The sequence below is a fragment of the Taudactylus pleione genome, unplaced genomic scaffold, assembly GCF_031769625.1.
Source record: "Taudactylus pleione unplaced genomic scaffold, aTauple2 ptg000367l, whole genome shotgun sequence".
Classification (NCBI taxonomy): Eukaryota; Metazoa; Chordata; class Amphibia; order Anura; family Myobatrachidae; genus Taudactylus; species Taudactylus pleione.
Genome location: NW_028284768.1, coordinates 3156951 through 3301129, shown reverse-complemented (window position 1 = coordinate 3301129; position 144179 = coordinate 3156951).

Genomic DNA, 144179 nt, shown 5'->3' with positions numbered 1-144179 from the left:
CAAGCAGTACTATACCACATAATAATACAAACAGTACTATACCACATAATAATACAAGCAGTACTATACCACATAATAATACAAGCAGTACTATACCACATAATAATACAAGCAGTACTATACCACATAATAAGACAAGCAGTACTATACCACATAATAAGACAAGCAGTACTATTCCACATAATAAGACAAGCAGTACTATACCACATAATAAGACAAGCAGTACTATACCACATAATAATACAAGCAGTACTATACCACATAATAATACAAGCAGTACTATACCACATAATAAGACAAGCAGTACTATACCACATAATAAGACAAGCAGTACTATACCACATAATAAGACAAGCAGTACTATTCCACATAATAAGACAAGCAGTACTATACCACATAATAAGACAAGCAGTACTATGGGCCTGATTCAGACCCACTCGCGAGCGGCTGTCCGCTCGCAAGTGGGTCGATGTTATGGACTGAGCATGCGCACGACGGAGGGAGCTCCGTCGTGCGCATGTGCCAGACGCGACGAGCGAAGGAAAGTCCTTCGCTCGTTGTGTCCGATCAAAGGGGGCGTGCTGTCAATGTTGATTGACAGCACGCCCCCTTTGGTAGGCGTTCCGGGGGCGTGCCTCCCTGACGGGGGCGTTCCCACGGGAACGCCTCCCGTCAAAAGCAGGCCCACTGACATCACTAGTGATGTCAGTGGGAGTGATTTTGGCTCTGATAGAGCCAAAATCACTCCGGAGCTTGCGGTTGAAAACCTCAACCGCAGGCTCCGGCTCGCAATTTCGATGGTCGCGATGGTCGCGACCATCGCGGCCATCAAACTGCACGCTCGTATAGGCTGTGGGTGGTGACCCACAGCTATACGAGCATCCAGGAGGACGCTCCATTTTCATGGAGCCCGGCCCTCATTCAGAGCGTGCGCTCTGCTCAGAGCGTACGGCTCTGAATGAGGGCCAATATCACATAATAAGACAAGCAGTACTATACCACATAATAATACAAGCAGTACTATACCACATAATAAGACAAGCAGTACTATACCACATAATAAGACAAGCAGTACTATTCCACATAATAAGACAAGCAGTACTATACCACATAATAAGACAAGCAGCAATTTACACTACTATTACATTTAAAAAAAAATAAAAAAATAGAGAAACTGCGGGACTCCAACATTCAGCACCAACTCTTTGGAACTGGAATTCCCCAACTTGAACACCTGAGGTCCCTCAGCTGTTGTAGAACTACAGATTCCAGCATGCCCTGCCACAGTTTTGCTATTTGGCCAAAACTGTTGCAAAGCATGCTGGGATTTGTAGTTCAACAACAGCTCGAGGGAGAATTAAACTGCAAATGACTCAATCAAGGATGCACTCATAATGACCACATTTACAATGTCGACAGTTATGGTGTCAATATTGTTGAAATGTTGACCTTTAAACATGTCGATATCTGTGTGCTGTTGACATAGTCACAATGTCGACATGTGAAATTTTGACATTCTGCAGGGACCAGAGAGTTAGGGTTAGGTTGCGGCAGCGAAGGGTTAGGCTACAGGAGAGAAGGGGTAAGCTGGGTACACACTGCGCCAACGGATCCGCCGACACAGCGGCTGATCAGGTAAGCTATACAGACTTACTGATCGGCCACTCGATGTGAGATCCCTGACATCACAGCTGGGCAGGCATTTGAATTTGCCTGCCCAGTTGAGCTGTCAGCCAGTTGGCTGACCACCCGTACACACAGCCAGATGCGCCGATATATCTGCAGATATATCGGCCATCTGCTGTGCTGCAGAGCAGACGCGATATATGTCTGTGAACGACGTCATTCACCAAAATATTGCGGGTACACACCCGCCAATGGGCTCGCGATATAGCAGTCGTTCGATTGAATGGTCGATATATCGCCCAGTGTATACCCAGCTTTAGGCACTAGGGGTAGGATTAGGGTTAGACATTAAGGAGAGGGTTACGCTGTGGGAGGGGAGGGTTAGGCTGCGGGAGGGGAGGTTAGTGTTAGTCACTAGGGGGAGCATTAGTGTTAGGCTATGGGAGAGAAGGGTTGGGCACTAGGGGTAGGATTAGGGTTAGACATTAGGAAGAGGGTTACACTGTGGGAGGTTAGAGTTAGGCTGCGGGAGGGGAGGTTAGTGTTAGTCACTAGGGGGAGGGTTAGGGTTAAGCTATGGGTGAGGAGGGTTAGGCACTACGGGTATGGTTAGGCACTGGGGGAAGGTTAGGCTGTTCCAGGGAGGAGGGTTAGGGTTAGTCACCAGAGGGAGGGTTAGGGTTAGGCTACGGCAGAGGAGGGTTAGGCACTAGGGGTAGAGTTAGCGTTAGGCACTAAGGGTAGAGTTAGGATTAGGCACTAGGGGTAGAGTTAGGGTTAGGCACTAGGGGTAGAGTTAGAGTTAGGTATTAGGGGGAGAGTTAGGCTATAAGAGGGGAGGGTAAAGCACTAGAAGGAAGATTAGGGCTAGGCTACAGGAGGGGAGGCTAGTGTTAGGCACTAGGTGGAGGGTTAGGTCTTTGGGTTAGTAATACTCACCACTAGAAGATCCGGAAGTAATCAGTGCACCACCGCCAGACCCATAAAACACCTCTGTAGCTCTCCAAGTACCAGCATGCGGGGAGACTTGCTGGGACCTGCAGTTCTACTGTAAAGACAATGTTGATACTTCTCTTTTTTACACCACACATACACTATCAACCCGCCACCCACCGCCCAGGGGTGGCAGGGATAGCCCTGGGCTATCAGCCTAGGCCAGGGGTGCCCTGGAGAGGGGGACCCCTTTATTGAGGCGGTCCCAAACTCTCCCCAGGGATCCCTGGCCTGGGCTGACTAGCGGTCAAGGCTGATGCTGCGGTTGGGAGGCCCAGTGAAAGGGCTCCCCTGGCTGTGGCATCAGCCCCCCACTAGAAAGGGTCCAGTGCTGGTTCTGGGAATTACAGGGGGACCCTATGCACTTATTTCCCATGTAATTCCAGAACCAGGACTGGTTCCTAGAGCCCAGTGCTGGTTGTACTAAGTACAGTGGAACCCTACACATTTTTTTCCATGTACTTAGACAACCAGGACTGGCTGTGAAAAGTCCCGGCTGGTTCTGTTTTAGTGGGGGACCCCACGCCATTTTTTGTCAAAAAATTAACCCTAAAAATATAACAAAATAAACAAGCAGTCTGCACATATTTGACTGAGATGTGCAGGCTGCTTGTTCGGGAGAGAAATTCGTCCGGTGAAATCGGGACTTCAAAACGGACAGGATCGACTAAATACACCATCAATCAAAATGATCCTGTCAAAACCAGGAGCTTGGTAAATTCACGATTTTTTAAGTGAAAAAAATGTCCGTTTTTGCTCGATCCTATCCGAGTTGAAAAACGAGACAAATCGGGACCAAATCGAATCTTAGTAAATTTACCCCTAGGAGTAGTTAATACAAACACAGGTTTGTTGTTTCACTTGAGTGCACACTTACCTTTACTAAAGTAAATTTTATGCATATGTTACTGGTATATATTTATCTTGCATGTATTTAACTATAATAATTTGTCAGTTACCGGTACCATAGCATTCAGCAAAGTGTAAACAATTATAGGAGTGAATGGGTTCTGTGTAAGAAAGAGTGGGGAAGGTATGGTGGGCAAAGTTTTAGAGAGCAGAAGTAATCTAGGATCAGAAGGAAAGTACCCCCAAGTTTGGAAAGAAATAGTTAATGCACTTACAGAGTACAAGGGGTACAGTGTTTAGTAGGCAGGGGTAGTTTATAACCGAGGGTATAAAAGGTAGGTTTTGGTGGGGCACATTCAGATGCATGGATCAAAGGGAAATTGAGTTAGAGGGAATAACAAATCGCAATAATTATTCTGAGGGTAGGGCATGTTGGTATTCTGGACTATTGACATTAGTTGCCATGGGCAATGTCTAATGATTGTAATCATATTGGTATATCTGTAACCTGATCCAAGTTTGGAATCCTTCACAGGCCAGGAATTCCTGCTAAATACATTATTATTACTGTTTGTCTGATTTCTACAATCTATGGTCAAGGAGGTATCTAATTGGGGTTACCTCAAGCCTACCCTTGGTGAATTTTCCAAGGAACATGAAATGACTTGGGTAGAGGCACTGAAAGCCAACGAGAAGACCAAGGAATCAGCCGAGATCCTCGTTCTCTCTTAGTAACACCGCCGCCATAGTCAGCTATAGTGGTGAAGCGGGATGGCAACCTATGAAATTATGAAAATTTGAGCTTTCATTGCATATGATTTAGCACATAATCCTATGTGAGGATGGTACTGTACTTATGTACTAAGCCGATGCCACTGGAGGATGCTGCTGCTCTATGGGTCGAGCATGTGTAGTCTTCTTAAATTTCCAGAGGTTTTTTTGTTATGTTTTTAGATCTTGCCCATGTGTATCAGGTTCGCTCACTAACCATTACGTTTTGCATCAGTGCTATACTGATACAATATAGGAGGGAAATTGCAGCGCTAACACCTGCATCGCTGCAATAACCAGATGTCTATTAGCATAGAGATACAGTAAAGGACACGTTTATATATTACCCCCACTGTGTGGTAGGTAATAATTTATAATGTAGGTGCCGATTCTGAGTCACACAGAAGCTGGGTGTGGTTCATTAGATCAACAGTAAAAAAAAATAGACAAAGTCTAGATAGACACCAAATGGTAGAAAGTCATTAGGTCAACAGGAACAAAAGGTTGACAGGAACAAAAGGTCAACATAGATGTAGTTCGACAGGTAGAATAAGTCAACAGGGTCAAAAGGCTGACATTGTAATGGTCAACACGTGTTTTTTTATAACCCTAATCTTCACCCTAGCACTAACCCTTCCTTTGGTGCCTTACCCTAACCCTCTCTTCTAGTGCCTAACCTTAACTGTCCCTCCTAGTGTCTAAAACTAACCATCTGGTAAGTGCCTAACCATCCCTCCTAGTGCCTAATCCTAACCTTCCCTCCTATTGTCTAACCCTATCCGTCCCTCCTAGTGCCTAACCCTAACCGTCCCTTCTAGTGCCTAACCATACCCGTCCCTTCTAGTGCCTAACCATAACCGTCCCTTCTAGTGCCTAACTCTATCCCTCACTCCTAGTGCCTAACCATAACCATCCCTCCTAGTGCCTAACCCTAACCATCCCTCCTAGTGCCTAATCCTAACCGTCCCTCCTAGTGCCTAACTCTGACCCTCACTCCTAGCGCCTAATCCTAACACTCCCTACTAGTGCCTAACCTTAACCTTCCCTCCTAGTACCTAACCCTAACTGACCCTCCTAGTGCCTAACACTAACCATCTGGTAAGTGACATACCTAACCCTCCCTCCTAGTGCCTAACCCTAACCGTCCCTCCTAGTGCCTAACCATCTGGTAAATGCCTAACCCTCTGTCCTAGTGCCTAACCCTCCTTCTTTGTGCCTAGCCCTAACCATCTGGTAAGTGCCTAACCATCCCTCCTAGTGCCTAGCCCTAACCATCTGGTAAGTGCCAAACCCTAACCATCCTTCCTAGTGCCTAACCCTAAATGTAAAAATCAGAACCAAAAAAAATGTGTCAACCTTTTCACCCTGTCAAACTTCTGTACCTGTCGACCTACATCCATGTTGACCTTTTGTGTGTCAACATTTTGTACCTGTCAACCTTTTGGTCCTCTCGACCTATTGGCTGTTGATCATCTGGTGTTGACCTATTGCTCGTTGACCTTTTTATATGCACTGGCACCAGTCCCATACTAGGTGCAAGAGATCCATCAGGAACAGACTTCCCTTCCCAGTACGCATGACTCAGAATCGCACTGACCTTTTGCTACACTCCCATGACACTCCCATAGGTCAGGGCGGTTCGCATTGTTACCGCCCAGTTCCCGCACTGAAACGCCCTATTTCATGAAAACACAGATCCATCCAAGTTCCATCCCACTCAGGACAGAACGGAGCTACTGTATGCAAAAATATGTAAATTGGCATCTGCACATGCACTGTATGTAAAAACTCGCGGTTTGTACCTGTGAACAGAGGGCCTGATTCAGACCCGCTCGCAAGCACTATGCGCTCGCCAGCGGGTCGATGGCCGGGCAGTGCACACGTGTATGGCGTGCGCACCGCGCGTGCGCTAGCCCCGGAGCGAGCGAGAAATCACTTGCTCCGGCGCTCGCGTCCAAAATGGGCGGCTGTCGATGTTGATCGACAGCTCGCCCCATTTGGTAGGTGGGTCGGGGGGGTGGCTGGCCAAATGGAGGTGTTCCCGAAAGAACGCCTGCCATTTGGGGGCGAGTGATGTCAGTGGTGAGCTTCCGGCTCTATTAGAGCCGAAAGCTCACTGGGGCTTGCGGGAACGAGACCCTACCACAAGGGTCTCATCACAAGACCGATGGTCGCGATGGTCGCGACAATCACCTGGCCGCTCGCAAAAGCTGTGGGTGGTCACCCACAGCTATGCGAGCAGCCCGGAGGCCGGTTTTAAAAAAACATGCGGCCTCCCTGATTCAGAGCGAGCGCTCGCTTTTTGCGAGCGGCTCTGAATCAGGACCAGAGACCAGACTCAGAATCAGCCCAATCGTGTTGAAGTTTGTTCTTTATTTGTACAAAGACCTATTTCTTACTGCATGGAGCACAGGTCAACAAATGGTAACAGGATTTTGGAATTATGTTTTCCCATGACAAATCATAATTCCATAAATTGTCGCTCAATGGTATATTTTTCTTGATTATTGAGTTACAATATTATAATGATATCTTTCACATAACGGGATTTTTCTGAAATGTTTATGTTTCAGTAAGGGTCTAATTTAATGTTAAACCTTCTCCGATATGTGCCGCTGTACGGTTGGATTTGTGGATTTTCTGTAATGCTGCGATTTTCTCTGGGGATTGAGAGAAGAGGCACACAGAATGGAATCTAATTCTTCTTGGATTTAAACTGTAGCTTAATCAAGAAATATTCTTTTCTCGCACATCTCGGTCGAAGTAAGAAAATCAATATCCCCCTATTTTTCTCCAGAGATGTTCTTGAGATGAATAATGTTACTTACAACATATGTGTTTAAACTAGAGATGTTAGCTGGCCCTTGTGTTTTGGTTTTGGTTCTAAGTTATCATCGTGTTTTGGTTTTGCTAAAACCACCCTCACGTGTTTTGGTTTTGGGTTAGTATTTTTATTTTAAATTATAAAAACAGCTAAAATCTTGTAATTTGGGCCTGTTTTTATTCTATTGTATTATTAAGCTCAATAGCATTGATTTCCTATCATTTCCAGTCAATTTTGACTACCTCACAGCTCACCATATTGTTTTCATCCATATTGGCCAAAGGCTTGCTGGCTAAACTAAAGTAGTGGCACAAACAGTTTAAAGGAAAATAGCATATCTACAGTATGAAACAATACCACACAGCAGTGGCAGACAGGATGGCAGTTTAATAAACTATACTACCCCATAGAAAGAATGTTTTCATTAACCAAGAACTAGATCAGAGGCCCAAGGGCAGTACAGGGAAATAGAGGTGGAGTATGTAGTAGAAGGCAGGAAAAGCATTGGTTGATTGATTGATTGATTGATTGATTGATTAATTCATTAAGAAAATGTAATTTGAGATATAGCCTTGCAAGAACTGTTTTCTGCAAGTAAGAAGAGGTCATACAAGAATGCAATGTTGTTGTTAATATAGCAAAGGATGCCTGACGAGGGTTGCAAGAGAAGCTGGCTATACTAACTTCCCCCTCCCTCCTTCCTAATTGGGTAACAACCCCTGTAGTACATTTAATAGGTGCATCAGAGAGTCTGAAGGGAACTAGCTCAGAGTACTGAGGGCAGTACAAGGAAATGGAATTGGAGTATTTAGTAAAAGGGCGGTAAAAAAGAATGACCGATTAATTGAAAAAATAAAAATAAAGACATGGCCTTGTATATTCTCGTTCATATTGCTAAATTATACTATATATGCTCCATACAGTAATTATGTTAGTTTATTTTATATTTTGTAAGGCACCACATTATTTCTGGTTAATAAAAATGTTTTGCAAATGAGTTATGTGTTAGAGCAATAACCAATGAAAACGTTTGTCTATGCTAAAAAGAGTGTCACCAATTCCACCAAAAAATACAGCCCATAATAAAAAGAACAGCGATCCATGGTGGAATTGTCCTTGGGCCCTCCCATCCAACCTTAAGTTGTATATTAAAAGAACATGCACAGTTTTGCAAACCAAGCAGTTCAGCAACAGGGACTGCCACTTTTGTAGTTGTAGTGCTTGGTTTGTTTGGACCACTACAGAACAAGCTACCAATGGGCTTAAGGTGGCTAACAGCGTTGTTAATTATCTCTACACTGGGATGATGTCATTATAACCCTCATTCTCACCCTCATCGGTGTTAACATCATCATCACATGTATATTAGCTCACCCCCACTGGAATCCGCCATTACAGAAGTATCTGCACTTTGTTGCATTTGGTAGCAATGGTCTTCATCATAGAATTTGCAGTTCATTTTTATGCATATGAGTTTTTCCACATTTTGAGATATTAGCCTCCTACACTTATTGCTCACAAGGTTACTGGCTGTGCTAAACATTCTTTCTGAATACACACTGGAGGGTGGGTAGCTTAAGTACAGCAAAACTAGTTAATACAATGGGGTCCAAATTGCCTTTTTTTCCTTCCAGTAATCAAAAACACTGTGGGCCTGATTCAGCTGCGAATATATTCTAATCAATGCACACACACGGTAACCGCAGCATAAGATGCAGACGCCCAGCACTGCACACTTCCGCCCACTTCCCTTTACGCAAAGCCTGAGTAGACTGCAAGACAGCGAACACATTGGTAACATCGAGAACCATAAGAAATATACGCACATAAGAGGTTGACCTGATCTCATGCAGGATTTTGGCCACTTCCTGCGTGCATCGAGTCGTCTGGCTGTGTATGCAGCTGCATTGCCTTAATTATGCATGCCCCTATAACGGCCTCCCAACGCACAGGCATGCCTGCGTTTGCCCGACCACCCCTTGTCACCACCCTCAAACGGCTCTTGTCAATCAATATCGGAAGGGTTTGCATACACACTGCGTGTAGCCTGCGTACTCTTACCCGCTCGCACTGGCTAGTTCGCGCACACACAGTGCGATACATACGTATGCACAGTGTGAAAACATCGGCTGGGTGCATGCAAATTCTCATCTGCATTTCTTGTTGAATCAGCCCCTGTGTGACATGTTTATTTGTCATTAAAATAATCCTCCATCATCCTCTTGATACTTATGCTGCCCATCCACTAGGCGATTAAACCTAGCGATTGAGCGATGATGACCGTCAATCGCTTGGTAATCACCCACAAATCAGGCAGTTTAATGTCAAAATCTACCAGGAATGTGCGTGCCTGCTGGTCGTTTTTGCCCTCTGTCATTGCCCATACATGATGGTCAACCTGACGATCACGTCAGGTTCAGCATGTATGGGGATGATGGATGTGCCTACAACTGAACGACTGAACGTTCAGCATAGGCACATCACAGACATAGAAATGACAGCACGATTACAATGTTGTAATCGTGCTGTCGTTTCTATGTCGTGTAGTGGATGGGAAGCATTAGTGTATCAGATTGAATCACAATAGAGGTGTCAATAATTGTGGCCAATTTCTTTAAACCTGACCAAATGACAAAATGGTGTTTCACTTTGGTATGCTGAGTTGACTGATCATCCACACCCTCAGAGGGTCTCTTGGAAAATTTCAGTCTTCTCCTGGCAGCAGCATTTGCAGGAGAAACTGAAGCAGGAGACATCATTGTCTCATGTGCCATTTGAGCTGACAACTTGCTGGCAAGGAGCTCACTTCACTAGTTACTACTTCAAATGGTTTCAGTACTTGCATAAAACTGAAGTATTCTCCAGTGTACTGTACTAAGGTACATTCCACCTCCTCTCCCTAAGTCATGGCTTGGTGTGCATGTTTGGATGCCTGTTGCTGTTTCGCCATTCGTTGAAGCATATAAATGGTGGAATTCCACCTGGTCACTAACTCTTGCTTCAGAAGGTGGCATGGCAAATTAAACTGTTATTGCACCACTGCAATCTTCTACATGTGGTTGCTGAAAATGTCCACTAATTTTTATGGCCACAGACAGCATCATCTGTGCTCACCTTTCATTTAAAAAGAAAAAATGGAACCACCAAGTTTATTGTGTGGGTAAAACGTGGGATGTGTTCTAATTCACCCAATTGTAGTGGTCTAGCCATGTTACATGCTTTATCAGAAATTACAAATCCTGAGGGGAGTCCTAGCAGGGTAAGCCATTTTGCTATGACATCTCTGAGCTTTTCTAACAGGTTGACACCAGTATGCCTCTTAGTGAAGCCGGTGATACAGAGAGTAGCCTGCCTGGGAATGAGCTGGTATTGTGTGTTAGATGCTGCTGCTGATGGTAATACAGCCACCCAGTGAGCTTTCACAGTCATATAATGTTTCATTTGACCAGTAATGCTTGTCCGCATATCTGTGGTTAAGTGGATAGTGGATACAATGGCACTTTCTAGGCCAAGAGCTAGTTTTCTTTTAATGTCCCGGTACAGGCAGAGAATTGCTGTTCTTGTAAAATGGAATCCAGATGAATTTGGTAGTGGGGACACAGTACTTCAATTAACTGATGGTGGATATTGGATGCAAATCTATAACCCTCATGGCTTCAGTGGTCTGTTGTGCAACTGGATGGTAGCTTTCATATTTGCTTCCTCTTGCAAAGGTTTGTTTCACAGTCAATTGTTGTTTGAAACTAGCCTTCTTGGTTCCCTTCGGGGATGAAGATTCACACCTGGCAGCAGCAGCCCTAGCACGCAAGGATTCTTCTGGGGAATCCTGGATAGGGGAGGAGCCAGTTAGCCTTGGCAAATTGGATACAGGAGGACTACCTCTGATCTTTAATGAGGAGATTTATGATGAAGGTGGTGGCGGTGGAGATTGCATGAGCTGGGATCTAGCTGAGAGCTAGGAGCTAGCTGATGCTGGACTGCTTGTTATTATTTTACCAGATTGTTGAACTTTTTCCAAAAACTTTGCATGAACTCGCTGCAAATGACATAACAGGAAAGAGGGTCCTAGATGGTATACGTCCGTACCCCTACTTACTTTGGTCTGACACAAACAATATCCTCATCATCAATATTTTCATTAGCATGCGATACACAAATATCTCCCTCACTCTGTTGCACTTCCACAGTAGCATTCTCAATTTCTATGTCACCATCTTTACTTGTGCTGCTCATTCCCACATTTGCAGAGGATGCAGAAATGGTGGAAGGAGTACAGTGTCAGAAATGTCAAACTCACACACACAGTAGCACTCGTGGGCACACTTAGCGCCTAATTCAGGAAGGATCTCAGTAGCAAAGACGCATGCAATCAGTCGATTAATTTGCATTGCGCATGCGTATGCATCGCAGTACGTGTGTGCGAACTAGCAATTGCAATGGGAAATGCATTTGCGGAGGCTACGCAGCCCCTGAGCACATTGATTGACAGGAAGTGCCATTTGTGGGTGGTGATGGGGTGCAATGCCATTGCAGGGGTGTGCATAAATTATCCAATGCAATAGCATACACAGCATGAGGTCTCATAGTGTGTGCTGAAGTTATCAGTTCCTGAGTGAGGTCTGACCTGCCTTAACTGTGCGTAAGGGTCCGATGTTACTTGATGTTACTGATTATTTCACTATGTTTCCCAAGTATACAGATGTGTGTATGGGGAAGTGGATGTCTTTATGGTAAGCTGTGATCGCAATGCGATTGTAAACATTTGCATTTCACCGCTAATATTATCAACTGCGGTGCGTGCGTTCTAGCAGGATAGCAATCCTTGCTGAATCAGGCCCTTAGACTTTCCATAGGGATTTGTGAAGTTTTGGGCCTGATTCAGGTTGGATCACATGGTTGAGTTTGCACGCACCCGTTAGCTGTGAAAATATGCTAATGAATGCAATCGCAGGGCAACTGCAGCACTATACCAAGATGCCCATCACTGTATAAAGCCGCCCACTTCTCACAACCTGCAAAGCTTCCTGTCTCCATGTAGTGCTCTGGCTGTGTATGCCGTCACTGGGCCTTAAATACGCACGCCCCTGTAATGGCATTTAAACACACAGACATGTCTGCATTTCTCTGACCACCCCGTCCCCACCCTCAAATGGTCACTTCCTGTCAATCACTGTGTGAGGACACTGCGTGCTCACTGCAATCGCTTCCCGATCACAGCGGCCGGTTCGCGCACGCGCACTGCGTCTTATACACATGCGCAGTATGCAAACATCGGCTGCCTGCATGTGAACACAGCCTTGCGATCCAACCTGAATCAAGTCCTTTGTGAACACAGTTTGTTCTTTAGCCTTAGTTTTGTTTTGGTGAATTGATTTGCCTATTTTAAAGGTGACAAAAGGTGACACATGTAAACTTAGAGTGAGAAGGTGTCGCATGATTCAGAGGTTGCCTGACTATGTTTGGCCCTGGCTTTCGCAATAGGCATTCTAGTGTAAGAAACATCAGTAGCAGGACCACCACTCACAAAATAAGGCCATGGCCTGAGCCTTTACTTGCCACTGCGTGTGGAATGTTGGAAATTGTACATTTTTCAGTAGTATTTTTCCCTTTGTTATTATTAATTGATTTTTTTTAACATTGTGAAATATCGTTTAGCTTTCAACTGCCCTGTCTTAAATTCAGTAGATATACTATCATGGCTGCTTGCAGCAGCACTAGTACTAGGTTGCTGCTTTTGCTCTTCTATCGACTAATCCATATGGACTCACAGCGCTCCTAATGACATTATATATTTTAGCATTTTAGTTTTATAATTTAAATATTTGATAACAGTGTCTGAACACACAATACAGTACCTCACAGCACCCCTAGTAATGTTGGTACCCTACTGACATTATAATGTTTAGCAAACAAGTTTTATGTTATTAAAACATTTTAGCAGTGCCTGAAGGCCCCGAACATGCAACTAACTGCCTCACAGCATCCCTAGTATAAGTTGGATGATAGCCGAATAATGACGTTATATTTTTTAACAGACAAGTTTTAGATTAAAAATATTTTAACAGTGCTCCCTGAACAGTGCTCCCTGATGGACCCTACGGTGCGAACCTAGTGTACTATGGCCGATATATAGATGACCTATTTATTATTTGGGAAGGGGATGCACAGAAAGCACTTGAGTTTGTTTCTTTTTTGAATAATAATCAGTTTAAGCTAAAGTTTTTACATTGTTTTGATTACAGTTTGGTGATTTCTTTGGGATTTGAAGTTCTCCATGGAGAGTTCTGTCATTGTGATTTATAATTACAGGGAAAAAGTTGATACAAACAATTTTTTGCATTTTTCCAGTAGTCATTACAGTCCCAGGGTCATCCATGTACCATACACTCAGTTTAGCAGACTCAGAAGAAATTGTTCCACGGTGGAAACATACAAAATACAGGCGGAAAGAATGTTTAAAGATTTTTTGTCAAGAGGGTACCCTGCCCCTTTACTTAAGAAAAGTTATGAGAAAGTTCTAAAATTACTGTAGATATATCTAGCCTTTTGGAATACAAAAAGAAGCCCTTGGAACAGGCAGCTAAAGAATGGTAAGAGAGGAAACAAGATGTGTTTTGTATCAAAATTCAACAATCAATCAGGAGAGCTAAAAAAAAAAGGTATTATGCAACAATTTTGCCATAATCCAACAAGACACTGTCCTCCAAGAAGTCCTAGACCCAAAACTTAGGGTGGTAGAAGCCTGAAACGTATGATAGCACCCAGCATGTTAAAAAGAGAAAAGATGAAATTACACAGAACGGTTGGTTCAATGAATCTATCAGAATTGCTTCAGATGTGGTGGAAGTAGATGCATCACTTGTGGTTTTATTGCAAACCGATACATGGAAATAACTTTGACAGTTTTTTGGAAAAAATATGCTATTAATGCATTCATTAACTGTGATACTAACTACTGTGTATACGTATTGCAGTGCCCTTGTGGCCTGCAATACGTGGGAAAGACCATCCGTCCCCTCAAGAATAGATTCAGAGAACATCGATTTAATATTCTGAAGGGGATTCAACAACATAGTGTACCGCGACACTTTGCCAAAATGCATGATTACAACCCAATTGGATTGACATAAGTTGGAGTGCAACATGTGAAGTCTACGTCAAGAACTTCTGTGTTCTAAGGAAGTACTGTGGATGTTTAAATTGAGCACCGAGGTTCCACAGGGGCTTAATGAAAACATAGATTTTAAATCTTTTTCCTGATATGTTCAAGACCCATATAATTCTGATGTATCTAAGAGCCTTATATTTCTGTGTTTTTCTGACATACTTTTTTGGGGTAAATAAAAATAAAAAAAGCTCCTTTAAATTGAATGACACACTGTGTTTGGGTGAATATAAATAAAAATAAATAAGTTTATTGAGATCTATAACATATATATAATATATATATATATATATATATATATATATATATATGGAGAGTGTACCACCAACCCATAAACACTCTTAATTTGAGCCACATTATATACTGTATAATTTGTATTTTGATTGACTTTTATAGGTATTATTAAGCATGGAATTTATTGGCTGATGTACAGTATTTTAGATCAAAAGTAAACATTTAAGCAAGGATGGTAGAGGGGTATAGAGATGGTCTGTGATATGGAAGGTTGTAGATTCTAATCCCATGAAAGACTGCTGTTAATTTAAGAGTCTTTTCTATATGGAATCATGGTATATACAATGTATAGGGAATTTTTGGTTTATGTACTGATAGATTAAAAGCAAGTATTCAGACCAATATAGTGTAGAGAGATGGAATATGGTAAGGAAGGTCATAGGTCCTTCTCTTGTGAGAGATGGTTGGGAACGGTGTAATAATATAAGAATTTTCTTATTATGAATTTATATGTAATTATTATTGAATTTTGTTTTTATTTTTATTTTATATTATTGTTAAATTATTTTTTATGGTGTAATAATATAAGACATTTTAATTATGAATTTGTATGTTAATTATTATTGAATTTTGTTTTTATTTTATATTATTGTTATATTATGTTATTTTATAAAGATAACACTGGAGGCTTTTCTAATATATCTATACATATTGAAATATATACTGATCAATGCAATTTGTGTGAAAATAAAAGGGTTAAATGCGAGGAAAATAAATCCATATGAAAGTGATTACTCCTATTGATGGTGTGAGACATGATGAACCAATGGATGCGCAGTTAAATTGAGCAATATGGGTACATATAGGGCCTGATTCAGACCCACTCGCAAGCACTATGTGCTCGCAAGCGGGTCAATGGTGGGGTATTGCGCACACACAGTGTGCGCAATGTGCGTGCGCAAGCCCCGGAGTGAGAGAGAAATTCTCTCCCTCCGGGGCTCGCTACAAACGGCGCGGCTGTCGATGTTGATCAACAGCTCGCCCCGTTTTGCAGGCGGGGTGAGGGGGTGGCTGGACAAACATCAGTAGTAGGGAAATTGATGGAAACACTCTTAAAATAAAGAGTCGTAGATTATCCCAAATCCAACAATTTGCAGGATCCCAAACAGCATGGATTTACTGGGGGGAGATCATGTCAAACAAATCTTATTGACTTTTTTGACTGGGTGACTAAGGAAATAGATAAAGGGGGGGGGCATAGATATAGCTTATCTAGACTTTAGTAAGGCTTTTGACACTGTTCCACATTGCAGACTGTTAAATAAACTGGAAAGCATGGGATTAGATACAAAGATAGTTGAATGGATAAGATCATGGCTGCAGGATAGGAAACAGAGAGTTGTAGTAAACGGAGTGCAGTCTCAAGAGGGAAATGTTACCAGTGGAGCACCTCAGGGATCTGTACTTGGACCAGTGCTTTTTAATATCTTTATTTGTGACATTGCAAATGGTATTGAAGGGAAACTATGTCCTTTTGCAGATGACACAAAGGTATGCAACAGGGTAGACATACCAGGAAGGTAAAACAAATGATTGATGATCTAGGTAGACTAGAGGAATGGACAAGAACGTGGCAACTACAGTTTAATGCCAAAAAATGCAAAATCATGCACTTGGGTCTCAAAAATCCAAAGGCTAAATATAGTATTAATGGCACTATACTGGAAACTACTGAAGAGGAAAGAGATCTAGGAGTCACTATTTCAGGTGACTTAAAGGCAAGCAAACATTGTAACACAGCAATGAGGAAGGCAAGTCAGATACTTGGTTGCATAGGGAGAGGAATCAGTAGCAGAAAGAAAGAAGTGATAATACCACTGTATAAGTCATTGGTACGTCCTCATCTCGAATACTGTGTTCAATTCTGGAGGCCATATCTCCAGAAGGATATTATTACATTAGAGACTGTACAAAGAAGGGCAACTAAAATGGTGCAAGGTCTACACCACAAAACGTACCAGGATAGACTAAAAGATCTTAATATGTATAGTTTGGAGCAGAGAAGGGAAAAGGGGGGCATGATAGAAACATTCACATATATAAAGGGTTTTAACAAGGTAAAGGAAGGAGACATTCTTCAAAGAAAGAGAAGTATTAGAACAAGAGGACATGTTGTAAAACTGGAGGGTGGTAGGTTCAGGGGAAATTCGAGGAAAAATTACTTCACAGAAAGGGTAGTGGACAAGTGGAATATCCTCCCATCAGAGGTGGTAGAGGCTAAGACAATAGAGCAATTTAAACACACATGGGATAGACATAAGGATATCCTTCAGAAGAAGTCAGGATCAATAAGGATTGAGGTAACAATATGTTTAAAAATGGGGCAGACTAGATGGGCCAAATGGTTCTTATCTGCCGTCAAATTCTATGTTTCTATGTAAACAGAGGCGTTCCTGAAGGAACACCTGCCATTTGTGGGCGGCTCTACTGACAGCACTAGTGATGTCAGTAGTGAGCTTCCGGCTCTATTAGAGCCGGAAGCTCACTGGGGCTTGCGGCAGACGAGACCCTACCACAAAGGTTTCGTCACAAGCCCAATGGTCGCGAGGGTCGGGACTATCACGACCATCACCTGGCCGCTCGCTAAAGCTGTGGGTGGGCACCCACAACTTAGCGAGCAGCCAGGAGGCCGGGTTATTTAAAACAAAGCGTCCGCCCTGATTCAGAGCGAGCGCTCGCATTTTGCAAGCGGCTCTGAATCAGGTCCATAGTCAAGGAGGACCAGACTGAAATTACTCTTTGAAAAAGCTCCCAGAAAGCGCAGCAAAACCAGTTAGAGACATCCTGTTTTTTCCTTTACAAGTGTGGATTTATTGCTTGGTGCCCGCAGTGGATGACAGCTTGCCTGGAGACTTCACTTTTGCTGACCGCTAGCCACAGAGGTGTGCCCCTACACAGATGCTGCAAGGTGACACTAGGAATAGCAGCTCTATGTACGGGGCATATTTCATCCACCGGACTGGTGACAAGTAAACACGGTTATACATGCAAGCTGCTCATTGTCTGGGGATGTGGTATAACAAACTGTGAGTACACAGCTAAACTGCACAGCGTTTTATGCACCTGTGCTAATGATATTACACAGGTTTAAGGCACTAAGGTGAATTTAGCCCAGGAGATCCTGTTAACCAGGCCAGCAAGAACAGGACTTAGGAAATTTGCTCCTTTAAAAACAAACTTGTTGTTTACAGATCTACTTGGATACAATATTGATTACACCCAAAAGAAGAAAAAATCTGCTGTGGTGAGCTTTCACACTAATAGCAATTGAAGGGGACCAAATTAAAGACCCCTGGAGTATAAACATAAGAGATGTTATATTTTCTTTTTGTCTTACTGGTTTATTTATGACAATTTATTGTGATGTTTTTATAGGAAAATACACTAATATAATAGCTACAGGTTGCAACCTTTTTACTGTTTTATTGTGCAATAAATACATTTTATATAAGTATTCCAGAGTATTTGAGTGTTTAATTCACATGCCTGATCTCCTTAATAAGTAGCGCAAAAACTAATATATATTTAGTGCTCCCTGAACACACAACAAACTCCCTCACAGCGCCCCTAGCATAAATCGGGTGGCACCCTAATAATAATGTTATATTTTTTAACATACAAGTTTTATATTGCTAAAAAACTGTAACAGTGCCTGAACAAACAACAAACTGCCTCACAGTGCCCTAGTATAAGCCGGCTGGCACCCTAGTAGCAATGGTCATGTTATAATAGGGTTTTGTTATAATAGGGTTTTTTTTTAGTTTTATAAAAATGTGCCCCATTAGGCTATATAGTAACACAGTGCTACAGTCCACTCCTATGGCATTTTTTGTGCCTCACAGTGCTATAGCAGCACACAGTACCTCTACAATGCCCTTTAAATGGCTGACAGTGGAGACCATTCAGAACAAACTTACATCAAGCGGCACTGCCCGCACGCCAAACCACCTGCCCGCAGCCCGCAAGTAGTGACGTCATTATCATCGGCCAGCCAGGCCAGTCACGCTGGAGAATAACGCTGAAAAATCACGTGAAGAACACCTTCGCTGGGACCCAGCAAACGGGACTGAGTTGCTACCTTCACTCGAAAGATTGAGGTAGGGAAAGATAGTATCTGGTGACCAAAGGTGTTTTATTCATATACATCAGATTTGAACACAAGGTCTCCACCAATTCATCTCAAAAAAGATATAAACCATTACAGTATCAATTTTTGTCTTTTCTTTACTCTACTCTCTTCTGTTCTATTTTTATTTCCTCAATTTATTTAAATAATTTTAATTTCTTTTCTTTTTCTTTTTCTTTATATTTATTTTTATTTTTTATTTTAATTTCAATTTCATTTAATATTTGATGTGATTTTTCATTGATTTCTGTTTTTTATTTTTATTTTATTTCATTATTTATCAGCAATTACAAATATACATCTGCAGGGTTGGGGATTACCAGTAGTATCAAATAGTTTTGCCATTGATGGATGTTCACCAATGGGGAACATTGGCAGCGGAGGTCCAATGGCGGCCATGGTCTGAGTATACACACCCATTGCCTGTGCATGCACAATTGGGGATCATCAATAGTTCATCAATCTTGGGAAATCCCTAAATGGATTAAAACCTTTGACCATCAATGGTCAACCTATCAATGGCCATTCCTAGGTCAGGGCCGCTGAAAGATACGATAGGCCTCAATGTAGGGGACGAGATTTTTCTCTGCATGGGCTCTATTTATTAACATTATTTTTACTAAAATAAAGTGAAAAAGGGTGTTTTCACACCCTTTTCACATTATTTTAGTTTCACCTGTAGTTATTACAGGGCAATTGGAGTAGAATTAGTAAAATTCTACTCCAACCCCTAGTATCACTTATTTTTAGTAAAGCAGATCGCATTTCCCATAATTGTAATGGGAAATGTGATCCGACCAGAGTTACTAAAAATAAATTGTAAAAAAATACCGGGGGAAGCCCTGTGATAATAATGCCACCTGGAGGTGGCGTTATCCAGGGTCTCCCCCGGTTACCGGGCTCCCACTCTGCTCTAACTGGGAGAGCAGAGGCGGGAGCCGGTACCAGTAATCAGCTATGTGGTCTAAACAGACCGCAAGCTGATTGCTGTAAAAAAAAGAAAAAAAAATTGAACATTTTTTTTTTACTTACCTGAATCCAGGGACCGGTGATCGGGCCTCCGGTGATGGCTCCTCTCCGGTCAGCTGGTCTCCCATAGTGCACTGCGGCCCGGTCATCAGGTGATCGGGTCCCAGTGCAGTATGGGAGATCACCTGATCGGGAAGCCCGGAGAAGATCACTGGAGGCCAGGAGGATGCAGGTAAGTGTAATGAAGGGAGGGGGGGTCGCGGGGGTCCGCAACCGTGAGGGGAGGGGCTTAGCATCGGTGGGGGGTAGCAGCGACGGTGGCTCGGCGCATGCGCGGGCTCTAAGTCGCTGTATTTTTTCAGAAAATACCGCGACTACAGTGCGGATGGGATCCGCATGGACAGAGCTTTATCGTAAGCTTTGTCCCTGCAAGGGATTTATAGTAAATCCCTGTGATATTGCCTGAATTCGCAATGCGAATTCACTCAGTAATATCACACTACAATCCGCATTCAATATGCAGATTGTAGTAAATAGAGCCCGCATGAGTGATGCGCCTAGAGGGGGTGTGGTCACGCAATTTTGGCGCCCCTGAATGTGGTATACGATATGTGAACAGTTACCCAAAAATTACAACCCACTTAAATTTGGCTGCAATCCCTTGATTTGTTAAAATTGTAAACTATGATAAATTGTGTATTTATCATAATCAAAACATTTGAAATGACATGGTTCAATTTAGTTGTACTTAATTTCACTTTAGTGTTTTACGGTTTTCAATCTGCAGTTTCCTCTCAATGTTCTGTAAATGTAACTGATATTGGGTGTCAAGTTATATTAAATGACCACTTATAACATCAGTCCTACATTGTAGATCAAACAATATTATTTTATTTTTAAACTGGCTCTAGTACCACATACTATATATATGCTTCAACAAACCATACCTCCATAATCCTCGCAACTGTGCAATGATTTACTGTGAGACCCGACAGATACGCTGACAGGGAAACCTGCGGGAAGAACACAGCGTTGTACTAAATTCATCTGTTGAATAACATCTTTTAACTCTGACCCATGGAAGAGAAAGCACCACTGCTTTGTTAGAGAGAGATAAAGATAAACCATTTGTCTCATCGTTTTCAATGTCATTAAGCTTCTAATGGCAAATTCAATAGTGACCTATTTTGTGAAGGCAATCTGTTCAACCTAATAGAGACACATTGAACAAGCACTGTAAATCATACAAAGCCAACTTTCACTTGCAGAGTTGGTGCCCATTAATACATGAAATGTTTTTTTGTGGGCTCGTAACTATAGATATATATCGCGGCTGGAGCTCAATAAAGCATGCCCATTGATTCTTTAACAGTCTTAAATAGGTAAAATAATGCAAGTAGTACAAAGCAAATTGATTTACACTTCAAAACCGTAACCATAGTATTGACGTTCATAGAAGAATGTCCAGCGTAGGACAATAGAAGCAGCAATATTTTCTTTGTCTATTGTAAGCAGCAGTGTCCCTTGTGAAGACAGGACAGGTCAAGACTTCAGCTCATCACGTAACTTTTTAACGTTACATAATGGTAATGCCAATTGTTAACTTTCTGCCTTCCCCATGGAGTACTGCCAAACTGCATCTCCCATGAAGCTCTGCCAGAAGACTTGCTACCACCCGCAGTGTCTGCAGATGTCTAGCCTTGTGTTTGCCTCTTACAGAAAGGTAGCTCTGTTGTCCAACCAGCTGGTAGGTGGGGATCATTTGCGAGCAAGGTTTCTCTAGGCACCCTAGGCAAAACTACATAATCCCCCCAATATCCTCCGCCCAGCCCCTCTAACACACACTTGACTTTTTAAAATATTGTTGGATTTATATTTAGATAAATTAGCAACATAAATTATAACAATAATAATTTAACCGTGTTGTGCTTATTTATATATTAAAATGTGAAAGATTATGAGATAGCCCTATTCATCATCACTTAATTTCTACAAAAGTAGGTGAGCTTGACTGCGGGATCATTTGCCATCTTCAGATGGCGTACCTCCCGCTCGCTACGAGCAACCCGCTCCTTCCCTATGGGAAGGAGGTCCAGGCTGCGAAGAGGGATCCTTTTGGATCCCTACGCACCTGTCCAGCTCCTTCCGCCAGACGTCATGGCTCTTGTGTGCATTGATTTTCGGATTTAGTTGGCTTCATGCCTGAGCAATGATAAATTGCTCCGGTGCTCGTGGAGAGATGGAATGTTAATAATCGGGGTCCGTTCAGTACCCGATAATAAACTTAATGAGTAGACCCCAGTGCATCATAAAAGAAACTACACAGCTGAGCAATAAAAACGGTCAAAACACAACCACAAAAACGGATATACTGTACTATACTGTAGTTAACTAATTTGCCAATCAAGAAAATCCAGTAGGCAAGCTGACAACCATGGCCTGTATCTGCAAGCACTCAATAAGTCAGTGACCACACTACTAAAAAAACCCTTTAATTACATTTGTTCTTGTTTGGTTTTGTGCTAAATAACTGACAAATGACCTGCCCCATTAACAAAGATTTAAGGGGCACACTGGGGACGGACAGTCACTCATGCAGTTCCCAGCTCTGTGACTGTCTCGAAAGTAGAGATGGCCATCGTTCATCGATTATTCATAATCATTAATGGTTTATGGCCAATGTTGAATGCTTTTACCAGCAATGGGGAGAACCAGATGGTTTCCCTCCATCAATGGTAAAGCGTAACCAAATGTTTTTTGTCTTTTTTTTTGCAAGGTGTTGGGACACAGAGCATAACTCCACCCTCGACAGCCCATGAAACCCCACACCCTGGTTGTTATTGGCCAACGAGCCAGTCAGTTAAAGACCAGGGATGACCATCGGTTGGTAAAGCCATCTATGGTCATCCACTGCATAGTTGGTCATCATCGATGGCCACTTGCTAAATCACCAATGATGGTAACTATCGATGGTAAGACCACCGATGACCATCCTTACTCCAAAGGAAGGTGGGCACATCACATGCACCACACAGCGTGACTGCCAGAGCCAGCTTGGACAGATGAGTCACTGGTTCCAGCAGAGACACCAATGAGCCACGGTGTAGGGTCAGATAGACTGTTGGGAGAGGGACACATAGCGAAGGCAGCAGCTTATAAGAGCCGCGGCCATCGCTGATGACACTATAGAAGAGGGATGTTTAAAAGACATCCTTAATTTATTAACTTTGACTCAGCAGTGGCGCCCTTCAGGTGCCAGCGCCCTAGGCAGATGCCTAGTGGTAGTGCTGGCCCTGTTTGTGAGGCGCATATTTACAGTAGATGTGCGCCGACACGTGTTTTGGTTTCAGATTTGGATCCGGATTCATCTTTGTGTTTTGGTTTTGTAAAAGCACCCTCACGTGTTTTGATTTTGGATCTGCATTTTTTTTTAAATAAATAAAAAAAACAGCTAAAACAACATAATTTTTACCTGTTAGCGTGCAATCCAAAACCTGAGTTTGGTTTGTAAATTCGAATTCTGAACCGCGGGAAGATCCAAACCGGTACTCAGTTTGACTTTTGTACACCAAAGTAATTCCAAACTCAGACTCGGTTTGGCTCTGAACCCCTTAATTCTGTTGTTGTTAGTTCTCTGCGAACCGGACCTGCACATTTCTAATTTACAGGTGTGCTCTGATAAGTGTAATAATAGGTTAGCAAAACAGGCAATTTCAACCAGTAATAAAGCCTGTACCTAAGTCCTCTCACTATCACGATTCATTTGCCTAAAGTGTATTTATAATAGCGATGGGCACCGACCCCAATGTTTTGGTTTTGTATCTGTATCTCCACGTGTTTTGGATCTGGATTTGGTTTTGCCAAAACTGCCCCTTGCGTGTTTTGGTTTTGGATCTGGATTTTTTTTTCAAAAATTTATAAAAACTGCTAAAATCACATAATTGGGTTTTTTATTTGTTCCTACAGTATTATTAACCTCAATAACATTAATTTCCACTCGTTTCCAGTCAATTTTGACCACCTCACAGCTCACAATATTGTTTTCATCTGATTTAGGCCCAAAATTTGTACCAAGCTAGCTGGCTGACTAAGCTAAGTGGCAGCAGTGGGCGGCACAAAAATGTGGCAGTTCAACTTCCAACATGGCACATAAGGAAACATTTGTTTTCATTAATCAAGAGTCTTGAGGGAGTTGGAGTATGTATGTAGTTGAAGGCAGGGACAGGAAGGGTTGATTGGTAGTAAATTACATTTAATTTTTCAATTCCAAAGCAAATTTATGAGGGAGGAGGGGAGAGCAAAGGTGAACAATATGTACCATGTTTTGCCCACAAAATCAACTTGGTGGTTCAGAATATTTTCTTAAACTTAAAGGGGCATGCTGTCTGTGGCCATAAACAGTTCTGGACATTTTTGGTATTAAGCAACCGCATGTCAAAGGTTTCAGCAGCAGTGGCAGTTCAACTTCCAACATGGCACATCAGGAAACAAATGTTTTTATTATTCAAGAGGCCGGAGGGAGTTGGAGTATATATGTAGTTGAAGGCAGGGAAATGAATATTTGATTAGTTGTAAATTTAATTACATTTTTTGATTCCAAAGCAAATATATGAGGAAGAAGGGAAGGGGAGGAAGGGAGGCATTTACAAAAAATATTTAAATCATTCACATCAGTCCTTGCCCCAGAAGAATCCTTGAGCGCTATGCCTGCTGCTGCTGTGAGTGGATTTTCATCCCAGAAGGGGACCAGGAAGACTACTAGTAGTACAGTACTTTAAAACAATTGACTGTTAAACAATCCTTTGCAAGGGGAAGCAAGTATCACAGCAGCCACCCAGTTGCATAGCAGATCACTGACACCATAACATCTATGCTGGTATTATATGTGAGTCCAATATCTGCCAATAATGCAGTGGGTTTTAGACAGTTAATTGAGGTCCTGTGTCCCTGATACCAAATCCCATCAAGACTCCACTTCACTAGAAAAGCAATTCCCAACCTGTACATTAAAAAAACGTAATTAGTGGCCTCCAAAATTACGTTGTACCCACTGTCCACTTAACCACAGATATGTGGAAAAGCTGAACAGAGCAAAGGCAACATTTAAGATATAAGGTTTAAGTCATACGTTGTGTCCTTCTTTCCAATGGCCACAGATCTGAAGAGATACAAAGAGCTGTTGATAAGAAAATTTTCAGCTCAAGTGGCACGTGATGCATCGATGGCTTCTCCTTCAGTTTCTCCAGCAAGTGCATCTGCCAAGAAAAAAACTAAACTTTCCCAAAAGACCCACTGGTGATGCAGATTAGTCAACACAAAACACAAAAACATTTTGGATGGATGCACTGCAGATGACGTAACAGGGAGGAGATTCCTAGATGGTTACAGTTCCTACAGTTTTTTGTCTTATGCCCAGGCATGACAATGGGCTTTTCTTTATCATGAGCAAAATCTGTTTCTTCCACTGGAGCCTGAATTACACAAAGAACATCCTCATCAACAACATCCTTATTAGTGTCAGCTACACAAATATTGTGTTCATCCTGGTTCACTTCCACAGAAGCATCCTCAATTTCTATGTCAGCATATTCACTTGTGCTTACATCATCATAAGAGGCAGAACCACCAGTCATAAAAAAGGCCAAGTCCTTAGCAATTCCTTGCCACTTCAAGTGACATATTGCCAATTTTATGTCTTTCTGCAGCTAACTTTTCCTTTGATGTTTTTTTCTTTACCGCTGTAAAAGATTGGTTCTTGATTTTAGATGTCCTGACTTAAGCTGGGTACACACCTATACAATCATCGGGCCATTCATCCAATATCTAGAGAACAGCCATTGGATTGTATAGGTGTGTACGCTATGCTGTCCCGATGCAGGAGCGTTAGCCGATAAATGGCTTTTAACACTCCTGCAACGGTGGGGATCGGGAGGTCGCATCTTATGTTTAATATTTATCAGGTCGACCTCCCAATCCCATAGAAGCTATGTCTGCACAGTGTGTAAAAGGCTGACAGGGGGTCACACCGGGGACAGACTGCATGGCTGATTGGGACAGTTTTATCCGATCAGCCTGCAATCGTAAATGTGTGTACCCAGCATAAAGCCCTGTATGCCCTTGGGCATCGGCTTTAGTAGATGATGTAGATGGACTGGTATCGTCATGACTGGTGGCACTGGCAGCAGCTCCAGCACTAGTATGTGGGTCCTGCTCTCCTCTCAACTGATCGCTCTCCATATCAACAAACATGAATGAAGTGGGGTACAGCATACACATCAATTTGTACCAATTTTAAATATTACACTGTGGTATCAATGACCTACAGTGTCACAAGATTTTTTATGAATAAGACAAGAATAACACACTGCGCTGCCACTTAGTGTCACAAGATTACTTATGAATAAGAATAACACACTGCGATACAACTTAGTGTCAAAAGATTTTTTATGAATAAGAAAAGAATAACATACTGCGATACCACTTACAGTGTCGCAAGATTATTTATGAATAAGAAAAGAATCACACACTGCAATACCACTTACAATGTCACAAGATGTTTTATGAATAAGAAATGAATAACACACTGATCTGCCACTTACAGTGATGTCATTATGTTTTATATATAATACACGTTATTTAGCACTTTGTTGTGGTCTTGTAGTCGGCGTGTAGACTAATAATTTATTCACGATTGAGGAAAGAAGTGAAAAGTTAAATATTAGACTGCGCTACCACTTACAGTGTCACAAGAATATTTATGAGTAAAACACCGCGCTACCACTTACAGTGTCACAATATTTTTCATAAATAAGAATAGCACACTGTGCTACAACTTATAGTATCACAATACGTGGACAATAAACTGCGGTCGGGCCGGCAGTGTCACCAAACAATAATAGCGCAGCTAAGTTGCTATCACACACACAAAAGAAAAAGCACTTTTATTTTTTTTTACACTGGGGAAGAGAACCCCTAATTGATCGAGCACCCCCCCCCCCCGGACAACACACTGCAGATCTCGCCTGATGGACAGGACAACAACACAGCAGCAGCCACAGTTGATTGACAGAACAAGTGATACAGCAGCTGCCCTAAGAGCTGTACGTCTGCACAGCATTATGTCACTCTACACCAAAGGTTTCCAAACTCCGCCATTACATTCCAGGTTTTAAAGATATCCATGCTTGAGCACAGATGCTTAAATTAAATTGACCGAGGTACTAATTAAGGATAGGTCAGACCTCCCCCTGACAATGGGTCCTAGTGCCCAGCATATATGGTAGAGAAAGGAGGCAGTGCCAGAGCAATGCTCTCTAACAGGACAGACATTCTTGCTGATCAGGACTGCATTGTCCCAACTGAGCCTGCAACAGGGCCGCCCCCTTGGAACCATGTCTACAAAACATACTATACTTGTGCATGTGTGCTCTGGAGAGGGATTTGTCCTCCTGAACAGGTGGCCTTGGCCCTCGGACAAGTACCAACCCACTCCCTCTCAGTGCCTCTGGCCAGGAGTTGAGAGGTGTGTTCCATTCACTACTGCTCTGCATGTTGTACAAACCTGGTGCCCTTGTGTGAGTAGCATTAGGAACAAGACAGGCAGGGGCGGATTGGCCGTTACTTTTAGCGGGAAGATTCCCGGTGGGCCGATTGCATTGTGGGGCCGGTTGTCAAATATGGCCACCGCCCCCTTAGCGCATCACCAGTGCAGTTTTTTTTGCATGATAGACAACATCAAGCAGAGCATCCTGCCGAGAAGTGAGTCCTCCAACTAATGTACCCACCCAGTGGAACTGCAGCTTCGCAATGCCACACACACCAGTGATGAGTCAGAGCGGGTCCATGATGTCCGGCAGCAGAGCCGGATTAAGGAGGGAGGGGCACGGGAGGCTTCCCAGCTGGAGCTGCTCTGACTCAGCTCTGACTGCTCCCTTCCCCCCATGACAGGCTTGGCCTCCCTGTGCCTGCGCTGCTGCATTAATCAGGCATGTTGCTGGGTCACATGATCCCGGCCCTCATGCCTGATTAATGCAGCACGTGACCTGGTCCATAAAGTTATTTTCTTTTTTTTTTCCTACTCTGCACGCGTGACGTCAGCGCTGAGCGCGATTAAGAAGAGAGGCTGTCAGTGAGGAGCCTTCAACCACCATTAGGAGGAAAAGAAGATTCAGGTAAGTGAGGAAAACACACAGGGAGGGAAGGGCTGGAGATACAAAGATGTGAGCTGACACTATAGACTAGAGACACACAGAGGGGGAGGGCTGACACTATAGACTAGAGACACACAGAGGGGGAGGGCTGACACTATAGACTAGAGACACACAGAAGGGGAGGGCTGACACTATTATAGACTAGAGACATACAGAGGGGGAGGGCTGACACTATAGACTAGAGACACACAGAGGGAGAGGGCTGACACTATAGAGACACACAGAGGGGGAGGGCTGACCCTATAGAGACACACAGAGGGGGAGGGCAGACACTATAGCCTAGAGACACACAGAGGGGGTGGGCTGACACAATAGACTAGAGACACACAGAGGGAGAGGGCTGACACTATTATAGACTAGAGACACACAGAGGGGGAGGGCTGACACTATAGAGACCAACAGAGGGGGAGGGCTGACACTATAGAGACCAACAGAGGGGGAGGGCTGACACTATAGACTAGAGACACACAGAGGGGGAGGGCTGACACTATTATAGACTAGAGACACACAGAGGGGGAGGGCTGACACTATTATAGACTAGAGACACACAGAAGGGGAGGTCTGACACTATTATAGACTAGAGACACACAGAGGGGGAGAGCTGACACTTTAGAGACACACAGAGGGGGAGGGCTGACACTATAGAGACCAACAGAGAGGGAGGGCTGACACTATAGACTAGAGACACACAGAGGGAGAGGGCTGACACTATAGACTAGAGACACACAGAGGGGGAGAGCTGACACTTTAGAGACACACAGAGGGGGAGGGCTGACACTATAGAGACCAACAGAGGGGGAGGGCTGACACTATAGATTAGAGACACACAGAGGGGGAGGGCTGACACTATAGAGACACAGAGGGAGAGGGCTGACACTATAGAGACACACAGAGGGGGAGAGCTGACACTATAGAGACACACAGAGGGGGAGGGCTGACACTAAAGAGACACACAGAGGGGGAGGGCTGACACTATAGAGACACACGGAGAGGGCTGACACTATAGACTAGAGACACACAGAGGGAGAGGGCTGACACTATAGACTAGAGACACACAGAGAGGGAGGGCTGACACTATAGAGACACACGGAGAGGGCTGACACTATAGACTAGAGACACACAGAGAGAGAGGGCTGACACTATAGACTAGAGACACACAGAGGGAGAGGGCTGACACTATAGACTAGAGACACACAGAGGGGGTGGGCTGACTATAGACTAGAGACACACAGAGGGAGAGGGCTGACACTATAGAGACACACAGAGGGGGAGAGCTGACACTATAGAGACACACAGAGGGGGAGGGCTGACACTATAGAGACACACAGAGGGAGAGGGCTGACACTATAGAGACACACAGAGGGAGAGGGCTGACACTATAGAGACACACAGAGGGGGACAGCTGACACTATAGAGACACACAGAGGGGGAGGGCTAACACTATAGAGACACACAGAGGGGGAGGGCTAACACTATAGAGACACACAGAGGGGGAGAGCTGACACTATGGAGATGCACAGTGGCGCTGAGGCTTCTGGAGAGACAAGGGGGGGCTCTGGGGCTGTGGAGAGACACAGGAGGGAGTGGAGTTGAGCTGATGCTGCTGAAAAGACACAGGGGAAACTGAGATTATGGAATATGTGACAGGATGAGACACGGTGGCAAGAGGGAAGTGACTGGAGATTTTCCATAACTTTCACAATTAGCAGGAAACGACTGGAGCACAAAATCTTTCTTAGGACACGAATTCTCCAAAAAAAAAAATATATATATATATATATATATAAAACCTGATGACAATGTGGCAGGGAAGATCAGATTCTTCATAGGTTCCCCATTGCAAAGCAGCCACCATATAGGTAAGAAAAGACTCAGGATTTCTGTTGCCGGCCCTGCTGCTGTTCGGGGACGTTTCTGTTCGTCTCCAACCTCCACCCCCAGCAGCTGTTGCTGTGCTGCTGTTGCTGGCAGCGGAGGCTGCAAACGTGCAGAATTGGTCCCCGCAGTGCCTGAGAGGAGGTTCCGGAGTCAATGCAGTGAAAAGAAACATTAATTCAAAATAACAATTTAATACTAAGGTAGCAAAGATGTTGTAAAAACAAACAAAACCGTAATAGCCAAAAAATAAACCTCTTGTCTTTTTTAACATTTGTAAATAATAGCAATTACGTTCTAATAGGCAACTTAATTAGATCTTGGAGCTAAAGACGTCTCTGTGGCTCCTACAAATGTAGTGTGTGTCGATAGAAAAGCATGGCGGTGGGGGAGTTGGGAGGCCCCCCACTCACGTGCTGCTCTGCTTAGTTGAACAAGCGGTGAGCAGATGCCGTGCGCATGCGGTGTCTATTCACTGGGTAGAGGGGGACTGGGAGCATGCCCAGCAGCTCCCAGAGCGATGGGCATGCCCCCAGCATGATGAAAATAGGAGGAGTGTCTTGTGGGTATGGCATTTCACACTAGGCCATGCCCCTTGTAGCAAGCTCAAACCCACTTTTGGAGGCGCGCCTGTCCCAGTCGCAACTGCTAATAAATATACATGGGGCCATTTTCAGAGATTTTTCCAGGGCCACTTTCAATTCCCAATCCGCCCCTGAAGACAGGGAGTGGTCCGGGGTGTTGAAAGTGCAACTAACACCTTCATGATGCATAGCAACGCCTCTTTCTTGGGGATGTTGCAGAGTTGAATGCAAAAAGTCCATAGAGGCGTATATTTGGCTATTGCAATAAACATCAGGAGCTCTTCCCCTCCTCCCTGGGTGCCCCAGCTGAGATGTCTCCAGACAGAAATTACCACATCTCTGTGTCTCAGTCCGCCACTTTTTCTCTGACAGGGCAAATCACACAGAGCTGTATCACTCCACCCCTCTCTTCACTAACAGATCACAAATATAGCACTGTATCTCTCCATTTACTGTGCAGATTATGGTTGGACATTCCCAATATGAGGGCTCACAGTTGGAACTGGATTGTCCCAATCTGCCAGCAGGTTGCTGGTATGACACATGCACCTTCTATTAGTGAACGCAGCAGTTATAGGGGGAGATGTATCATCGGCGAAACTGCGGTAAAACCCCTGAAAACGCAGTTCCCGTATGTATTAAGCATCAGAATGCGCTGTTGCCATTACCCAACAGAAGCCTAAGGGCTTATTAGCGCGACGCTCGGGGCTGGGAGGGATCCGAACGGATCCCTCCCATGAGCCCCCACGGCCCGCAGCATTTTGCGCATGTGCAGAAGGACTTCTGGGTGTTAGGCCCGGAAGTCCCTCTGCCCGGCAGCATCGCAAAGGGCAGCTCTCATCGAGAGAGCTGTTCTTTGCGATATTCTTGGTACATACCGCAGTAATTAACTGAGGCATGTACGCGAAGTCGGGGGGGATGTACCGCATCGGCGATGTCACCGATGATACATCTCCCCCATAGTGTGATTGGTGTTGACTAGAGCAGAATAAGGGGCAGTCTAGCATTGACGTCCCTTGACACATGACCACGCCCCTTCCATGACTCAGACACCTCACCTCCGTGGTACAGTCACAGCCGCTTTCCCAAACTTTTCACTTAAAATGTAAAAATTTGCAAGATAGGCTCTAGCACAAAACATTAAGCTTTTTTTTTTTTTTTTGCTGTTGCAAATGTAAGGTTTGAGAACACAAATACATTATTTTAGAATTAAGATTAGAATGTACAGTAAATATTGGGAAACATTGAAAAGTCTGCAAGGTCACAATCGAAGAGAGCTCAAAATACACTATTGTTCACCGGGTTCCCACAGACCCCCGGAAGAGTAAGCCTCCCCCCATATCACGGCACTTTTAATGAGTGGGACATGGTGGTGTGATGATGATGATTCTTGGAGAACCACCTCAACTTGGCCACACCTACTCTTCAAGGGGCAGCGATTCTCTACGTTATGCCATAAGAAAAAAGCCTAATGATGAGCAGCAACTGGTCCCGTGACCCACAATAAACAGTTGCAACTTCTGCTGGGAGTTTTGTTGGAGGGGACAATTTTAAAATTGGCAAGTATGGATAAAAGCTAATCTGCTGTGATTCAGTTCAAAAGTTGCATGCATGGCTACAATTGCCAGCTACAGTATACTGACTGTCACATGTGTATCTTAGTTCATACAGAATTCTGGTCACCTGAAATGAATAGTCACCTGAGATTAATAGTCATTCCAAATACACAGCGCTAGTTATCAGTTAGGTACAGGAAGGTTGGGGAAAACACTGTACTCAGAATCTCAGCATGAAACATTTGTAAGAAATAAAAAGTATTTCATGCACCAGGCTCATATGTAGTGTATTAAGGGCCTATAGCATCAGCACTAAATGGCCCGTTAACCATGCGGAAACGCTAGTTTCCACATATTTTAGTTACCGGGCCATTCCTTTTCGGACCCCTGATATTCTGCAAACTCCGAAAACTGAAAGTTTTCGGAGTTTGCTTCCGAGAACAAGCGACATCTTCAGACAGCGCGTGCTCTCAGGTCCCCGCTTCTTCCTATGGGAAGGAGTTCCGGGGATGCAAAGAGGGATCCGAGCGGATCCCTCTGCTGCTTCCTCATTAGCTCCCCAGCGGCTGTGTGCACGTGTGACCGGAGGTCACGCATGCATAGCCGGGACAACGGGGAGGAGGTAAGTAACGCAGCTACTTCTGTAGCTGCACTACTAACCGCGGGGACAGCTGCTTTTCAGAGCAGCTGTCCCAGCACTGGAGCAATGATGAGTTGCCCCGATGCAAAATTCCCCCGCAAACTATCCCTCGCAGCGAGCGTGCCATTCGGCCTCCGATGATGAATAGGCTCCTGAGTCTGCTCTGTAAGTATAGGACTGCCTGATCTAGAGGAAGAGATGATATTAATTGTATTCTTTATTATTGCAGGGTCATTGGGTGCATCCTGTACAGAACCCATTTTAGCTGCAATTTAACAATCCAGGGTTTAGCTTTTCACTACTTGATACTGATCTCTGCACAGCTTATACTTGTCTACATTTGAAAATTATTTCAGGAAGATTATAGTCGTTGGTAGTATGCACCACAGAGGGGGTGTGCCATGCTCTGCCCAAAGGGCATGTCTAGCTTCACCCATGGGCGTATTTATTGCTACGTAGGGGTGGGGCGCTAGCAATAACGGGTGATCAGGTTTGAATACTGCGGAATGCAGGTCCTGGGGGTTAGTCAGTGCTCTCCGGTTGCTGTGTGTAGGCTGGTGTCTCACTGCTGTTGCAGCGACGCAGGATTTATCATATATCACTTAACAGTCCCCTCTCCTAATAATATCACATATAGTGTGCTGAGAGCTGTGTTATTACCCCTCATGTATCACTATAATTAGAGATGTGCACTGACCCCCGTGTTTTGGTTTTGGATCTGGATCTCCCCTGGTTTTGGATCTGGAATGGTTTTGCCAAAACCTCACCTCCGTGTTTTGTTTTTCGGTTTTGGATCTGGATTTTTTCTTAAAAAAACATAAAAACTGCTAGAATCACATAAAATGGGCCTCACAGCTCACTATATTGTTTTCATCCAGTTTACGCCCAAAATTTGCACCAAGCTAGCTGGCTGACTAAGCTAAGCGGCAGCAGTGAGCGGCACAAACACGTGGCAGTTCAACTTCAAACATGGCACATCAGGAAACACTTTTATTATTCAAGAGAGGCCAAAGGGAGTTGGAGTATATATATAGTTGAAGGCAGGGTAGGGACAGGGAGGGTTGATTGGTAGTAAATTTAATTTCAGTTTTTGATTCCGAAGAAAATTTATGAGGCAGAAGGGGAGGGGAGGAGGCATTTACAAAAAAAAATGTGATACATTCACATCAGTCCTTGCCATAGAAGAATCCTTGAGCATGGCTGCTGCTGCTGGGAGTTGATTTTCTCATCCCAGAAGGGGACCAGGAAGACTTCTAGTAGTGCTTTCCACATGAAAAAGCATTTCCCAAACTGTACAGGGACAAACACATAGTTAGTTAGTGGTCCTGGAGAGCTACCAACAGTGCATGTTTTCCAGGTCTCCTCACAGAATCACAAGTATAATATTTAAGTCCATCTGTGGATCTTTCTAAATGTGTTGGTGAGTAATGAATACACCTGTGCACCAACTAGGTCGTCTGGAAAACGTGAGCTCTCAAGGACCAAGGTTGGCTACCCCTGATTTAAGACCTTACATTGTCTTTCTTGAGAATCCTGCACCTATCTGCATCTAGGAGTGGATTTTCATCCCAGAAGGGGACCAGGAAGAGTGCTTCCCAAAAACAAATAAACAATTTACTTAAATAATCCTTTGCAAACCTTTTGTAAAGGAATTTCCAAACCTGTACAGGGACATTAAAAAAGAGTTAGTTAGTGGCCTTCAAACTGCCATTGTTCCCACTGTCCACTTAACCATATCAGATATGTGAACAAGCAGACCAGAGCATTAAATGCAACATTTCAGATTTAAGGTTTAACTCTTACGTTGTGTCTTTCTTTGGAATTATTGAGCACCATGCCTGCTTGCTGGGAGTGGATTTTCATCCCTGAAGGGATGAAGACATTGTTTTTTCTTCCCAACGGACACAGATGTGAAGAGAAAGAGATACATGTAAATAAGTACTGGCAGGAAAAAGAGGCAATTTGAGGGTAATTTTAGTTTTACTAAAGTTTCTAAAAATGAAAAGTGTTCATGTTGCCCACAGCAACCAATCAGATCCTGTCTATCATTTTCTAGAATGCAATAGAGAAATGAATGATAACTACAATCTGATTGGTTGCTAGGGGCAACATGAACACTTTTCATATTTAGAAACTTTAGTAAATAAATAATATACCCCTTGGAGGCCCTTACACTAAAAACTGCCTTTGCTTTATTTGAGCTGTCCACCTTCCAGTGTGTACTCAGAAAGAGTTTTCAGCACAGCCGGGAACCTTGTCAGTGATCGGCTTGAGACTACATCCTGAAAATGTGGAAAAGTTGATGACCACTAAAATGAAATACAAATTCTACGAGAAAGACCTTTACTGTCAATTACGTGCAAAAATTACAGAGGCACCTGTAATGGTGGATTCCAGTGGGGACAAATTAATATTGTGTGAAGAAGATGATGTATACATCACCCCAGATTATACCATCACCCAAGCCTATATCGTCATCTCATCCTGTGTTGTGAATAAAATAAATTACAGCTGTGCTCCCTGTTAGATTGGGGATTAATTGTCCACTTTAGTGGATGTGAACTCCATTTTAGTCCATATCATCACCCTACACACCTACACATCTTCTGACCTGGGGAACAGGAGAAGCAGCTGCACTCTGGAATACGGATGCATGGAGTTGCTCCTCTGACTCACTGAAAGTCAGGTAGAGGGGCCATGGGTAGGGAGTAGGGACACTATAATCAGAGAACACAATTTTAGCTGCTTTATTCCATATTTTAAACCATATCCTCTATTTTCACCTTTGAAAATGTTTATGCAACTCTCAGCAGAATCTAATGCGCACACACACACAGACACACAGAAAAAAAACTCATTGATTGATTGATTTAATTTTGGGGGGCACTTAGGAGAGCACCCAAACGAGGCAGCAGCCTCTTGATAAATGACACAGGCAGCACAGCACCCCTGCGCACCTATGCTGATGACAGGTGTGGCTAACACGCACACAAAAAAATTGTTTCTTTTTTGGGGGGCAGCAGCCCCTTGACAGACAGTAGCACAGCACCCCTGCACACCAACACCGATGACAGGTGTGGCTAACACGCACAGAAAAAAATTGTTTATTTTTTTATTTGAACACTGGGGGTGAACCCCTGAAAGAGGCAGCAGCCCCTTGACAGACAGTAGCATAGCATCCTTGTGCACCTACGCTGATGACAAGTGTGGCTAAGATGCACACATACAAAAAAGTTTATTTTTTTATTTGAACACTGGGGTGAACTCCTGAAAGAGGCAGCAGCCCCTTGACAGACAGTAGCACAGCTCCCCTGCATACCTACGTTGATAACAAGTGTGGCTACCATGCATACAGAAAAAAATACTTTTTTTCACACTGGGGGTGGGTGAAGAGCACAGCTGAAGGACAGAGCACCCCCTGGACAACATAGCAAAACAGCCAGCCCCTATGGACTACAGCCAGCCATCCAGCCCCTATGGACAGGGCAACAGCCAGCCCCTATGGACAGGACAACAGCCAGCCAGCTCCTATGGACAGGACAACAGCCAGCCCCTCTATAGGCATTGTTTTTTCTTCCCAACGTACACAGATCTGAAGAGATGTAAATAACTACTGACAGGAAGAAGAGGCAATTTGGAGGCCCTTACACAAAACTGCCTTTGCTTTATTTGAGCTGTCCACCTTCCAGTGTGTACTCAGAAAGAGTTTTCAGCACAGCTGGGAACCTTGTCAGTGATCGGCTTGAGACTACTTCCTCAAAATGTGGAAAAGTTGATGACCACTAAAATGAAATACAAATTCTACGAGAAAGACCTTTACTGTCAATTCCGTCCAAAAATTACAGAGGCACCTGTAATGGTGGATTCCAGCGGGGACAAATTAATATTGTTTGAAGAGGATGATGTATACATCACACCAGATTATACCATCACCCAAGCCTATATCGTCATTCCATCCTGTGTTGTGTATAAATTACAGCTGCCCTCCCTGTTAGATTGGGGATTCATTGTCCACTTTAGTGGATGTGAGCTCCATTTTAGTCCATATCATCACCACACCCCCTACACAGGAGGAGCAGCTGCACTCTGGAATACGGTTGCATGGAGTTGCCCCTCTGCCTCATTGAAATTCAGGTAGAGGGTCCATGGGTAGGGACTGGGAGTAGGGACACTATAATAAGAGAACACAGTTTTAGCTGCTTTATTCCATTTTGTCAACCATATCCTCTAATTTCACCTTTGAAAATGTTTATGCAAATCTCAGCAGAGATGTTTGTGATGCCATGGCTAACGTGCACACACAGAAAAAAAAACACATTGATTGATTGGATTCATTTTTTTTGGCACTTGGGATGGAGATCATCCGAGCAAGGCAGCAGCTTATTGATAAATGACACAGGCAGCACCCCTGCACAGCTACGTTGCTGCTAATAAGTGTGGCTAACGTGCACACACACACAAAAAAAACCACATTGATTGATTGGATTAATTCTTTTTGGGAACTTGGGAGGGAGAACATCCGAACAAGGCAGCAGCCTCTTGATAAATGAGACAGGCAGCACTTTCTCCCGGCTGTGCTGAAAACTCTTTCTGAGTACACACTGGAAGGTGGGCAACTCAAGTAAAGCAAAGGCAGTTTTGTGTAAGGGCCTCCAAATTGCCTCTTTTTCCTGTCAGTAGTTATTTACATCTCTTCAGATCTGTGTACGTTGGGAAGAAAAAACAATGCCTTCATCCCTTCTGGGATGAAAATCCACTCCCAGCAGCAGGCATGACGCTCAAGAATTCCCAAGAAAGACACAACGTAAAACTTAAACCTTAACTCTTAAATTATGCATTTGCTGCTCTGGTTCGCTTATCCACAATATCTGCTCCAGTTAAGTGGACAGTGGGTACTGAAGGCCGCTAACTAACTATGTTTTTTTAAATGTTCCTGTACAGGTTGGGAAATGCTTTTTCGAAAGGTTTGCAAAGAATTATTTAACGGTCAATTATTTTTGAAAATCCACTCCTAGCCACAGAAGCAGGCGCAGGATTCTCAAGAAAGACACAACATAAGGCCTTTAGGAGTAAATTTAATTTACTGAAGTGAGAGTTTTTAGAAGTGAGTTTTAGAAGTATGTTGCTTGCCCATAGCAAATAATCAGATTATAACTATTATCTTCTAGAAAGTGCTAGGTAAGTGATGTTAAGTAGAATTTGATTGTTTGCTATGGGCAACATCACTTCTAAAATGCACTTGTAAAAACTATCACTTTAGTAAATTAAATTTACCCCTTAATATCTTTGTGCTAGTTAAGTGGCAGTTTGGAGGTCACTATCTAACTATGTTTTTTTTTAATGTCCCTGTACAGATTGGGAAATGCTTTTTCATGTGGAAAGCACTACTAGAAGTCTTCCTGGTCCCCTTCTGGAATGAGAAAATCCACTCCCAACAGCAGCAGGCATGGTGCTCAAGGATTCTTCTGGGGCAACGACTGATGCGAATGAGTAAAATATTTTTTTTTGTAAATCCCTTCTCCCTCATAAATTTACTTCAGAATAAAAAAAATTAATTAAATTTACTACCAAACCCTTCCTGTCCCTGCCTTCGACTACATACATACTCCAACTCCCTCAGGCATCTCTTGAATAATAAAAACATTTGTTTTCTGATATGCCATGTTGGAAGTTGAACTGCCATGTGTTTGTGCCACCCACTGCTGCCGCTTAGCTTAGTCAGCCGGCTAGCTTGGTGCAAATTTTGGGCCTAAACTGGATGAAAACAATATTGTGAGCTGTGAGGTAGTCAAAATTGACTGGAAACGAGTGGAAATAAATGTTATTGAGGTTAATAATACTACAGGAACAAAAACAGGCCCATTTTATGTGATTTTAGCTGTTTTTATGATTTTTTAAAGAAAAAATCCAGTTCCAGAACCAAAAACAAAAAACAAAACACGGAGCTGAGGTTTTGGCAAAACCAATCCAAATCCAAAACTAGGGGAGATCCATATCCAAAACCAAAACACGGGAGTCGGTGCACATCTCTAATTACTATTAGTGTGTACTGGTAGTTGATGATTAGTACTGCCTCCCTCAACTATAACACTCCGGCCAGTGTGCAGTCTCCTCAGTGTGTCACTTACCAGTTTCTCCTGAGTCATGCTGGTGCTGTAAAGAGGAGCCACCAGAGAGGAAAGGGAAGGGCACTGTGGCCATACAATCTGCGCTGCCACTGCATGGCACTGCCGACCACCTACCAATGTCTCCGGTCCTCATTTGTGTTCACACATACTGCTGCACTAGTATCTCATATATGGTTGCATACAGCCCACCTATGGTGACACTGACTGCGGCTCTATGCAATACAGCAGTGTCTGTGACATCATCCTCATTTGTCCTCCTCTTTCAAATGGGTAGTCCTCTCGGGTGATGCCTGTCACTGGCATCGAATTCTGGGGAAGACACTGAAACTGAGTTTGGGCTAGACGATCACCACTACCAACAATACCGCTGTGGCCGGCCAAGGCCCCACTCCCTTCACAACCGGAGTCTGGATTTTCGACTGATCAGTGGGGAAACTGCGGGATTCAATTTACTTTCCAGGGTAGCAGGAGCTCTCTCCTTAAAGTGGTAGGCTCCCGCGGAATGTGGGAGGGTAGGCAAGTGTGGCACAGTCCCCATAGCAGTCTATGTGGATAGTGTAAATAAACATGCAATATTAGAGAGACCAAGGGGCATATTTAACGCAATCCGCTTTTGTAATGCGGATGTGATATAATTGAATGCCTATATTTGTAAAGTGAAAATGTAAATTTTCACTCGAGTTTAGAAATAATCTCTTGCTGGGTGATGAGCTCCAATAACAGTGATAGGCCGGCACATGTGTCAGCGGGGCCCGAGAGAGAAAAAGGGACCCAGAGGATCCCTCTCCAAAAAAATCCCTGTTACAGTAGCTCACAGGAAACTATAGGCTAAAGCCATCTTCAGATGCTTAATATTGCAGAGCTTTTTAAATCCGACTGCATACCAGCTCCCATAGAAACCTATGGAGGCTGCTTTGCTTTCGGACATTGAGGGACTGCGGCAGATATGGGGAAAATGGTTGTTTCAGGGGATATTCTATATATATTGTTAAATTAATATACTGTTAGGATCTGCGGTTAAGCAGATAATTTTTTGCTACTGAGACACTGCATTTCATTCCTGTCTGTCTGTGTGCTGATCTCATGTGTTCAGTAATTGCGCTCTGTCTCTGTACTATATCAGCTGCACACTAATTGATTTTCTTGTCTGTGTGAACAGGCCAGGTGCTGGAGTCTGTAACTAGGGTGGCTTACAGGGCGTTGCCAGATTGGGCCCTGTATCTGTAAAATTGCAGCCAGTCCTTCACTCCATGCCGGTGTTAGAGTTTCTCATACTTCCGGTTGTTCCAGTCTCCTGATTCCAGTCGAGTTCCTGAGCTAGTTTACTGTGTTTCTCTTCTGCCGTTTATACCATCCAGGCGGTACACCCTGCATTCCACCTGCTCGTGTTGCTAGTGTCATCTTGGCAGCACGGTGTGCTTCTACCTCCTGAAGCACCAGTCCAGCCCAGCTGCTTGTGTCAACACTGTGACATCGACCACTATCCAGCGTTCCCAGTGTGCAAGCCAGCGCAATCTCGCCAGTGTCATCCCGGCGGCATTGGTAGCAACTTAGCATCCCCAGTGCGCAAACCAGCGCACCATCACCAGTGTCATTCTTGTGGCACTGGTAGCTACTCAGGGTCCACTGTGCGCAAACCAGTTCACCGTCGCCAGTGTCATCCCGGCGGCACAGGCAGCTACTCAGCGTCCTCTGTGCGCAAACCAGCGCACCCTCGCCAGTGTCATCCCGGCGGCACTGGTAGCTACTCAGCATCCTCTATCCGCAAACCAGCGCACCGTCGCCAGTGTCATCCCGGTGGCACTGGTAGCTACTCAGCGTCCTCTGTGCCCAAACCAGCGCACCGCTGCCAGTGTCATCCCGGCGGCAATGGTAGCTACTCAGCATCCTCTGTGCGCAAACCAGCAAACCATTGCCAGTGTCATTCTGTCGACACTGGTAGCAACTTAGCATCTTCACTGCGCATACCAGCGCACTACCGCCAGTGTCCACTCGGCAACATTGGAAGCAGCGCTACGTCTTTAAGCAACCACCATCTAAGACTCATCAGCCCAAAGGCTGCATCCAACCCTGGGGCCCCAGGTCACAACTTGCTAAGGCAAATCAGCCCTCAAGGCTGCTTCACCAGCCAAAAGGCTGCATCTTGCTCCAGGCTCTCAGGCCACTATCAGCCCTTGAGCCTGCTTCAACAGCCCAAAAGCAGTTCCTCACCTTTAGCCTCTAGGCTATAAGTATTCCATGCCAATCAGCCCTTAAGGCTGTCCTCAAATTAGGTCAAATCAAAACAGACCCTCTGACCATAACATATACTCCCAAAGGAGAAATCTGTGATTTCTATATGGTAGAAATCTTATGGTAGGGGTTTGGGTCCTGTGTGTTAGTGTCCATAGGAGGTGTGGTAGGTTATGGTAGGGTATAGGAATACTATAGTACCAAATAATAATAATTCTATAAGATTCTGAGTTATCCTTAAGTGGATCCATTTTTCTAATGTATCATAAAGTGGAAATTTAAAAGTGTAAAATAGTTTTTTATAATGATATATAATTACTTAAACTAGAGATGTGCGGTTCAGTTCTCCAGCAAAGCCCAATCCTCAAGAATTTTGTGAATCCAGACAGATCCAAGTCACGGTTCTGATCCCCTGCGGGAATCCAGACAGATTTGAGCCATAGTTCTGATCTTTTAAATCCGAATTTCAGGTTTTGGATTGCAAAAATTACATTATTTTAGCTGTTTTTGAAAACTATTTTTCTATTTAAAAAAAAAAACCACGAAATTAATCCGGAAGATGATTCCAGATCCAAAACCAAAACCAAAACACAGGGGTTATCGCACATCTCTAACTTAAGCATAGCATCATCATCAAGATTCTTTTGCAAGGCGGGAGAAATCATGCAGCACACATATTTATATATATGCCATATTTCCTATGATATAAAGCATAATATACCAGAGCCCCTTATATTGAAAATAAACTTTACAAGCATATAACGGCCATTTTCATAAAATGAAAAAAACAAAGCACATTACAGTTATTAAAATATCAGTAGAACATCTGTATAAGATTATAGAGGCATGAACATTGCATAACACTGACCCTGGCCTTTGATCACCCGCCAATAACATCTTGCACAATTCATCCTTCTGAAATTTCCATTGACCAAACTCCCAGAGAACGTTTTCTTCACAGTTACTTGTAGCCGGTGTAAAAAAAAATTTAATGAATGTTCCATGTTCCGAAAGCCCCTACTGAAACACATACACTTGTCTTCTACAGAAATGGGTAGATAGCTTCCTTCTATATAAAACATAGTTATAGCATATGGTTAGATAACAAAACAATGCGGTATTATTGATTTGTTTGTGTTTGTTTGCTTTAGGCAAGCTGTTAGCAGTTATTGGGTATTTCACATTCTTTGTCTCCAAAATGCTTACACTATTGTAATAGCCATATGCAGCTCTCTATGATGAGAAAAAAATCATTACCATTATAGTTGTCATTTTGTGTATAAGCAAACGCAGCCGAACTTTGTTTATTTCACAGTTTAGTTTACATGTAGTTTATTATGGAGCATTTCCTATTATAGAATGTTGGTGTCATTGTCATTATCACTCTTTACTGGTTGTTGCAATTGTGGTCACCAACAGAAGGTGACAATTGATATCAAATTTTCACGTCCAAGATTGTGTAAGGGGCAATTGGATTAAAGGGATTTTCTCAAATTGGTTCACTAATAGGTTATAATGGGTTGGATGCCTTTCTTCTAATAAAAAGTTTTGCTAGTGGTAATAAAAAAAATATTACAATTGTGGTGAATAATGAAAGGTGTTAATCCAACAATGCATTTATGGGGCCTGGAACTATACCCTTCCTCTTGCAAGTTTTAAAGGCATCCTGTACTGTTTTGCTATATTATGGCCATGCCCAATTTAACAGCACTCCACCATGCAAAGTATATATGGATGGGGCCTGGAATTTACAAAGTGGCCATACCACCTTCCTATGGGTACCCAACATTTCTAATGGCGGCCCTGAGTACATCCCAAATATATTATGGAAAGTACAGTATAATCCCGAAATCACTGACTGACCTTCAGTCCTTTTAATTTGCTCCCTTTATGAGTTCAATATAGATCTGTACAGATAACTAGCTCTTACATTTAGCTCTTGTATTTTTAATATAATTAATGAATTACACTTATTCAGCATTTTAATTATGTGTGGTACTATAGTTGTGTTTAGTAGTATAAGTTGTGTTTTAAAATACGTTCCAAAATGTGCACATGATTAACTAACGCTCTACCTGTGTAGTATACACCAGAGCCATAACTAAACATTTTGGTACCCTGTGCCAGAGAGAGCATTGGCGCCCCCCTCCCCCATTTTTTAAACAGAGACATAAGATAGTGCACCTGAAAAAGGGCCAAGGAAGAGATATGGGAGGCCAGGAGATGCTTGGGATAAAAGAAGAGGAATCTACAAGTGAGAATGATAATAAACAGGAAAATTACAGGGCCAAACAGCACCCCCTGCCCTGCGGTGCCCTGTGCCATGGCACTGGTTGCACTACCCTAGTTACAGCCCTGGTATACACACAGCACACCACGTTCCCACTTGCCAAGGCTCTGGAGCTATCCATATTTATTTACTAGAGGATGGCAGTTTTGTGAATTAATCTATTGTTTTTTCACACTTCACTTGCTCAAATATTGGGCGTATGGAACTATGGGTAGCTGCCAAGTCACGCGCATCACAGTCGCATTTCCACTTGTGACTGAGGGGGAATTACTGGGTGGTAATGGGGCATTCGCACGTAGGGTAAGTTTAGTGATGGTGTGTCAAGGGTATGTCAACATCTGATGAATCTGATGGATCTCTCGCACCAAAGATAGGATTGGCGCAATTGCGTACTGATAATGATGGCAGCTATGAAACCACGCATACGGATAGGGGCGGCGCAGTGGCATAGATACGATCAGCTCAGCATACGGCCATTCACTTATATGCACATGGGTGCAAATACGGTCGATTTAACATCGACAAAATATTGCTTTAAAAAATGTTTCAGAAGACTCTTCAATTCATGTTATTCTGTGCATCAACTGACTCAATTAAACAATTACTCTTGCTGATACTGGAAACATTTCACTCGCTTCAACCTAGAACATAGCGCAAGATGCCAAATGACCCTTTTTAGATTTACATTTTTGTTTTCTCTTTGTTTTTTTTTTAATTCTCAGTATTATGGCTAATAGTATTTTTTTGCTCTAGGTCTATTAGATCTCACTTGCCACAAACGTATATATTTTTAAATTCGATTTCTTACAGATAGATTTTTTAATACTTTCATTCTAAACTAAATGGTTTTGCTTTTTTTTTTTTTTTTGTTAATGGATACCACATGATTTAAATCAAAACCACCAAATATCTTTTTCTGTCTAGAGAACACATCTCCTATGTTGGAGTGTGTTGTGTTATGTCTGTATAATATGCACCATAATATTTTCATTTAGACATATCAAATGAATGGTGTATGATTCCAGAGCTTACGCAAATCACAAATTATCTTCTGTGTCCAAGAAGGATTTTTTGAATTCCAAAAATAATAACTCGAGGTTGGTTTGAGGGAGAAAAAAATATAAATATGAATGCACGAGGGTGTAATTTCATAGCCTTGAGCCAAACCTGCGGTAAATCACCCCACCTACACTGCGGGTTGAGTTGAAATAGAACACGAGACATTCATGGAGAAATCTGTAACAAGTATGCACTCTAAAAACTAATAGAAAGACACAGTCATATTTTATTTGGTGAACGTTTTTGATTGCTAGCCTCACGAGTATAAAAATTGAGAGCAACCTATTTAAATGCGTTTTGCTATATACAGAGGTACCATTAAAGTTAAGCATTATGCTATTTTTGTGTGAGTCATACACAAGGATTAATAATATTTCATTAAAAATCTTGTTTATGTTAACTATTTTGTGTGGGTTTCACAGGCAATACCTTTTTGTATTTCTGATTATACAGTATTTAAAAGTCCTCAGGTTTTGATGATACATATGAGAACACATTTTGCAAATTTTCAAAAACTCCTAAAGCTAGGTACAGTGCACACTATAAGATTATATGTCCAATCTGGTTGGTTGGAATGAAAATCTGGAAATGTATGGGAGCAAATGACAATCGACTACTTGTTCCCAAACACTGGAAAACAGACAAAATGGTCGTTTAGACAGATTGGGTAAATCCGTTTGATTTGACCAATTTGTCCGAATGACTGTTTTTGTCTGTTGGCTGGAGCTCATTTTCTGCAACGCTATCTTGACCACCCATCTTATTGTTATTTAAATGACTAAAAGCTGTGACCTTGTACTGCCAATCAGGTCTCATTCTGGTAGGATTATGTTGGATAAGGGTTTTTAAGGGTCATTCTGTATGTCTAGTTGGAAGCCATTCCCATAACTGACACAGTACTGGGCCTACTTCAACGACTTCCCTAGCTCCCTACCTCAAGGACAGGACAACTCGCCACACTTGAAAGAGGAAGTGCACCACAATCACCTCTTACGCTATCTGCGGCCACTGAAGAGCTGGACCTCCTTTTCAAGAAAAGTGAATTTAGATCAAGACATAACTAAACAAAATTACATAATGGATATCTGAGCAATAAAAAATTGTAAACACAATCAAGACCAAGGAGAAGATAAATAGGGTTGGCGGGTGCAGACTGCAAAGAGAAAGAGACCCCATCTACCAATATAAATTAACAGTAACCCAACCCCCAAGTATCTGACAGGCTACTTCACTACAAAACCATCAAATCAAAACATATACTCCATCAAATACTATAGTTCAGCTTCAAATATTGGTGCGTATGTGACTTTGAGCTTATACAGCCATCCATATCTAACTTAATGAGTTTCTAAGCCACCCCTTTTGCCTGACACTTATTCCACACCCAAAAATATACCAACCAAATTAATCTATAAATAAAATAGTTCACAGTTCACATTAATACAAGTTTTTATTTCACCTTTAAGATTGTGCCCTAGGTTATAGTTTCATGAAAACAATACTTGGGGTAGATTTCAGAGTTGCAAAACTGTACAGGTGTATCAGAACACCTCAGTTAAAACTCATTTAAATGGAAAATGTGTGATAACAATCACTTTTATTATTGAGTTGCTAGGATGCACAGTGTTGCCCGGGTTGAAGCACATCCATGGCATGTGAAAATGTGCTTGGAGGAAATTAGTAACTGTCAGTGCAGGTGCAGTGTGACAGTTGATCCTCCTACTCACTTCTCTTCCGATGGAGCTCTGCCTGCCCCCCACTGGTACATATCAGCCTGTGCCTTGGGATCAGTGCAGTTTTAGATACTGGAAGACATACTGAGTGAACTTGCTTAAACTAATATTTCAAATCAGAGACTCCAAGGCCTACTTGGTGGGCACCATGTTGACCTCCATGGCCCTGACAAACTTCAAACATAGGCACAGAAACAGACAAATCTCAGGTGCACAACTCAAAATTACTGATAATATATAAATGCAATAAAATTTTGCAATCAATAGAGGTTTTTAGCATAATCATTGCCAAGATTATGGGCCTACCCACCATATCCAGGTAACCTCTTTATGGTAGGTCCCTAGCATACTAGGGTTCAAATCCAGAGTGCAGGCCCCCTAAATCAGCACAGCCTAGCCACCCCAGGGCATTGCAATAGTGAGAAACGTGAAGTATATAAAAGTAAGAGCAGCTATGGCTGCATAGAAAGGTGAGAATACAAATATAATGAAACAAACAAAGTATTAAAATTGTGCAGCAAAGAAAGAATGTGTTATGATGATACGATGCCCTGGAGCAGACCAAAAGCAATCCAGGGGACCCACGCCCCAAAAATCAACCCAAAATTGCACTACAGTATACAAACTTGTAGGACTTAACTAAAAGTGTGCCTATTAATAGTGTGCATATACTATACCAGACTCCATGCTTTTAAACCAATAAAAGAGGGGTGCTAATCCAGACTGAATATGTCTCCTTTCCCTCAGGTGTGCAATAAAGCACATTAAATGGAGTATGTAGGAAAGATTCCTGGACTGCACACCCTGAATATATATAATGGGAGGTGCTACCTGATGAGACTAATTGTAGGCACAGAAACAGACAAATCTCAGGTGCACAACTCCAAATTACTAATAATATATAAATGCAATAACATTTTGCAATCAATAGAGGTTTTTAGCATAATCATGGCCAAGGTTAAAACTTCAAACATAGCCAAAAACCTTTTCCTGGTCAAACTACACCACATGTCAAATATGGTGGAGCTACGTACAAAACTCTGGGCGTGCATAAAGGACAGACAGACACACTTTCTTGCTTATTATATAGATAACTGAGGATCAAGATGAACTATATGCTTCAAAAAAGTCTGCTACCCCTGTAAGTGCTGGAATGGGTATGTAATGCCGGCTGTCGGGATGCCTCCTGTCAGAATACCGACAGCGGCATCTCTATGGTTGGTATCTGGACAGGGGACAGGTAAGTATACTTACTAGAGATGAGCTGTTCGCATTCTGTGGAATCCGAACTGCTCCGAACATAGGGGATCCGAGTCCACCCGAACCCTGTTCGGGTGTTCCCCGCCTGACTCGGATCCCCGTTCGGAGCCGAACGGCGGCCGGCTGATATTGGATTCTCGCTAGAGAATCCAACATCAGGGCTCCTCTAGTGTAGGGCAGAACGCTGTGATAGCGGTCTGCCCTACACAGAACAAACAAACAGCCGCCAGCGGCAGCTGTGTGTTTGTTACAGCAGCCAATGAGAGTCACACAGACTCTCATTGGCTGCTGCACGGAGGGAGCCGGCTGGAGTTCACTCAGGAGCTCCGTCTTCCGGCTCCCTCCTCGTCGCGTGGCAGCAGAGCGGACGGCGGCTGGAGCGGGGATACAGGTAAGCTTCTTTTTTTTTATGTGTGTATGGAGGCCTGCTAATGGAGGGGCCTGCTAATGGGGGGCCTACTACTGGGGGGGCTTACTACTGGAGGCCTGCTTATGGGGGGCATACTACTGGGGGGGCATACTACTGGGGGTGCCTGCTACTGGGGGGCATACTACTGGGGGCCTGCTTATGGGGGCATACTACTGGGGGGGCATACTACTGGGGGCCTGCTAATGGGGGCATACTACTGGGGGGCATTCTACTGGGGACCTGCTTATGGGGGCATACTACTGGGGGGACATACTACTGGGGGCCTGCTAATGGGCATACTACTGGGGGCCTGCTTATGGGGGGCATAATACTGGGGGGGCCTGCTAACGGGGGGCATACTACTGGGGGCCTGCTTATGGGGGCATACTACTGGGGGGGCCTGCTAATGGGGGGCATACCACTGGGGGGGCCTGCTAATGGGGGGCATAGTACTGGGGGGCATACTACTACTGGGAGCACTGCATAGGGGGCCCTACTACTAAGGGGACTGCATAGGGGACACCACTGCTGGGGGCATTGTGTAAAGGACACCACTGCTGGGGGCATTGTGTAAAGGACACCACTGCTGGGGGCATTGTGTAAGGGACACCACTGCTGGGGGCATTGTGTAAGAGACACTATTGCTGTGGGCATTGTATAAGTGGCACTACTACTGTGGGCATTGTATAAGGGTCATTACTACTGTGGGCTTTGTGTATAAGGGTCACTACTGTGGGCTTTGTGTAAAAGGGTCACTACTGTGGGCATTATGTAAAAGGGGCACTACTGTGGGCATTGTGTAAAAGGGGCACTACTGTGGGCATTGTGTAAAAGGGGCACTACTGTATGTCGTAACATAAATAAGAGACACTACTTTATGGTGTAATGTGAATCAGGGGCACTATATGCGGTGTAATGTGAATAAGATTGTGCACTGTGACTCCTTGGACCGTAGCCCACTTTGTAAACAAGTACTGTGATTCTGCTGGCCGTACCCCACTGGGTGGGTGCACTACTTTTCATTTCTGCCACTGCTGTGTGGCAATGTGTCATAGATGTGCTTTATACTGTGGTGTCTGTATCGTTGTGCCGCTGCTTTGTCGCTTAGTAACCAGTCAGCTCACTGCAACCTTTTGCCAATAATGTTGAAAACAATATTATAAGCTGTGAGGTGTTCTAAATTGACTGGAAATTAATGTTATTGAGGTTAATAATACGCTAGGAAGAAAAAAAAGAGAAATTTATGTGATTGTAGCTTTTTTTGTCAATTTTTGTAAAAAAATCCAAATCCAAATCCAGTCACCAGAGTTTGGCAAATCCAAATCCAAAGCCGGACGACGAATTAGAACCAAATCCAAATCCGGCAAAAAAGGTCCGGCGCACATCCCTAATACTTACCCTCCCCTTTCCCCCTCTAACCCTCCCTTCTTGTAACCTAACCCTCCCTCAGCGTTCCGGCGTCAGGATTAAGATAGGCGTCGGTAGTTTGACGCCTATCTTAAATCACTTGTGGGATTCCCCTTTCGGTATTGACACTGGCGGCATCTCGGCTGCCAGTCTCATAACTACAGTACATCCCATAAGTTCTAAATACATCTAATTATATTACAAACCCAGACACCGGTGCAGTTTTTATAGTGTATTCCAAATGTTGCATGGTTCATGAATGATGCCATTCACCTGGACCCATGAAAATAGATGGAGATTTTAAGCTGTGGGGGGTATAACCACACTAAACTTTATTTTTCTGCTACACGCATGAAAATTTATTTTTTTTCCTTGCACATGAATAACGCCTATGATTAGAATCCTGAAAATGAAAGGCTAATATTGGAAGTGGAATTTTTCCAAAGTGCTTACTTTGAAAATATACTGAATATACTCAGAATGAGTCAGCTCCCCAAAAATAACATTCCTGCTTAATGCTTGCACAGGGCCCCAGAAAAAACATTCTTCCTATTCAGACTTACAGTAAGCATCCAGAATGGCCCAGTATGTAACGTGATGTTTGGTGCTGTGTGGTATTTGTAGAGGGTAAACAAACCTGGCGTGCAGACAGCAGCGGTTGTAAGCCCTCTGATCAACGGTAACGTTGCCTATAAGAAGGATTTGAGGAAAAGTGCATGTGATAGGTATTTTTACTGTGAGAGTTTTAAGCAAATAATGTAATTTACAGTAGAGGAATAAAGCAGAAGTGGAAACCAAAAAAATTAAAAAGAATTGCATTGGATTCTTCAGCAAAGAATGGTGAATGATAAGTGAGTCGTCCAAATTATATACTAGCACCCATGATTACTCATATTGTTTTATCAAGAGGCAATTAAATAAGTCATCCCTGAAAAGAGAAAACAAATATAATATATACTGTATATATATATATATATAATTTTATATATACATATGCTCGATAGGTGAACTCATCAGCTCTTTTGACCTCCAATATCATCTCTATGCGGATGATACTCAGATCTACCTTTCCTTCCCTGACCTCTCCCCCTCACTCATATCTCCAACTGTCTCTCTGCTATCTCTTCCTGGATGTCCCAGCGCTTTCTTAAACTTAACATGTCTTAGACTGGGCTGATCATCTTCCCACTCTCCCATATAACCTCACTTCCCCTAATTGCATTATCAATTGATGGAATAACTATCTCCTCTAGCCCCAAAGTGCCCTCAAACCACACATTCAGCACCAATCACAGTCCTGCCGATTCCATCTCAAAAATATTTCCAGGATCAGACCCTTTCTCAACCTGGATGCTACTAAAACCCTCATCCACTCACTGGTCATCTCCCGATTTTGACTACTGTAACTTCCTCATATCTGGCCTCCTTGACTCCCACATCTTTCCACCAGGGGACGTGCAGTCAAGGTAGACAGAGCCTCCCCTATCATATTCCCTCCCCTATTATACTAGCTGTCATGCTCCAGAGTTTTGATATAAAATGATTAGAATAATACAAAGAAGATATTTATAACTAATAAACATCTTCTTTGTTTATTGTAATAATTTTTTTGTTAAAACTGGCCAAATCTACAAAGCTCCCTAGAATTGAAGGCAGAGATAAGAGGTGAGGCAAAAAGAGCTCAGCCTTACCTCTCAGACACTACTTGCAGGGCTGGGGGCATGGCCACACCACGGCCAGTAGTACTGCACAGAAAGAGAGCCAAAAGAGGCATGCCTCACTGTGGGAGGGGTGCCTTGAGCACTGATAGATACCTTGGATGTGTCATGTGACCAGGAAGTACACTACTCAGAGACCCACCGGAGCTCAGTCAGCATCAGCAGCAGAGGGAGGAAAAGAAGAGACACAGTGATGCAAGTAGGAGAATCAATAGACACTGAAGCTTAGTGTAGTGAGGGGAGAGTTAGAGGGAGTAGGGGTGATACAGGCTCCCAGCACTTAGACCCACCTCCATGTGTGCCTCCCAAGCCATTGACCTCCCCGAACATCACTGCTCTCCACTCCAATCTGTCCTCAATGCTGTTGCTCAGCTCATCTTCTTCTCCAAACGTTCTACATCTGCCTTCCCTCTCCTGCAATCCCTATACTGGCTCCCCTTCTCCTTCAGAACCCAATTCAAGTTTCATACACTCTCAATCTTCTCCCATTTACATCTCTGACCTCATCTCCCTTCATACTCCTACCCACCCACTTTGCACAACAAATGCATGCCGCCTCTCCTGCCAACTGATTACTTCCTCCCACTCACGCATCCAAGATTTTGCCAGTGCTGCTCCCTACCTTTGGAATGCTCTCCCTCTCCCTATCACACTCTCCACCTCTCTACATATCTTCCAACGGGCACTCAAGACCCACTACTTCATCAAAGCCTTCCAGCTCTCTTCCTAACCCGCTGCTACATGCTTCTTCCTCAGCTGTTTGTCTGCCCCTCCCCTTTAGAATGTAAGCACTTACGAGCAGGGCCCTCTACTCTCATCTGCTTCTTCTTACTAATACTTTCATCTACTCCTTACTCCCTACAAGGGCACCTAACACTTGGTTGCTTACAGCCAACTGCTTATTTTGCATTTTATAATCGCTTTATTTTAATGCTACTCTCCCCCTCTTGCTTTTTCACATTTTACTGTGTTCCAACATACTTGTTGGTTCTTTCCCAGATACTAGCCCCCTTGTTATTTGAGCTGTAGACCAGTAGGGGCAAGGCTTAACAACCAAAGCTAACAGAGGCGACCTTCACAAGCTACTGTTTACTGTTTCTCATGCTTACATCCATCAGAGACCCCCTTCCCCACTCAGCAATAAGTTTCCATACAGTGTGTTGGAAGGCGTCAGGAGTCTTGGTGATATGCCGGGCTAACTATTGCAGACCTGCCCTTCAAGCCGCACGGCTTTCATTTACTTTGATACTAGACATTTGCTATGCTGTCCAGACCAACCATTATAGCCACTTCTAGTCTGTGTAGCAGGTCATCAGAGGAGAGTTTTCTGCACGGATTGCTAAATCCATCACAACCTGAGTCTGGTAGGAATCTTGTCATATGAATTTCATTCCATTTTTCTGTATAGGTGCCCCCACAAGTTAGTTGACATGGGGCATCCAAAAACCTTAATCCACACTTGCACACCTAATTCAGTGTCTTTTTATCTAGTCGACAAAGTTCACCAAGAATAATATTGCAGGCCTGCGCAAATTGTGCCTAGTTTTAGACTACAGCACAAAAGACAAGACAACTCATTTTTCTATTCTTAATGGGAGCTAAAAAACAAAGAGGGTGTATGAAATTAATTTCAGTTGGAAAGATAACTGAGAACTGTATAAGCCCGAACGCTGATAAATGGCTGGGTTTATATTCCTGTGTTGCACATGACAGTTTGGAAGTCGGTAAGGATTAACCATTTGGTTGGCTGTTGGGTAGTCTGTGGTATTGCAAGGATGAATGTAGAATTAAGATGATAGTAGGATGATAAAGTATAACCTGCAAGAAATGTAAAAAAAAAAAGATTCAACCACCAGGTAGCACACTGGGAGCATCCACAGAAGTGCAACACTCTCCACGTCTTCAAAATCATTGACATTTCATGGCATAACATTTAGCTCTGTTTTTATACTAGGTGGAACAAGCAGGTGCTCTGCTCTGTCTACTCCCCATTCAGGATGTAACACCTTGATCTGCCCAAGTCTGACCTACTCATCCTAACATAAGTAAATAAAAAGTGTTTTCTCTTATAATACATTCCAATATGCTACCAAAAGAAATACTGTACAGAGCCCTGGAAAATCAGACAAAATTAACTATGAAGTCAGTAACACATATTCTGTCACTTAAACGTTAGCGGTAAATGTAATATTCATTCAGTAGCGTGTGCTGGTTCCCAGTATTTTCCAGTGTCATTAGATGAAATCTTCATTGCATCTCTGTCACCCAATTCCCCCTTATACACCACCTATCTCTATCATGTCGTGGTGATGCTCCGTGTGCTGCTCCTGTGATGCACTACTAGATCATTAGTCACGCAGCAGGGGGCCTGTGATGATCCACTCAATGTATAGTGCAGCGTAAAATGTTGACATTTTTTTAATAAATGTAGTAATGATAAATAATAGTCATGAAACAGCAGGAAATGGATAAACAGTGGTCTGAATATACAATATGCAATCTAGGACAGAGTTTCATTGGGTAATAGTGCCAGAAACCTGGCTACAGCTACCTTCTCAATGGCAAATCTAAGTTCTATCCAGGTGACCCATTTAGGACATTTCCTATATGAAAAACAGAAGCTTATGGATTTTAATAAAACCTCTTGTACAACATTGACAACTTGAAAATCTTTGATGTCCTGACATGTGAAAGAAATACGACCGTAACTAAGCGTTGGCAGTGCATACAAATAGCTCACTTCATCAATAACTACCAACTCCAATATATACGTCTGGCACAATTTGGAATTATCGAGGCTAATAGCAAATATCAGAAACCTTGCCTACCTACAGTAAGACGCATGATCCACTCAATGTATAGTGCAGCGTACCAGCATGATTCAAAATGTGAGTTGCCAATTGGAAACTATTTACTAAAGTGCAGGTTTTTAGAAGTGGAAATCTTGCCCATAGCAAACAATCAGATTCTACTTAACATTCATCTAGTACATTTAGAAGATAATAGCTAGAATGTGATTGCTTGCTATTAGAGATGAGCGGTTCGGATTCTGTGGAATCCGAACTGCTCCAAACATAGGGAATCCGAGTCCACCCGAACCCTGTTCGGGCGTTCCCAGCCTGACTCGGATTCGGCGGCCTCCTGATATCGGATTCTCGCGATTCTCGTGAGATAATCCGACATCAGGGCTCCTCTAGTGTAGGGCAGACCGCTGTGATAGCAGTCTGCCCTACACAGACACAAACACACAGCTGCCAGCGGCAGCTGTGTGTTTGTAATAGCAGCCAATGAGAGTCAGGCAGACTCTCATTGGCTGCTGCACGGAGGGAGCCGGTTGGAGTTCACTCATGAGCTCCGTCTTCCGGCTCCCTCCACGGGTAATACAGCAGCAGAGCGGGACGGACGGTGGCAGGAGCAGGGATTCAGGTTTTTTTTTTATGTGTGTGTTTATGTGTGTGTGTTTTTAAGGGGGCGCTACTGGGGGGCATGCTAATGGGGGCACTGCTACTGGGGGGCATACTACTGGGGACATGCTAATGGGGGCACTGCTACTGGGTGGCATACTATTGGGGGCATACTACTGGGGGCATGCTAATAGGGGGCATACTAATGGGGGCACTGCTACTGGGGGGCATGCTACAGGGGGCACTGCATAGGGGGCCCTATTACTAAGGGGACTGCATAGGGGGCACCACTACTGGGAGCATTGTGTAAGGGACACCACTGCTGGGGACATTGTGTAAGGGACACTATTGCTGTGGGCATTGTATAAGTGGCACTACTACTGTGGGCATTGTATAAGGGTCATTACTACTGTGGGCTTTGTATATAAGGGTCACTACTGTGGGCATTGTGTAAAAGGGGCACTACTGTGTGTCATAAATAAGAGACACTACTTTATGGTGTAATGTGAATCAGGGACACTATGTGCTGTGCAATGTGAATAAGATTGTGCACTGTGACTCCTTGGGCCGTAGCCCACTGTGTATACAAGTACTGTGATTCTGCTGGCCGTACCCCACTGGGTGGGTGCACTACTTTTCATTTCTGCAACTGCTGTGTGGCAATGTGTCATAGATGTGCTTTATACTGTGGTGTCTGTGCCGCTGCTCTGACGCTTGGTAACCAGTCAGCTCACTCCAACCTTTGGCCAATAATGGTGAAAACTATAATTTAAACTGTGGGGTGGTCTAAATTGACTGTAAATGACTGGAAATTTAGGTTATTGAGGTTAATGATACTCTAGGAAGAAAAAAAAGCCCAATTTATGTGACTTTAGCTTGTTTTTGTTAATTTTTGTGAAAAAATCCACATCCAAAGACAGTCACCGCAGCTTGGCAAATCCAAAGCCGGGCGACGAATTAAAACCAAATCCAAATCTGGCAAAAATGGTCCCGCGCACATCCCTAGTTGCTATGGGCACCATCTCCACTTCTAAAAACCTGCATTTTAGTAAATATGCCCCTATGACGTGATCTGGAATAACACACAACTCAGTTTCCCGGAAATACACACATTATTAGAATCTTTCGGAAGAACATTAATTTCAAATGCTAAGCTAGTAAGGGACTCTGCATAGGACTGCATAAAATTCAATCGATTGTTATTGTTCTTAATGCAGCACAAAGTATTTCAGGATACAGGTTTGATGATTAGTTTTACTGTAATCAAACGCATGTGCGAATAGTATATTTATGCATACCTCCCAACTGTCCCGCATTCAGCCGGACAGTCCAGTTTTTCTGGGACTGTCCCGCTGTCCCACCCGCAGGCCGCAGTGTCCCACCGTGGGGGGGAAGTTGGGGAGAGCACATACCGCTGCTCTGCATTGCAGAGCAGCAGGTGTGCAGAAGGTGATCAGATGCCGTGCGCATGCGCACAGCATCTGTTCACGTGTGTAGGGAGAGCCTGGGGTCTACCCAGCAGCTCGGAGAGTGCTGGGCACTCCCCTATAATGACACAAGCGGGAGTTTCCGCAAGGCTCCGCCCTGCTTCCAGGAAGCCACGCCCTTCTAGCAAAGCCCAATCACCTTTTTGGATGTGCGATTTGTCCCTCTTCGAGGAGTAGAAAAGGTGGGAGGTATGTTTATGCACATATGCTGAGTCACAGGCCTCTCATAATGCATCCAGTTGTGCAGCAGCAGTGTAGCGCCAGATACATCAGATACAGTTGCAGCCAACTAGGTCAAAATCAAAAGAGCAGTTTTTTAGGATTTGTTTGGATAGCAAAACATGCATTCTCTATTCAATTGTATAACCATCTATAATACAGCATGTACAGCACAATCTTCTTTCTTGTGTACAAATGATAGTAGTAAAAATTAATTCTATAATGTGGCTACAAAATCTATATAATAGAGGCAAGATCAATGAAGAAAGCATCTATCAGCTTCAGAGACAGCTCTGGCAATCACCGTCAACATGCATTTGCACCAGCCCATAGACACCAGCAATGAATACTACTCTGCATAGCTCTGCCACAGTTTGCAATTATGCAAAGACACCCTTACTATACTAGGTCCCTATCCCATTGTACCTCTCAAAGCCTAAGGAGGTGCAAGCACCAAAATCTGCATATGGACGTAGGCATTCGCTTTTTGGTGTGGCCAATCACAGTGCAAATTTGCATATTTTACTTAATGCAAATGGTAATACGCCTAACTCCGCATATGCACTATAATGTAAATATAGGAATAATGGAGATAAGCCGTAAGACACAGATTAAGCGTTAAGTACTTCTTTAAAACAAGAAATGCCACCTGAAGACTACATCTAACCACATGGATGTCAGCGCGTTTCACTACACTGAATGCAGAATGACTTATATTCAGGATGCAGTCAATATCCCGACAGCGGGGATTCCAGCGCTCATCTGGCAGAATCCCGGCGCCGACATCCCGACCGCAGGATTCCCGAAGGTAACTAGTGGGGTTAAGGGGAGGGTTGGCGTTAGGGTTAGGAGTTAGAGTTAGGCACTATGGGGAGGGTTATGGTTAGGCACTAAGAGGCAAGAGTTAGGTTTAGGGTGCGGGGAGGGGTGGTTAGGTTAAGGCACTAGGGTGGAGGTTAGGGTCAGGCACTGGAGAGGGTTATGGGTAGGGAGGTGGGGAGGGTTAGAATACTGACCGACAGGTGTCGTTATCCTAACCCTGTCAAAATGCCGGCATTGAGATTCTGACCACCGGGATCTTGAGTGCCAACGTTTTAGAGATCACAGGGACAACTGCTTTTCAGGGCCGCTTGTCCCCGCGCTGGAGCAATACTAAATTGCTCCAACAGTTAATTATCCAGCTCCGCAGATTGTGGCGAGTTGGATGAATGTGCCCTTTAGGCAGATTTTCCTCTTTTGTTTTTTTGGTTTATTAGCACATCACATCACAGTGCTAACTGATAAACCTGCTATGTCACTCAACAAGTAAAACAATAGGGACCTAACCAGGAGCCTTGTTGTTTGTGTTTCATACTTTTCTTGACACCTTGCCTTCACTGTTCTCCTGCTGTAGCCTGGAAATCACCATCCTGCAAAATTACTTTGAATTCAATATTGTAAACTGTTCCCTGCGCCCACTGTCCCTTAGGTGGTCTACACAGACGACTTCTCAGACCAAACATTATTGTTTCATTTAATTGCACATGATGTTAATGAGCAGAAAGTATAAAGATGAATATTTCTTGTTTATTTGTAGTCTAGGAGTATATTTATTAAGACCATAGAAAGCCTTGTTCTGCTGTACACCAACAACACAATATTCTAGTGACCTACTTGGAAATAGATCTTATACTTCAGGTGCTTGTTAAACAAGGACGTTGTAACTAACCCAACTACGGGCCAAACCCTCTACTCATTTGTAGTGTTTACATATACTTGGAAGTCTACAAGTTCCCTGTGTGAAGTTTGATCATGCCTCGGGACAAGCACCACTTACTGTGTGCAAATATACTTTGATTAAGAGTGAACAAATTGTTACTTGGAATAGATTATGTTTGATATTCTTAATTTTCAGTGCCCAAAAGGACACTGTCAAGTAAATAGAGTATAGATTCCACTTATAGTTAAACAAAGGACAATGTTATCTATTTTGTGCATACAAAGAATTCCCACAAATTTTATATAAGTAATGTGATTTTTGTTGGCATAAATAACATTACATGGTGGAGGAACAGTTATTATTTTTTGTGTCCCTCTATTGTTTCACAATAGACTTTATTTTACCTTTTACAGTAAAATGTATTATAGTAATATTCATTATAGGAGTTATCTGTATTTTCACAAATGACCAGATGTTATTTTTGGTTCGTGTTATATGTACAATGATCACACTGTGTAGGATCATCCTGATGACATTGTCACAATGTTGACATATTCATGATGTCGGCATTGGCTGTCGACATCCATCATGTCAACAACATATGTTATGTCGACATAGTTAGAATGTGGACATATTGGGTTCTATGGGCCTGATTCAGAGACGCTCGTAAGCGGCCGCTCGTTCGTTCCGAGCGATGTTTGCACAACTGCGCATGCGTACAGATCGTAATACGCATGTGCAAACCAGTCAGTGCGGCCGAAAATCGTTTGTTCGCTACATAGCGAATGCCTGCTATTTTGAGTGACATGAGGAGGCGTATGTGGGTGGTAACAGGGGAAGGTGCTTGAAAACGGGGAGTGGAGATCCGAACGCAGGCGTGCTTAAAGGTCAAAACGGGCGTTTTATGGGTGTGCATAATTAATACAGCAGTGTCATTGACCACGTCACTGGGTTATTTTATAGTCAGAACTGCTCGCAAGATTGTGGTAGGAAAAACCAACCACAAGAATAGCAAGCAGTTCATACGCTGGTCGATGTACTCGATTAATCTAATAAATAGCGGACATGACGTAGGATGCGAGCGGCCAGGGGGCGTAGTTTTAAAAAAAACGACCGCAAGTTTTGTTCGCTCGTTCAGACCTAGAGGCGTGAACAGACTGCAAAGAGCGAACAGTTCATTTGAATAGCCACCCCTTTTTTCTGAACGAGCGAGCGCAAATAGCGTCCGGCTCTGAATCAGGCCCTATGTACTAAGCAGTGATAAGAGACAGAGTGAAAAGTGATAAGGTGCCAGCCAATTAGCTCCTAACTGCCATCTCAAAGGCTGTGTTTGAAAATCGACAGTTGGGAGTTGATTGGCTAGTACCTTATCACAGCATTGGCGGAACTAGAGAGTGGTGAGCCCAGGTGCAAGAATATGCTTTGGGCCCCCCCCCCCACCCATTCCTGACACCCCAACATTTTTTCACCACCCCTCAACCCTCCCCAGTAATTAAATACAGTGTCTGTCTTGTTTTCTCACCACCCCTCACTGCCCCCCCAGTCAGTAAATTCAGTCTGTCCAGCCCGAGTGTGTCAGCCTCGTTCTCCCCCCAAGCCTCAGCGTGTCAGCCTCATACTCCCTCCATCCCCAGCATGTCTCTGCCTCGTTCTTCCCACCAGCGTGTGTCCCAACCGCAGCGTGTCACCCTCTTTCCCCCCCAGCCCCAGTGTATGTCCGCCTCTTTCCCCCCCAGCGTGTGTGTCAGCCTCTTTCCCCCCAGCCCCAGTGTGTGTCAGCCTCTTTCCCCCCCAGCCCCAGCATGTGTCAGCCTCTTTCCCCCCCCCAGCGTGTGTGTCAGCCTCTTTCCCCCCCAGCGTGTGTGTCAGCCTCTTTCCCCCTCAGCCCCAGCATGTCTCAGCCTCTTACCCCCCCAGCCTGAGTGTGTGTCAGGCTTTCCGCCCCCAGCCCCAGCGTGTGTCAGCCTTTCCCCCCAGCATGTGTGTCAGCCTCTTTCCCCCCTAGCCCTAGCGTGTATCAGCCTCTTTCCCCCCAGCATGTCAGCATCTTTCCACCAGCCCCAGCATGTGTCTCAGCCTCTTTTACCCCCAGCATGTGTCTCAGCGTCTTTCCTCCCCAGCCCCAGCATGCATCTCAGACTTTTTCCCCCCCAGCCCGAGTGTGTGTGTCAGCCTTCCCCCCCCAGCCTCAGTGTGTGTGTCAGCCTCTTTCACCCCCAGCCTCAGTGTGTGTGTCAGCCTCTTTCCCCCCCAGTGTGTGTGTCAGCCTCTTTTCCACCCAGCCCCAGCATGTGTCAGCCTCTTTCCCCCCCAGCGTGTGTGTCAGCCTCTTTGCCCCCCAGCCCCAGCATGTCTCAGCTTCTTACCCCCCCAGGCCGAGTGTGTGTCAGCCTTTCTGCCCCCAGCCCCAGTGTGTGTCAGCCTCTTTCCCCCCAGCGTGTGTGTCTGCCTCTTTCCCCCCTAGCCCCAGCGTGTATCAGCCTCTTTCCCCCCAGCGTGTCAGCATCTTTCCCCCTGCCCCAGCATGTGTCTCAGCCTCTTACCCCCCTAGGCCGAGTGTGTGTCAGCCTTTCTGCCCCCAGCCCCAGCGTGTCTCAGCCTCTTTCCCCCCAGCATGTGTGTCAGCCTCTTTCCCCCCTAGCCCCAGCGTGTATCAGCCTCTTTCCCCCCAGCGTGTCAGCATGTTTCCACCAGCCCCAGCATGTGTATCAGCCTCTTTTACCCCCAGCCCCAGCATGTCTCAGCCTTTCCCCCCCCATCCCGAGTGTGTGTGTCAGCCTTCCCCCCGCAGCCTCAGTGTGTGTCAGCCTCTTTCCCCCTCAGCGTGTGTGTCAGCCTCTTTTCCACCCAGCCCCAGCATGTCTCAGCCATTACCCCCCCAGGCCGAGTGTGTGTCAGCCTTTCCGCCCCCAGCCCCTGCGTGTGTCAGCCTCTTTCCCCCCAGCATGTGTGTCAGCCTCTTTCCCCTCTAGCCCCAGCGTGTATCAGCCTCTTTCCCCCCAGCATGTCAGCATCTTTCCCCCAGCCCCAGCATGTTTCTCAGCATCTTTTACCCCCAGCCCCAGCATGTGTCTCAGCCTCTTTCCTCCCCAGCCCCAGCATGTGTCTCAGCCTTTTTCCTCCCCCAGCCCAAGTGTGTGTGTCAGCCTTCCCCCCAGCCTCAGTGTGTGTGTCATCCTCTTTCCCCCCTGCCTCAGTGTGTGTGTCAGCCTCTTTCCCCCCAGCGTGTGTGTCAGCCTCTTTTCCATCCAGCCCCAGCATGTGTCAGCCACTTTCCCCCCCTGCGTGTGTGGTGTGTGTCAGCCTCTTTCCCCCCAGCCCCAGCATGTCTCAGCCTCTTACCCCCCCAGGCCGAGTGTGTATCAGCCTTTCCGCCCCCAGCCCCAGCGTGTGTCAGCCTCTTTCCCCCCAGCATGTGTGTCAGCCTCTTTCCCCCCTAGCCCCAGCGTGTATCAGCCTCTTTCCCCCAGCGGGTCAGCATCTTTCCCCCAGCCCCAGCATGTGTCTCAGCCTCTTTTACCCCCAGCCCCAGCATGTGTCTCAGCCTCTTACCCCCCCAGGCCGAGTGTGTGTCAGCCTTTCTTCCCCCAGCCCCAGCGTGTGTCAGCCTCTTTCCCCCCAGTGTGTGTGTCAGCCTCTTTCCCCCCTAGCCCCAGCGTGTATCAGCCTCTTTCCCCCTAGCGTGTCAGCATCTTTCCCCCTGCCCCAGCATGTTTCTCAGCCTCTTACCCCCCCAGGCCGAGTGTGTGTCAGCCTTTCTGCCCCCAGCCCCAGCGTGTGTCAGCCTCTTTCCCCCCAGCGTGTGTGTCAGCCTCTTTCCCCCCTAGCCCCAGTGTGTATCAGCCTTTTTCCCCCCAGCGTGTCAGCATCTTTCCCCCAACCCCAGCATGTGTCTCAGCCTCTTTTACCCCCAGCCCCAGCATGTGTCTCAGCCTCTTTCCTCCCCAGCCCCAGCATGTGTCTCAGCCTTTTTCCCCCCCCAGCCCGAGTGTGTGTGTCAGCCTCTTCCCCCCCAGCCTCAGTGTGTGTGTCATCCTCTTTCCCCCCAGCCTCAGTGTGTGTGTCAGTCTCTTTCCCCCCAGCCCCAGCATGTCTCAGCCTCTTTCTCCCCCAGCCCCAGCATGTGTCTCAGCCTTTCCCCCCCCAGCCCCAGTGTGTGTCAGCCTCTTCCCCCCCAGCCCCAGCATGTTTCTCAACCTCTTTCCCCCTCCCCCCCTCCATACCACTGCCACTTACCTTATTTCTTCCTCTTCTGCTCATCTCAATCTGCGGCTCCCCTCGATCTTCTTACTCCAGCAGCCCGGCCCCTTGTTATGACATGGCGCACGTGACGTCATGACGTCATCCTAATCCTAACCCTAACAGTAACTGTATCGCTAACCCTACGACAACCCTAAGCCTCCTTGTCGACATTTTGCAGGTATCAACATGATGTTGACCTGCTGTTAACTTTGTGAATGTGGACATGTTAACATAGTTACTACATACCATTATTTTCTAGAAGACTCACTGAAGCAAGGCACACAGTATAACCCAGTGAGCCTCCAGGGCGGAGTGTAATATTGTAAATTTATGCTGTTTGTACAGTGATTTTGCTCTTCAAATTATTGGGTGTAATACCCAGAGATTTTGAAGGGCTTATATATATGTACGTGAACAAAGCGCAACAACAGTACAAACAGTACAATTTATTATTTTGATGTCACAGCTCTATTCCTGCATGGACTGGAGCCACAGGGCTTATATATATGCATGTGAACAAAGCGCACCAAACAGTAGAATTATTTAATTAATTTTTTGGGATGTGCAGCTCTATTCCTGAGTGGACTGGAGCAACAGGACATGCCTTATTTATGCATATGAAGAAAGTTCACCAAATAGTACAAACAATACAATTATTTCATGTTGTTATTATTTTTTTATGTTGCAGACGCAGCTCTATTCAAACAGCATGGAGGGGAGTCACAGGACTTATATATACATGTGAATGTCTTACTGATGGATACAGCACAGCCAATACAGCAGAGTACAGCACAGCATACAGCAGAGTACAGCACAGCATACAGCAGCGTGCACCCTCTATACACATCTGACTAAGCAGCACAGCCACTTGACTTGTGAGTCTGGACAAACACTATAAAGCAGAGTACAGCACAGCATACAGCAGCATGCACCCCCTATATTCTTTGACTAAGCAGCATAGCCACTTGTGAGTCTGGACACAGCCTATACAGCAGAGTACAGCACAGCGTAAAGCAGTGTGCACCCCATATACACAGTCATTGACTAAGCAGCATAGTTACTTGTGAGTCTGGATACAGCCTATACAGCAGAGTACACCACAGCATAGGGCAGCTTGCACCCCTTATACACATTGACTAAGAAGCACAGCCACTTGATTTGTGAGTCTGGACACTGCCTATACAGCAGAGTACAGTACAGCATACAGTAGCTTGCACCCCCTATATACATTGACTAAGCAGCACAGCCACTTGTGAGTCTGGACATAGCACAGCCTATACAGCAGAGTTAAGCACAGAATAGAGCAGCTTACCTGACAAGGAACTGGCGCCAAGTCCCATCCATGGCGCCTTACATAGCATCCAAAACCCATTAGAATCCGATGCCACTCGGATGACGCTTTGCCTCGAAGTGGAAGTCAGGCAGGAAGACCCGAGCCACCGCTCGGATTGACTCAGATTCCCGATGTTCAGATGGGTTTGGATTCCAAGGAGTATGAGCCGCTCATCATATATATATATATATATATATATATATATTATAAGTGTATTAGTTGATGAGCGACTGACGTATATTAGTGCAACAATTAGTAAAGTGTGCAATTCAACCAACAAAACATGATACACAAAGTATATATGTATGAAAGAAATATCACAATTTAATAATAAAATATACACATAAAATAGGCATATATAGAGATACTGCTTAAATGAGCACAAAGTGTACTGATATAATAACGTGTCCACAGTGTGCAAAAAGTGCTTATAAATAATCAAAAAATACGAGTCAATATAAAAAGCGAGTAGAATAGATATATTTGAATATTTAAAACATTTTAAACCAGTATCACAGAGGAATTAATAGAGTAAAAACAATTGTAAAAAAACCAAGTTAAAAAGTTCCAGACTTGCTTCTTAAAAAAGGAAGTTTAGAGTAAAAGTGCAAAGCTTATCTGTAAGGGTTCATATCAGGCAATGGTGGCTTAACCCAACGCGTTTCATCCACTTGTGGACTTCATCAAGGGGTACTAGTGAACAGGGTTTGCCACTTTTTATACCCTTTGAGACAGGATTCTAATTGTCTCATTAAGGCCAGCTTTTTACATCACTTCCGGTTGGTTACTTCCGGAAATGCGCTCTTAGCATGAAATGATTAAAACATATTTGAAACCACATGGATATATCGTGAATCAACCTTGGTGGACTGTCCATAAGTCTAATATATGTTCCTGTATATTGTTAGGTGACCCAAGGCCCCCGATCGTGCAAAGAATTCTGCCAGTCTCCGTTCCTACTTCCGCCCAGTTGCTGATGTCACATCCTTTCTACCATTCAATAAGTATGTCTTCATTCGTGATGTAGCGTCCGCCATTTTGTAGGAGTCTATACGCGGCTGTAGTCTTAGTTCAGTTCGGCTCATCTCGACAGGCACTCTAGGCTATCTCCAGCTCCCATCCTCTTCCGGCCGCAACACCAGATCTGTTCCCCGCCTGGCACTATGATTGGCGCTCGCAGGTCTCCTTCCTGTTGTTCATATTATGGTTGTCATAGTAACCGGGACGCCATCTTCCCGTAAACAGCTGATGATTCAAAAGGATAACAGATTAATAAATCTATTCATAGATAAGAGATATGCAGAGGGAGCGGGCCCTGGCTAATAGCACTAATCAAGAACATACTGAAGTGTAATTGGATTCTGTATATTATTGTAATAAAGGATAATATGAGAAATGAAAATAACAACATTTATATTTTGGAGCATCATGATTTTGTTAAAAAATATAGAAATATATTCATATAGTTGGTAATAATTGTCCAAGGACCAGGATAAAAGACTTTTTCTTATGTGGAATAGATAAAATGAAAAAATAAATAAAATAGAGTCAACAGGCACTCCATGTGGTTTCAAATATGTTTTAATCGTTTCATGCTAAGAGCGCATTTCCGGAAGTAACCGACCGGAAGTGATGTAAAAAGCTGGCCTTAATGAGACAATTAGAATCCTGTCTCAAAGGGTATAAAAAGTGGCAAACCCTGTTCACTAGCACCCCTTGATGAAGTCCACAAGTGGATGAAACGCGTTGGGTTAAGCCACCATTGCCTGAAATGAACCCTTACAGATAAGCTTTGCACTTTTACTCTAAACTTCCTTTTTTAAGAAGCAAGTCTGGAACTTTTTAACTTGTTTTTTTACAATTGTTTTTACTCTATTAATTCCTCTGTGATACTGTTTTAAAATGTTTTAAATATTCAAATATATCTATTCTACTCGCTTTTTATATTAACTGGTATTTTTAGACTATTTATAAGCACTTTTTGCACACTGTGGACACATTATTATATCAGTACACTTTGTGCTCATTTAAGCAGTATCTCTATATATGTCTATTTTATGTGTATATTTTATTATTAAACTGTGATATTTCTTTCATACATATATACTATGTGTATCATGTTTTGTTGGTTGAATTGCACACTTTACTAATTGTTGCACTAATATACGTCAGTCGCTCATCACCTAATACACTTATAATATTTCACTCGTAAGGGCTACCCCACAAGTCCTTTTACATTGGTCCTAGCTGACACCCTATTATACTAAGGGAGTACGTATATATTTATTATTATATTTTTTACACTCTTTATCCTCTGTACCAATTCCAAGTTGGCGCCGACACTTCTTTTGTGTGCTAATATATATATATATATATATATATATACACACACACATATATATATATATATATATATATATATAAAAGTGGATGTCGAGTTTCACTTGTCACCTGCAGTTTTGGTATACACAGGGCTATGACATAATGACCTGGGCCAAAATGTATGTTTTATAAGATAAGTTTTAGTTTAAAGTCCCTTTTTGAGTGCCTTCCTTCCTAAATACTATATATATATATATATATATACAGTCAGGTGCATAAATATTGGGACATTGACAACATTTTCATATTTTGGCCTCTATTCACCACCCCAATGGCTTTGAAATGAAACAAACAAGATGTGCTTTAACTGCAGACTTTCAGATTTCATTTGAAGGTAATTACATCCAAATCAGGTGAACGGTGTAAGAATTACAATGGTTTTTATATGTGCCTCACACTTTTTAAGGGGCCAAAAGTAATGGGACAAACTAAACAATCCTAAATCTAACTTTCACTTTTTAATACTTTGTTGCAAATCCTTTGCAGGCAATTACAGCCTGAAGTCTGGAACGCATAGACATCACCAGACACTGGGTTTCATCCCTGGTGATGCTCTGCCAGACCTCTACTGCAAATGTCTTCAGTTCCTGCTTGTTCTTGGGGCATTTTCCCTTCAGTTTTGTCTTTATCAAGTGAAATGCATGCTCAATCGGATTCAGGTCAGGGGATTGACTTGGCCATTGCATAACATTCCACATTTTAGCCTTAAAAAACTCTTTGGTTGCTTTTACAGTATGCTTTGGGTCATTGTCCATCTGCACTGTAAAGCGCCGTCCAATGAGTTCTGAAGCATTTAACTGAATATGAGCATATAATATTGCCCAAAACACTTCAGAATTCATTCTGCTGCTTTTGTCAGCAGTCACATCATTAATAAATACAAGGGAACCAGTTCCATTGGCAACCACTGATGAGGTGGTAAGTTTTGTATCATGAGCAGTTCCTTTCCTTTCCTTCTCCATACTCTTCTCTTCCCATCACTCTGGTACAAGTTGATCTTTGTCTCATCTGTCCATAGGATGTTGTTCCAAAACTGTAATGGCTTTTTTAGATGTTGTTTGGCAAACTCTAATCTGGTCTTCCTGTTTTTGAGGCTCACCAATGGTTTACATCTTGTGGTGAACCCTCTATATTCACTCTTGTGAAGTCTTCTCTTGATTGTTGACTTTGACACATATACACCTACCTCTTGGAGAGTGTTCTTGATTTGGCCAACTGTTATGAAGGGGTTTTTCTTCACCAGGGAAATAAGTCTTCTGTCATCCACCACAGTTATTTTCCGTGGTCTTGCGGGTCTTTTGGTGTTGCTGAGCTCTCCGGTGCGTTCTTTCTTTTTAAGAATGTTCCAAACAGTTGATTTGGCCACACCTAATGTTTTTGCTATCTCTCTGATGGGTTTGTTTTGATTTTTCAGCCTATTGATGGCTTGCTTCACTGATAGTGACAGCTCTTTGGATCTCATATTGAGAGTCGACAGCAACTGATTCCAAATGCAAATGTCACACCTAGAATCAACTGTAGACCTTTTACCTGCTTAATTGATAATGAAATAACGAGGGAATAGCCCACACCTTTCCATGAAACAGCTTTTGAGTTGATAGTCCCATTACTTTAGGCCACTTAAAAGTGGGAGACACATATAGAAACCGTTGTAATTCCTACACCGTTCACCTGATTTGGATGTAATTACCCTCAAATGAAATCTGAAAGTCTGCAGTTAAAGCACATTTTGTTTGTTTCATTTCAAAGCCATTGTGGTGGTGAATAGAGGCCAAAATATGAAAATTCTGTCAATGTCCCAATATTTATGCACCTGACTGTATGTATATATATATATAGTATTTTTGAAGGAAGGCACTCAAAAAGGGACTTTAAACTAAAACTTATCTTATAAAACATACATTTTGGCCCAGGTCATTACGTCATAGCCCTGTGTATACCAAAACTGCAGGTGACAAGTGAAACTCGACATCCACTTTTTGGGAGGGTAAAAAAATAAATAAACAAAACTAACCTTCCTCACCAGTCCGGGTGACCGATGGATGAAAGAGGTGGGGGGGTGGACTTTAAGTTCCTCTATCTCACCCACTATATTAGATACAAAAATGGGGAAACCCTTGTGTCAAACTTTGTGCCCCATAAGATTTTTATGCCTGTATATCAGTATGATTACCAGGGGCGCCAACGGGGGGGAGGAGCGGGCACTGATTAACTGGGTTTGGTGGAGGGGCCCAGCGACAGTCGCAGTGACCCCTAAGCAGCAGCAAGTTCAGGGGCGGGGGAAGGGGCAGCAACGGCCAGCATCCCAGAAATGGGTGTCATGTTGGCCATGTTTTCTGGGTGTGCTGAGGTCAGTGTCTGCGTCTTAGATGCAGCTTCACTGGCCCCGGATGTGTGAATTTCATGGCCATCCCGAGTAACCTAAGGGTTGCTGAGATGGCCGATGTTCACGCAAGTGATCCTATGGCTACAGTAGTGGATCACCGAAGCCGGCAGAAGGCATCTATTTACACCAGATTATTACATATATTATTGCGCAGCTGCTGCCAGAGCCGGATTTAGACCTCATGGGGCCCTAAGCAAGATATCAGTTTGGGGCCCCACTCCCTTAACTGCATGAAATGTTACACACAATGCTCCCATAGCCGCATACACACACACACACTACCCCCATAGCCATATACACACACTGCCCCATAGCAGCACACACTTCTCTCATAGCCGCACACATACACACTGCCCTCATAGCTATATACACACACTGCCCCATAGCAGCATACACTTCCCTCATAGCCGCACGCATACACACTGCCCCCATAGCCATATACACACACTGCCCCCATAGCCATATACACACACAGCCCCCATAGCCATATACACACACACACACTTCCCCCATAGCCGCATACACACACACACACACACTGCCCCCATAGCCTTATACACACACTGCCCCCATAGCCATATACACACACAGCCCCCATAGCCACACACACACACAATGCCCCCATAGCCGTACACACACACACACACACACTTCCCTCATAGCCGCATACACACACACACTGCCCCCATAGCTGCACAGACACGGCCACCATAGCCTTATACACACACGGCCCCCATAGCAGCACACACACACACTGCCCCCATAGCCATATACACACACACTGCCCCCATAGCCATATACACACACTGCCCCAAAGCTGCACACAAATACTTCCCCACAGCCACACACTGCCCTCATACAATAGCTGCACACACACACTGCCTTACTGACACAGACGCCCCTTACTGACAGATACCACTTTGACACATCTATTACTGACACTAATACACCTTACTAACACAAAAACTTACTGACACACACTTACTGACACAGACACCACTTACTAACAGACACACTTACCTACACAGACTCCTCTTACTGACACAAACACACTTACTAACAGATACCGCTTGCTGACAGACACACTTACCTACACAGACACCTCTTACTGATACAGACACCCCTTATTGACATGGACATCACTTCCTGACAGATACCTCTTACTGACACACACACTTATTGACACAGATACCACATACTGAAACCCTTACTGACACATTATTATATATACTTACTGGCACCCCTTACTGACACAGATAAAACATACTGACACACACAACTTACACAGATACCACTTACTGACACACATACTTATTCATTTATTATGCATTCACACAGTACAAGAAAACACACAACCATAGTCCTACCTATGGCAGGGTTGTTTCTAGGGCTGTGGACTCCCAGTGCAAAAAGTCAAAATGCCCCCCACCCCCACAAATATAAGGGGAGTGGTATCATGGATAGTAGACTCCTTTCATTGAAAGGGGTGTGTGGGCCTCAAATGAAAAGACTTCTTTATGAATAAATTACCATCAGCCCCCCACACTGCTCCAACAGGGAATATAACGCTGCTCCCACAGGGAATATAACGCTGCTCCCACAGGGAATATAACGCTGCTCCCACAGAGAATATAACGCAGCTCCCACAGGGAATATAACACTGCTCCCACAGGGAATATAACACTGCTCCCACAGGGAATATAACACTGCTCCCACAGAGAATATAACACTGCTTCCACAGGGAATTTCACACTGCTTCCACAGGGAATATCACACTGCTCCCACAGGGAATAAAACACTGCTCCCACAGGGAATATAACACTGCTCCCCTAACTACAGCTACCCTCCTCTCCAAGGCAGTGACAGGCAGCCTGACAGGTGGGTTAACTGTGCTCACCTTGATTCCAGAAGAATGTGAACATCCTAGGAGGAGCTGGCACAGCAAGTGTGGTTAAAGCACAAGCAGCAGGCGGGCGGTTGTGCGGCGGCTGCGTGACGTCATCACACCACTTAATGGGTGGGTCAGCCCTGACTATTGGTTTCGCAATGACAAGCGGGCGGCTGATCGGGCCGCTTGTCATTGTGCAGAGGTGATATGCAGCGGGCCAGGCAGTTTTGCTGTTCCTGCAGGAAAGTTCCAGAATGGTTACCCGAGTAGGAGTAGGACTCCCTTCCCCTTCAATGCACTGCAGAGTAGTGCAGAAACTGTGGAGCGCTGGGCTGGTCCACGTGATGTCATGACGTCACACGGTGCGCGCTGTGCTCCTCTTGGAAGATTTTACAGTCGCACACAGCAACAGCCATGTCATCTAGTTTTGTGGGGCCTGCCACGGGCCCCTTGGGACCCGCCGGGCCCTAGGCGGCCGCTTATGTAGCCTTGTGGCAAATCCGCCCCTGGCTGCTGCGCACAATGATATAGCCGCTGTGTAATAGCGTATATATCTCTGAATCTGGCCTTCAGTACACAAACAATCACATTTTCCACAGATGTGGGAGGATCTAAAGCCCATATCTCCTCCATCTTGTGTCAAATAAAAAAATCGTGGGAAATTTGAAATAAATACATTTTCATTTCAAGTTAAACCTACAGTACACCTAGGGGTAAATTTACTAAAGTGACAGTTTTTAGAAGTGGAGATATTGCCCATACAGTAGCAACCAATCAGATTCTACATAACATTTAAAAAGCACCTTCTAGAAGATAATAGCTAGAATCTGATTGGTTGCTAAACCTCTCACTTTAGTAAATTTACCCCATAGAATCTTACTTTTTACTATTTTGGAAAGATGGATACTGGCGAAACAAGAGGACGAAAAAAAAAAACACGTTTGCAGTTACAGTAGTGTCTTGAAATTTAATTAAAAATCTATTAATTGGCCATTTGGGTTAAATATTATTTGATGTTAGAATAAATATAAAGAGTAATGGCATTTCTGAAAATACAAAGTCTTCTGAAAAACAATTTATAAAAAAATTCTGTGGGTACCGCATAATAAGATCAGTGATATTGATATTGGAATATGACGAGCGCAAATGTAAAAATATGACCTCAGTACAAGGGTGAGAAAACCCTCAACAACAAAAAGGTTAAAGTATAGTTTACTTTAAGTGTTGGCGGTATTTCTAAATCTACGGTCTTCTCTTATCCCATTATACTGTAATTCCCATTTGCACTTTGTAAATGATTAATGGGCAGCCCTCCATAGAGAAGTATAATTTTATACACTCATCCAAGTTGCTTTATTTTATTTTGATAGGCAAAACAACTGTAGCGTGCAGCCACCATTGGGTATGGTGGACTTCCTGGGGCATGGGGTTCCTGGGGCATGGGGTTCGTGCGGCATGGGGTTCCTGGGCCCTGAGGCTACAAGTACAGGATGTTGGTAAAGGCTGTGCACAAAGTGGGGAACTTGCCTCTAAATGAGCTTTTTTAACCCCTACATCTCATTAACGCTGTGATGTACTAAAGGAAAAATGCGGTAAAAACCCCATTTTCGGGGTTATTACTGCATTTCCGTATGTACTAAGCCCCGGCTGCCCTTTTATCGGTGTAGAGGGTAATGCCAGAAAAACCTGACATTACCCTATAGAAGCCTATGGGCTTCTTACCACATCCCTCACCCGCTGCTTCACTGCCGGCCCTGTGTCCTGATCACCGGACCGTGCTCCTCCTGGTCCTCTGCCTCCTCCTCCTCCTCCTAATCTTCTTCCGGATGCAGGGAGAAGGAGGTGCCTGGGACTTCCTGCACAAGTCACCAGCAGGAAGTTCCCGGGCCTCGGAGGGGGCAGGGTTCCATGGAGACCCCCTCATCCGGCGTCGGCTGCTTCGCAAAGGGCAGCTCTTATTTCAAGAGCTGTCCTTTGCGATACTAATCGCATATGTTAGTACATATGCGATTAGTAAGGTTGCGGTGACTGGCGGTTTGTACACCGCAACCTTAGTACATCCCACCCTAAATCATATAATTCCGCAACACAAAGTTTCACTCTACATGTTGGTCCAAATCTGCAATCATCAGTCCACGCCTCCCAACTTTTCAAGTTGGATAACAGGAACAAATGTGTGCCCAAGAAGGAGGCGGGGTCATGCGTCACAGGGGAGTGGTCACACATCACAGTAGCATTACCAGCGATTCTGAAACACTGGACGGCATTCATCACTTTCTCTTCCCCTAACATCACATTTTGAATTTGAACGATGGCAGATGCATATACTATTGGAAATATGTATGTACAAGCTGATCTTGTGGCAGAGTTTCTGTACACACCAGCGGATTACCTGAGACAACAAACAGCCCAGTAATTTAACCAGTGGAGTGGTTTTATTGATGGAAAAAAGGGTACAGCCATACTCACTGTTATACACCCTGATTTATGGAGCGGAGCAGGGTATCATACAGCTCACCAGCCAGTAAGTGTATGTGGATACCAGGTAACATGGCAGGAATGCTTGAATAGTGGTTGTGTTAGCAATATATGACAGGACTCACTGTAGCTACATTGAAGACTTGCATGTCCCACTGTGGTACACTAGCACAGTGACAAGATGGCGCCGTACATACGCAGTAGTAGCTTTGGCAGCCATCTTGGTACAGGGAATGAAGCCTCGATATGGAGCAATATGGATTGTACGCAGTGGTGCTCTCCATCTTCAACATATACCACCCAGGCCTCCTGCACTCAGGAGATGGGGCCTAGCCTTCTTTTATATAGAAATAAACATGTGACATCACAAAGATCATAGGAGTTTGCCCTTCTGCACTTTTGTACATGAGCCATTTTGCTCTTCCTCTGAGCACAAAGTTTCTGTTTCAGTTGTGCCTATTTACTGAATTCAGATCACTCTTTCTGGCTGTTTTTAGTTTGATAGTTAAGAACACAGATCTCACCCTGAGGCTGAAAGCTAATCTCTCAGCTCATTACATCGGAAAGATTGCAAAAAGTCAGCAGAGCCAGAATTTTACACACCTCAGGCTTTATTCTGTAAACAGGACTTAGCTCTGTGACAATGTGTTCAAATTATTCCGGTTAACTGTGGATGGTAAATTAGATGTTGGACATTAAAGTTATTTTCTGAATGAAATTCAACAAAATAATAATGTATTGCATTATATCTCTATGTTCTCTACAATATATTCCACTTTACTTTAAATAAATGCCAATGTTAGCCTGAGTTTTAAGATGGCTTTATAAAGAATGAGCACAGTAATGAAATGAAATATGCATCCATTTGTTCTGTATATAAAAAATGGTCCTAGCAACATATGAAGTGCATATTGCACACATCATTTTAGAAGTATTTAGTCATTTTGCTAAGTTATTACCATAGTTACAGGACAAATACACATAAATAATAGTTTCATCTGTGAAAACATTGATTCATTTACTATCATTTTACAATCCAGCACCCTGACCACTAACATTTTTTCTATGAATGCCAATAATATACTGTAAGCTTAACTGTGCCTGAAGACCAGCAGTTTTCCAAGCAAAGTGACAAAAATAACTTTTAGAGGATGATGATGTCCAGAATCCCTAAATGCAAACAAAATATGCTCTTTCCTATTAAACCTATAACTTAGTAATTACAATGTATCTGTCTCACAACAATGCAAATAGACCCCTGATTGGCAATATCATACATGGGGGTCTATGTACTAAGCAGTGATAAGTGACAGAGTAAAAAATGATGTCAGTGATAAGGTGCCAGCCAATCAGCTCCCAACTGTCATCTCACAGGCTGTGTTTGAAAAATGACAGTTGGGAGCTGATTGGCTGGCACTTATCACAGACTTATTACTTTTCACTCTGTCACTTATCACTGCTTAGTACATAGACCCCTTATTCTCTTGGAATTATGGTATTAAGATGTACTAAATAAAAAATATATATTTGAATATTGGACCGCACTGGGCCTTATTTTGTTTTTAGTGTCAATAAACACCAACACAATTTGCTCACTGCAGGCAGCACTTACACTAAGGCTGGTAGAGGCAGCACACGTCGTCCTTGCCTTCGGCCCTCACAACTACTGCTTACGTTAGTTGGAGATTCGGGATGGCCTTTATCTCCACCTGGGTCTTCCTCATGTCAATGGGCAAAACTTTGTGGGGGTATCAATGGGGTACCGCAAACACTGGATGAGATGCCACCCAATCAACTGCCTAGGATTGCCTAATAGTAGCACTAGCCCTAACTGCAGGCAGTCATACAGTATATGCCATATATATATGTATAACGGCAAGTTGTATCTTGTACGTCCCTTCCCTTATTGCATGCAGAGCAACATTTATTAAAGCTGTGTGAATGAATAATTACGCACGTGACAGCTCTACCGATAAGAGCTGTCTCTCATAATGAGAGGACATCCAGGATTATTGATTCTTACAAAAACAAGCCCATAAGCTTCTATAGGCAGCGCAATCTATAGATGGCATTGCCCATCAGGCACAGTCGTAGAAAGTTTTGCTCTCTGGTGATTGATACATATGGAGATTGCGGCAAACCTCCAAAAAGGGCAGTTTTCAGAGGTTTGAACGCATTCTTCAATAGTACATCCTGCCCCAAGTCTTTCCTACATATCAAGTCACTGATTTGAATCAAGAAATGCACACGTTGCGCAAAATGGGTTTTTATCTTTCCTTTATCTCTGTTACCCACTTATATATAACACATAAAAAAATAGCTAAAATGTAACATAGTTGGCTGATTCCATGTTTGGTTATTTCCAGCTCTTAAGCTGGGTACACACTGAGTGAAGTGTACCCGAAGGGCTGACATATTGGCTCCTGGGTACGCAGTAGAACGAGTTAATGAACGACGGAACAATACCTCGTTCTGTCCTTCATTACATGCAATGGGGCCACTTGCGATATCGTCCGGTTGCACGTGCAGCACGGCCGATGGGACGATGTCGCAAGCGTCTGCAGGAGCACACATATTGGCCTTAGGAACTGAGCAATGCATCCGATATGTTGTTCCGATTTGACTGGAAATGACATTTCATTCCGACATCGCTCAAGTGTGTACCCGGCTGAAGTTCTAGTCAGTAAGTATAGTATAGCACAAGAACTGGGAAGGAATTTTCCAGTGCCAAGAACACAGGGTTTGACATCTCCAAAGAAACTCATGGTGTCCACTGACCATGATTACTATGAGCAGGGGCTGGCTGGCAACTTTTAGCCTGGGGGGCAAATGCATGCATGTGGCCCTGGCAGAGGAGTAGTGTGTAGCCAGGGTGCCCAGAGCACGTGCGTGCTACGGCGCCCCCCGGAGGGGGGGGCGCCGTAGCACGCACGTGCTCCGGGCACCCTGGCTACACACTACTCCTCTGCCAGGGCCACATGCATGCATTTGCCCCCCAGGCTAAAAGTTGCTCAAGTGTTCCAGGGAGGAGGTGGGTCCATATGGAATTAATGTAAAGTAAAAATAAAGATTAGGGGCAGCCCCCTGTAGTGGTGCCCATATGCAGTACCTCCTGTGCCCCAGGAGAGGACCCCCTTATGCAGCCCTCCAGTAATACCCCCAGTAGTGATCCTCCTATGCAGTGACCCTTATACAGTGCCCCCAGTAGTGGACCCCCTGTGCAGTGCCCCTTGGGCCCCCAGTAGCAAGCCCGTTATATAGTGCCCCCAGTAGTGGTCCCCCCTGTGCAGTGCCCCCAGTAGTAAGCCCCTTATATAGTGCCCCCAATAGTGGTACCACCTATGCAGTGCCCCCAGTAGTAGTCTCCCCCTTGTAGTGCCCCCAGTAGTAGTCCCGCCCCTTGTTGTGCCCCCAGTAGGTAGCCCCCCCTTGTAGTGCCCCCCCATAGTAATCCCCCTTGTAGTTCCCCCAGTAGTAGCCCCCCCTTGTTGTGGGAATCAATCGGGAAGCTGACTGCCTATATACCGGCAGCCGGCTTCCCGACTGTCTTATCCCGGCAAGGGTGAAATGCTGGGTGTCTAGATGTAGACGCCCGCATTTCCCCGACGCCGGGGGACCGGCGCCCGGCATCACGATCGTAGTGATGCCGGGCGCCGCAAGCGGACAGCCACGGGGGGGAGGGTTAGGTTTATGGCTCCCGGGTGGGACTTAGGGTTAGGCACCCCCCCGGGAGGGTTAGGGTTAGGCTAGGGGGAGGGAGGGTTAGGGTTAGGCACCCCCCGGGTGACTTAGGTTTAGGTAGTGGGGAAGGGGGTGGTCAGGGTTAGGCACTTAGAGGGGGGATTAGGGTTAGGCACTTGGGGGGGAAGTTAGAGTTAGGCACCCCTAAGGAGGGTTAGGGTTAGGGGGGTTAGGTTAGGTTAGTGGATACTCACCTATACACGATCGGGATTTCCAGCGCTGTTGGGCTTCCACTGCATCGCACTCTGCTCCTGTCGGGCTGCCGCTGACGGGAATCGAAGCGGCCGGCGGTATTTCATACCCATTCCCTTCTTGTGCCCCCAGTAGTGTTCCCCCTTGTAATGCCCCCAGTAGTGCTCCCCCTTGTAGTGCCCCCAGTAGTGCTCTCCCCCTTGTAGTGCCCCCAGTAGTAGTCCCGCCGCTTGTAGTGCCCCCAGTAGTAGCCCCCTCTTGTAGTGCCCCCCGTAGTGATCCCCCTTGTAGTTCCCCCAGTAGTAGCCCCCTCTTGCTGTGCCCCCAGTAGTGCTCTCCCCCTCTCCCCCTTGTAGTGCCTCCAGTAGTAGTCCCCCTCTTGTAGTGCCCCCAGTAGTAGTCCACCTTGTAGTGCCCAGTAGTGGTCTCCCCCTTGTAGTGCCCCCAGTAGTGCCCTCCCCTTTTAGTGCTCCCAGTAGTGGTCTCCCACTTTTAGTGCCCTCAGTAGTGCTCTCCCCCTTGTATTGCCACACGTAATAAAAAAACAAAAAAACACTTACATGAATACCCACTCCCGCCGCCGCCATCGTCGCCTCCTCCGTTCGTCCTTCCGGGCCGGGCCGCTCTGCATTATGGGAGAGACATCATAACGTCATGACATCTCTCCCATTACCCACTGCAGGAGCCGGAACATGGAGCGGCTCCTGCAGTGAGCACAGCAGCAGTCAGTGAGAGTCTGACAGACTCTCATTGGCTGCCACTCAAAACAAACACACAGCTGCCAGCGATGGTGGCTGTGTGTTAGTCACTGTGTATCGCTGACAAACTCCATCCGGTCAGCGATACACGCGCGGTGCAGTCTGTGTCAAAGACACACAGACTGCCCACGGCCAGCGGCAGGCATGGTGCTGCGGCATGGGGGGCACATGGCACCCTGCCCCCCGGCCCAGCCTGTCACTATGAGCCATAAATGAGACTAAACCAAGGTGAAAAATATGAAAAGTGCATCATAGAAAAAAGATGACACCAAAGATGTATCTGAATTAAAGTATAGAAGAAGACTCGTTATCTTCCAGCTCAGAAGTGTGGCAAAAAAGTCCTTACACGGGGCTGCCAGGAACACCCCTAAAGAGGTACCTTCTTCAACCCTTTTTAACACCTCTCTACAAACCATTGGTAACTAGTTATCTACTACTTGCTTTTGAGAGTAAGACACTCTCTCCAGCTAACCTTTCCTATTTGCAATTTTTTGACAGCTTGCTATGAACTTTGATGGGACTATGTATGGCCAGCAGCGCCAGCTAGCATCTGTCAGAATGTGCAGATGACCAGTACAGCTCAGCTGGTGAAATGTACACATTGTGAGGATTTCGATATTAGGATTAATTATGGGCGGGTCGGTTAGGGATAGGTTGTGGGTGGAGGTTAGGGTTAAGATGTGGGGGTAGAGTAGGAATAGGCAGTAGAGAGAAGATTAGGGATTATGGAGAAATACTCTACTGAATGCGGGAGGCTCAGTCAACATCAACATCATGACCAAGTTGACATGATGAATGTCATAATTATGACTGTCGTCTGTTGGTATATCACACCCAACCCAATCTCATCCCCAACCCCACCTCAATATATATGAAGATTCTAGATAAATTAGGCCACACCACGGCAACGCACATTTTGGATAACACAAAGCTTCTGGTGCATAAAATTGGGGCTGTTGCCAATTATGAGCATGGTGTTTACATTGCATGGCTTATTTTTCCCCAATATTACATATTAATTATTTAAAATTAGCATCTATTTACAAGATAGGTATGCGCTAAAAAATTCAGTTAGATTTCAGCAAGACAGATTTTTTTTAATACAAGAATTAAGAATTTGAAGCCTACTTGCAAATTAAATAAAATCCCAGCTCTTTGACCTTTTCTTCTCTGGATTTTAGCTCCAAAATATTAAAGCACAAATGAGTCATGAGGGAATTGAGTAGAGCATTTAGTCACAGCATAAAGAGAATTGGTTTCATAAAGAGTAATTAATTTATACAGCACAGACTGTACTGTACAGTAGTTATCCCTGTGAAAGCTTAGAGGCCCTGCTGTTCAGCGACGTTACAAGCAAATAAAGAGCCCGTCTTTATTTATTCAACAATGAAAATGTTGGTATTAGGAAGCTTAGAGCACGATTAATAAGTGAAATAAAATTAAAAATAAATACTTTGAAAATGCTAATAGTATTCTATCAAATTAAGCAAGTGGATAAATAAATTCCATTTGTGTAATTTGTTTGTTCATTAGAAGTCGACTTTCCAAACGACATCTGGACAGCTATTTTGTACATACAGTACATTGAAAGTAACTTGTTTTTAGGATAATTTCAATGTTAAGTCATTCAGACATGTTGAAGTTTTAAAAGAGCAAAACGTTGTTTATCCAGGATAGATCTGTTAAGAATATGATAAGAATTATTGTGTATTTATGGCACCAGATAATTCCTCATTACTACAAAGTTGGGAGAAGAGGATGTCTTACAATGATTGCATAGGACAGAAAAAGAAGGACATACTGGAAGCATAAAGTATAAGACCACCTAAAGCTGGAGCATAAATACAACAAAGTGCATAAAACGTCATAACATGAGCAGGTGCAGGGCCTAGGGGGCGGCACCGTCACTGCCCCATGGCACCTGTATTTGGCGTGCAGGGTGTCTAGAACCTTAAAAGCTGCTACTTGGAGCATCCTTTAGACACTTTTGGCACCCAATTTCCCCCCCAGTCCTGGTAGCAAACCGCCCATAGGATCCTTAGAATGCTCCAGGTGCTCAGCCTGCCCCTAGTCCCGAAAGACAAACTACCTACAGTATCCCAAAGATGCTCCAAGAACTCAGCTTCTTCCACTGGTGCTGGTGGCCCCCAGACCACTGTTGTGACATCATGATGTCACACATTCAGAGGCCAGCACAGTACACCCTACTGACCAGCTACTGTCCTGAATACGGGACATACAAATCATGCAGGAGGTAAAGGACGACTGTATCGGTGAACAATATGGGGGACAGGCAAGATTTACGAAAGGAAGAAGATCCCTGTTCATGAGAGATTACAATCTAATGAAGAGGCGGTGACCTAGAGTGTGAATGTGTGTAAAATAACATACACACATGGGGTATCTCTAAATTTATGTCTATTAGAGATGGTGAGAATGGGCAAGTTATTCGCAGTCATTCCCACCATTGAAGTCTATAGAGAAACGTTTATTGGCTGAGAGAGCCGGAAACTCAGCAGACCGCCCATAGATTTCTATGGAAAAAAACGCAGCTGAAGCTTTATTTGTGTAGTACTGTATTTATAGTACAGTACTAAGGGCCTGATTCAGCAAGGAACGCAAAGGAGAGAACGCACACACTCGGCCGATGTTTTGGCACTGCGCATGTATATGCATCGCACTGCATGTGCGCAAACTAGCCAGTGCGATCGGGTTATGGAACGCAGACTACACACAGTGTGTACGCAGATCCTTCCGATATTGATTGACAGAAAGTGCCATTTGTGGTTGGTGACGGGGGGTGGTCAGGCGAACGCAGGCATTATAGGGGTGTGCATAATCAAGGCAGTGCGGTGGCATACGCAGCCATACCGTAAGCTGTACACAGAAAGCGCCTAAAATCCTGCGGCAGGTCAGGTCAACCAGTATTGTGCGTATGGGTCCGATGGTTCTCGATGTTACCGATGTTTACACTATCTTGTGTACTGATCAGGCTGTGAGTAAAGGGAGATGGGCAGATTAATATGGGGCTGGGCATCTGCATCTTGTGCTGTAGTCTCTGTGCGTATGCATTGATTAGCATATTCTCGCAGGGGACGGGTGCATGTGTCTGCTAGCATGCGTTCCTCTCTGAATCAGGCCCTATGTCCATTGGGCTCTGACTTTTTTTTCTTTTACAAAGAAAAATGGTAGTTGCTCAGATCAGCTTAATTGCATAACACAGGTGCTTGTAAAGGGCGGGGTTTACTCTGAACACAGAAAAAAAGAAGAGAGATTTGCCCTCCAGCACACTGCAGCAAAAACAATACTTAAATCCTACATAATAATAGAGATTTAGAGGTATTGGTTACACATATTTGCAAATATATGAATAAGCGCCAGGCCAATCGTCAAGACTTAAGGGGCTCACGTCCGAGAAGCAAGGCACCTCTATACTGGACACCAGTATAGAGGAGCCTTGACGATTGGCCTGGCGCTTATTCATATATTTGCAAATATGTGTAACCAATACCTCTAAATCTCTATTATTATGTAGGATTTAAGTATTGTTTTTGCTGCAGTGTGCTGGAGGGCAAATCTCTCTTTTTTTCTGTGTTCAGAGTAAACCCCGCCCTTTACAAGCACCTGTGTTATGCAATTAAGCTGATCTGAGCAACTACCATTCTTCTTTGTAAATTTGGAGAGGCATGAAGGCAGTCAGCATTAGGAGGAGGTGCTGATGCTTATAGTGCCATGTGGAGGTTTTTTGGGGTACCTCCAAGGTAAGTTAGCTCTCAGCTTACATATGTACTGGTATCATGCAGTACATCAATTGTAATTATATGACCCAGAGTGGGTGCTACCATTATGTAGCAATAATTATTTTGGGGTGAGCGTTTGGGAGTGGGGCCCCCGGGGGGGTTCTGACTGGGCCTTTCTCATGGCATCACCACTTAATTCACATAGAATACTTTTATCACTTCTTTATTTGTTTGTACATTATATATGTCATTTTAATTCTTTATCATTTCATTAACACTTATTGATTTATCTTTACACATCTTTTCTACATACTTCACTATCACCTTTTTCCCTTTTTCGTGTGATGCCCTGGGGATGGCCCTTGGTTGGAATTTTTTTGGGGTGCCTTGCTTCTCGGACGTGAGCCCCTTAATATTAGGGACGCCAGTATAGAGGAGCCTTGACGATTGTCCTGGCGCTTATTCATATATTTGCAAATATGTGTAACCAATACCTCTAAATCTCTATTATTATGTAGGATTTAAGTATTGTTTTTGCTGCAGTGTGCTGGAGGGCAAATCTCTCTTTTTTTCTGTGTTCAGAGTAAACCCCGCCCTTTACAAGCACCTGTGTTATGCAATTAAGCTGATCTGAGCATCTACCATTTTTCTTTGTAAATTTGGAGAGGTATGAAGGCAGTCAGCATTAGGAGGAGGTGCTGATGCTTATAGTGCCATGTGGAGGTTTTTGGGGGTACCTCCAAGGTAAGTTAACTCTCAGCTTACATATGTACTGTTATCATGCAGTACATCAATTGTAATTATATGACCCAGAGTGGGTGCTACCATTATGTAGCAATAATTATTTTGGGGTGAGCGTTTGGGAGTGGGGCCCCCGGGGGGGTTCTGACTGGGCCTTTCTCATGGCATCACCACTTAATTCACATAGAATACTTTTATCACTTCTTTATCTGTTTGTACATTATATATGTCATTTTAATTCTTTATCATTTCATTAGCACTTATTGATTTATCTTTACACATCTTTTCTACATACTTCACTATCACCTTTTTCCCTTTTTCGTGTGATGCCCTGGGGATGGCCCTTGGTTGGAATTTTTTTGGGGTGCCTTGCTTCTCGGACGTGAGCCCCTTAATATTAGGGACGCCAGTATAGAGGAGCCTTGACGATTGGCCTGGCGCTTATTCATATATTTGCAAATATGTGTAACCAATACCTCTAACTCTCTATTATTATGTAGGATTTAAGTATTGTTTTTGCTGCAGTGTGCTGGAGGGCAAATCTCTCTTTTTTTCTGTGTTCAGAGTAAACCCCGCCCTTTACAAGCACCTGTGTTATGCAGTTATGCTGATCTGAGCAACTACCATTTTTCTTTGTAAATTTGGAGAGGCATGAAGGCAGTCAGCATTAGGAGGAGGTGCTGATGCTTATAGTGCCATGTGGAGGTTTTTTGGGGTACCTCCAAGGCAAGTTAGCTCTCAGTTTACATATGTACTGTTATCATGCAGTACATCAATTGTAATTATATGACCCAGAGTGGGTGCTACCATTATGTAGCAATAATTATTTTGGGGTGAGCGTTTGGGAGTGGGGCCCCCGGGGGGGTTCTGACTGGGCCTTTCTCATGGCATCACCACTTAATTCACATAGAATACTTTTATCACTTCTTTATTTGTTTGTACATTATATATGTCATTTTAATTCTTTATCATTTCATTAACACTTATTGATTTATCTTTACACATCTTTTCTACATACTTCACTATCACCTTTTTCCCTTTTTCGTGTGATGCCCTGGGGATGGCCCTTGGTTGGAATTTTTTTGGGGTGCCTTGCTTCTCGGACGTGAGCCCCTTAATATTAGGGACGCCAGTATAGAGGAGCCTTGACGATTGGCCTGGCGCTTATTCATATATTTGCAAATATGTGTAACCAATACCTCTAAATCTCTATTATTATGTAGGATTTAAGTATTGTTTTTGCTGCAGTGTGCTGGAGGGCAAATCTCTCTTTTTTTCTGTGTTCAGAGTAAACCCCGCCCTTTACAAGCACCTGTGTTATGCAATTAAGCTGATCTGAGCATCTACCATTTTTCTTTGTAAATTTGGAGAGGTATGAAGGCAGTCAGCATTAGGAGGAGGTGCTGATGCTTATAGTGCCATGTGGAGGTTTTTGGGGGTACCTCCAAGGTAAGTTAGCTCTCAGCTTACATATGTACTGTTATCATGCAGTACATCAATTGTAATTATATGACCCAGAGTGGGTGCTACCATTATGTAGCAATAATTATTTTGGGGTGAGCGTTTGGGAGTGGGGCCGCCGGGGGGGTTCTGACTGGGCCTTTCTCATGGCATCACCACTTAATTCACATAGAATACTTTTATCACTTCTTTATCTGTTTGTACATTATATATGTCATTTTAATTCTTTATCATTTCATTAACACTTATTGATTTATCTTTACACATCTTTTCTACATACTTCACTATCACCTTTTTCCCTTTTTCGTGTGATGCCCTGGGGATGGCCCTTGGTTGGAATTTTTTTGGGGTGCCTTGCTTCTCGGACATGAGCCCCTTAATATTAGGGACGCCAGTATAGAGGAGCCTTGACGATTGGCCTGGCGCTTATTCATATATTTGCAAATATGTGTAACCAATACCTCTAAATCTCTATTATTATGTAGGATTTAAGTATTGTTTTTGCTGCAGTGTGCTGGAGGGCAAATCTCTCTTTTTTTCTGTGTTCAGAGTAAACCCCGTCCTTTACAAGCACCTGTGTTATGCAATTAAGCTGATCTGAGCAACTACCATTCTTCTTTGTAAATTTGGAGAGGCATGAAGGCAGTCAGCATTAGGAGGAGGTGCTGATGCTTATAGTGCCATGTGGAGGTTTTTTGGGGTACCTCCAAGGTAAGTTAGCTCTCAGCTTACATATGTACTGTTATCATGCAGTACATCAATTGTAATTATATGACCCAGAGTGGGTGCTACCATTATGTAGCAATAATTATTTTGGGGTGAGCGTTTGGGAGTGGGGCCCCCGGGGGGGTTCTGACTGGGCCTTTCTCATGGCATCACCACTTAATTCACATAGAATACTTTTATCACTTCTTTATTTGTTTGTACATTATATATGTCATTTTAATTCTTTATCATTTCATTAACACTTATTGATTTATCTTTACACATCTTTTCTACATACTTCACTATCACCTTTTTCCCTTTTTCGTGTGATGCCCTGGGGATGGCCCTTGGTTGGAATTTTTTTGGGGTGCCTTGCTTCTCGGACATGAGCCCCTTAATATTAGGGACGCCAGTATAGAGGAGCCTTGATGATTGGCCTGGCGCTTATTCATATATTTGCAAATATGTGTAACCAATACCTCTAAATCTCTATTATTATGTAGGATTTAAGTATTGTTTTTGCTGCAGTGTGCTGGAGGGCAAATCTCTCTTGTTTTCTGTGTTCAGAGTAAACCCCGCCCTTTACAAGCACCTGTGTTATGCAATTAAGCTGATCTGAGCAACTACCATTTTTCTTTGTAAATTTGGAGAGGCATGAAGGGAGTGAGCATTAGGAGGAGGTGCTGATGCTTATAGTGCCATGTGGAGGTTTTTTGGGGTACCTCCAAGGTAATTTAGCTCTCAGCTTACATATGTACTGTTATCATGCAGTACATCAATTGCAATTATATGACCCAGAGTGGGTGCTACCATTATGTAGCAATAATTATTTTGGGGTGAGTGTTTGGGAGTGGGGCCCCCGGGGGGGTTCTGACTGGGCCTTTCTCATGGCATCACCACTTAATTCACATAGAATACTTTTATCACTTCTTTATTTGTTTGTACATTATATATGTCATTTTAATTCTTTATCATTTCATTAACACTTATTGATTTATCTTTACACATCTTTTCTACATACTTCACTATCACCTTTTTCCCTTTTTCGTGTGATGCCCTGGGGATGACCCTTGGTTGCAATTTATTTTTTTTGGGGTGCCTTGCTTCTCGGACGTGAGCCCCTTAATATTAGGGACGCCAGTATAGAGGAGCCTTGACGATTGGCCTGGCGCTTATTCATATATTTGCAAATATGTGTAACCAGTACCTCTAAATCTCTATTATTTTGTAGGATTTAAGTATTGTTTTTGCTGCTGTGTGCTGGAGGGCAAATCTCTCTTTTTTTCTGTTTTTTTTTCTTTTCCAGGACACATGGACGTTCTACATGGACTGAAGAGGAACTAAACCAAGGGGTTGTTGAGTATGATTTAGACCTGGGATACTACTTGAAGAAGAGGACCGACTGGCGCTATAGAATAAAGTTAAGTACTATTTTTATTGTGTGTGTGAGTATGTAAAAAAATATTACATCACTTGGTGTGTATTGTCTTTATTTTAATATTTCTTTTACAGGAGGACTACAGGTACCAACTGGCCCTTAATGCCTGGGCTTGCTGGCACATGTGGTTCTTCAAGTGCCAGCAAGTGGGGCAGGCTTGCTGGGACCTTTAGTCCCTCTGAAAAGGACAATATTATTTCTATTTTTTACACAATCAACTCCGCACTCACCGCCCAGGGGTGCGGAGGATAGCTCCGGGCTATTTGCCTGGGGTCTGCTCAGGGGGAACCCATTTATCCCCAGACTGGGCTGACTAGTGTGGTTTATGAATGCTTTGGCAGGGGGATCCCGTCAAGTGTGTCCCCCTGCTGTGGCATTACATCCCCGCTAATTCGAGCCCAGTGCTGGTTGTGGATAATATGGGGGTCCCCTACTCATTTTGTCCCCATATTTCCACAACCAGGGCTGGCTCACAGAGCCTGGTGCTAGTTGATGAAAATACAGGGGGACTCCTATTCCTGTTCCCCTCTGTACTTTCATAACCAGGACTGGCATATTCGCACCGTGGGCCTGATTCAGACCCGGTCGCTCTGAATCAGGGCCGGGTTGTTTTTTTGTAGAACGGCCTCCTGGCCGCTCGCATAGCTGTGGGTGACCACCCACAGCTACAGCGAGCGGCCATGATGATGACCATCGCGACTATCGGGCTTGCGACAAGACCCTTGTGGTAGGTTCTCGTGGCCGCAAGCCCCAGAGATTTCGGCTCTAACAGAGCCGGAATCTCTTCACTGACATCATTTGTGATGTCAGTGGGGCCGGCCCCAAATGGTAGGCATTCCCCTGCCCGCCCACCAAAGGGGGCGAGCTGTCACTCAACAGCGACAGCACGCCCCCTTTGGTGCGAGACCCGGAGCGACGGAGTGCCCGTCGCTATCCGGGTCTCGTGCATGTGCACGACGGAGCCGGCTCCGTCGTGCACATGCGCTCTGTGCCACCATCGGCCCGATTGTAAGCGCACAGCGCTTGCGACCGGGTCTGAATCAGGCCCCCTGTAATGAAACTTGCTTTACAATTTGCGAGTTTACACAGCAATGATAGCATAAAACTCAAATGAACTCACATTTCAGAAAAACTTGCACCTTCCAACCACGCAGCCTATTACATACTGTGAGTTTGGGTACAAACTTGCATCATGCTTGCAGCGAGACGATGGAAGTCCATACTCACATAAAAACTTGGAACCTATTACTTATACCCCTAAACTAGTGAACAAACTGTGTTTTACAAACTTCACAGATCCCCAAGGAGAGTCTAAGGGTGTCCACGAGTGCTATGCATAAGTCTGACATTTTCTACACTGTAACCCTAGAGAAGCCTCCTTTCAACACTCTCTGTAAATGTGAGGATGAGTAGTAGTAAAAGTAATGATGATGACCTAGAAATTGAGGCTGCTATTGTAGCAGGGCAACAGGATGAGGATGTGCATCTGACACTAATGAGGATATTGATGATGAATGTGTTGGACAAGAAGAAGTTGATAACATTCAGAAGGAGGATGTTGTTTGTGTCAAAGTAAGTCATTCACCGGTGGCAGCAGTTCTTGGCAGTGTTAAGAAGAAGAACATTTTCATGTCTGGGCATTAGAACAAAAAAGTCACTTCTTTTCCCAAATCCTTAAAACATTTGTCAAGCCATCTATACATTTGTGAGGCCAAAGTAAGTAGGAGGTGGGGACATTAACCATCTAGGCACCACTTCCCTGTTACTTCATTTGCAGCGAGTACATGCAAATTATTTAACAAAATCTGAAAAATACTGTAAAATAATAACAAGCAGTCCAGCATCAGCTACCAGCAGCATGGATGGTCCCACCAAAGTCCGCTCCTGTAATGTTTGACTAGGTGTTTAATGGGCTCACTCCTCTGTGTCCTAATTAGGGTATAGTTAGCAGCACACAGACTTTACCAATAGATGGTCAGGGTAGCTGATGTGAAAATCTTTTGGCATCCAGCAGGTGCAGATATAATGCTGGAGCGCGATCAGTAAGGTGTCATCCAATGCTGCAGTTGTAGTCACAGGGAGAAGATGTTCAACAAAAAGTTCACCAAATTCCAGGAGTCCGGACAAGGGGCAGGAAAGGTCTCAACGCGTTTTGCTGAGCAATGGACGCTGAGCTTCCTCAGGAGAATTAGGACACAGAGGAGTGACTCCTTTAAACACCTATTCAAACATTTCAGGAGCGGGCTTTGATGGGGCTATATTGTTTGTATTCTGCATTATATATCGCACTTCATGTCAGTGTTATCGATATCTAATTTAAACCTCTATGCGATCCTGCCTATACCTTCTAAATCCTGCCTATACCTTCTAGAATTGTCGCAATTTAATGTAATGAGTCGTACAGTAAATAAATGCCTTCAGACTTTGAATGTGGTTCCAAAGCACAAAAAGTTATTATTCAACATAAAAAAAGATGGTTACACGCAAATAAATCATACAGACCCAATGTACAGTTGTTATATACGCACGCGCTCTGGGCCCAGATACCGGCATCAGCATTAGAAACCTCCGTCAACAGCACAGCAAGATGACTCAAGACTGGGGTCAGAGAACGCACTTATATACTCTTTCAGGGATTGGCAATACAATAGGCAAGTTTGGCATGATTCCATTGGTTCTTCTTAAAGGTGTTTCTGTTACAGGATCGTTTACTGGACAATTTCAAATGGACACAAACAGCCTCCAACTGCCCTTTGTGTCCTTCTTCCCGCTGCATGCAAATCTAAGCTGCTAACATTACAGAGTACATTTTAATGTTTTAACTGTCTATAGTCCATAATTTGTAGACGTCTGTTCCGATCTTCTCACCATTGATACCGGAAATCTGTGGAGACACAGTGGATCAGTACAACACCAGACACGGTCTGCTTACCATGTACTAAACCTTAGATATCAAATAACCTTTATTACACAACATTAATACTCACTGAATAAACCTTGAATATTATGCTTTAATACTAGGGAACCTCTCATGTAAGTGTGCAGTGTGTAGGTATTGGGGAATTGGGAAGAGACGCTAGTTAGCGTTGTGCGACTATGTGTTTTGTGGAGTACATTATGGAGTGTGTCTTGCAGGGATAATTAGTTTATATGTTTTAGCGACTGTCTGTATTTAAGTGGTGAGGACTTTTAACTTCTTTCTATAGCGTGGGAATCGCACGACGCTAAATAATAGCATCGCCGTATGTACTCATAGTGGCGAGTTTCACTATAATGGCGCTGGGCAGCCAGACGCAAAATAGTGTCTCATTGCCATTTGCAAAATGGCGTTGCGCAGATCTAATTTTAAACCGATCCTGTCTCAGCCAATTATCCGGCTTCAACAGTCCACCCTTTGATAGCAAACGACATGCTATCATACTCTGATTTAAAAATAAATTTCAGGCTTACATTATGACATATTATTTAAAGTCATATTATGGGATGGCACAAGGTGGTTCTTAATTCATCAATAATGAGTCTCTAGGAGGGGATATAAAACTGCCCTTATATGCACACTGCGGATCTTGGGAGATCATGGGAAAGATGTGGGGATGCACCAATCCTATAAAGGAAGTCTTGAGGGGGAATAGGGACTTACATTATTTAAGTTGTTTCAAAATAACAATTTAATAATACATTGTATGCATGTCTAAATATAATACATTATAGGATGGTATTTCCTAGTTCAGGGTTGTAATGCAGTTCTACATTTACCTCAGTATTCATATTGTCACTACTGACCACCATCATAATTTTGTTCTTCCGGTTTACCTTATCTTTACATTTTCCACACTTCAACACAGTAGTAACACACCTGACACATATGCCAATTACTATGATGACAACCAGTATGAGGATCAGGAGTTTACCTATGCTTGCAATTATTTCCTGGACCCATTCTCCTAGACTTGAGATCCATTTCCCTGGGTTCAACCATGAAACCCATTCCTCTACTTTCTCCTCTACTTCAGCCACTGAAGCATTATGGTTCTTTCGAAATTCCCACTTTAGCTGCAGAATTTCATCCATCTTCCGGTTTATCACCTCCTTGGGGTCGCTGGTATCATTTGTGACATAAGTGCAACACTTTACTCCAAATTGAGTGGCCAAAGTTACGCAATACCCTCCAGTGACAACTGTTAAATAATTTAACACTAGTCTGTGTTGCACCAATTCTTTTTTGTACGCTTGCAACTCCTTACCTGTATACCTGAATGTGTCATCATACATCTCGGTGATATTATCTATTAATTTAGCAAGATCTTGGATATATCTAAAATGTAGTGTACCCTGAGTGATCCTGGTGGGATCCAGTGCTACTAAAACTTGAAAGCCAGTTGTCTCACTAATTAACTGTGTGGCTTTATGCACATCACCAGGTATCATATTTCTTTTGCCTCTGTGTTCATACTATGTGTGAAGATATGGTGATGGTGTGTTTTTATGAATACCAAGCATTTCATCATGTGTGAGGGTCATAACCTCTGGGACTACTCTTCCCACATGACACAAAACTTCATAACTCGGAGAGAGCCACTTATACGCTTTCCTTTCACATATAAAATATACATCATCGGGGAGAACATAAGGAATAGTATGCATCATTATCGTCACACACATTTCCCTAGCAAGTGATCCTACTTCAGAGTCTCCCATTTGACACATACAAGTTTCCGGTTGTAATATCTTGGCACAATATCCATCTGGTACCCTAACAATCATTTCTTTGGTGGAACTTAGTGTATATTTATACTGGAAGTGTCTTCCACCTGACCTAATTTTGCGCAACAGTTCATAATTCATAGGCTCACAGTCAGCTCTTTGTAAGAAGGTCATCATCTGATTATTCCCAGTCACCTCTCAACTTCCTGGATTATTGGAGTTGGTGATGTTTAAACATAAAAGTGTTTTATCTGCTTGGTACTGGTGGAGCTTAAAATGGGGTGGTTTGGTATTAAAAAAATTTCCATCTAGTGCATGCCCTCTTTGTGATTCTATAATTTCAGAGACATTTAATGGGAATGGCACTAATCCTACATTATGCTGTCCTTGGGGCACATGAGAACACACCCAACAGTCAGTTTGGTTCAAAATTTTGCCCACCATGGTGTGATATTCCTCTAAAGGATACCCACCCCAATACTGATTATACTTGGGTTGACACCATTGGATGCATCTCTGATCAATTACGGACCCACAGAACTCACACTTACAATAATCCTCAGACGATAGACCTTCACACTGTCCCCGAGTATCCAAAATAGCAGATCTCTTAACAATTACAGTACTAAGATTGGTCAAACACTCCCCTGATTGGCATAGCACTCCTCCTTTTGACTCTACTCCATCAATTCTGCCATCAGCTCCCATCTCCTCTATCGGTCCCCCGTCACAGAAACCAGATATCCCCGAACAAATCAGGATGATGGAAACTCTGGAAGAGAATATGAAAATGAACACAGCAGACCAGTCCCTTGCCGCAGCAAGGACCTGTAAATTTCTTTAGCTCAGATATCTCACTGCAACCTTTTAACCCTCCCGGAACAATCTCGCAATCAACAGGTCCACATTATCAGCCTCGTCTCCGTCTTGTTTCTCTACCAGTTGGTTGACCTTCTTGCAGTGAGTGGAATGGACCCAGGTATCTTTCTCGGCCATCTTCAAAGATGTGGTACTCATCAGCAACACCTGATACGGACCCTCCCAACGATCAGTCAAACAACCTGAACGCAAGAAATTTCTGATCATAACATATTCTCCAGGTTCAACATCATGACAATTTGTTTCAGGCATATCATGGGACAACAATTTCAGTTTCTGCTGTTGCTGTTTTAACAGTTTACTCATTGTTATAAGATACCTTACAGTTACCTCATTGTTACGTTTCAAATCTTCCTGTGGACTTATAATCAAATGAAGTTGTCTACCAAACAGTATTTCAAAGAGGGACAGATTTAGAGGGAGGTCTAGGAGTAGTCCTTATGCCATGTAGGACCAACAGTAGTGCTTCTGGCCATCCTAGTCCAGTCTCTGCCATGATTTTACTTAGTTTGTTTTTAATAGTTCCGTTAATCCTCTCCACCTTGGCACTGGCTTGCGGTCGGTAGGGGGTATGAAGTCGACTATTAATACCCATCAGCTTACACATATTTTGGAAAACATCACCTGTGAAATGAGTACCCCTATCACTCTCGATAATTTTAGGGATACCGTATCTGCACACAAACTCCTGAACAATTTTCTTGGCAGTGAATGCAGCAGTATTAATGGCAGCTGGGTATGCCTCAACCCAATTGGAAAACACATCTGTGTACACTAATACATACTTGAGATTTCTGCAGGGTGGTAATTGGATGAAATGAATTTGTATTACCTGGAAAGGTCCGTCAGTCGGAGGAATGTGGGATGGTTCAGTAGGGATCGTTTTCCCAATGTTTTTCCTCAAGCAGGTCAGACAGGACATTGCTCTCTTTTCCGCTTGAGAAGAAAAACCCAGTGCACACCAGTATGCTCTCACCAATTTACACATACCTTGCTTTCCCAGATGAGTCAGACCGTGCGCTGCTTCAGCCAGGCTTGGGTAATATGCCTTGGGAGCTACTGGCTTACCTTGTCCATCTCTCCAGAGTCCAGAGGACTCTTGCCCACATCCCTTGGACCACCAAACTGACTTTTCCTGGGTAGAACACAAATTTTGCATCTCAATTAATTTCAGCATATCAATTGTTTGGAAAGTCATGATTTGTTCAGTTGGTACATTCATTTTTAAGAAATATAATAAATTGTCCAATGCGCTGTTATTTGAAGCAGCCAGTAGGGGTTGTCAGCCCCAACAAAATATAGAATATATACAAAAGTGTATACCGGCGCTGAATTAAGTTGCTGTATATAATTAAAACACAGATATGTGTGCAATTTGTATCATCATATTACTGTTGAACATAAAATAAAAATAACATAGCATATATAAAATCCCTATATTTTAGGAGCATAAAATCCAATGTCTAATGAAATCGCTATTGGGGGACTGTTTAATCCAATTGGTATGACACTGGTGTTAGGACTAATTGATATTCCATATACAGGGTCCAGCAAATATTTACCAAGTGGGTTGTCCTGATTGCTCAGTCCAGATAGTATCTCCTGTGTCCAAATCCTGTTGGTATAAGCACAGAGTGTAGACTGGATAGGACCCACTTGTAGCTGCTTCCCTTCGGTGATAATAGCCGCTGTCCCAATATTCATGTGTCAAAGTGTCCAAGATGGTATAATAGCGTTGTCCCCAAAACGATGAGTGATTAATTTTTAACCCTGCTGCCCATTTTGCAGCTTCGTCTGCCCTGTTGTTGCCCAGTGACACTGGATCATCTTCACATGTATGGGCTTTACACTTAATTACTGCCACTGCCTTTGGCAATTGGATTGCTGTTAATAGTCCTTTTATGTGTTTGGAGTGTGCAATTGGTGTGCCTGCTGCTGTCATAAATATTCTCAGATGCCATAAGGCACCAAAATCGTGTACTACCCCGAAGGCGTACCTCAAATCAGTGTAGATATTAGCAGATTTACCTTTCGCTAATTCACACGCTCTCTTTAGTGCCACCAGTTCCGCCACTTGGGCCGAGTGTGGTGGTCCTAAAGGTTCGGCTTCTATGATGTCTTCGTCATTTACAACAGCATAACCTGTACATAACTCTCCAGTGTCAGTCTGTCTATGACAACACCCATCCGTGTAAAATGTCACATCTACATTTTCTAAAGGTGTATCCCGTATGTCAGGTCTTGCAGTAAAGGTCTGATTCAGATATTCCATACAATCATGTGCATCAATATACATGCAGAACTCACCTGTTGCCAGCAGCTCACCTCTCTCCAGCCTTGTGCATCATGTTGCACATATGGTAAATACGTAGCTGGGTTCTGCACCTTTTGATGGTGATGTTTGCAGGTGGTATTAAGGCTAGTTCCCATTTTGTGAACCTAGCTAAGGAGACATGTCTGGTTTGGGCAGAGTTTAGCAAAGCAGATACAGCATGGGGAGTATAGACAATCATATCATGGCCTAGTACCACATCCTCACTCTTACTGACCAATAGAGCAGTTGCTGCTACACTTCTTAAACACATTGGGAGTGATCTTGCCACAGTGTCCAATTGTGCACTGTAGTATGCTATGGGCCTACTTGCACCACCATGTTTTTGTGTGAGGACACCTGCTGCACACCCATCAGCTTCCGTACAATACAAATCAAAAGGTTTTTCATAATCAGGTATTCCCAATGCAGGTGCTTTTGTCAGACTATCCTTAAGATTAAGGAAAGCCTGCTCTGATTCCTCTGTGTGTATGACATGATCAGGCTTTGAGGAAGAGACTAAGGGCCTGATTCAGAGCTGGACGCTCTGACAAGAGCGCTTGCTCTGAATCAGGGCCCTCCTACCTAAAATTGGAGTGGCCTCCTGGCTGCTCGAATAGCTGTGGGTGACCACCCACAGCTCATGCGAGCGGCCAAAAAGATGGTTGCGATGGTCAAGACCATCGCGACCATCGGGCTTGCGACGAGACCCTGCGGTAGGGTCTCGCTGCCGCAAGCCCAGGAGTGCTTTTGGCTCTATCAGATCTGCAGTATCCACACATTCCCAAGAAGGTACGAATTTGCTGTTGGTTCTGTGTCATGTTCTGTATGGCCTGGATTCTGTCATTTGTGAGATGTCGTAACCCCTGAGTTAGGCAGTGTCCCAAATATGTAACCCTGGACTGGCATGGCTGTAGTTTGTCCTTAGCAACCTTGTGTCCTGTTTGCGAGAGATGAAGCAACAAAAGTTTAGTATCATTTAAACATGACATAAATGAATCAGAACATAAATCGTCCACATATTGTATTAGAACAGATCCATTGGCAGGTTGAAAAGATTGTAAACAGTAGTGTAAGGCCTGGGAAATTATACTGAAACCCTGGGGCAATTGTGTCCATGTGTATTTTACACCCCTGTATGTAAAGGCGAATAGGTACTGACAGTCAGGATGAAGAGGCACTGAGAAGAAAGCAGAACAGAGGTCAATGACAGTGAAATGGGTTGCATTTGGCGGGATCTGCATAAGAATGACAGCTGGATTTGGCACAACGGGAAATTGGCTCTCTACCACCTTATTAACCCCTCTAAGGTCTTGTACCAGCCTATAACCCCTCCCACCGCTCTTCTTTACAGGAAAGATGGGACTGTTGGCTACACTAGCTGTACGAACTAGAATTCCCTGCTGTAACAGTCGCTCAATTATGGGATAAACCCCTAATTCTACCTCCTGTTTTAATGGGTACTGGAGAATTTTTGGAGCTTGCCTACCGCTTTTAAAATTTACCATTATGGGACTTACGTTTGCCATTAATCCAGTGTCCTGTCCATCCTTCGTCCAAAGTGAATCTGGAATTTGGGATAACATTAGATCTACCTGGGATGGATTTTCATTTTAACCGGTAGAGTGATACATTATCCTTTGGGCAGTGTCCAATATATCCCTCACCTCATGCGCAACTCTCTCTGGGATATCTAAAAATACACCATCAGGGGTACAATATATGACACATCCCATCTTACATAACAAATCCCTTCCCAGTAGGTTAGTAGGAGCCGCTGCTGCCAGGAGGAAAGAATGCCTGGTATGCAATAGTGACCTCTGTGGATTTTGTTAAAGGATAATGTTGCACTTTACCCGTTACACCCATTGCTGGTACTGTCTCGTTGGTTACCTGTAAATTAACGGGAGATTTTATCACTGACCTGGTCGCCCCTGTGTCTACAAGAAAAGGATATTTAGTACCAGCTACATCAACCATCATTACCAGTTCTTCCCTAGTACTTCCTGTTAACCTGACTATCTGTAGACTACAGGTATGACCTGACCCCTAGCGCTGACTCCCACTCTCCAATACAGCATTTACGGCCACAATTGGAGCTGGTGACTGTTGTGGGTTTCCTGTACTCTGTGTATATCCCGTATGGGGATATACAGGTATTCCCTGGTTAGGGGGTCCTACCCTCTTCACCTTACAGTTCCTACTTATATGTCCCAGTTGGTTGCAATTAAAGCACTTTCGTGAGTGGGGTGGATGAAAGGATTGTTGTGTGGGTTGAGCGGGAGAGAAAGGTGGTGGGTATGGGTAAGGATATTGAGGGAGATATGGTATTTGTGGATAGTATGGGTGTTGTGGTTGTGTGTGATAAGTGTGGTAGGGCTGTGTTTGCGGTGATGCAGGATTGGCGAGGACGTGTAGCTGTGCAGGTGCAGGTGTATCTGCTGGCTGTGATGTTACTGTCATTCCTTCTAGAGCTTGAATACTAACAGCCATTAGTTTCTCGCTCTGGGTCTCTCTCTTTTTAGAGATGTTCTTATCATGTTCAATAGCGGATTCTATGAGGGTGTCTACAGTGACTCCCCTCCCGCCAGGCTGTGAGGTCTGAACTCGGGTCTTTTGGTTCTCTTATAGACCATCCATAATACAGTGACGATCATTCCCCTGTGATGAGAGCTATCTTTAATATCTTTTAACCCAGTGTACTGGGTGATAGCCTGCAGAGCTCGGTTACAATAATCTTCTGCAGTTTCACTCTCTTTTTGTTTTATGGTGAAAATTTTGCTCCAGTTAACTACTACTGGAAAATATACACCCAACTGAGTTATAATGCGGGAAATGTTGCCTTGATTAACTTCGTCTGTTAAGGGAACATCTCCATCCAATACACAATCCATGATAAAATTTGTCACGTCGGTATTGCGTGGAAGACAAGCCCTTAACACCACTCGCCAATCTTTATTGGTTGGATTGTGAGAACTACCCAAATTTTTCAAAAATCTTTGACATTTGGCTAATTCCTTTTTAGGATCGGGTAAATCATTCATTATGGAATTTAGCTCTGCTCTTGTCCAAGGACAATGCATTGCTACTTCCCTTGTGGGTACTACACTGTTCGCATCTGCATTCCCATTCCCATTCAGAACAGTTATTGTCCGGATGGGATGCAAACCGGCCACACTCCTACTTTTGACCTTGTTACCTGGCTGGGGGTTTAGCCTATTACTGCTACGTATAGGGTTAAAAACTTCCTCTACGGGTGCAGTGGATGTTAACACTTCCTGTACTATCACTGATGAAGATGGCGGCACCACTTGTGCTTGTCGTGGTGGAGCATCTAACATGTGTACAGCATGGCAAATGGCAGACATAATAATAGGCTCATCATCCGCATCATAAACATTTTCCTTATGATTACTTAAGAGAGGGTACAAATTACTTGTTACATTTTTATGGGTTTTTTCAACAACTGTACCTGTACCCCCATCCGCATAGGGCCGCGGTGGTGCGGGTGAACCACTGGCAATACCTTCCACAACACTACCTTGCTGCACATGCGTGCTATCTTGCGGCGCACACACTCCGCAGTTAGCGCTGTGGGTGTACTTTCCAGTAACGTGCTCGCAACACTAGTTTGCGTCGCTTGCACACTTTTAAGCAACACATCCCCTTCATGCTGCCATAATTTTAAACACTCGTTATATTTTACCTTTTTCACTCGAGAACGCCCCATACTGATGTTATCTCGGACATTGTTCAATACATCCTTATCAATGCTACCAATTCTGGGAAACGGTCTAACACTCTTCATCGTCATCTTAAACCATACATCACAGTACCTAATTGCATAAGCACCATACTTAGTATGCATAATACGGCATGCTGACCCAAGCGGCGCTTCCAACAGCAGCACATCATTGTCTAACATCTCTACTATTTGCGTGGCTCCCATCAGGGGCGCCGAGAGGGGGGGGAGCGGGTACAGTTTACCCGGGCCCAGGCCAGGGCCGAAACTAGGATATCTGTCACCCGGTGCAAGGCAGCAATTTTGCGCCCCCTCCCTTCCTGTACCTGGAGTTTGTCCTTGCTCCTCAATAAAGCAGTGCACTACTCAGACGTCCCTGGTATAGTGACTTACATTATTCCACACACCATAATGCCCATTACACATTATGTCACACACTGTAATGCCTATTACCAAAGTGCCACTTACATATTTGGCCGACACCATTTTATACCCCACAGTAATGCTTCTAATTACTTTAAAATTACCTGCTCGTTGCCAGGGTGTTTTATGCTCGTTGCCAGGGTGTTTTATGCTCGTTGCCAGGGGTTACATGCTCGTAGCCATGGGGTTTCATGCTCGTTGCTATGGGGTTTCATGCTCGTTGCCAGGGGTTACATGCTCGTTGCCAGGGGGTTTCATGCTTGTTGTCAGGGGATTTATGCTTGTTACCAGGGGTTACATGCTCGTTGCCAGGGGTTTCATGCTCATTGCAATGGGGTTTATGCTCGTTGCCATGGGGTTTATGCTCGTTGCCAGGGGGTTTCATACTTGTTGTAAGGGGATTTATGCTTGTTACCAGCGGTTCCATGCTCGTTGCCAGGGGTTTCATGCTCGTTGCCAGGAGTTACATGCTCGTTGCCATGGAGTTTATACCCGTTGCCATGGGATTTATGCTTGTTGCCAGGGGGTTTCATGCTTGTTGTCAGGAGGTGTCATGCTTGTTACCAGGTGTTCCATGCTCGTTGCCAGGGGTTTCATGCTCGTTGCCATGGGGGTTTATGCTCGTTTCCAGGGGGGCTTGAAGGGAGAAGATGCAGCTCTCAGCATCCTCTCCCTGCAGCGCCAGCGTTCCTGGCACTTCCGGGAACGCTGTGTGCATTGCGCTCTGCTAACAGACACTAGAGGTCCAGTAGGACCTCTAGCATCTGTCTCTTCCTTGGCGGCGGCCATTTTTGGATGGACGTTTTCAGCAGAGTCCATGCAGATGGCTAGTCTGCATGGAATCTGCTGAAAACGGCCATCCAAAAATGGCCACCGCCAAGGAGGAGACAGACACTAGAGGTCCAGTAAAGACCTCTAGCATTTGTCTCCTCTTTGGCGGCGGCCATTTTCGGATTGGAGAGTCAGATATTTCACCCCCCGCAATACCCACCCGGTGCACGTGCACCTCTAGCCCCCCCCTAGTTGCGGCCCTGCCCAGGCTTCCAGAGGGGCCCGACGTGGGCCCAGGTCTGGCGCCGCCCCCCCTTACTTCCTCCCTCCCTCCCTCTGCAGCAGCCCAGCACACAGCGTGTGCTGGGCTGCAGCGGGAGATTGCTTGCGGCTGCTAAGTAGCAGCCACAGCAATCTCCTATGCCTGAATGGGGGAGCGATCACACTGATCGCGCCCCCCACTGGCTTTGCGCCGGGCTGAGGGGCTCACACCGCGGCGCTGCAAAACACTTTTATTTTTCAAGGGGGCGTGGCCACGCCTTCTGAAATTAGGCCACGCCCCCTCTTTACCAGGGCCCCGCGTGGCTCTCTACGCCCCTGGCTCCCATCCTGGGAAAACCCCTACGTTTTTCAATAAAGATTTAAACCGGTGAAAGACACTCAAGACACTTTCACTTACCTGTGGACGTCTTGGAAACAGGGCGTATCCACAAACCCTATGGAAGATTATCTAGATGCCTCCACGCACCTATGGAAGAAGCTACTTCCACACAGAATCCCTTTTTGACTAAACTTCAACTGCTAGGGGGTAATACTTACCCTTTGTTTTCCAGTTGATTTCGTCCACCCTCTCTTCAGTTCACAATCACAGTTTAGCCAAAACTATGTGGTTCAATTACAGTGCTCAAATAAGCCTAACTGATTACTGAATACTATAATCACACTGAGAGCCGAACCCTAACAAAAATAACAACCTATACACCTGCTATGTGTATAGTAAACGGTAAGCTACTACCGAGTTACTAGGCCGCTTCCTATGCCTAGCACTTAAGCAGGGCTGGATTAAGGGGGGGGGGGCGACAGGGGCGGTCGTCCCTGGGCCCCCACACACGGAGGGGCCCCCACTAGCAACGGTGTGCTGTCTGCGCCCGCCGCTAGTGTCCCCCCCGCTAGTGTAGTGTAGACCGCGCAGTGAGCACGGCCACACTACACAGTGGCGGCAGCTGCCGGCGGCAGCTGTGTGTATGTTACAACAGCTGATGAGAGTCACACAGACTCTCAATGGCTGCTTCGTCAGCTGAAGGAGCTGGCTGGAGCTCACTCATGAGCTCCGCCTTCCGGCTCACCCCTGCAGCTGGTGATGATGGGAGAGACGTCATGACACTGATGTTTCTCCCATCTGTGCAACAGAAGAGCTGGGGCTCACGTCAGGAGTGGGGATTCAGGTAAGTTTTTTTTTGTGTGTGTGTGCGTGTGCGTGTGGGGCAGCACTGTCACTGCATAGGGGGGAGCGCTACAGGCGTCCCTGTATAGGGAGGCCACTTCATGAGGGCACTGTATAGGGGGGGTGCTACTAGGGGCAATGCATAGGGGGGGCTACTACTGGGGGCACTGTATACCGAGGGACTACTACTGGGGGCAGAGCATGGCAGACTACTAGTGGGGGCACAGTATAGGGGGGGACTACTACTGGGGCAGAGCATGGGGGGACTACTACTGGGGGCACTGTATAGGGGGGCCTACTACCGGGGGCAGAGCATGGGGGGACTACTCCTGGGGGCAATGCTTTCGGGGGAATACTACTGGGGGCACTATATAAAGGACACTGCATAGGGGAGATTACTACTAGGGGCACTGAAAAGGGGTGGACTACTACTGGGTGCAATGCATAGGGGGGAACTACTAAGGGCAATGCATAGGGGGAACTACTACTGAGGGCAATGCATAGGGGGGATAACTACTGTGGGCATTATATAAGGCGCACTGCATAGGGAATGCCAATACTGGGGGTACTGCATAAGGGGCACTACTACAGGGGGCACTGCATAGGGAGGACTACTACAGGGGGCACTGCATAGGGAGGACTACTGAAGGGGGCACTGCATAAGGAGCACTGCATAGGGGGAACCATTACTGGGGACATTGCATAAGGGGCACTTCTACAGTGGGCATTGCAATAGGGGCATTAAGGTGAATAGAAAGAAAAAAAATCCTATGGTGACAAGAACCGGTGGTATATAGGGGCCCCCACAAGTTTGTTGCCCAGGGGCCCCCACAGACCTTAATCCGACCCTGCACTTAAGGGTCCTATGATACCCTTAACATTTTAGGAACCATGTAAACCTCAACAGCTTTGTTTAAACACGTGGCAGCACGACCGGAAGTACGTATACGCTATTGTGCGACTAGTCGCATACACAATAATGCGACTACTACACAACACGTATTATGACTTTTACGCTATAGTGCGACTGGTCGCATACACAATAATGTGACTTCCCCTTTTTAACACACAAAACAAAACAAAAACAAAACTATCGATGAAGGAAAACAAACTTTTTCCTCCCTCGTCCCCGGATTCTCAATCAGCGCTCAATCAGCGCTCCTAAAGTCACAATAACAGGTAGCGCACTCTCAGCAACAACAGTGGTAACAGATTTCGAAGGCACAATGCGTTCTCCTGTTAGGTGCCTCCACCCTTTTGCTGAGAGATCGCTACCGAGTGTTACCGAGTGACCGGTGGCATGATTAACACTGCGAGCCCCCTACTATCGATACCTAATTTAAACCTCTATGCAATACTGCATATACCTTCTAGAATTGTCACAATTTAGCGGAATTAGTCGCACAGTAAATAAATGCCTTTGAATGTGGTTCCAAAGCACAAAAAGTTATTATTCAACATAAACACAGATGGTTACACGCTGTGATCTAAAGACAATTAGCGCAAATAATCATACAGACCCAAGGTACAGTTGTTATATACGCACGCGCTCTGGGCCCAGATAAAGGAATCAGCATTAGAAACCTCCTTCAACAGCACAGCAAGATGATTCAAGACTGGGGTCAGAAAACGCACTTATATACTCTTTCAGGGATTGGCAATACAATAGGCAAGTTTGGCATGATTCCATTGGTTCTTCTTAAAGGTGTTTCTGTTACAGGATCGTTTATTGGACAATTTCAAATGGACACTAACAGCCTCCAACCTTGTGTCCTTTTTCTCGCTGCATGCAAATCTAATCTGCTAACATTACAGAGTACATTTTAATGTTTTAACTCTCTATAGTCCATAGTTTGCAGACTCTATTCCGATCTTCTCACCGATGATACCGGAAATCTGTGGAGACACAGTGGATCAGTACAACACCAGACACGGTCTGCTTATCATGTACTAAACCTTACATATCAAATAACCTTTATTACACAATATTAATAATCACTGAATAAACCTTGAATATTACGCTTTAATACTAGGGAACCTTTCATGTAAGTGTGCAGTGTGTAAGTATTGGGAAATTGGGAAAAGATGCTAGTTAGCGTTGTGCGACTATGTGTTTTGTGGAGTACATTATGGAGTGTGTCTTGCAGGTATAATTAGTTTATATGTTTTAGTGACTGTCTGTATTTAAGTGGTGAGGACTTTTAACTTCTTTGTATTGCGTGGGAATCGCACGACGCTAAATAATAGCATCGCCGTATGTACTTATAGTGGCGAGTTTCACTAAAATGGCGCTGGGTGGCCAGTCGCAAAATGACGTCTCATTGCCATTTGCAAAATGGCGTCGCCCAGATCTAATTTTAAACCGATCCTGTCTCAGCCAATTATCCGGCTTCGACAGTGTGTTTATTATGAACTAACTGTACATGAGTCACTCTGCATTAGACATGAAGATTTGGGCTAATTGAATAAATTATCTTGATCATTTTTACAAAACCATCCATCATTTTAATTTTATTTTATTTTATCTAGCGCTGGTTTTTCATGTTTTATATTTATTCTGACTATTGTTGGGATTGACACTCCATCTTGTGACAGCGCGTTAGAACATATACTTTATCATGGATGGTCCCAGCACATGTAATCTCCACCGCCAATACCTCCAACATCAACCTGCTCATTATTGATTGGAGGTAGTCCTAAAGGGTAACTGACTTCTCCCCTATTCAGGGTTCCCGAGAAGTACCATTGCACTCTTGCACGCTAGGGCTGCTGCTGCTGGGGGTGAATCTTCATCACAGGAGGGGACCAAGAACACTAGTAGTTTAAAACAATAATTAATTGTGAAACAATCATTTGTAAGAGTAACCAATTATGACAGCCACCATCCTGATGCACAGCGGATCACTGAAGCCATGACGGCTATGTTAGATCTGCTTCCAATTTTTATCTTACAATGTCATCCATCACCAGCTTCTCATCCAGGCGTATAGGCCAAGTTTCTTGCAGCTTCTCCACAGATACAGAGTAGTATCAACAAATCATTTAATCATACTCGTAATAATGATTGACTATGACTAGGCTGTTACTCTGCTTTTAATCTCTTGTATTGTCCCGAGGTCTGTGATTTGCTGTTTCGATTTAGTTACCACTTTACAAAACTCATTGGGATTTTGGAAGCTTGTTTTTTTAATAGTGTTTTCCATGTCTCTGATTTGTTTTTGGTTTTATAAATTTATATTAGTACTGTAATCAATCAATCAATGCATCATCTGGCTTCCACTAAATACGCTACCTCCATTTACCTGTGCTGGCCTTGGGCCTCTGATCTCTTTCTTGATTAATAAAAACATTCTGTAGCATCATATAGTTTATATTAAACTGCCATTCTGTCTTCCACTGCAGTGCCACTCTGTCTTCTAGTTGTGCTGTATTCTTTTATGTGCTTGTGCCGCTGCTCTGTTGATTACTTTAGCCAGCCAGGTTGCTGCAGACTTTTGTCAATATGGGTGAATACAATATTGTGAGCTATGAGGTGGTCAAAATTGACTAGAAATGAATGTTATTGATGTTAATAAAACTTTATGATCAAAAACAGTTCCAAATGACATGCTATTTAGCTGTTTTTATAAATATTAAAGAAATCCAAAACCAAAACACTTGAGGGTAGTTTTGCTAAAATCAAAAAACAGGGGTCTACGCACATCTCTAATATTAATAATGTATACAATGGATTGTAATGGGTATCCTGTGTAGTATATATGTCTTTTAATGAGGAATTACAGTACTGTGACTGAAATGCATTTATATTTTAGAAAACAATGTTCCTAGTAAAAATGAACAGGTGGTCCTTAAAAAAAACCTCTTACAAATTATTTTTAATAAAGATGTGCGGTTCGGAATCCAAAGTGCTCGAAAACACAGGGGATCCAAGTCCAATCAAGCCGGTGTTCCCGCCTGATTCAGATCCAACTTCGAGGCCAAACGCCATCCTCCGGACATCGGATTCTCGCAAGAGTTGGTTTGTATATAAGGCGCTGCAACCAGGACTCTGTGCAACACTTGCAAGCTGCGCATTGCTCTGCTCATTAAAGTGGCTGTATCCAGACTCACAAGTGGCTGTACTGGTAAAGTGACTGTGTATAGGGGGCACACTGCACGCTGATGTACAGTATGCTGCGCTATACTCTGCTGATTAAAGTCCAGACTCACAAGTGGCTGTACTGGTAAAGTGACTGTGTATAGGGGGCACACTGCACGCTGATGTACTGTATGCTGCGCTATACTCTGCTGATTAAAGTCCAGACTCACAAGTGGCTGTGTGTACAAGGCATGCTGATGTATGCTGCACTGTACTCATGCCCGTCTGCTCCAGTGTAAAAAAAAGGCAAAATAATAGTTTTAAAAAAGTAAACAAAACCTAGTTTCTTTTGGAGCTGTACCCCACTGTGTATACAAGCACTGTGACTCATTGGTCCATAGTCCACTGTGTATACAATTACTATGACTCTGTTGGCCGTACCCCACTGTGTATACAAGCACTGTGATTCTTGGTGCCATATCCCACTGTATATGCAAGCACCCAGGGGCACCGAGAGGGGCGGACCTGGTACAAATTACCCGGGCCTGGGCAGGGGTCTGGGTCCCCACTCCCCCTCCCTCTTAAGTCACAGCAGCCCAGCACGCTGCTGTGTGCTGGGCTGCACTGGGAGACTGCTCGTGGCTGCTAAAGCAGCAGCCGGAGCAGTCTCCTATGCCTATGGGGGTAGCGATCATGTTGATAGCGCCCCCATTGGCTGTGCACCGGGCAGAGTGCACAGTCCCCCGTCCCCAGTGCGCAGTGGGTTTTTTTCCATTTTTTTTCTAAGGGGTGTGACCACGCCTCCCGTGATTAGGCCACACCCCCTGTCACCTGGGCCCGGCGCGGCTCTCATCGGCCATGGGTAGCCCACGTGTATACAAGCACTGTGACTCCTTGGACCTTAGCCCTCTGTGTATACAAGCACTGTGACTCCTTGGGCTGTACCCCACTGTGTATACAAGCACTGTGACTCCTTGGGCCGCAGCCCACTGTGTTAACAAGTATTGTGACTCTGATGGACGTACAACACTGTGTTTACAAGCACTGTGACTCCTTGGGCCGAAGCCCACTGTGTGTGCAAGTACTGTGACTCTTTTGGCCATACCCCACTTCCAAGGACAATTCTGTCTTGCACTACCTTTTAATTTCTGCCACTGCTGTGTGGCAATGTTTCATAGATGTGCTTTATACTGCGGTGTCTGTGCCGCTGCTCTGTCGCTTAGTAACCAGCCACCTCAGAGCAACCTTTGGCCAATAATAGTGAAAACAATATTGTGAGCTGTGAGGTGGTCTAAATTGACTGTAAATAACTGTAAATTAATGTTATTGAGGTTAATAATACTCTAGGGACAAAAAATTTTAGCTTTTTTTTGTAAATTTTTGTAAAAAATCCAAATCCAAAACCAGTTACAGTGCTTTGGCAAATACAAATACAAAGCTGGACAACGAATCAGAGCAAATACAAATCCAGCCAAAATAGTCCGGCGCACATCTCTAATTTTTAAGATGGTAATTTTCAGGGACAATTTGGACTACTGTAGGTGACATTAAAAAGATTTATTTAAAAAAAATTATTCTAAAGCTGCCTTACCACCTGAAGCTCATTAGCTCCCTCCCCTAGCAGATAATTGGGGACTCGGTTTGCAACAAGCTACATGAATCCCTGCGTGGAAAAATTTCAGTTTTGCTACATTTGGGGAGGCTGGTACACGATAGTTCCACTATGACAATTAAATAGATGAGTTAATTTTTAATTTGGGATGGGGATGAAGTCACTGCATGTAAACTTGTGTCTTTAGAATAATGAATATTGGCCCTGATTCAGAGCCGGACGCTCTGACCAGAGCGCTCGCTCTGAATCAGGGCCCTCCTCCATTAAAATGGAGCGTCCTCCTGGACGCTCGTATAGCTGTGGGTCACCACCCACAGCATATACGAGCGTGCAAAAGATGGTCGCGATGGTCTTGACCATCGCGACCATCGGACTTGCGAGGGAAACCCTGCGGTCGGGTTTCCCAGCCGCAAGCCCAGGAGTGATTTTGGCTATATCAGAGCCAAAATCACTCCCACTGACATCACTAGTGATGTCAGTGGGGCTGGCTTCAGACGGTAGGCGTTCCCATGGGAACGCCTCCGTCTGGCAGGCACACCCCCGGCACGCCCACCAAAGGGGGTGTGCTGTCAATCAACATCGACAGCACGCCCCCTTTGGTGCGAGACCCCGAGCGATGGAAAGCGCGTCTCTCACCGGGTCTCGCGCATGCGCAGTGGGGAACATCAACTCACTTGCGAGCGTACTGCCGCTCGCGAGTGGGTCTGAATGACCCCCATAATCTTATAGATGCACAGGTTTACCCTTCCTACCTGGATTCATTGGGAAGACAATGTTATTCCCAAAGCACAGTTACTGTATATTCAAATGTTCAAATAGAATTCTTCCAAGTGGGTGAGTAAAAACTAGAGATGTGCGGTTTGGTTATCCTGAAAGATGAACACATCTGAATTTATGGGTTCCAAGTCCAATCGAGTCCCAGCTCAGATCACTTTTGGGTACCGAATAAAATCAAGTCCCAGTCTGAGGCTGCTGTGAGTTCAGAACTCTTGGATTTGGATTGTATGTAAACATGGCAAAACATCCAAATTACATGATTTTAGCTGTTTTTATCAATTTTAAAGAAATCGAAAACCAAATCCGAACTAAAGCACTTGGGGGTTAGTTTCCCAAAACCAAAACATTTGGCTTTGTCATAACTAAAACCAAAACACAGGGGTTCCCGCACATCTCTAGTAAATAAAGGACGCTTCACAAGATGTATATGTTTAAGGCAATATTTACGTAGAACATAAAATAATTTTTATAGAAAGTATATGAAGAATGTTACAAAAATCTAAAAGAAATGAATAAACAACTTGACTCATTCAATTGGAAAGATTACATTTGACTATAATCTTTTGTTTTCACATTTAGCATTGATTTCTTGGATATGACCTTGTTGAAGGAACTAGTTCTTCAACGTCCATTTACTGCTAGAAAGAAGACTCAATGATTTTCTTCATTATTAAAGTTCACATCACAAAGCATGGCAAAACAATCTCTCTAAGGGACAACTGATGAATTGAAATAGAAATTACTCTTCTCAATAAGTTTATAAGACTAAAAACAAGGTTATAATTGAGGTTTTTAGATATTGTGAAATTCCTTTGATGTAGCTTTTGCATAAAAATGTTATATCTGTTCATATGTGATCAAACAAATATTGGAACGAGAAATTATCCCTTGTTCAAACTATATATATAAGGATCATTTTTCTCTCAGACCAATGATTATTTTGTAGAAAGTTGTCAAATAACAATCCAAATCAGTATCAGATATCAGGTAGAAGAGCATAAGCAAAGCAGGTTTCTCGCATGTACCAGGGGGATCGGTATAAAATATCGCCAGACCTATGTCCGGCGGTTCAAATCCCGATGCCGGAAGACCGGGAGCCCTTAACCTAACCCACCCCTCCTGCGGCTGTCCGAGCCCGCCTCCCGGCTTACCTTCATTCGGTATGCCGGGTGTCGGGCTCCCAGCGTAGGTATAATGACAGGCGTTGAGATTTTGACGTCTGTCATTAGTCCCCTGCCTGAATTTGACAGTCGGGAAGCCAGCGGTCAGCATGTCGACCGTCGGCTTCCTGACTGCATCCCGTATCAGGTTAGGTAATATTACCAGCCATGAATGGCTAGACTACCCACAGCCTGCAGCTGCAGGGGATTGTCTGTGGTGAGAAAGTGTGTGGAGAAGGTACAGGTATGTCCAAAACAGTAGTCTGAACAAACAGCCACTACTGTGGCTCAACCAGTATCACACAGGCTCACAGTGCACAAGGTCCTGGCTTCAAATCCAAATCAAATTTGGCTTCCTGCCTTATATACCTACAACCTGTGGATAGGAAGTGGCAGGGAGCTTGGACAGCTCAGAAGGTAGAAGCATGTCTAATAGGCAGTGACCGATTTTACCTAGGGGCTGCAGGATTGCAACCCCCCCAAGTAAAATCTGCCACCTCATTGAGCTAGTTGCAGTCCATGGCTGTACTGGCTGCACTGTGACTGGCAGCGGCTTCCCATTGGAAGAGCTTCCTGCCAGTCACACACAACACAGGCATTCGCAGTGGGAGGTGTTTTTTCCACCTGAGATTGCCAGCCCGGGTTGCGATTAGCAGAGAGCATGGGAAGCCACTCTCTGCATCCAGGGCAGCCCTACTCGGCTTCTCGGGCTGCAGCCGATACAGTCCCTGGTGCCTCCCAGATCCATTGCACACGCGGTGAAACCCAGCCATCTTATTTCTTTTCTATTACCGGCTACCTCTTCTGTTGCCTCCTACCAGCTCTGTTACCGCCTGCAACCTGCCTCGATTGTTGCCACCCACTCAGTCAGTACTCAGAACTCCCAGTACCTGCAGAATTGTTTCACTGCCATGAATCCCAAGTCACAGTGAGGCTCAGGATCACATAAGACTGAGACTGCAGATTAGCTTGCTGTCACTCTACTTTCGACATGTGAAACTGAGACCTCAGATTGGCTTGCTGTTGATGTACCTGTGTGTGTATACAAGGTAAGCCAAAAGAGAGTGAGCTGTGGCTGAGCTCTGATGGGCAGTGATGGCATATAAGGCTGGGCATAAGGGAGCTCTGGCATATAACAGGGTAGGTCAGCTACTAATGGCATAATAACAACAAGTACCTAGGCTGCTTTATAAGGGGGCATGAGTGGGATCTAAAATATGTAGGTTGCATGGGGTGGCTCTGTCTGACATATATAGGTGCATGATGGGGTCTTGTATATGAGGGGTTTACGGGCCTGATTCACTACCAATCGCAACTACGATTGCAATAGCGATTATGCACACAGTTCAACTGCAATAGTATGCTAATCCATTGTGATCACTGCCATCGCAGCACTACATAAGGACGCCCACTTTACCTTACACACATCCGGAATGTTTAGCAAGACTGTAAAACATACTTACCTACCCTCCCGATTTGGTCGGGAGCCTCCCGAAAATCGGGTGCCGCTCCCGATCTCCCGGGAAGGCAGGCAAGTCTCCCGGCTGCCGCCGACCCCTTCTGGCCCACCCCAATTGTTTGAAAAACCCCCGTCAGCGAAGGGGGGCGGTGACGGGATTTGCTTCATTTTGGCACCGCCCCCTGCATCGCACTGCCTGTAATATCGGCAGTGTGTAGCGGGGCGGGGCTGAAATGATGCGCTCACGTGGCTCCGCCCCCGCTCCGCCCACAAAACGTGTCATCTGGCCGCCCCCGCCCCCGTATGCTGGCCACGCTCCCCCAGTAATGCCGATCTGGCTGCTCCCTCCCGGAAGGGGCAGCCAGATAGTCGGCAAGTATGAGTTCATTTAATTCCACCTTTTTCTCTGCAATGTTCTATTTCTGTAGGCAGAAACTAATTGCATTGAACATATTAGATTAATTGTAATTCCATAAATGTATGGACCGAGTTAACACTTTGAGGTTATTTCCATATTTATTAAGAAATATAAAAAAAAAACTGCACAAAGTTTGGTGAAATATTTCCGCACACATATTTATTGTTTTTGCATCCGCTGAAAGTCTATTCTCTGTGCGGGATAGCATGCCATCAGACGCACAGATGAAGCAGTACATGCAGTGGCGTTCCTCCCCGCGTTGTCTCGCGGTGCGGGGAGCTTGTCCGCACGCCGCCTGAAAGGGGCATGGCCTCATGTGAAGGGGCATGTCCACGCGGCCCGAACCCCCGTGGTCCCATGCTTCTTGCTGGGGGGAAGTTGCAGGAAGTGCGGTGTGCCCTGTGTGCAGTGCTGGCTCCCTTACAATGTCAGGAGCCGAATGCTTCACTTAATACTACAGTGCAGCACTCGGCTCCTGTCACTGAGGGGGGAGTCTGCTCCTTGGTGTCACCCCTTGGAGGGTGACACCCAGGTGCAGCCCACACCCCCCTTTTGACGCCACTGAATACCCGTCCACTTTACCGCCGCGCTCATAGGTGTTGCTTTCACAATCTCCCTGAAATGCTTTTTTAAAAGTAGGCAAGTATGCTGTAAAACCATCGGTACAATAGAGTACCATCGCAGCCTCACGCTCTGACTTGACTCAGAAATTGCTAACTTCCACGCACGCTATGAGGCCTCAGGCTTATTTATGGCATCTTAGTGGCTAATTTATGCATGCCCCTGCAAAGGCATTGAAACACACTGGAACGCCTGTGTTTCCCTGACCAATCCCCCCGCGTCACCACCCCCAAATGGTGTTTCCTGTTAATCACTCTGTGATGGGTCTGCATAGTCACTGCGATCGCGGTCCCGATCGCATTGGCTGGCTAGCATGTGCGCACTGTGATGCATGTATACGCAGAATGCAACAATCTGACATGTCAGGATCCGGCCTGGGATCGGCCTTTACTCACCGCTGAACTGGTGTCTTCATCCCTGTCTTCAGTACAAATCCTGTTTCCATTCCTCCGTATTATTCCCAGTGTTCCCTGTGTCAGTTATGTTCTGTATATTGTTCTAGTCTTCCATCAGTCCCAGGTAGCTGTCCAGAGGGCCGTGACCTGCTCGCTCGGTGCAGCGGAAACCATATCCCGATTGGAGGAGTCACTGGAGAAAACCACCAAGTGGGTTAGACTCCGTGCCTCTGGGCAGGTCTCGCCAAACCTGGGTTTGACCGCAATTGGGAGACTTAGGGGTCTATTTACTAAGCAGTGTTAGGAGACAGAGTGAAAAGTGATAAGAAAGGGATAAGGTGCCAGCCAATCAGCTCCTAACTGCCATCTCACAGGCTGTGTTTGAAAAATGACAGTTGGGAGTTGATTGGCTTTTACCTTATCACTTTTCACTCTGTCTCCTAACACTGCTTAGTAAATAGACCCCTTAGTCTGTCACCCCCGTCAATCTCCTACAGTATTCGACATCCCTCGGTTTTTTACCTCATCAGAGGTAGTCTCAGTGCCCGGTTGTGACAGGACGGTTGTGTGCATAATTGCAGTTGGGATCGGTAGTGAATCAGGCCCTATGTCTGGCATACATAAGGGCATGATAAGCTCCTGCCTCACAGTACTGAGGTTTTGGGTTCGAATCCCACTCCAAAAATATACTGGTTGGCTAATTGGCTCCCAACAAAAATTAACCCTAGTGTGTATGTGTGTAAGTATGTGGTAGGGAATATACTGTAGAGTGTAAGCTCCATTGAGACCGATGTGAATGGCCAAATATTTCTCTGCAAAGCGCTGGGAAATGTGTGTGCACTATATATATTACTGGTAATAAATAATAAATAAATAATAAAGGGGCATTAGGGGGTTCTGACATGTGTGGGGTCATATAGAGGGCATGTGGAGAAGATGGCAAATAAGGGTGCATGTGGAGGTGACGCATGATAATGGCCTGAAATCTGACAAATAATATGGTTGTCCACACCTCTGGCCACACCACCTATAGGGGTATTCAATATGGGAGCGAAAACATCGTTTTTGCGTTAATATCGCACCTATGACGTCATTATCGCAGGTTTTAGTTTTACACCATATTCAATTTCAAAGACTTTTCGCAGGTTTCGAAAAGTCTTTGATAAAAAACGGGGATAACTTTTCACCATTGAATAGGTGTCGAAAAACAGTGCAGAATTGGGGTTTAGGGGTGCAGGCTTAAAAAAAATAGCCTGCACCCCTGGGAATGACATTTAAAAAAGAAATGTGTCAAAAAAAGTTTAAAAAAAAAAATAGGGACACCCCAAAAAATTTATTTAAAAATTGGGGTGAAAAAAAAAATGGGAAAAAAGTGTTTAACAATAGGGAAATAGGTTCAGGGCTATTCTGCAAGGATGCGGCAGGTGTTTTCTAGAATAGAATTATAGCGGCAGGTGCACAAATGCAGAATTTTTAAAAACTTACTTTAGGGACATAAAAATATGCTAGTACACATTTTCATGTACCCCAAATTTGATGGGACCACTTAAAAAAACGAAAAAAAATAACCTAAGTGCTCTTCTGCATCACTGCTTCAATGTCGGGAAAAAACACCTGATGCGGCTATTTAAATCCCCGACTTTCAATTACAGGCTAAAACGGGGGTACCCATAGTGATCCCCCATGTTTTTACAACTTTAGGGGGGTCCTACAATTTTTTTAAGGAAAATTTCGTAACTTTACGCAAATCCCACTTCGCAGGCTCCCGTTTTCGTTAGTTTCATATTGAATACGGGGTTAAGCGGGCATGCGCCCGATACTTTAACGCAGGTAAAAGCTCCGATATGAAAGGTAAACTTCGACAGCGAAGTTTACGTTTCATATTGAATACCCCTAGAATCAGAAGTCTCAACAAACAGCCATTGCTCAACCAGTAGGAATACTGAGCCAGGAATGCAGGCTCACAGTACACAAAGGCCCTCATTCAGAGCCGCTAGCTATTTGCGGTCGTTCGTTCTAAAACAAGGGGTGGCTATTCAAATGAACCGTTCGCTAATTGCGGTCTGTTCACGCCTCTAAGTCTGAACGAGTGAGCAAAACTTGCGGTTGTAATTTTGAAAAATATGCCCCCTTGCCGCTCGCACCGTACGTCATGTCCGCTATTTATTAGATTAATCGAGTACATCGAACAGCATATGAACTGCTCGCTATTCTTGTGGCTGGTATTTTCAACCGCTATTTTGCGAGCAGTTCTGAGTAAAAAAAAAACAAGTGACGTGGTCAATGACGCTGCTGTATTAATTATGCACTCCCATAAAACGCCCGTTTTGACCTTTAAGCACGCCTGCGATCGAATTCCACTCCCCGTTTTCAAGCACCTTCCCCTGTTACCACCCACATACGCCTCCTTCTGTCACTCAAAATAGCAGGCACTCGCTATATAGCGAAGAAACGATTTTCGGCCGCACTGACTGGTACGCGCATGCGTATTAAAATCGTACGCATGCGCAGATGTGCGAACATCGGTCAGAACGAACGAGCGGCCGCTTACGAACGGCTCTGAATCAGGGCCAAGGTCCTAACTTCAAATCCTGCTGAACACACCAATGCTTTTTATTGCAGGACTGTGATACCATGCTATTGAATACAGATTAAGAAGCTCCACTGGAGGACGGACTGATGTAAATGACTAAAGTAAATATTCACTGTAAAGCGTAAATAACTGTTAATAAATGAAGAATACATTTTTTATTTACCACAGACATGCTTTCTGTTCTTGGGTATTTTTGTTTTTTTTCTCTGAAGTAAAAAGTGTATTGATTTTGTTAATAAAGAAATTGTAATCAAGGAAATACCGATTGAGATTTTTATTTTCATCTTTATCTTTGATTTACTGACTGCTATGCTGTAAATGTTAAATAACTTTTTGCGGTTAGTGTCTCATCCCCGGCTGAAAACCAGGGCAGTCTGATGTTTTGGAGCGCGGTTCGAGCAGGAGAATCAATGGGAAGCCTCAATGATGGACTTTGCAGCTTCCCATTGGTCCTCGCACACCCTTTCAACAGCCGTTTTAAAGTGCAACACAAATATGTTCATCAATTTATGTGGTAAGGAAGCTTGAATAAAGTGATGAACAAATCAGGAGTTCATTATTACTGTGGGAATGGCTGCTACTGGAAACAATGGTAGAGTAGTAATGTTTCGGTGGGGATGCAGTCAGGAAGCCGACGGTCGAAATGCCGACCACCGGCTTCCCGACTGTCTAATCCAGGCAGGGGTCTAATGACAGGTGTCGAAATCTCGACTCCTGTCATTTTACCTACACTGTGAGCCTGACACCCGTCATACCGAACAAAGGTAAGCCGGGCGGCGGGCATGGACAGCCACGGGGGGGAGGGTTGGGGGCTCCCGGTGGGGACTTCGGGTCAAGCACCCCCCCGGGAGAGTTAGGTTTAGGCTGGGATAAGGTGGGGTTAGGGCTAGGCACCCCGGGGGAGGTTAGGGTTAGGCACCCCCCCGGGAGACTTGGGTTTAGGCTGCGGGGAAGGGGGGGTTAGGTTTAGGCACCTACAGGGGGTTTAGGGTTAGGCACTTGGGTGGGAGGTTAGGGTTAGGCACCCCTAAAGGAGGGTTAGGGTTATGGGGGGGAGATAGGGTTAGTAATTGTTGAAATACTTACCTGTCGGGATCTTCACTGCCGGTCTTCTGGCATCGAGATTTGAACATGCGTACGGCGGTATTTCATACCGATCCCGTTTCGGTGGTAGTCTAATGCTGATCACTTCTGCTTTATAAACAGAGTGATTCTTCAGTGTAAATTATTCAGCACAGTTTTGGCACATGACTATAATTCAGTGGAATTTGAGAAGCACATTCAATTACTGTAAGCGTGGGAGCTTTTATGCTCACAGCCTATTGAGGTGCGAGCAGAATCATAAATTAGAGGCAGCAATGAATCATATTGGGGTTGATTCAATTAAGTGTGAAGCCGGTAATGCAGTGAGGACATCAGCCATACATACGCTAGCCCAACATTGTGAATTTTAGGATGCATCCCTATAGGGCTGTAAACTAAAATATACAATTTTGGGGCAATATTGGGAAGATTTAGGTAAGACGAAGGGTGCTGTTGCCGATGTTCCAATGCCATTACAAGAACACATTGCATGGCTCACCCACACTTTTTTCCTAGTTGGATCAAGCCCTTTGTATGCAAAAGCAACTAGTCAGATTCAAAGATTAGTGTCACATGGGAGCTGTGTGAGAACCCAGATATCTTCTTAATCCTAGGAGTTCTGCATTTCAACAATATCCTGGCACGTAAAAGATGATATAAATGTCAAAGGGGTCTATTTACTAAGCCTTGGATGGAGACAAAGTTCCAGCCAGTCAGCTCCTAACTGCCATGTCACAGGCTGTGTTTGAAAAATGACAGGAGCTGGTTGGTTGGTACTTGGGAGCTCATTCAGACCGCTCGTAAGATGCGATCGCTCGTTGGCAAAAAGAGTCCGGATATTTAAATTAAGCGCTTGCACTGCATCGCGTAAGGACACCCTCTATGTTTTAGCGAGCTACGGCAATGAGCGCTCGCTAGTTTATAAAGTCGCCACCTTGCAACTCGCAACACACGTCATCTCCGGGAATTGTAGGCTTAATCGGTAACATCGAGAGCCATCGGAGATGCTCACAGCCCTTAAGGTTGCCTTAACCCGCTGCAAGTACAGCGATCAGTGCGGGCTGAAATACATGCAGGTGACGTGTACAATGATGCTACTTTGCTAGTTATGCACGCCCTATAAACAGCGTTTTGGCACCACTCCCCCGTTCACAAGCACCTTCCTCTGTTACCACTCACAAACGGTACTATCTGTCACTCAAAGTAGCGTCCTGATAGTGGCTTACGAGCAACCAAAATCAGATCGCAAATACTGGCTTGCACACGCGCACTGCGAATTATACGCATTAGCAGATGGGCGAAAATCGCTCACAGCGAGCGCACCTTAGCGAGCGAGTCTGAATCAGGTCCTTTATCTCTGTCCACTTTATCTCCATCCAAGGCTTAGTAGAGAAACTCCAAAGTCCTGTCCAATGAGAACTGCTATGTTCTACATATGCTAATATCCCCAACACTAAAAAAAAACATAAGGACACAAAGCTTGCGTGAAACTAGTACATATGTTTAATAGAATAATATAGAAAAATAAAACAAATTTCTGATATTTGCTAAGGGTTACTGCATTAGTTGTTCACTATTCTTCTTTATTCACCTGTTCTGTGTTAATTGTTATTCATACAAAGTACAGTTCAGTTCATCACTGTAGCATATGAAGAGAAAGCAATGTCAAGGCTATTTCTGTACCATATACTCTGAGTTGCTCAGCAGTTCATTGACCGCACATGTTCAGGGTCTAAGAGCAACATTAATCCAACTTTTAATGGTATGAACATTTGTCACGTGCTATTGTAGTTAGGGGTGAGCGGGTTCGGATTTCTGAAATCCGAACCCCCCCGAGCCCCCCCGATCCGAGGCCGATCCGAGTCAGGCTCGACTTTTCCCGCCTGACTCGGATCTGAAATCGAGGCAAAACGTCATCATCCCGCCTTCCGGGTCTCGCGGGTTTTGGATCAACACTACACTACTGGCGTCGGCGCCATTTTCTCACTCGGCTGTGGGCAGTGAAGAGGGAGGATGGGAGTTAGGGCTGGCTGGGCTGTGTAGTGTAGTGTAGTGCAGAGTAGTGTTGTGCTGTGCTGCTGTTGTCCACTACTTCAAAGTCCATAGGGGCTGGCTGTGTTGTGCTGTGCTGCTGTTGTTAATAGGGGCTGTGTCCACTACTTCAAAGTCCATAGGGGCTGGCTGTGTTGTGCTGTGCTGCTGTTGTTAATAGGGGCTGTGTCCACTACTTCAAAGTCCATAGGGGCTGGCTGGACTGTGTTGTGCAGTCAGTTCTCCATAGGGGCTGTGTCCACTCCAAAGTCCTGTGCAGTGTCCCAGTCCTAAAGGGGTGCTGTAGTGTTGTCCAGGGGGTGCTCTGTCCATCAGGGGTGCTCCCCCCAAGTGCTAAAAAAATAATATTTTTTCTGTGTTTATGAATTGTGTGCGCAGTAGCTGCACGTGCATCAACAAAGTAGTGCCAAGCGTGTGCCTGTGTCATAAGTAAAGGGCCGGCTGGCTTGGCCATTAAAGGGTGCTGTAACCCCCAAAGTACACTCCAAACCAAATAACAAAATATTTTCTGTGTTTGTGAATTGTGTGCGCAGAAGCCGCACGTGCATCAACAAAGTAGTGCCAAGCGTGCGCCTGTGTCATAAGTAAAGGGCCGGCTGGCTTGACCGTTAAAGGGTGCTGTAACCCCCAAAGTACACTCCAAACCAAATAACAAAATATTTTTTCTGTGTTTGTGAATTGTGTGCGCAGTAGCCGCACGTGCATCAACAAAGTAGTGCCAACCGTGCGCCTGTGTCATAAGTAAAGGGCCGGCTGGCTTGACCGTTAAAGGGTGCTGTAACCCCCAAAGTACACTCTAAACCAAATAAAAAAATATTTTCTGTGTTTGTGAATTGTGTGCGCAGAAGCCGCACGTGCATCAACAAAGTAGTGCCAAGCGTGTGCCTGTGTCATAAGTAAAGGGCCGGCTGGCTTGACCGTTAAAGGGTGCTGTAACCCCCAAAGTACACTCCAGTCCAAACCAAAAAAAATAATATTTTCTGTGTTTGTGAATTGTGTGCGCAGAAGCCGCACGTGCATCAACAAAGTAGTGCCAAGCGTGTGCCTGTGTCATAAGTAAAGGGCCGGCTGGCTTGACCATTAAAGGGTGCTGTAACCCCCAAAGTACACTCCAGTCCAAACCAAAAAAAAAAATATTTTCTGTGTTTGTGAATTGTGTGCGCAGTAGCCGCACGTGCATCAACAAAGTAGTGCCAAGCGTGCGCCTGTGTCATAAGTAAAGGGCCAGCTGGCTTGACCGTTAAAGGGTGCTGTAACCCCCAAAGTACACTCTAAACCAAATAAAAAAATATTTTCTGTGTTTGTGAATTGTGTGCGCAGTAGCCGCACGTGCATCAACAAAGTAGTGCCAAGCGTGCGCCTGTGTCATAAGTAATGGGCCGGCTGGCTTGACCGTTAAAGGGTGCTGTAACCCCCAAAGTACACTCCAGTCCAAATAACAAAATATTTTTTCTGTGTTTGTGAATTGTGTGCGCAGTAGCTGCACGTGCATCAACAAAGTAGTGCCAAGCGTGTGCCTGTGTCATAAGTAAAGGGCCGGCTGGCTTGGCCATTAAAGGGTGCTGTAACCCCCAAAGTACACTCCAAACCAAATAACAAAATATTTTCTGTGTTTGTGAATTGTGTGCGCAGAAGCCGCACGTCCATCAACAAAGTAGTGCCAAGCGTGCGCCTGTGTCATAAGTAAAGGGCCGGCTGGCTTGACCGTTAAAGGGTGCTGTAACCCCCAAAGTACACTCCAAACCAAATAACAAAATATTTTTTCTGTGTTTGTGAATTGTGTGCGCAGTAGCCGCACGTGCATCAACAAAGTAGTGCCAACCGTGCGCCTGTGTCATAAGTAAAGGGCCGGCTGGCTTGACCGTTAAAGGGTGCTGTAACCCCCAAAGTACACTCTAAACCAAATAAAAAAATATTTTCTGTGTTTGTGAATTGTGTGCGCAGTAGCCGCACGTGCATCAACAAAGTAGTGCCAAGCGTGCGCCTGTGTCATAAGTAAAGGGCCGGCTGGCTTGACCGTTAAAGGGTGCTGTAACCCCGAAAGAACACTCCAAACCAAATAAAAAAATATTTTCTGTGTTTGTGAATTGTGTGCGCAGTAGCCGCACGTGCATCAACAAAGTAGTGCCAAGCGTGCGCCTGTGTCATAAGTAAAGGGCCGGCTGGCTTGACCGTTAAAGGGTGCTGTAACCCCCAAAGTACACTCCAAACCAAATAACAAAATATTTTCTGTGTTTGTGAATTGTGTGCGCAGTAGCCGCACGTGCATCAACAAAGTAGTGCCAAGCGTGCGCCTGTGTCATAAGTAAAGGGCCGGCTGGCTTGGCCATTAAAGGGTGCTGTAACCCCCAAAGTACACTCCAAACCAAATAACAAAATATTTTCTGTGTTTGTGAATTGTGTGCGCAGAAGCCGCACGTGCATCAACAAAGTAGTGCCAAGCGTGCGCCTGTGTCATAAGTAAAGGGCCGGCTGGCTTGGCCATTAAAGGGTGCTGTAACCCCCAAAGTACACTCCAAACCAAATAACAAAATATTTTCTGTGTTTGTGAATTGTGTGCGCAGAAGCCGCACGTGCATCAACAAAGTAGTGCCAAGCGTGCGCCTGTGTCATAAGTAAAGGGCCGGCTGGCTTGACCGTTAAAGGGTGCTGTAACCCCCAAAGTACACTCCAAACCAAATAACAAAATATTTTTTCTGTGTTTGTGAATTGTGTGCGCAGTAGCCGCATGTGCATCAACAAAGTAGTGCCAACCGTGCGCCTGTGTCATAAGTAAAGGGCCGGCTGGCTTGACCGTTAAAGGGTGCTGTAACCCCCAAAGTACACTCTAAACCAAATAACAAAATATTTTCTGTGTTTGTGAATTGTGTGCGCAGAAGCCGCACGTGCATCAACAAAGTAGTGCCAAGCGTGCGCCTGTGTCATAAGTAAAGGGCCGGCTGGCTTGGCCATTAAAGGGTGCTGTAACCCCCAAAGTACACTCCAAACCAAATAACAAAATATTTTCTGTGTTTGTGAATTGTGTGCGCAGAAGCCGCACGTGCATCAACAAAGTAGTGCCAAGCGTGCGCCTGTGTCATAAGTAAAGGGCCGGCTGGCTTGACCGTTAAAGGGTGCTGTAACCCCCAAAGTACACTCCAAACCAAATAACAAAATATTTTTTCTGTGTTTGTGAATTGTGTGCGCAGTAGCCGCACGTGCATCAACAAAGTAGTGCCAACCGTGCGCCTGTGTCATAAGTAAAGGGCCGGCTGGCTTGACCGTTAAAGGGTGCTGTAACCCCCAAAGTACACTCTAAACCAAATAAAAAAATATTTTCTGTGTTTGTGAATTGTGTGCGCAGAAGCCGCACGTGCATCAACAAAGTAGTGCCAAGCGTGTGCCTGTGTCATAAGTAAAGGGCCGGCTGGCTTGACCGTTAAAGGGTGCTGTAACCCCCAAAGTACACTCCAGTCCAAACCAAAAAAAATAATATTTTCTGTGTTTGTGAATTGTGTGCGCAGAAGCCGCACGTGCATCAACAAAGTAGTGCCAAGCGTGTGCCTGTGTCATAAGTAAAGGGCCGGCTGGCTTGACCATTAAAGGGTGCTGTAACCCCCAAAGTACACTCCAGTCCAAACCAAAAAAAAAAATATTTTCTGTGTTTGTGAATTGTGTGCGCAGTAGCCGCACGTGCATCAACAAAGTAGTGCCAAGCGTGCGCCTGTGTCATAAGTAAAGGGCCAGCTGGCTTGACCGTTAAAGTGTGCTGTAACCCCCAAAGTACACTCTAAACCAAATAAAAAAATATTTTCTGTGTTTGTGAATTGTGTGCGCAGTAGCCGCACGTGCATCAACAAAGTAGTGCCAAGCGTGCGCCTGTGTCATAAGTAATGGGCCAGCTGGCTTGACCGTTAAAGGGTGCTGTAACCCCTAAAGTACACTCCAGTCCAAACCAAATAAAAAAATATTTTCTGTGTTTGTGAATTGTGTGCGCAGTAGCCGCACGTGCATCAACAAAGTAGTGCCAAGCGTGCGCCTGTGTCATAAGTAAAGGGCCGGCTGGCTTGACCGTTAAAGGGTGCTGTAACCCCGAAAGAACACTCCAAACCAAATAAAAAAATATTTTCTGTGTTTGTGAATTGTGTGCGCAGTAGCCGCACGTGCATCAACAAAGTAGTGCCAAGCGTGCGCCTGTGTCATAAGTAAAGGGCCGGCTGGCTTGACCGTTAAAGGGTGCTGTAACCCCCAAAGTACACTCCAAACCAAATAACAAAATATTTTTTCTGTGTTTGTGAATTGTGTGCGCAGTAGCCGCACGTGCATCAACAAAGTAGTGCCAAGCGTGCGCCTGTGTCATAAGTAAAGGGCCGGCTGGCTTGACCGTTAAAGGGTGCTGTAACCCCCAAAGTACACTCCAAACCAAATAAAAAAATATTTTCTGTGTTTGTGAATTGTGTGCGCAGTAGCCGCACGTGCATCAACAAAGTAGTGCCAAGCGTGCGCCTGTGTCATAAGTAAAGGGCCGGCTGGCTTGGCCATTAAAGGGTGCTGTAACCCCCAAAGTACACTCCAAACCAAATAACAAAATATTTTCTGTGTTTGTGAATTGTGTGCGCAGAAGCCGCACGTGCATCAACAAAGTAGTGCCAAGCGTGCGCCTGTGTCATAAGTAAAGGGCCGGCTGGCTTGACCGTTAAAGGGTGCTGTAACCCCCAAAGTACACTCCAAACCAAATAACAAAATATTTTTTCTGTGTTTGTGAATTGTGTGCGCAGTAGCCGCACGTGCATCAACAAAGTAGTGCCAACCGTGCGCCTGTGTCATAAGTAAAGGGCCAGCTGGCTTGACCGTTAAAGGGTGCTGTAACCCCCAAAGTACACTCTAAACCAAATAACAAAATATTTTCTGTGTTTGTGAATTGTGTGCGCAGTAGCCGCACGTGCATCAACAAAGTAGTGCCAAGCGTGTGCCTGTGTCATAAGTAAAGGGCCGGCTGGCTTGACCGTTAAAGGGTGCTGTAAACCCCAAAGTACACTCCAGTCCAAACCAATTAAAAAATATTTTCTGTGTTTGTGAATTGTGTGCGCAGTAGCCGCACGTGCATCAACAAAGTAGTGCCAAGCGTGCGCCTGTGTCATAAGTAAAGGGCCGGCTGGCTTGGCCATTAAAGGGTGCTGTAACCCCCAAAGTACACTCCAAACCAAATAACAAAATATTTTCTGTGTTTGTGAATTGTGTGCGCTGAAGCTGCACGTGCATCAACAAAGTAGTGCCAAGCGTGCGCCTGTGTCATAAGTAAAGGGCCGGCTGGCTTGACCGTTAAAGGGTGCTGTAACCCCAAAAGTACACTCCAAACCAAATAACAAAATATTTTTTCTGTGTTTGTGAATTGTGTGCGCAGTAGCCGCACTTGCATCAACAAAGTAGTGCCAACCGTGTGCCTGTGTCATAAGTAAAGGGCCGGCTGGCTTGACCGTTAAAGGGTGCTGTAACCCCCAAAGTACACTCTAAACCAAATAACAAAATATTTTCAGTGTTTGTGAATTGTGTGCGCAGTAGCAGCACGTGCATCAACAAAGTAGTGCCAAGCGTGCGCCTGTGTCATAAGTAAAGGGCCGGCTGGCTTGACCGTTAAAGGGTGCTGTAAACCCCAAAGTACACTCCAGTCCAAACCAAATAAAAAATATTTTCTGTGTTTGTGAATTGTGTGCGCAGTAGCCGCACGTGCATCAACAAAGTAGTGCCAAGCGTGCGCCTGTGTCATAAGTAAAGGGCCGGCTGGCTTGACCATTAAAGGGTGCTGTAACCCCCAAAGTACACTCCAAACCAAATAAAAAAATATTTTCTGTCTTTGTGAATTGTGTGCGCAGTAGCCGCACGTGCATCAACAAAGTAGTGCCAAGCGTGCGCCTGTGTCATAAGTAAAGGGCCGGCTGGCTTGACCGTTAAAGGGTGCTGTAACCCCCAAAGTACACTCCAAACCAAATAACAAAATATTTTCTGTGTTTGTGAATTGTGTGCACTGTGGCTGCACGTGCATCAACAAAGGAGCAGCGCCAAGCGTGCGCCGGTGTCCCATAAATAAAGAGCCGGCTGGCTCATTTCTTAAAGGGTGGTGTAACCCACAAAGTGCACTACTCTCCAGCAAAAATAAAAAAATATTTTCTGTGTTTGTGTGCGCTTTAGCCGCATGTATATATCAATATAACATAAATGGAGGACCAAACTTTCTCCGATAAAAATAAAATAGGGAAAGATCAAGAACCACTTCCTCCTAGTGCTGTTGCTGCTGCTGGGAGTTGTTCATCATCCCAGAGAGGAAGTAGGAACACCACCACTTTTACTAAACAATTGACCCTCCAACAGTCCCTAGCGATGAGGATGAAGTACGACAGCAGTCATCCTGAAGCAAAACGTATAACTGAGGCCTTGACTGCTATGTTGGTGTTAGACGTGGGTCCGGTATCCGCCAGTAGTGCAGTGGGATTTAGACAATTGATGGAGGTAGTGTGTTCCCGGTTCCAAATCCCGTCTAGATTCCACCTGCATCCTCAAAGCAGCAGCGACAAGCGTGCGTCTGTCTGTTAAAGGGTGGTGTAACCCTCAAAGTGCGCTCCACAAACAATAAAAAAATTCTTATTTTTTTTTCTGTCTTTGTGAAATGTGTGGGCTGTAGCCGCACCTGCATCCTTAAAGCAGCAGCGACAAGCGTGCGTCTGTCTGTTAAAGGGTGGTGTAACCCTCAAAGTGCGCTCCACAAACAATAAAAATATTCTTTTTTTTTCTGTCTTTATGAAATGTGTGGGCTGTAGCCGCACCTGCATCCTTAAAGCAGCAGCGACAAGCATGCGTCTGTCTGTTAAAGGGTGGTGTAACCCTCAAAGTGCGTTCCACAAACAATAAAAATATTCTTTTTTTTTCTGTCTTTGTGAATTGTGTGGGCTGTAGCCACACCTGCATCCTCAAAGCAGCAGCGACAAGCGTGCATCTGTCTGTTAAAGGGTGTTGTAACCCTCAAAGTGCGATCCACAAACAATTAAAAAATTCTTATTTTTTTTCTGTCTTTGTGAAATGTGTGGGCTGTAGCCGCACCTGCATCCTTAAAGCAGCAGCGACAAGCGTGCGTCTGTCTGTTAAAGGGTGGTGTAACCCTCAAAGTGCGCTCCACAAACAATAAAAATATTCTTTTTTTTTCTGTCTTTGTGAATTGTGTGGGCTGTAGCCGCACTTGCATCCTCAAAGCAGCAGTGACAAGCGTGCATCTGTCTGTTAAAGGGTGGTGTAACCCTCAAAGTGTGCTCCACAAACAATTAAAATATTCTTCTTTTTTTTCTGTCTTTGTGAAATGTGTGGGCTGTAGCCGCACCTGCATCCTTAAAGCAGCAGCGACAAGCATGCGTCTGTCTGTTAAAGGGTGGTGTAACCCTCAAAGTGCGCTCCACAAACAAAAAAAATATTCTTCTTTTTTTTCTGTCTTTGTGAATTGTGTGGGCTGTAGCCGCACTTGCATCCTCAAAGCAGCAGCGACAAGCGTGCGTCTGTCTGTTAAAGGGTGGTGTAACCCTCAAAGTGCTCCAAAAAATAAAAAATATTTTTTTTATGTGTTTGTGACTTGTGTGCGCTGTAGCCGCACGTGCAGCAACACAGTAGCAGTGCCAAGCATGCGCCTGTGTCATAAGTCAAGGGCCGGTTTGGACATCTGGTCCGGACTGAAGGACATGCCAACAATTTCTGACAAGTCTACTGTCACTGCATATGATACTGTCCTCAAAGCAGCAGCGGCAAGCGTGCGTCTGTCTGTTAAAGGGTGGTGTAACCCTCAAAGTGCGCTCCACAAACAATAAAAATATTCTTTTTTTTTCTGTCTTTGTGAATTGTGTGGGCTGTAGCCGCACTTGCATCCTCAAAGCAGCAGCAACAAGCGTGCGTCTGTCTGTTAAAGGGTGGTGTAACCCTCAAAGTGTGCTCCACAAACAATAAAAATATTCTTCTTTTTTTTTCTGTCTTTGTGAAATGTGTGGGCTGTAGCCGCACCCGCATCCTTAAAGCAGCAGTGACAAGTGTGCGTCTGTCTGTTAAAGGGTGGTGTAACCCTCAAAGTGCGCTCCACAAACAATTAAAAAATTCTTCTTTTTTTTTCTGTCTTTGTGAAATGTGTGGGCTGTAGCCGCACCTGCATCCTTAAAGCAGCAGCGACAAGCGTGCATCTGTCTGTTAAAGGGTGGTGTAACCCTCAAAGTGCGCTCCACAAACAATAAAAAAATTCTTATTTTTTTTTCTGTCTTTGTGAAATGTGTGGGCTGTAGCCGCACCTGTATCCTTAAAGCAGCAGCGACAAGCGTGCGTCTGTCTGTTAAAGGGTGGTGACACCCTCAAAGTGCGCTCCACAAGCAATAAAAATATTCTTCTTTTTTTTTGTCTTTGTGAAATGTGTGGGCTGTAGCCGCACCTGCATCCTTAAAGCAGCAGCGACAAGCGTGCGTCTGTCTGTTAAAGGATTACATCGGTGACAGCATCCAAGTAGGCATGTCAGACAGTCCGTACCTGTACTGGCAGGCAAAAGAAGCAATTTGGAGGTCCCTGTACAAACTGGCTCTATTTTACCTGAGTTGCCCCCCCTCCAGTGTGTACTCCGAAAGAGTGTTTAGTGCAGCCGGGAACCTTGTCAGCAAAAGGCGTAGGAGGTTGCTTCCACAAAATGTGGAGAAGATGATGTTCATAAAATGAATTATCAACTCTTCCAGGGAGACCAGCCTCCAGAACGTACAGAGGGACCTGTGGTTGTGGATTCCAGCGGGGACGAATTAATACTCTGAGGATGAGGATGTAGACAACACTGAAGAGGGTGAGGAATCGGAGGATGAGGACGACATCTTGCCTCCGTAGAGCCAGTTTGTGCAGGGACAGATTAATTGCCAGCTTGTTTTGTGGGGGCCCAAACGAACCAATCATTTCAGCCACAGTCGTGTGGCAGACCCTGGTGCTGAAATGTTTGGTTTGTTAAAGTGAGCATGTCCTGTTTATACAACATAAGGGTGGGTGGGAGGACAATTCCATCTTGCACCTCTTTTTTTTCTTTGCATTATGTACTGTTTGGGGCCTAGTTTTTCAAACTACCATCCTGTCTGCCACTGCAGTGTCACTCCTAGATGGGCCACGTGTTTGTGCCGCCCCCTCGTGTCGCTTAGCATAGTCATCCAGCTACCTCGGTGCAACCTTTTGGACATAAAACACTATTGTGAGGTGTGAGGTGTTCAGAATAGACTGGAAATGAGTGGAAATTAAGGTTATTGAGGTTAATAATAGCATAGGAGCAGAAAAACACACAAATTCTGTGATTTTAGCTGTTTTTATGCTTTTTTTAAAAAAAATACAGATCCAAAACACAAAACCCAGAACCCAAAACACGGAAGGGTGGTTTTGGCAAAACCAATCCAGATCCAAAACACGAAGAAAGATCCAGATCCAAAAACCAAAACACAAAACACGAAAAGTGGCTGGTGCACACCCCTAATTGTAGTATATAAGATCTGTATCAGGGCGACACAGTGCCACAATGGCTAGTGTTCACAGTCAAACTTAGTTTCAGTTCCAACAAGAGCATTATCTGTGTAGAGTGTGTATGTTCTTCCCATGTTTGTGTGGATTTGCTCTGGGTAGTTGCCAATTCAAATGGAACAATATTTTCTGGAAAGAACTGTGCCAAACACATAAACTATAATAATATCTCATGCACAGCTTCAAGACATCGTCAGCTAGCCATTTTGTGGGCTGATCATCAAGTCTATTTATTTGGACGTTCCTGGGCGATGACCTGGAGGTGTCCTACAATAAATTAATAAATAAATGCAGTTTGCCTGATTAATCTAAAGGAGATGACATGCACCACGTGTCACTGCTGACATTGGGTGTTGGGCCTGATATCGCAATGCATAGCCCCAAAATGACTGAATTGCCAGCTAAAGATCAGCCTTCTGCCAGACTGCGTGCGATCATCGTGAATCAGCGATCAGCAGTGCATGCTGAATCAGGCCCACTGTGTGCTTGTTTAGTTAGAGAAGCTCCTGTCACCTATCATTCCTGCAGAGGACTGGAAGAAAGCATGTCTGACATATTCCATATTCCTGTAGTTTGTGTTAGGTTGAGGTTGTCAGCGTGGATCTATTCAGTGGAGGCTCCAGAGGTGGGGCTGCAGCGTAGACCAAAATTCAAATAGGGGAGAAACACCAACTGCCACCCCAAACATCACCAGCCGGGACTCACTGGCAGTTGGTGTGGCTCCCCTATTGGAATTTTGGACTGTGCTGCATCCTTACCTTTGGAGCCTGCACTGGATCTATTAGTAATTAATTGCATTTTAGACATGAATCAGATATTTATTTAAACCAAAATCTTATTTTTTTTCAAGGTTATCTCATTTTACTGATAACAATAATATTACCCTTTATTAATTTAATTCACACCAGTCTACTGACGACCGCGGATCAATACAAAATGATTAAACAATATAGCCCACATGCAGCGTACTGTACCAACATACTGCAGACAGTATTAGTAAGTATTCTGTAATACAGGACGGGCATAGGACATGCTGTGTATTATACCGGCTGGCACTTGAGAACAGTGGCTCCCAGTATAACATCACTCTGTGTCAGTACTGACAGCCCTGGGCAGTACCAAAATAGCTTATCCTGGACAATGTAACTTGTGCCTCAATTACTCACCTTTCCAATACACTGCGAGCTCCTATATGAAGTGACAAGTGATCATCGCTGGCAGCTGTCTGGATCTTTATTTTACCATTATATTATGAGCTGTGAGTGAAGTCAGTAGGTCACGGTGCTCCGGTGTGCTTGCTATTGCTTCTGTACATGTGCTCTGCGATGGATTTCATGTTACAGTTTGTAGAGCTGTTTAAAACATAATAATTAAACTCTTCGCTGGAGGGAAACATCATCGCAAAACGGAAAATATGTGAGTTTGGATATTAACTAAAGGCAATAAACTAATGCCATCCTCTTCTAGACATTGCATACATTTATTTTTTTTAAATAATAATCTAAATGTAATTTACAAAAGTGTAAAAAATGTGAATGTGCACTGCAGGGACGTCTTTAGAGAGGAGGAGGCCCGTGTGCATTCCCCAACACGGGACCCCACCTCTCACTCCGGTGGCCGGCAGCCGACTGACGCGGCTGGCCCACCGCAGAATCAATAGACTCTGGGCACTAGAGTGTGCCCGGGGTCTATCGCACATGCGCAGATCGCCAGGGAAATGGTGTGGCCGCCATTTACCCGGAGATCTCATCTGCCATTTTCCGGCGTTTAAAAAGCACTGGGAGACCCGACGTGGGACTTCGGAGAGGTGAGTATTACAAATTATGGGTGCAGGGTATGCGGTGCGGGCCCACCCTGGACCTGGGGGCCCTTGTGCACCCATTATAGATACGCACCTGGTGTACTGCATATGGTTAAGTGCAAATGCACCTATTTATCTGCTCTGCCCACGTTCTGGTTCTTGGGTCTACCTCCAGAAAATCACTGTATGATTACTTTTACAGGATTATGTGACCAGTGAAAAGAATTTAACATCATCAAAGTTCTGTCCGCTAACACTAGAGCACCCTCAGGGCTAACTAGATATTTGAAAGGCCCATAGCAAAAGTTTGTGAGGGCCTCTATGTATCACCCAATGGATTAGAATGTATAATACACATGACAAGGAAGATGGGCCAGATAAGATCTGAGCCCCATAGCAGCTGCATCCTTTGCACCTATGGTAGTTACGCCCATCAGCCAATGCTGGATAAAAAACAGGACAGCTGGGGCAGCAGCCCAGGGGTCCCCACATATAGCTATATCACCATCGTGGGGGTACTATGGCATATGTGAACTGGGGTGTGGCATAATGTGTAATCTGGGCACTACAGGGTGTTTAACACAAGTGTGATGCTGGGAGTATTTACACATTATACTTTTTCATAACATCAACAGTATATCTTATTAAGAAATTAATCAGTATGGGTGTGATACCCTGTAAAGACCCCCATATATGTGGACATTTGTATGTTGCCGTGAGCTGGAGAATGTTCTGGAACTGAAGTGAGGAGGTGCACTAGGACCCATGAAATCTGGAAGAGTGTGCTTCACTAGTGAGCTCAGACTAAAAACTGTAACAAAAAGGGGAGGAGAGGGAAGGACCCTGAAACTGGCTGAGAAAGCACATGTCTGGTGTGTGAGGGGACTGAGACTGGCTGAGAAAGCACATGTCTGGTGTGTGAGGGGACTGAGAAGTAGGCTGTGAGGAGTGCAGCACCTGGGATTGTTTGCAGGGCTGTGACCAGAAGCCAAGCCAGGAAAGTGAAGAAGCTGCACTGCCAGGTCAGAGGACGCAGTGGGCAGCAAGTAGCCGGCAATATGAAGTAAGAGACTCCCAGTGAGACAAATGAAGAAGGAGCAGGTGCAGTGATCGCAGGCACAGTGATATCCTAAAGTGTACTGTGGCTCCCATTATCTATTATGAAAGACTCAGTAAGGCACAGTGAGTAACAACCCTTACAGCACTATAAACTGAACTTTATCCAAGATTTATTTTCCCTCCCTTTGCTACCAAGGGATATTTACCTTAAGAAAGCAAGCAACCAGCTACCAGTCTATAGTAACCAGTGGTGTGCATTGTATGTGACTTGGGATTCATGCTGTTTAATGAACTGGTCACAATAACAGCCTGCATAGTACACAGTTAACCTAATTGAAATACTTTACCTCTGTTAACTCAATCCTAGAACAGAACTGTGATATATACATTCTGTTAGCAGACAATCAAGAGAATAGGGTGTTACTCCCTTTGCATACAGTTATGAAGGACAGAACAGTTATACATATATATATTCTACCATCTGGAAGTCATTGAAAGCAAGGTGACCATTAGTCTGGATACATTTAAGATATTATCTCAGTGCCACCACCTTGTGGATAATAGTAACTCATTGACATTCCCAGTCCAAAGTGTGGAGAGAACTCTTTTGCTTTCTGCCTGTAGCCTTTAAGACTTTGGTGTGAATAGGTGTTATTGAGGGAGACTACATTAAGGGAAAACAACTATCTGTTGCAGAACTTCCTGTTATTTCCTAATGGTAATGCCAGATTGTTAGATTATTTGTGAGATATTAGAGCGTTTATCATCATTGTATTCTTTGTAAAATTGCTATGACTTATTATGAAAGGTTAAACTATACTGTGCGTGAAACTGAGTTTACTGTTAACAAAGTCATATTGCTAAACTGTGTATATTGAATTAACATTACAGTGATCTACCATTCAGGCAAAATAAAACATTTTGTCACTGTCCACACGTGTAGTGACTTGTCAGGGGGTTTTGGGGGGTTCCCATCTCTCTGCCTAACCACTACAGAATCCAAGAGCAGCAGCAGGTCAAAGACTATTTGAAAGGCCGGGATTGACGACTTCTGCAGGGAAACAGGTACGACTCACCTACCAACACCCCACCACTAGTGACTTATTACATGGGCTCCTACACGTTAGTTATCCTGGGGCCAGAGATGGACTGGAGCTGCTGAATAGCCCTGGCAGTCCCCCCATAAAAGGGGCATGGCCTTGACACAAAAAGGGCATTATTACATCTCACGGGGGCATGTCGCGAGTCATGGGGGCTTGGCCTTGAGGCACGCCCCCGTCTTTCAATGTCCCGGCCGAGCAGAGCATCGGAAGGCGGAGCTGCTCGGCCAGGGTTTAACACCGGACCGGCCTGGCATTGCCAGAAGTGCCAGATGGGCAGTCCAGCCTGCCTGGGGCCCCCACAAACCTTAATCCAGCCCTGACTTCAGCTATTCAAATTTTCTCATAAAATACTGCCCGTTCCAGGCTTTTTTACAGTATTTCTTCAATTAATGGGTTTAATTTCAGCGCTGGTAAAATAATTCTGGACACTGCCTTTACCAACCCCTCTTCCTCGGTACTGCCCAATCTGCCACCCCTCATTTCTTACCTGATGTGGAGTAGGGGGTAGGACAGCTTCTTCAGGTTTTTGGGCCCGTTATGCTAGGCTGTGGCAGCTCCAGGAAGCTTTGCAGGTTCCATTCCTCCATGTCAATGGCTGGCTCTCAGTGAGGGAACACCGCTGTGACAGTGAAGACACCAAAAGAGTAATTATTATGTATGCCTAGGGTTGCCCAGTGGTATTGCCAGCCCTATTTGTCTTTATTACATTCGCGTGTCAATATATAGTTTTATGTCCTAGGTATTTATGTGCAATTGTATGTAAAAGTTTGGCTATCCTTGGTTAAATGGCATGTTTCACTCAAGCTCTAAGAGAAAAGAAGTTAGCTCCACCTCTGTAGGATACAATCTAGACAGATTTCTATCCATCCTTATGAACAGGTGGATACGGGATAGCTATGAAATACCGACAGTCGGGATCCTGGCAGTCAGAATCCCAACACCTGGATCCCGACAGGGTTAACATACCGACAATTGTTGGTCAGCATGCTAACCCTCCCCCTCCCCCATTACCTTAACCCTCCCTCCCTAGTGCCTAAACCTAACCTCCCCCTCCCCGCATCCTAACTCTCCCCCTTAGTGCCTAATCCTACCCCTAGTGTGGGGCAGGGATTCTGACCGGCTTCGGTATTCTGGCACCGGTATTGTAAGCGTCAGCATCCCGACCCCCGGGATCCTGAACGCATCCCTTGGATACAGCTTGCAATGCAAACTCATGAGTGTATATATGCCTGATGGAAGCATAGGACAGGCAATCATTAGGTTAGTCTATTAGTGGGACTTAAAAATAGGCCCCAGCAACCCTCCCTCCGCATTTGAGAAAAGGGTGTGGCCACGTATTATGGAGGCATGCCATGAGTCATAGGGCCGTGGCCTCGTGGCACACCCCATCTAAGCATTCCCTCAGAGCGCCAGGAGGCACAGCTGCTTGGACAGGCATCCAGACAGCCGGACCGGCCCATAAGCCCTTCTGGCATTTGCCAATCTGTCCATGACTCAATGTAGAAGGGACACTATCCTGTACACATTCTCTTAATGCTGTAAGAACATATTTTTATACATTATTATGTTGTGTACATACAGTATAGGTTAATGAGGACATACTGTATACACAAGAGTATCTTAATAAATTGGTCCATTTACCATATAAAAGAAATTCACATTTAACATATGAAAACAAATAAGTACAACACCTTTCTAGATGTTTATCAGTGTTTCCATTTATAAATTATCTTTACTGTAGCAGTATGTATGCAAATGACAAATAAGTAATGCAAATTGATTAATTGTTCAAACATAGCAATGCTAATGAATGAAGTACTACCACCTGGTGTTCAATTTGCAAGCAGCCAATCAAAAGTGACTATGTAGTACTGTTGCTAGTCATACCATTATTGCACCAGAAAGGCATCTCTCAGGGTGCGGGGGCAGGTGTGAGCAAATCTATGGCGCTAGAGACAAGCAAAGCTCCAGAGATTCCTAATGGAGTGACGATTTTCAATTCTTGATGAATAATTAGATTTTTTTATCAAATCAACTCATTTCTATTTAGAGTGACTTGTATTTTAATTCAAATGAAAGCAAATGATGTGCTGTACCGATGAAACAGAATTTTGAACTAATAAAAAAATAGAGAAAAAGATAAGAAAAAAACTAAACAGTTTGTATCACTCTGTGGCCTTATAGACCTATATTCAGGGTTGGACTGGCCCTCAGGGGTATAGGGGAAATCCCCGGTGGGCCCCACTGCCTGTGGGCCCACCCCCTCCTCTAGGTGTCAAGTTTCAGACCCCAAATTATAAATTGTTACACTATTAGACTGTCAGTTACCTGGTGGAGCAGGACCACTGATTAACAAGGGGGCTTGGTTCACTTCTATAGAAACTACACCAAGTTTTGCCTAATGGTTAGCCAAGCTACTGTGGTGGCAGGCCACACCCCCTCTGGTGGATGACCACACCCCTTAAGCATGGGTTCTTACCACTGATTACCCCGGTGGGCCCCTCATGCTCCAGTCCGACACTGCCTATAGTAATATATTCATATTGTAAAGCATGAGATGGTATGAAAATGTATTGTACAGTACATCCTAATTAAAATCTGGAAATTTAAATATATGTATGGTCAAGACAAATATTGTTGGATTGAATATATAAGATTTCAGAAAATGTAGAAAATACTGAACATTTAGTGGGCATATCTGACAGAATTTGATAACATATCTGCTGAATAAATGAAAGCTATCTTGTTACGTTTTCGGTGTATAATCAGAGATTCTCATTTTCACAGATGGTGATTTTCTGATAAAATGGGCAATGTAATTTCCATGTGCACTCAATAAGAGTTTGGTTCAGGCAGCCTAGCAAGCATGTAACTGGATCTAGCCGCGTAGGGGTGGGCAATAAGCCCCCCCCCCCCCCCCCAGCTGTTGTAGAACTAATCATCCCAGGCTGCCCTGCCACAGTTTTGCCATTTGACCATGCTAAAACAGTTGCAAGGCATGCTGAGATTTGTAGTTCAGCCACAGCTGGAGTGCAGCTTATTGCCCACCCCTGACTCTAGCGAGAATTTGAAAGCCTCGATAACTGTACTCAAATACAGCAGGTAACACAAGGACTGAAAATATGTTTGGATAATAGAGATAGCTGGGATGCTGGATAGGTCTCATGTGAGTGGATACAACATCATTTAGTCCCAGTGACAGTGGATACAGAAATCGCAACCTTCCTCACCTATGGGGAGACCAAGCAATGGTCAGTGGAGACAAGGCCACAAGGGGCCAGCACAGACTTCTGTGCCCAAGAGGATAAGAGAAGTTGTACATACATAGTGGACAATGCTGAAGAAGTATTTTACAACAAAAATGGAATGATGAGGTTTATTGACGGGAGGGTGGTTTTATTATGTACTGGAATTCCCAGTTTAGCCCTATTATATGAACACCAGAGTGCTAAGTGAGCCATTTCCTCTAAGAATAAATAGAATACACGGTTGGGTAGGATGCTGTATATCGACATGCAGAATGTCAACGTTCAATATATATTTGCAAATTGTTGACAGATGACACGTTGCCATTCACAATGTCGACACTTAATATTGACATTGTGAATGTCGACAGTACTATTTTATCTTAAAATTAACCCTGACCATAATTGCAGCATAACCCTAACGATAACTGCAGCCAAACACTAACCCTAATTGTAACCTAACCCTAACTGCAGCCAAACATTAACCCTAATTGTAACCTAACCCTAACTATAGCCAAACATTAACTCTAATTGTAACCTAACCCTAATTGTAACCTAACCCTAACTGTAGCCAAACATTAACTCTAATTGTAACCTAACCCTAATTGTAACCTAACCCTAACTGCAGCCAAACATTAACCCTAATTGTAACCTAACCCTAATTGTAACCTAACCCTAACTGTAGCCAAACATTAACTCTAATTGTAACCTAACCCTAATTGTAACCTAACCCTAACTGTAGCCAAACATTAACTCTAATTGTAACTTAACCCTAACTGTAGCCAAACATTAATTCTAATTGTAACCTAACCCTAATTGCAGCCGAACTCTAATTGCAGCCTAACTCTAATTGCAGCCAAACCATGGCCATAACTACCATAGGGGTAAGGGGTACAGCTGCTATGGGACCCAGAGCTGAGGGAGGAACATCTTCCTTGTCAAATACCTAGTTATGCCCCAGAGCCAAACCCTAAGCCTAACTGTTGCCTAACCCTAAGTGCATGTGTAACCCTGGCTCACCTATTCATAAGAAGAGTCACAGGATACTGTGTGTACTTTCTCCAGTTTCTTGATACTTTGGCTGTGCCTCCACCCTTATACCATAGATTATATGGCTAGTGAAAGCAGCTTGGGATTCCCCTAGTCGGTAAGTATATTTCCTCGTAATAATTAAACTTTAACTATACTCAATAGGTAAGAAGTAAGTTTTATTGCTCTGCACCATTCCTTCTGGCTGGAAGTTGCACAGATTTTAATACTTCACATTCAAATAACATTAGCAATGAATACATAACACACTTATGGTGCGTACACACTAGACGATATTTTACGCAATTTGGCCAATATTAACGCATCGGAATGACAAATCGTGTAAAATATGTCCAAATCGTGAGTGTCCACTCACGGTCACTATGCCGATGCGCGTCCCCGCTGGTCGTACATTGCATCTTCAGATATTGTCTGCTGCAGGCAAGATCTGCCAATCTCATACACGATTTTGTGCAATAGATAGATTTTGTGCACGATAGATCTTAAGTCAGATTGGACACTTTTTAGCACCATATCGTGTCCTGGAGCTGCCGGGGAGAGTCCAAGGGAAAACGCTCTTGATATCACATCATGAGCCCATCGCCTAGTGTGTAGGCACCTTTACACTATGGATTGATAAACCAGTTACTGTTAGTCACTTTCAGTTAAGCTGGGTTTACACTATACAATATATAGTTCCAACGTGGATCAGAGCGACATTTTGTACACAGACGTATAGTATATATGTTCCAATCCATCATTCACGACGGTTGTTCATCTCATCGTCCCATCTGCTGTTCAGCACTGCAGATGGGATGATGCAATAAACGATGTGGCACAGTTACATGCATCATGTAATGACACATCATGGCATCGTACACCGGATTGTGCAGTGTGTACGGCGCACGCTATTTGATCGTTACATCGCATCCCGCTGTCGTTGGATTGCACCCTTGCATGGTGTGTACCCAGCTTTAGAGTCCCATTTAATAATGAGGGAAATGCTTGTTATCACTTATTACTGATCTTAAATGGTGCTTCAACCAATCAGCTCCTGGCATTTTACAGACTGTGGGCCTGATTCAGAGCTGCTCATAAGCGGCCGCTCGTTCGCTCCGAGCGATGTTCGCAAAACTGCGCATGCATATGGGTCGTAATGTGCATGCGCCAACCAGTCATTGCGGTCGGAGAATAGCGAGTGCCTGCTAATTTGAGTGACAGGATGAGGCGTTTGTGGGTGGTAACAGGGGAAGGTGCTTGAAAACGGGGAGTGGTGATCCGAACGCAGGCATGCCAAACGGTCAAAACGGGCATTTTAAGGGTGTGCATAATTAACAAAGCAGCGTCATCGACCACGTCACTTGGTTGTTTCTTAGCCTGAACTATTCGCATGATTGCGGTAGGAAAATCCTACCACAAGCACTGCGAGCAGTTCAGATGCCTTTCGATGTACTCGATTAATCTAATAAATAGCGGAGATGACGTAGGATGCGAGCGGCCAGGGGGCGTCTTTACAAAATAGCGAGCGCATGTTTCGTTCGCTTGCTCAGACATAGAGGCGTCAACAGACCGCAAAGAGCGAGCGCTCAATTTAAATAGCCGGCCCCTTTTTCTGAACGAGCGAGCGCAAATAGCGTCCGGCTCTGAATCAGGCCCTGTGTTTGAAAAAGTGACAGTTAGGAGCTGATTGGTTGGAGCACTATTTAAGATTAGTAACGAGTGATAACAAGCATATCACTTGTTATTAAATGGGGCCCTTAGGGGTCTACTCATGATGTTAATTATTGGGGTCCGATAATTAACATTCTAACTTGCCGCGGACGCCGGAGCAATTCATCATTGCTCCGGCGTGGAGACAGCTGATGCGAGAATCAGTTGTCGCCGCGAGCAGCTTTGACGCTAGTGTGCATGTGTGACCTACAGGTCAAAAGACCCCCGGCATCCAGCAGAATGAGCCAGACAGGGACAGAGGGATCCGAAAGGATCCCTATTCGCAACCCAGGAACATGCTTAAAAACTAGTAGACCAGACCGCCAACCGGCTGACTAATATTGTAGTGTGTAGGCTGTGGAGACTGAAGCTGGTGACTGATCTCCGGTCCCAGCAGCCCAACATGCCATCAGCGTGGTGGCGGTGGTGGAATAGAAGGCAGCGGCAGGACAATGCGGGAGTGGCTTACCTTGCAGAGTTTGGCAGCAGGCTACGGAGCAGCTGCCTATTTCAAAAATGGCATTGCTGCGCCATTATTGAAATTCAAAATGGCCACAGCGAGCCAATCACTGTTCACTGCATCATCGCCCCGCCCCTTTATACTGGCTTATATAAGCCAGATCTAGGCAGCGGGTGTCAGTCCAATGGCGGAGGAGCGAAGAAGAGCTCCTGAAGATCGAAGACCCCGTGGAAGTCCTAGATGGGTGGACCATGAAAAAGAGCTTAAAGGCAGCCAGGTGAAGATGACATGGAAGTCCTGGGGGAGGGGGTGGCCATGAAAAAGAGCTTAAAGGCCCCCGCCATCCAGGTGGTGGTGCAGCAAAATAAATTATTAAAACATTCAGTGCTATGTTTTTATTTTACTATTTCTTTTACAGGGCTACTACAGGTACCACCAGGCCCTTAATTTCCCGCCTGCTGGTACTGGTGGTTCTCCAAGTACCAGCAGGTGGGACCTGTAGTTCCACCTGTAAAAGACAATATTACACTTTTAATAATGGACTATCAACTCGGCATCCACAGCACAGGGGTGCCAGGGATAGCCCCGGGCTTCAGCCCTGGCCTAGGGTGCCTTGGAGAGGGGGGACCCCTTTATTGGAATCCCTGGCCTGGGCTGACTAGTTAAGGGGGATGAATGCTTTGGCCGGTGGACCCAGGCAAGTGTATCCCTTGCCTGTGACATTACCCCCCTGCTAGTGGAGGCGGTGCTGGCTCTGAAAATACGGGTGTCCCCTACACGTTTTGTTCCCAGTTTTTTTAACCAGGGCCAGCACAAAGCCCGGGGCTGGTTATGCCTCTGTGGGGGTAACCCTACGCCGTTGTCTTTTATTCTTGTCCTGACCCAATAATCAGGTTATTAATTCTCAACCTCCCCCTCACTATTATTATTAAATTCCTCATTGATAAATATCCTTTCCTGCAGAGCAGAATGTATTTTTTCAGCAGACTGTTTCAGCAGACCCAGATTGGAGGTCTGCTGAAAAATTGGACAAGTGAGTAGTGAGGATTGGATGTAGAATCTGCAAGCAGGTCTGCAGTAGGATTGTATAAACAGTCTGATCTGCGGTTTGATCTGCCGTGGATTGGACAAGTGTGTACCCAGCAGTTTATGTTCAGGTAATTGTGACTGAAGCAGACCTACAAAGAGGCACACATACACAGTGCTTTCTGTCTTGTTAGATTTGATTAAAGTTTTATCCTCAGGCAGTGATTTAAATAGTCAACCAATTGCCAGAGTAGCATAAAGCATGCTTGAAGAAATACAGACTGAGGGTCTGATTTAGCAGCGGATGCAAATGCAATCGCCTACGGATCGCAGTTGCTAAAATATGCAATAGCTTCCAAAGCACTGCCGACATAAAGACACCCACTGCTGCCTTCTCATATCGGCCAATGTTGCTTTTCTGCGTAAACATTGGTACCATCGACTTACATCGGGCAGTCACGCAGCATTTACAACAAGTCTGACCAATTGCAAACACTGCAAGTCTCCATGTAGAGAGCTCTCATGCTGTCTATGCAGTGGCTAATTTATACACGGCCATGAAACGGCGTCCAAACGGACAGACACGCCTGCATTTTTACGACCACCCCATCAATAAACCCAAACACTAACAGCCTGCCAGTCACTTTGCGATGGTTTCCCCTGTGCGTCTGTAATCGCAATGTGATCACTATGCATGCACACTGCGGCTTATATGTGTGCACGATGGCAAACAATCGCTCAAGCTGCGTCTGTAATCGTCATTGCGTCCGCTACTGAATCAGGCCATGAGCACACTCCACAATTTTCCCACATAAACAGTACATACAACTGAGCATGCCAAGGAAATCCTGCACATCTCTTGCAGAGTATCAGGAGATGGGAAATCCTGGCAGGATCTTTCCAATGTATTCCAGTGTTGCATAGGTTTACTGTAAAATAGTCTAACTGGGACATTTAAGGTTGCAATTCCAACACTGCAGTGATTTCAGGGCCTGATTCAGACCCGCTCGCTAAATACGTTCGCACGCCACCGTCAGCTGCCAAAGTATGCAAATGCGGCGATCGCACGGCAAGGCATTAGCACGCCCACTAGGTCTTGGCGTGAGATCGCAGTGTGTATTTAGATGCCCACCAGCCTGTCATAAGACGCCCACTTTCCCTTAGTGATACAGGTCATCTCCAGGAAGTGTATGCAACAATCGGTAACATCGAGTAACATCGGATCCATATGCAGCACTTGTGGCTGACCATACCCTACCGCAAGCACTGCGAGTGCTTCAGCGTGTAATTCAGCCATGTGACATGTATGCTGACGCTGCATCTTAATCATGCACGCCTCCAAAAAGGCTTTAAGAGGCACAGACACGCCTGTGTTTGCACCACAACACCCCCGTTTCCTTCGACCATCCCCAGTCACCACCCACAAACGGCTCGTCCTGTCACTCATTCTAGAGAGGCGTCTATGTACAGGGTGCGAACGCTTCCCGATCGCATGGATTAGTTCGCACACTCACACTGTGTCTTATATACATGCGCACATTGCAAACATCGGCAAGCTACGTGCGAACGGAGCCTAGCGAAACGGGTCTGAATCAGGCCCTCAGTCCCAATCCCAAAGCTACATGTACGTGACAATTTACTTCCAGCTAAACCTCTGCTTCATTCACTAGATGCGGAATGAAATATAAAAGGCATTTATCGATCGCTATAGGGAGTGCATTAACTATACACACAGCATTTCAATGAAACGCCTGACAGAACAAATACAGAGAAGACTGCATTCAAGGTTCATTAAGCATCTGATGAAAGCGCCATGTGACTAGTATTGTGCTAACCATAGAAATGAAAGGATATCTTCTATTGCTTAGTATAACTTTATTACAGGTACATATTTTTCCTCCAAGCTCAGGATCACCTGGCAAAATGTGTCCTATCTGCAGAATATTTCAATCAAGAGTCGCGTCTTTAGGTTCCCAGCCTATAAAAATTGCATCAGAATTAGCTGATTGGATGCACCAAGACAGCTGTCCATTTAATTTAAAACTTTACTAATACACTAACCTGAAAGGTCTGTTCATTATATAGTCCCCAGCCCTTAGAAGCAGGGCCGGATTGATGGCCACATGGGCCTTGAGCTGAAAATGACCAGGGGGCCTATTATGAGAAGCAGAGGAGGCGTGACCAGTGCTGTGTGGGTGTGGCCAGTGCCATGTGGGCGTGTACCCCCTATACTCTCAGCCCCAATGTCTCCCTAAATATATAAAAGAAAAAAATCCTTCATTTTGTGAGGTAAATAGAAATACAATTTTACTACTTATGATTTATGGCTGACCGTATGGAGCGCAGATGGCCAGTCAACATCATGTTGTCATGACAATGGGCCTATTTTTATGTGGAGGCCTGGAGCTGTAGCTCCATCTGACCCATTGTTAATCTGGCCCTGCTTAGAAGCCCTTAGAAATCACCATTCCCATCTCTGGCAGCGGGAGTTTGGAGCATGGTGTTGGGGATTGAACCGAATCTGTCTGCTAATTTTTTTTTTAGTCAATATATTCCATAACCTGTATTTCTCTATCTCCATTTCTGCTTATGGTGGAGAGAGGGTAGCACTCACACAGCCTATAACCTTATAAATATCCCTGCTTCAATATAACACATTTGAGGGAAGATGTATCAAAGTTTCTATAGAGGTCAAGTAGAGGTGTAACCCATAGCAACCATTAAAATTCTAGCTATCTGTTTTCTACTGTAGTACATGCTATAAAACGATAGCTAGAATCTGGTTGCTATGGGTAACACTTCCACTTGTCCTCTGTAGAAGGTTTGATAAATGTCCCCTAGGCCTAATCCGAGCAAGTCTGTGTTACTGTTGCATACGGTAGTTATAAACATGTAATGTTAACATCCTCGACATATACTGTACATTACATATACAAGATTCCTTCATAGAGTAGTGGCTGTTTAATCTGTATGTCTGCAGGGAAAGTCTACATTACAGTTTCATTGTCAAGTTTTAAAACCATTCAGAAAATATCAGACAAACTGCAGAAGATCATAATTCCACATAAATATTGATGTGCATCGTTAGTTTTCAGAAAGAGTAGAGTTCAGGGATTTCTAATGTTTTCAACATTCTCAGTGTTACATTTCCTGGACCACCTATAAAGCAGTGTTTACGGTGACTTTCCAACACCTTTAAAATGTATTACAGTTTCAGTTTTCACTCTTTCCGTTTTGGCTTTAAATACAAAAGACAAGAACACGTAGGAACAGCACAAACTGGAAAAACATCTGGGCCCTTAATTGCAAAGCCACTGTATTGTACTAAGGGTCTGATTCAGACCCGCTCACTATCTGCGTACGCTCGCTGGATGCGTATGCAAATTTGTCAGAGTGACGCCACGGGAAGCAAACGCTCGCCAAGGCATAAGCATGCCCACCATGTCTTAGCGAGCGGCCACTTTGTCTGAGCGTACGCCAAATCGCACAGGCAGACCTGCCCACCAGCACACGTCATCTCCAGGAAGTGTATTAAAACATTGGTACATCGAGCACCATCGGATGCTAACGCAGTGCTTGAGGTTGCTTTGCCCCACCGCAAGCATTGTGAGGAAATCAGTGTAAAAAAAGGCAAATGACGTGTACTATGACGCTGCCTGTTAATTATGCACGCCTCTAAAACGGCATTGAAACACTCAGACACGCCTGCGTTCGCATCTCCAACCCCCCTTTATTAGTGTCCTGCCCCTATTACCACCCAAAACAGCCTCTCCTGTCACTCATTACCCTGGGCTGCCTTTGCTGGGCGAGCGAGCGGGTTGCGATTGCAGTGTGTAGTTCGCGCACGTGCAGAACGAAGCGTGCACATGCACGTACGCAGAACAACGGGCCGCTTGCGAACGCACGAGCGAGCGGCTCTGAATCAGGCCCTAAGTTTATTGGTTTCTGATAAGATGGGAAAGGTTTTGGTGAAAACACCCAAACTGACTTTGGAAATGTGTGTTGTTTGTGAAACCTGAGCTCTTTTCTTATATAGTCAGTGTTCTTACCTATCCTATACATCATTTTAGTACCTCCCTGGAAGGTAAACAATAATGGCTGCTACAGTTTCACAGCTCTCAGCATGTAATGGCAGAGGGAGGAGAAGGAAGGGAGGATGTCACAGTGAAAGCAATGCTCAGTGGGGTGTGCCAATGTCTCTCTGCTAACTACACCATGTGTCATGGGACTGTTGCCATGATAGTCACCTAACACTGTGGAAAATATTTAAAAAAATTATCAATCATTAATAGCAGTCTGAAGGAACAAACCAAGGAAAAATTTTATTTACCAAGTTGCTTTTTATAGCCTTCCACAGTAATTTATTTTGAAAAGCATTTGAAACAACCATAATTCTGGGTTTATTAAAGTCAGCACTTTGTGAATAAAGTCATGAAATAAGTTGATCTGCATTCTGAGACCTTATATCCCAACTTGTGACATCTGAAACATCTACAGTATACTTTGGATTTTTATGATTTGTGCTTTTAGATAGAACATCATTTTCAGAATTTGATTCTTTTGGTATGCGCTCTTGAAACTACAGTAACTTAGCTTGAACAGTTTCTATGGTTCGTTTCATAGTTCTACTTTAATGCCACTACCAAGAAGTCATACTCTGGTGTAGGGTTTTGCAGCATCGCCATTGCAACCTCCTTGTCATCTACTATGACACACACTGAAGTCGATTGCTAAGAGATGGATAACATTCTTTCTATGAGTGAGATTAATCCAAGCTTGGAGAGAGTTAAAGTGGAGAGAGATAAACTACCAACCTATCAGCTCCTAACTGTTATTTTTAAAACAGCCTGTAAAATGTCAACTTTGTCTTTCTCCAAGCTTTGATAAATCTCCCCTTAAATATTAATTCATGTCCTTACATGCACTAAACATTGTAGCATTAAATGTATACCTTATGTTAATTATTCTCATTAGCCCTTTATCTAAATAAGCCATTTGTAAAGTCACCCACATATCATGTGTGGTCGTTTTCCCATAGATAACGGAATATACATGTGGTTCCACAGCTAGAACTATTGTCAGCATTGCTCTGTCTACATCGTCTGAGCTTGTATTATCCTCATGGTTGCTAGTAAGTCTGCCTGGCCTTTCCTACTTTAACTGCATTTCCATGGCAAACTACCTTGCAGCATAATTTTATGCACCTGTCAGCTTTACAAAACTCATGCAGGTCCCTGCACTGTACATTTTCATACAGGTGAATAAGGGTCCATCCATGCTCACTCAGATCCTCTTATTCTGTGTCACTGTTGTCTGTAAATCTTGGTATCAGCTTGCTCCACACCAAGGTATCTGGACCTTAGGCAGCTGGAGTCATGCACCATGATGCCTGAATTCAGATCCTGCTTGCACCAGGCTGAGCCTATTGTTGGGCCCATAACCTATTAGTGACCAGGGTTAGGACAATGGGTCCATAACCTATTAGCAGAGTTGGTGCACTTAACAGTACTCTGAGCCCTGGGAGTACTGATGGTGCATGCTGGATTGGTTAAAGTTGCAACAAAGGTGTTGGTGGCAGTTAGTCCACACATGAAATGGTGAGAAAGATGTGCGGAGAAGCTGCGCATGGGCAGTAGTGCATGCTGGAGGTTAGGCCTCCTAAAAAAGCTGCGGCGGATCCTAGAGATCACCACCTCTCACTAATGGATGAAGGCAGTGCAGAACTCTCCTATTTCCCATACCTGTGCTGGACGTAAGCCAAGATAGAAGTAGACTAGGCAGAGATCTGAAGGGGCCAATAACTTTGGTTAAGCTCATAAACCAATTGTGAATCTGGTAATATATAAACAAATGGTATGCAGTCAGGATTCCATTGGATACAGGGGCGTATTTATAATGGGTGCAGGGTGTGCGGAGCACATGAGCCAGGAGGGGCCCGCACCGCACACCCTGCACCCATATTATACATACGTCGCTGGAGTCCCACGTGGATGCCGGTGCTATAAAAAATGGCTGGAAAATGGTCACCGCTGTGATTTTCCCATCATTTGCACATGTGCAGTACAGGGAAAATGGTGCAGCGGCCATTTTCTGGGTGACCTTCGCATACACTATAGACTCTGGGCTCACTCTTGTTTTTCATCTCACAAATTTACTAAAGGTAAATCGGGTGAGATAGAGAGAGATTTCTCTCTTCTCACTCATAAAACTATAGCTAACTCAAATCAACTCACCATCGGCTAACTCGGAAGTACTTTTCACCTAAAATAAACATCACTCAAATTTACCAAGAATCGGGATGACAAGCTTGGATAAGAGATGATAGCAAATTCTCTGCCAAACTCACTTTTAAAAACTCTCCACCTCCTGAGCTGCGAGTTTGGCAGAAACATACACAAATCATTGTGATTTGTGTATGTTTCTGCCTTTAATTAGTTAAAAAACGGGTTAATTTAAAAAAAAAAATTATGTGAGGTCCCCAAACGCATAACCAGCCCCGGACTTGCCAGCCAGTCCTGGGTCCAAAAATTATGGGGAACAAAATGAGTAAGGTTCCATCGTAATTTAGAAACCAGCACCAGGCTGCAGTGCCGAAAAATTGTGTAGGGCTCCTCCTATATTTAAAACCAGCACCGGACCCAAACCGACCGGGGTGTAATGCCACAGCCAGGAGCCAAAGGCCAAAGCATTCTCTCCCCAAGCCAGTCAGGCCAAGCCAGGGATCTCAGGGGATGTTGAAACCCTCCAAAAAAGGGCTTCCCCCTCTCCTGAAACCCCAGGCTTGGTCTGAAGCCTTGGGTTCTTCCCCCCACCCCTCGGCTGTGGGTACGGGGGTAATAAAGTGTACAATCAAACTAAACTATTGTATTTTACAGTGGAACTACAGGTGCCAGCATGCCTGCCCTTTGGCACTTGTGGAACTGCAAGTGCCAGCAGGCGGCCGGCACCCGTACCTCCACTGTAAAATAAATAGTTAAATAAAGACATAACACACACCTTAGATAGTACAAGTTTATTACACACATACATCAATCACACATACTTACCTGTACCAGCCGGTCTGTCCTCTTCTCCAATGTAGATATCCGTGTGGAATGACCTGCAGAAAAGATCGTATACTCACCTCCATCCTGGCACTGCTCTCCATAGCATCCATGGTCTTGGCAAAACAATAAAGTGACTTACCCGAACCATTCCGAACATGTGTAAGTATAAGCTGTTACATATGCTTACACCTCGTGAAATGGCAGATGACCGAAATCATCTGTAATTTCTCACGGGCCACTAGCCAATCAGCAGCCGCTTCACATGTAGCGCCGCTCATTGGCTGGTTCTATGTGGTTCCAAGCCAATGAGCGGCCGCTACATGTATTATGGTGGAACCCTACTTGTTCCCTGTAATTTTTGGAACCAGAACTGACTGACCAGTCCGGGGCTGGTTATGCTTTTGGGGGGGACCCTACGTAAAAAAAAAAATTCAAAATGGAACCCTTCTTTTACATGTTTCACACACAAGCAGCCTTCACCTATCTCACTGATACGTGCAGGCTGCTAGTCTCGGGAGAACTTTGCAGAGAGAAAACACTGCAATCTCGGGTGAGTAATCTCATCTTCACTTGCAACTCGGGGGAGATATCTCGATCTGCTTCACCATCGGCCAACTCACGTTCAG